At 45.3% G+C, this 125226-nt stretch overlaps 2 protein-coding genes across 6 annotated transcripts in view; one reads left to right on the top strand and one right to left on the bottom strand.

Annotated features, from left to right (window-relative positions):
* B9D1 (B9 domain containing 1) overlaps nt 1–23695 on the top strand; it is a 91193-nt gene extending 67498 nt beyond the window's left edge. For 2 of the 3 annotated variants that reach the window (XM_056533800.1, XM_056533799.1), the window contains exons 6-7: nt 11649–11716; nt 19261–19901. In XM_056533800.1, the coding sequence (XP_056389775.1) occupies nt 11649–11716; nt 19261–19388 (196 nt within the window). In that variant the 3' untranslated portion in view covers nt 19389–19901. Of the gene's footprint in view, nt 1–11648; nt 11717–19260; nt 19902–23510 lie in introns of those variants that run through there. The other variant, XR_008846892.1, reaches the window with a different exon arrangement.
* A 45496-nt stretch (nt 23696–69191) lies between these two features.
* LOC130284800 (melanin-concentrating hormone receptor 1-like) lies at nt 69192–117650 on the bottom strand. Of its 3 annotated transcripts, none has more exons than XM_056535568.1 (3): nt 117020–117650; nt 100583–100679; nt 69192–71939 (listed from the first exon to the last, which is right to left on the bottom strand). In XM_056535568.1, the coding sequence occupies exons 1-3, from the start codon at nt 117020–117022 to the stop codon at nt 70900–70902; spliced, it is 1140 nt and encodes a 379-aa protein (XP_056391543.1). In that variant the 5' UTR covers nt 117023–117650; the 3' UTR covers nt 69192–70899. The 3 variants fall into 3 exon arrangements, with proteins under 3 accessions (XP_056391543.1, XP_056391544.1, XP_056391545.1); XM_056535569.1 differs by lacking the exon at nt 117020–117650 and adding an exon at nt 105217–105644; XM_056535570.1 differs by lacking the exons at nt 100583–100679; nt 117020–117650 and adding an exon at nt 83386–83470.
* Between the last annotated feature and the right edge of the window lie 7576 nt (nt 117651–125226).

The following is a 125226-nucleotide window of genomic DNA, read 5'->3' on the forward strand; positions in this document are numbered from 1 at the left end:
TTACTCTGGAACAAGATCAGTGACACCACCAGGGCTAAGCTGTGATTACTATGTTGGCGCATTACAGCCAGTGATGACAAGGGTCCATTACCTTTCAAATAAGCCAGCCCAGGACGACGCTTGCCGTAATAGGCGGATTAGCGATCTTGGCAGATGTCTGCTTTTGAATTGGCCAAGAATGTGCTGCCAAGGTCTTGCAGAAAGCAGTGAGATGATGATGATTTGGGGCCTAGAACAGTAATAAGAAATGAGTGTGATGATTCCAGCATGGATGTATCAGAAAGAACCGAGGGAGGGGCTAAATAGCAAGGATTATCTGTGAGGTTTATACACAGTCACATGATAGTATACCTATATGTTTATGTATGCTGAATCCACGGCATATTTTTTGCCTATTCCATAATACACTGCTCAAAAAAATAAAGAAAACACTAAGATAACACATCCTAGATCTGAATGAATGACCCTATCATATGAAATCCATTCGTCTTTACATAGTTGAATGTGTTAACAAAATCACACAAAAATGATCAATGGAAATCAAATGTATCAACCCATGGAGGTCTGGATATGGAGTCACACTCAAAATCACAGTGGAAAACCCCACTACAGGCTGATCCAACTTTATGTAATGTCCTTAATACAAGCCACAATGAGGCTCAGTAGTGTGTGTGTGTGTGGCCTCCACATGCCCGTATGACCTCCCTACAACGCCTGGGCATGCTCCTGATGAGGTGGAGGATGGTCTGCTGAGGGATGTCCTCCCAGACCTGGACTAAAGCATCTGCCAACTCCTGGACAGTCTGTGGTGGATGGACCGAGGCATGATGTCCCAGATGTCCTCAATCGGATTCAGGTCTGGGGAACGGGCGGGCCAGTCCATAGCATCAATGCCTTCCTCTTGCAGGAACTGCTGACAGACTCCAGCCACATGAGGTCTAGCATTTTCTTGTATTAGGAGGAACCCAGGGCCAACCGCACCAGCATATGGTCTCGCAAGGGGTCTGAGGATCTCATCTCGGTAGCTAATGGCAGTCAGGCTACCTCTGGCAAGCACATGGAGGGCTGTGCGGCCCCCAAAGAAATGCCACCCCACACCTTTACTGACCCACCGCCAAACCGGTCATGCTGGAGGATGTTGCAGGCAGCAGAATGTTCTCCACGTCATCTCCAGACTCTGTCACGTGCTCAGTGAGAACCTGCTTTCATCTGTGAAGAGCACAGGGCGCCAGTGGCGAATTTGCCAATCTTGGTGTTCTCTGGCAAATGCCAAACATCCTCCATGGTGTTGAGCTATAAGCACAACCCCCACCTGTGGACGTTGGGCCCTCATACCACCCTCATGGAGTCTGTTTCTGACCATTCGAGTGGACACATGCACATTTGTGGCCTGCTGGAGGTCATTTTGCAGGTCTCTGGTAGTGCTCCTCCTGCTCCTCCTTGCACAAAGGTGGAGGTAGCGGTCCTGCTGCTTGGTTGTTGTACTCCTACGGCCTCCTCCACGTCTCCTGATGTACTGGCCTGTCTCCTGGTTGTGCCTCCATGCTCTGGACACTACGCTGACAGACACAGCAAACCTTCTTGCCACAGCTTGGGTTGATGTGCTATCCTGGATGAGCTGCACTACCTGAGCCACTTGTGTGGGTAATAGACTCTGTCTCATACTACCACTAGTGTAAAAGCACCGCCAGCATTCAAAAGTAACCAAAACATCAGCCAGGAAGCATAGGAACTGAGAAGTGGTCTGTGGTCACCACCTGCAGAACCACTCCTTTATTGGGGGTGTCTTCCTAATTGCCTATAATTTCCACCAGTTGTCTGTTCCATGTGAAATTGATTGTCAATCAGTGTTCTTCCTGAGTGGACAGTGAGATTTCACAGAAGTGTCATTGACTTGGAGTTGCATTGTGTTGTTTAAGTGTTCCCTTTATATTTTTGAGCAGTGTATAATCTTATACTGAAATGAAATAATAAAGAGGGGCGTTCCTCTTGTGTAGACCTTGAACAGTAATGTATAATAATGCAGTTTAATGTACTTACTGAATATGTATATATGAGCCTGTAGACTCTCTTACTGTAAATCGGCTGCCTCCCAACTCACACTAAAGCTCGCTCCAGTAGGTTGGAAAAAGTATCTAGATTTAAAACGCGTTGTTTTGTGCAAACAACTAAGTGTGCTCATGCCTGTACCTGAGATTTATTGGGAGAAACACCCTTTGCACATACTATTTTACGGGCTGTATAGCCTGAACTTTCAGGGGGTGTTCTCACTACGGAATTTCTACTTGAATTTATTACGAGTGAAATTTCACTACACAATTCTTTTCAGATATGACGGAGTATTGTGCAGCACTATTCTTCCCATCAGAATGACAAACTCAATGGACCCCATTATAAGTTGGCATAGTTCATCTGGCATTGATGAAATTCAGCATACGATATAAAGGCAGATGGGTCCTACTGACTCCATTTACAAGAAAGAGGACTTGTAGGACATTTAGATTCCCTACGGTGGGCATGTGGATCCATAAACAAAATATAGACACCTGTCAGAGCTGTCTATAGCTTCCCTCTTGAATTACATGTGTTACATGTACCCCAAAATTGTACCCCAAGTACCTGCTTATGTGTACTTCCAGTTCCCTCTGGAAGCTCTGATAAATGTCTGACATAAGACTTGAGCCCCAATCTTGAGCTTGTTGGGGGGGGGGGGGTCTAACGGCTGGGAAGTTGGGTTTTAGGACAGAATGCCCAATAACATTTCCCAGAAACATCATTGGTCCCATCTTAGCAACTGTAATGGCCAATATGACGAAATGATTACTTAATAATTGTTCAGCCATAAACCTACCTCTGTCTAATGTGTATGGCCATACACTTTAGGCATAGGTCTGCCGAACCTGTGTCGTAGCCTCCAGATTCTCCCCTGACAGATAATGTGTGGGGAAAGAAGGGTCTGGCATGTTGAATTTCAGTTGCCCACCTCTATTCTGGAATAGATAAGCTTTTGACAGAGCTGTCTTACTGCGGATTACCCCTCCCCATAGCAAAATATAAATGTTCCGTCATGCCGTACATTTTTGTGTATGGTGAGTTTGGATGACCTAGCTGTTGCCAGTACAATTGTTAAAGGGGTACTCCGGTGGAAAACGTTTTTTTTTTTTTTTTTAATGAACTGGTGCCAGAAAGTTAAACAGATTTGTAAATTACTTCTATTAAAAAATCTTAATCCTTTCAGTACTTTTTAGCAGCTGTTTGCTACAGAGGAAAATCTTTATTTTTTGATTGAATGTTTGGATAGGGGATAAGATTTCTAGGGGAGGAGTACCCCTTTAACAACCGATTCGAACAACCCAAAAGGCTAGAGATGTTTTGGATGTTTAAGATGCGTACTTTATCTCCCCATGGCTTAAATGAAGTTAAGGAAATAATTGTTTAATTAGTCCTCACATTCTTCTGTAAGTTCTTCCTTTATTCGATCCATCCTTCTCCAGCCATCTGCTAGACGCCTGTGCATTTATCCAAGGGGACTACGGTCTCTCTATGGTACTCCTCTAGGATACTCTTGCGCCTGCGTAATCTGAACAGCGGTTCGGAACATCTGACTTCCAGACGTTCCTAACATCCCGTTCTGCGCCTGCGCTATCATCCCCCGACTCTACCATAGCTTTGACTCCAACTTCTATTTTTTTTTTTTTTACGATACAGTGATCCCTCAACTTACAATGGCCTCCACATACAATAGTTTCAACATACAATGGTCTTTTCTGGACCATGGCTGGAAGAAATGACCAATTAGAATTGACATTCACTGGTAAAACACCTGTATTACTGAAGTGCATGCACTGACTGGCTGTATTACATGTTTTGTACTACTCTACCTGTGCCACGTTTGCTGCTCCTATGGACACCAGGTGGGGGCGGCTCCATTTTATGTTTTTTTAGGACACTGCATGTACTGTACAGGACCCTGAAGAAGCTCCTGTCCTCTACATAGACAGTGATTACAGCTCCCAGCAGATCTTTATTACTTTTATATGTAAGGATTTGCTTTATCTATATTAGTTATCTACTTATTTTTCTTTAATCCTCACTTTTTCCTATTTTAAATGACATTTTGGGGCTTCAGAACAAATTATCAGGTTTCCATAGAGTTATGGTCTCAACATACGATGGTTTCAATATACAATGGTCATCCTGGAACCAATTAATATTGTAACTTGAGGGACCACTGTATTTCATTTACCACATTATATATGTTTTTAACTTATTACATTATTAATTCTATTTTATTATAATATATTATATATGCTCAGGTCTACTATTTTATTTTTTCTTGTTGCACTCTTCAGTTCCGGTTCGGCCCCCGTGATACCGAACCCGGAAGTAAACTGTTGTATAGTTTTTAAATGTACACGTGTCTGTAAAATTTTATTATTGCCTGAAGAAGAGCCCGTTACGGGCTAGAAACGCTTTTAATGTTTGCGATGCATCAATCCAAATACAGAAGTAATTTTATCCAAGATATCCAGAGGTCTGCGCTCCCTCCGATGTTCCACCTTTATATGATCATCCCGATCGAATTATCTCCACTTTATGCACTGGATTTCCCAGCTGAAACTCCAGAGGAACCAGGACGCTGCGACTCATATACTACAGGCGTCTACAGGTGTTATGCTCTTAGCATAACACCCTGAGGTAAGGGCCCATCTTGCCGGCCCGTTATTCACTATTGCACCACTGTACTCCTGGTTTACCTGCACGAGGTGCGCGCACCGGCCCTTTTCACTTTTTTTGTATTTACATAGCAAACCTATGCTACTCTGGACAGTTCCTGACACGGATAGAGGTGTCAGCAGAGAGCACTGTGGACAATGCAAAAAAGAAATAAAAAAAAAAAAAGAATTTCCTCTAGCATACAGCTGCTAAAAAGTATTAGAAGGGTTAAGATTTTTTAATAGAAGTAATTTACAAATCTGTTTAACTTTCTGGCACCAGTTCATGAAAAAAAAAAAGTTTTCCACCAGAGTACCCCTTTAAGCCAAGAACTATTTAAAGTTATGGTCTTCTTCATATAAGTTTTGTTGATGAAAATGCAACAAAAATTGAATGTTAAAAACGCAATAAAAAACACAGTCTGAGCCCAGCCTTATACATTATATAATTGGTAGCTCCTATTAAAACTAATCTGATCCATAGATGCCACCTGTACCCTTGACTGACCCGGCGAGCTCTTGAGTGTCCATTTTCCGCAATCCAATCCATTTGTGGGACCAAAGGAACGTAATTTACATTCAATTGTCTCCAATAAATTACCGTCACACAATAGAAGTATTAAACAGACTGTGAATTGTCCTTGTGTTAGCGAGTGCACACGAACCACGCACCTGCTCATTATATAAGCCTGATGAATCTATTAGTGCAACAACCGCGATGATCCAATTATTATGTTCCAGTACAAAAGAATACAATACAGTACCAAACGCCCCCGGTAATGTCATCACCCATGAATTCAGAAATGCAATGTAATATTTCCAGTTTCTCTTTAACCCATTGCAAGAGTGGTCTGTGTCATGTTTAGTTGATGGTCAGGGTAACCAGAAACTTTAAGGGAATGTGTCATCAGAAAATCCCCCATTGTTTAAAGGGATTCTCTAGAGAAAAAAAATTTTTCAAATCATTCGGAAAGTTTCACCGACTTGTAAATTACTTCTATTTAACCCCTTAAGGATGCAGGGAGTACGGGTACGCCCCCATCCCCGAGTCCTTCAGGACTCAGGGCGTACCTGTACGTCCTGTGTCCCGCTAACAGGGTTTAAACCGTTCTCACAGGGGGAGAACGGGTTAAACCCTGTGGGTCCTGGTTGCTACTGGCAGCCAGGACCCACGGCTAATTCCTGGCACCCCCAATCGGGCCGATGCCTGGCATTAACCCTTTAGACGCCATGATCAAAGTTGACCGCCGGGTCTAAACTGAAAGTGAAACTATCCCAGCTATTCGTGACAGAATTGTGATGTCCCGATCAGCTTACTGGACGACGGGAGGGTCCTCACCTGCCTCCTCGTCTTTCCACGCAGCAGGCTAGAGCAGCAGAGCGCCGGTAACACTGATCAATGCTATGCATATGGCATAGCATTGAACAGTGTATGCAAGCAGAAGAATGCATGGCATAGCCTCCTAAGGGGGCTTAAAAAAAAATTGTTAAAAGTGGTAAAAAAAAAAAGAAAACACGTGAATTAGCCCCCCCCCCCCCAATAAAAGTTTAAATCACCCCCCTTTTCCTAGTTTTTAAATAAAATAATTTAATAATAAAAAAAATAAAACAAATATGTGGTACCACCTCGTGCGTAAATGTTCGAACTATTAAGATATAAGGTTAGCTAAACCGCACGGTTGATGGCAAACGGGAAAAAAAATACCAAAGTCCAAAATAGTGAATTTTTAGTCGCTTCATACAGTTCCTGACACAGACAGAGGTGTCAGCAGAGAGCACTGGTCATAAAGAGAGCACTGTGGTCTAAAAAGAACAACTCAACTTCCTGTGAAGAACTGGAAGAATAAATTTTTTTTATAGAAGTTATTTACAAATCTGTTTAACTTTCTGGCACCAATTGATTTGGAAAAAAAATCTTTTCCACCTGATTACCCCTTTAATAATCTTAATCCTTCCAGTACTTATCAGCTGCTGTATGCTTCAGAGGAAGTTGTGTAGTTCTTTCCAGTCTGACCACCTCTATATATAGAAGTAAATTTACAAATCTGTACAACTTTCTGGCAATGGTTGATTTGAAAAAAAATTTCCTCTGTACACCTTTTAAATATTTATAAATCAATATATGGGGAGAAAAAAACAGCTCACCGCCTGTAGATATCCTTAATAGGAAGAACTTCAAATATTTCAGGAAGCACGGAACAGGTATCCAAGCCGCATACGTGGTGTGAAGATGTCCTCAAGTAGAACAGTGCAAAAATCCAGCTCCCAAAAAAAGATATATACGGTAATTAAAAGTCCAAAACTCCATGCGTTTCTGCTATGCTTTTAAACCACTCCATTTTTGGAGTTCATTATTTTAATTATGACCAATACATTTTTGGACTTTTAATTATATATTTTTTTGGGAGCTGGATTATTGCACTTTTGTATTTCAATATTTATAGTAAACATATTTTTAAAGAATTTTGGGTGTTTTTTTTTCTTCTAAATTTTCATTTTACTGTCTCTATTCTGAAATCTTGTAGTATTCTTTCTGGCCACTAGGGCCTAATATTAAGCGGAGACTTCCTGTTCTGTGTGTGATGATAAGGAGGAGGCTGCTGTAAGGTGACAGTAGTAAATACAGAAGACAATGGGAGATCAGCCTCCCTCCTCCTCTGTAAAATGATTTCTGCAGAGGTCACCGAGCATGCTAACAAACAAGTATAGGGACTGGAGATTTTCATTATGTCTCTGTTCATGGGACTTGCAGTAAAGCATATCACTAAATGCTGAAAAACAGATTGTTGCCCCCATAATAATGTACTAAAAATCAAATAAAAGAAAATTACAATCACCAAATAGCAGCAAATGAGAAGAACATATTTCAGTATCAATTGTAAAAAAAAATCTAGGTGAAACTTCCCTTTTAAAGCAGTGTTTTCTAAATGGTGTTTCTCCAGCTGTTGCAAAACTACAACTCCCAGCATGCCCGGACATCCATTGGCTGTCGGGGCTTGCTTTGAGTTGTAGTTTTGCAACAGCTGGAGACACACCATTTAGAAAACACTGCTTTAAATCAATTGAACCCCTCCTGACACCTGATGTAAAGTTTTCCTGCTCACTTTCCCTGCAGCACCCCTTCAGGCAGAACGCAGAATTACAACCCTTCAAAGTAAAGATAAAAGTCTATACAGAATATAGAGACACATAATAAGACTTTATGTTGTAATCTCCAGCCTTTTGTAATATCTGCACCGCGCGAGTCAGGAAGGCTGCAGATTTTCCCACAATTCCTTTCAGCTATTATTAAGTGACGTCTGTGAAGTTGGCACGTATTGAAGTCAGAGAGCCGTAATCTGCCTGTCGGCTATAGACCGGCTTGCTACACATATTCCTCTTTCAAACACCGGCGCTTTAGGACTTTCCATAGGATATATTGTGGCTGTGCCGATCCATTGTGTTAGGACGGAATGATTCAAGTAAATTCTCTTTTATGTCCTCCATCCAGTCAGCGAGCTGCGGGACAGCTTGTAAGACGTTGCTGACAGGTAATCTCCGGCATTCTCTTCCTTACGGTATAATGCCGCCTGTTTAATCTCATTTTATGTTCCCATAAGTAAAAATTCTGACGCATTACAGCTTTTTTTTTTTACCGGTTTTTACAACCAAACTTGCATGGAAGTGAATGGGATTAGAATTTGTGATGGTCCGCCTTTACTTCCCATTGACTCTGTAGTCATTAGGTGACAAATACAGCAGCGTTCTCAGAATTACTTTTTTAGTTATGTCTCTTTGTTTTTGCTCATTTTCGTTTATCATTCTTACACTGTCCTCCTGAGGAATCACCCTTATTCTGTCCTACTAATAAATCAGCCTTGCCCTGTTATCCTGATCAATCACCCTTACCCTGTCCTCTGGAGGTATCATTCTTACCGTGTCTTCCAGAGATTTTATCCTTACCCTGATCCTGGATACTCTATCATTTTATGGAATCATGTCTACCTTTATCCTTGCAAGGTTCCATCCTTACCCTGTCCTCCAGACCAATCATCCTTACCCTGTCCACCAGATCAATCATCCTTACCCTGTCCACCAGATCAATCATCCTTACCCTGTCCTCCAGACCAACCATCCTTACCCTTGGACTTCTGAAGAATCACCCTTACTCTGTCCTCCTGGGTATCATCCTTGCCCTATCCTCCTAAGGGATCATCATTACCCTGTCCTCTTGAGGTATTATCCTTATCCTGTCATCTTGAGGCATTATCCTTACCCTGTCCTCCTGGGTATCATCCTAACCCTCTCCACCCTTATCCTCTCCTCCTTAGTTATCACCTTTTACAGGTCCTCCCCTAAGAAGTACACCTTATGGCATCACTGTTAGTTTAACCTGCGTCAGATCTTGTCATTGGAGAAGATGTAGACCACTCACAGGCAGGGCTTCGAAGTCGGACGGAATTTTGGGTACCTGGAGTCGGAATCGGCAAACAATGCACCGACTCCAACTCCTACTAAATTTAGATTGGATTTTAAATGTCCCAATTCACAAAAAGTTATAATGAATGACTTCTCTACTGTAAGAATAAAGACCAATGCATGCAGTGCCTCACGTAACCGCAAAACGAACACGTTAAGTGACCGTGAAGAAGCTTTTCATGTGCTTTACTATATGGCACACAACGCACAATTAGGAACGGTAATACTTATACTTTCCATAGTGTTGTGTTCTGCTGTTACAGGGAACCCATGGGTAATCTAGCCTCTCACTGATAAGGGATTAAGTAAATATGTTTTTTGCAGGACTATAGAGACACTTGTATAAGTGAAGGGAATGGAGGGTCAATAGTTCAAGACTGAAGCTGTAAACCATTGGAAAAACTGCTGTCATTCAGCTAAGGCTTTAAAAACTTGTAAACTCCGATTGTTAGCTTAAACTTTAAACATGACTATGGGATTCTACTAGGGAAATCATGTTTTATAATAAATGCCCCTTCCTGGATCCTCCCACTGTCCTATCTTCAGCAGCAGATCAGCACACAAAAAGTAAAAGGCAGCAGCTTCTGCCAACTACCTCTCTCTGCTAGAAGAGCTTAGAAGAACTTGGTGGGCTTAAACTGTTCAATACAGTAGACTGTTGGCTTCCCAGCCAGTAGTCCTGTGGTAATGACATGTATGTTGCCTTTCTTTCCTTCAAGGAATGTATAAAATACATTCACATATTAATACAGAGGAGTCGGAACATTTATCTACCGACTCCACAGCTCTGCTCACAGGCGATGTTCACACGGTGGAAAACACGGACGGACATTCCGCAAATAGTGGGCACCAGCCGAACATGCTAGCACTAGGAACGCTCGGAATTGATCTCATATCTATCTATCTTATATCTATCTATCTCATATCTATCTATCTCCTATCTATCTACAGTATCTATCTATCTCATATCTATCTATCTCATATCTATCTATCTATCTCATATCTATCTGTCTCATATCTATCTGTCTCATATCTATCTGTCTCATATCTATCTGTCTCATATCTATCTGTCTCATATCTATCTGTCTCATATCTATCTGTCTCATATCTATCTGTCTCATATCTATCTGTCTCATATCTATCTGTCTCATATCTATCTGTCTCATATCTATCTGTCTCATATCTATCTGTCTCATATCTATCTGTCTCATATCTATCTGTCTCATATCTATCTGTCTCATATCTATCTATCTGTCTCATATCTATCTATCTGTCTCATATCTATCTATCTGTCTCATATCTATCTATCTGTCTTATATCTATCTATCTATCTTATATCTATCTATCTATCTTATATCTATCTATCTATCTTATATCTATCTATCTATCTTATATCTATCTATCTATCTTATATCTATCTTATATCTATCTATCTATCTATCTATCTTATATATATCTATCTATCTTATATCTATATCTATATCTATCTATCTATCTTATATCTATCTAAAATCTATCTCATATCTATTATCTATCTCTGAGCAGATTCCACCGAAGGAATTAAAGGGGTATTTCAGGATTTTTTTTTTACTATTTGACTATGCTACAGAGGCTGTAAAGTTAGTGATGTCCATAATGTGGTGTCTGTACCTGTGTGTGACAGTGGTCTCGCAATTCTTCTGAGATTTTCACCCCAATATTTATTTTCAACAGCATAAAAAAATTACTCAGGTGTCGGGTTTTCCCAGGTTTCAGTATGTTGAGACCTGACATCACTAGTCAGGTGATGAAAGGGAGCCTATCCTGCTTCAATGGGTGGAGCGAGCACTGGGTGAGAGAGAGATCATTTTGCAACAGCTGGAGGCACTCTGGTTAGAAAACACTGGTGTTTTGAATGGAATGCAACTCATTTGTGTTTCAATGGGTGGGGTGGCTGATGTGTGGGAGGAAGGAAAGTGCCCTCAAACTTACTAACAATTAACTATGGGATGTGTAGTTTTAGAAAATAAAATCCAACAGGAAATACCCAGTTCACAAAAAGCTAGCCACAGTGTTATGGTAATCTCACAACATAGCCATTTAGCCCCAAGACAAGTGCAGACCCTTCCTAAGCATGTCCATTACTGTCTGCCAGGTATGTACTAAAATCACCTTATGGTGGAGAACCCCTTTAACATGTCAATTCTTTCGGAATCTGAATTTCTGCAGCAGATGTTTCCACCATGGAAATTCCGCCGCGTGTAGGGTGCAGTGGAATCCCATAGAAAACAATGGGACTCTGCCGCAAAAGAATTTCGGAGTTAAATTTTTCTGCGAGTTTCGACTCCAATGAAGTCTGTCAATCTATATAATAATATAATACCACATTATTGTTCTCAGGGGGAGATAAGCCACTGTCAGAGTCCATCTTTATAATATCCTGTCCAGTTCTTTTTTGTTCTCATGTATAATGTGCCCTTGTATTTTCTTTTACAGCTGGCTCACAGGTCACCGCCCAGAATTCACAGACCCCAAAGTTGTGGCTCAAGGGGATGGTCGAGAAGGTAAGGCCATTTCGAACCTTATCCTTAAAGAGTACCTGTCATCAACAAAAACTTTTAATATGTTGTTCATTATCCTTAATGAAGACATATTGTAATATATCTTCATTAAAAAATATTAATATTTATACCAGTTTTTTCATTTGATACTTTTGGCCACTAGGGGTCTCTTTTCTATGCCTGGTCTGCAGGCAGCTTCCTATGCTTTTCATAGTAAGTGTACAGCTTTTAGGACTAATGCTGAAAGGGCACTGGTCCGCTCAGGACTCGCTCCCAGCCTGGAGCGGCACTGTGAGCTACAAGGCTGTCTGGGCATGCTGGGAGTTGTAGTTTTGCAACAGCTGGAGGTACCCTGGTTGGGAAACACTGCTGCAGAGGGAGAGCAGCATACAGGAAGACTGGCAGAAGCAGAGTCCCGGCCAGGCTTCATGTGACATCATGCCTGCCGGGACCCGCCTCCTTCCACCCCTCAGAAAGACAGTGCTCCTGAGCTAATGAAGAGGGATAAAAAAAGGTATTTCCACAGCGTTTTAAACCTCACTAAACACAGGGATAGGCATAGTTAGAGTAAGGGACAGATGGGGAGGGGGATCAGGGAAAGTTTAGTTGATGACAGGTACTCTTTAAAGTATACATGTCATCAACAAAATATTTTTCTATAATGTAGATAATACTATTATATGTATATTTGTAATATACATTGGTGTATACAATACGCGCTTCACTCCCTGGCTGTCAGTCATATCTATGGCAGTGTTTCCCAGCCAGTGTGCCACCAGCTGTTGCAAAACTACAATTTCCAGCATGCCCTGACAGCCAACGGCTGTCAGGGCATGCAGGAAGTTGTAGTTTTGCAACAGCTGGAGGTACACTGGTTGGGAAACACTGGTCTATGTAGTGAAAGTCAGAAAGGGCAGCCAGCTGGAGGGTGAAGCACACACTGCAGCACACTTCTCCTAGCTATAACTCACAATCTCAGCAGATCTCGTACGGCTCCCTACCCTGTCATTCGGGGGCAGAAATCTAGTCCTGATTATGCACAAAAAGCTCGGAGGGTTAATATAAGAAGCACACGAGCACACAGCAAACATGTCCGGAGCATATTGTCCAAAGAGGGTCAATGAAACCCATCATCCTCTGGAGCTGTACGTACACCTAACTAGCACAGATGGCAGGCGTTCTTGGTATTCCTTATTAATACAGGGATTTGGTTCAACTCTGGGATCCACATTCTGGAGGCATTTATCGCTTATGAATGAATAATTCATTTTAGGCTGATTATTTTTAAGTACTTGTTAAACATCGCACCTTATGCTGAGGACATCCAATGAAAGACTGAAGTGAATAAAAATGATCATTCTTCTTTGTTTATGAAGCACAGTGCACACTATAGCTTTGCAGACCAGAGGCCGGATTTGAATTTGGGCCCACTTGGTGGATCACAATCGGTTTTGTTGGATTTTGTCTATCTATAACCAGTGATCTGTAATGATGGTCAGCACACACAGTGGCATCACTGGGGGGGGGCTAACAGGACTATAACCCCGGGTCTCAGGGCTATGCTGCAAAAATTAAAGCCACCGCTGTCTTAAACCAGCGGTGGCTCCTGGCAGCAGACGTGCCATGCGCAGGCATGCCAGAAAACAACAGCCTGCCTCCAGTGATGTTCGGCTCTGTTTGGTGCCTGCCGAGGATGAACGGAGTGTAATGCCACAAACTTACCTTGTGGGCCCACCGGCGGTGACGTGCAGGACACTTGCATTTAAAGGGGTACTCCGCTGTAAGCATCGTATCCCCTATCCAAAGGATAGGGCATAAGATGTTAGATTGCGGGGGTCACGCCACTGGGGACCCCCCGCGATATCCACTGCGGCACCCGTCATTCAGTGCACAGAGCGAACTCCACTCCGTGCTCGATGACTGGCAATGCTGCCCGCCACGGCCCCTCCATTCACGTCTATGGGAGGAGGCATTATAGCTATGTACTAGCCATCACACCCCCTCCCATAAACATGAATGGAGGGAGTGTGGCGTGATGTTACGGACGAAGTTGCAAGCTTCCGTATTCTGGACGCCGCCACTGCCGGCCTGGAGATTGGGATATCATGTTGATAACGGAGTACCCCTTTAAGGCAGTGTCTCCCAACCGGTGTGCTTCCCGATGTTGCAAAACTCCCAGCATCCCCAGACACTTATCCCTTATCCGCAGTGTTTTTGTCAACTATAAGTGATCATCTGGTCTTTATTAACAGCAAAGATATAAATTATAATTTCTTTTAAAGAGTACCTGTCATATCACATAAAAAAAAAAAAAATAATGCTTTTATTTGTTCCTCACTAGGTCACGCAGATGCTTTACATGTCTTTTTTTTATGTATCTAGCTTCTGTATTTGGCTCACAAATCCCTCTGTTCTGCTGCTCACTCATTCTGACATCCACTGCTCAGGAAAGGGTGTGTCCGGGGCGAGCCCGCCCTCACTCACCATGCATTCACTTCCTCCATGAATCTACTGTGCTGTGCTGGGTCTCTTCATCCAGTCACTGCAGGCTGCTCTGTAACCCCCTCCTCTGTGTTTTCTTGCTGCAGTCTGATAGGACAGGAGTGAGCACAGAGCAGAGCTAGTCCCGCCCTTACTTACGGGACTTTGTCCCTGCCTGTGCTTCAGCTGGGACACAGCCGGACATTGTCCATCTAACATATATAAATACTGCATATTTGTCTGTATGTGAATGTGACAGTGCTCTTGGGTTGGTGACACCTTGGAGCCTTTGCCTGATGTTTTCTTCTTTCTTTAAGAAGGCGTCAAGCACAAAATTATATGGTAATTATCTCCTTGTACAGCATGAAGGTCACCTTCACCTCCTATGAATTTCCCACTGGACATTTGCCTGAAAAGGGCCAATAATTGATGTCATCCATTAGTGCAGAGCGCTGCATAAAGCTTCATAAGTCGCTAATTACACAAGTTTTTATCTTTTCTAATTCATACGTCATGCTGCTAAGTCATTTAGTGCGGCCTCGCTCCCCCACCGCAGATGGTGAACCGAGCAGACGGGAGCTGAGACCGCCTCCCAATCAACGTCACTAGAGATCCACTGGCATAGCTGGCACAGGAGCATCTATCTTACTGCATGACAGTATGGAGGAGGCAGAGTTATCGCTTGGGGCCGGGGAGTATAGCAGATTATGTTTTAGTTTTGTCTTCATCACATCTTTTAGAAGAAAACCTTCATAATAACATATCAGATAATACACCGCTCCTGGATGATACCCAGAAAAAGCAATACAGTCACACATGATTCTTATATCTTCCTATATATTTATGTCTATATTCCTCTCCATAGGGACAGTAATAATTATATTCTTGTATATAGGAGCAGTATTATAGTAGTTATATTCTTGTATATAGGGGGCAGTATTATAGTAGTTATATTCTTGTATATAGGGGCAGTATTATAGTAGTTATATTCTTGTATATAGGAGGCAGTATTATAGTAGTTATATTCTTGTATATAGGAGGCAGTATTATAGTAGTTCTATTCTTGTATATAGGAGCAGTATTATAGTAGATATATTCTTGTATATAGGAGGAGTATTATAGTAGTTATATTCTTGTATATAGGAGGAGTATTATAGTAGTTATATTCTTGTATATAGGAGGCAGTATTATAGTAGTTATATTCTTGTATATAGGAGCAGTATTATAGTAGTTATATTCTTGTATATAGGAGCAGTATTATAGTAGTTATATTCTTGTATATAGGAGCAGTATTATAGTAGTTATATTCTTGTATATAGGAGCAGTATTATAGTAGTTATATTCTTGTATATAGGGGGCAGTATTATAGTAGTTATATTCTTGTATATAGGAGCAGTATTATAGTAGTTATATTCTTGTATACAGGAGCAGTATTATAGTAGTTATATTCTTGTATATAGGAGCAGTATTATAGTAGTTATATTCTTGTATACAGGAGCAGTATTATAGTAGTTATATTCTTGTATATAGGAGCAGTATTATAGTAGTTATATTCTTGTATATAGGAGCAGTATTATAGTAGTTATATTCTTGTATATAGGAGCAGTGTTATAGTAGTTATATTCTTGTATATAGGAGCAGTATTATAGTAGTTATATTCTAGTATATAGGAGCAGTATTATATGAGGCAGTATTATTGTAATTATATTCTTGTACAATATTATAGTAGAGCAGTTATGTTTTTGCATAATACCCAAGAGTATGCATTGCTTGTGGACTTATTTAGGAAAATAGAAATATTTCTTGAATTTCTGAAGCTTAATAAGATCACAACGACCTATCGGCAGATGCCTCAACAGATGTCAGGTACTTGAATGCTGAAGTCGTTTTACACAAAGAGCACCTGGCACATCGACTGCATTGGGAAAGTTAAATAATCCACAATATCCTCCCATAATATCATCTGTCACCTGTTGACTCATAATGGAGCTTCCAAGAATAATCATTAGACAATTCTGTGGTTATAGCTCAGCCTCATGCAGCTCTGTGCATGTTGGCTCTGACTGTATAGACCAGTGTTTCCCTACCACGGGGAATACAACTGGTGCAAAACTACAACTCCCAGAATGCCCAGACCGCCGAAGGCTTTCTGGGCATGCTGGGAGTTGTAGTTTTGCAACAGCTGGGGGGCCCCCTGGTTGGCAAACACTGATATAGACTGAATTACTGCATTGGTTGTTATATTCATTGGTTATAGTAACATGACTTTTACAAACAGTATACCCTATGGCTAATAGATGAAGTTGATCGTGTTTAGCCTTTACTTCATTAAATATATTTCTAGAAAAGTTGGGTAGCAGCCATATCGGATGCTATTCCACATGGTCAACTATCAATTCAAATGTACATTTTTTAGGAGCTCGCCACCATTTTATGGCTCTAGGAAAGGTGAATGTGAACTCCTATAGTAGCTGTAATGGCTACATTGGTTGTCACCCAGCTTTCCCAGAGCCAGATAGAACTGAAACATCTAAATAGTCTGGATGACAACCAATGTTTTCGAAAGGGATCAATTCGATCCTAGGAAGTAAATAAAGACTGAGCTGGTTATTATTAGGCCATTTTTTTCTTTTATTCCCTTTTCTGGGGGTTCTTACATAAGAAGTGACGTCGGGGCATTCAGATACTTGGCGTTATCAATTTCCTTCTTATTTAGAAGATGAGAACAGATGTCCGGGCATTGTGACATGAGACGTAGAGCAATGAATGCGGAGGAGAATAAAGAATCGAGTCTCTGTCTTGGCTTTCTATACGGACATGTATACAAGAGTGGTCTGGTACTAGGAGGCACTGGGTGGGGGTGGATAACAAATGCTAGGTGCAGACGTGTGGTGGTGCTCTGGATAGTATAACGGTGTAATCTTCATGTGCATTTCTATACGGACAGACACTTGTAAATTTTCCCCTGAAGAGTTTTCCCTGACGCATCCTGTATTCAGGGCCACCAGGTAGTTAGTACGTAGGTAATGTTCCCCCACAATTGGGTTAGGTGGCAGCTGTTCCCCCACAATTAGGTTAGGTGGAAGCTGTTCCCCCACAATTAGGTTAGGCGGCAGCTGTTTCCCCACAATAGGTTAGGCAGCAAATGTCCCCTCACAATAGGTTAGGCAGCAGATGTTCCCCCACAATAAGTTAGGTGGAAGATGTTCCCCCACTACATTGTCCATTTTAAGACATAACTCTGTCCCGCGTCAGGGAAAACAGCACCCCGCCTCCTACCTCAGACCAATCTCCAGTCATCAGCCACAACTCCCTCATCCCTCCTCCATCATCCAAAACTCCCTCATCCGAAACTCCGTCATCCCTCAGACAAAAAACTTCCTGTCATATAGCAGATCAGAGTCAGTGTCGGCTCTCTGCTATACAGGTTCTGCTGTACATGCTATTCAGTGTTGGCTCTGCTATACAGACTCTGTAGAACATGTAGTGTCTGTAGTACATGTGCAAGTTTCACATTTTCGACTCTGCTATACTTGCTGTGCAGCGTTGACTCTGCTGTGCGGCAGGAAGTTTCGTCTGAAGGAGAATTGTCTAAGGCATGGCGGCGTTTTGGACGAGGGAGTTTCAGATGAGGGAGGAGGGAGTTGTGGCTGATAGATGACGGTGATTGGTGTGAGGAAGGAGGCGGGATACTGTTTTGCCTAACAGGGGACGGAGTTGCTGCTGATGACTGACGGACATTGGTCTGAGGGCGGAGGTGGGCACTGTTTCGCCTGACGCGGGAAGGAGTTACGGCTGACGACTGACCATGTCCTAAAATGGACGCCGTACCCCACAATTGGTTAGGCGGCAGATGTTCCCCCACATTAGGTTAGGTATCAGATGTTCCCCCACATTAGGCAGGCAGTAGTAAACATCACCAACCCCCCTACCGATCGCCTGACCGACATACTTATCCCCTGCGGCTCCTCTTTTTTTCTTCCCTGTCGGCTTCTTTCAGGCCTTTTCTTTCCTCTTCCTCTGGGATCTGATGACGTCACTCATGCACCGGAGCGCAGAGGAAGTTCCAGCCTCTTGTGAGTGATTGACAAGGTGAGTCAATCACTCACCAGAGGAATGCAGAAGCAGGAGACCGCTGTATTAAACAGCGGTCTTCTGTGCTGAGGCTGCCGCAGGGGGTTGCTAGCTGTATCCCCTTGGCCGTGGGGATCCCCCCGGATCCGCCGCTGGTTCACATAGAGGAAGTTTTTTTATTTTCACAGTAAGTTCCATTGAAAATAAGCGCCGATTCAGCCTAATTTCTGCTTTAATTACCATGGAGTAGAAAGGACATGGAATTCAACGAGGACATTTTTGCTCAATTTCGTAGTGTGAACATACCTTTACGCAGACAGATCCATTGTCTTCATCAGTGGTCTCCATTGGTGGTTGTGAAGCTACACCTGCAGCATGCCCAGACAGCTGCTAGCTGTCCGGGCATGCTGTAGGTGTAGCTTCACAACAGCAGGACCAGCCACAGGTTGTAGTCATGTGGTCTATGGACAGCCTTACTTCTTTTAATGAAGAATCAGGGGCCCCATGGCAATGGCATGTATGCCATTGAGCAGGACAATCAATCCCTAAACCTATTTCCTATTAAGTCAAATGAGGACTTCCATCTACGAGCCAGAAAGCAGAGATGCTGCAAAGAGGGTCTCCCGCTGTGGAATAGTCTGTGTACCCATGTATTACATAAATTCATATTGACCCCATGAATGACCATGTAAGGCTGGGGTTACACTAGCCTAATGCAGACATAAGTCTTGGCCCCATTGTGGGTAGGATGACAGAAACTGACAGCTGTAAACTTGGGTCATCAGACTCAGGACCTTTGTCGTATCAGGGTAGTGTTAATCGGGCCTAGTACTACAGATCCTGCAGTGATTACAGATGATCACAGGAAGGTCCCTGTAGCCAAACCCCAGCATTTAGCATTCTTTCTAGTAGTCTGTTCTGTAGTACAAGTTCAGCTTCGCGTTCCTCATGTTGTCTTCCCGATATGACTTCTCTCCTTTGTATCTTTACAGTCACAAGGGTCCGTTCTCAAGGATTCCTCACCCTTTCCTTCAGCGTTGTGACCAAAGACCTGAAGAAACTTGGCTACACAACAAGCTCCAATGAGGCTTCCAATTCAGTGGTAACTTCTAACCCATAAGTCAGATACCCAGCCTGTGGTTGCCATCAAGTGGGACCATCGATCTGGAGAGGGGGAAGTATTAATATTCTGATCTGAAGAGTGTCTCATGCTATTAAATATAAGTCAAGGAGGTGGCAACAATTCTAATACTTGGGAAGCAAACCAAAGCTTCAATATGCAGCTGTGAGATATCGCCTCTTGAGTGGTGTTTATAACAAGACTTTGCAGTACAGATTGTCAGTACAGTTTTGTTTTGTATCAGGACTAAAGGGGTTGTCCGAAGAAACAGAAGGAACTCCAGGCAGGTGAGCTGGCCTCCCTTAGAAGCTTTTACGGACTGTCTAAAGGGGTTATCCACTTAAAGACCCAACCTGTGTATTGCATCAAAAAGTATAATAAAGCAACTTACCATATATACTCGAGTATAAGCAGAGTGTTTCAGCACGATTTTTCGTGCTGAAAACACCCCCCTCGGCTTATACTCGAGTGAACTCTCCGCCCTCAGTGGTCTTCAACATGCGGACCTCCAGATGTTTAAAAACTACAACTCACAGCAAGCCCGGGCAGCCATCGGCTGTCCGGGCTTGCTGGGAGTTGTAGTTTTGAAACATCTGGAGGTCCGCAGGTTGAAGACCACTGCAGCCTTCGACATCATCCAGCCCCCCTCCCCTCTCACCCCCTTTAGTTTTGTACTCACCTCCGCTCGGCGGGACGTTAGGGTGCGCTGGTCCGGCCCATCAGTGCTGCAGGACCGTCCGGTGGGGAGGGATAGTCATTCCGGGCTGTCCATTTTCACCGGGGGGGCCTCTTCTCCGCACTTCGGGCCCGGAATAGTCACGTTGCCTTGACGATGACGCACAGGGACGTTCATGAATGTCCCTGTGCATCGTCGTCAAGGCATCGTCTCTATACCGGGCCCGCAGCGTGGAGAAGAGGCCCCCCCCCCCCCCCCCCCGGTGAAAATGGACAGCCCGGAATGACTATCCCTCCCCACCGGACGGTCCTGCAGCACTGATGGCCCGGACCAGCGCACCCTAACGTCCCGCTGAGGGGAGGTGAGTACAAAACTAAAGGGGGTGAGAGGGGGGGCTGGATGATGTCGAAGGCCGTAGTGGTCTTCAACCTGCGGACCTCCAGATTTTTCAAAACTACAACTCCCAGCAAGCCCGGACAGCCGATGGCTGCCCGGGCTTGCTGGGATTGGAGTTTTGAAACATGGCGGTCCGCAGGTTGAAGACCACAGTATCAGACATTGACAAGCGGTGATGATGAAGGGGGGGGGGGGGGCTGATGACATGTGGTGGTGATGATGAGGGGGGGGGGCTGATGACGTGGTGATGATGAAGGGGGGGTGTGGGATGATGACAAGGGGATGATGAAAGGGGGGTGTGGGATGATGACAAGGGGATGATGAAGGGGAGGGATGATGACAGGCAGTGATGATGAAGGGGGGGGGATGATGACAGGCAGTGATGATGAAGGGGGGATGATGACAGGGTGATGATGATGATGAGTGTGTTAATGACGGGGGTCTGGATGATGACAGGGGGGATGATGTATTTCCCACCCTAGGCTTATAGTCGAGTCAATAACTTTTCCTGGGATTTTGGGGTGAAATTAGGGGCCTCGGCTTATATTAGGGTCGGCTTATACTCGAGTATATACGGTACTAATATAATGTTATTAGCCATGCTGCACAGATCTTTCATATCAGCTGTGCTCTTTCCCCTGTAAGCTGAGACATGTCACAGGCTCTGAATGCAGAGAGCTACCCTTCCCTGGTATCAGCACCAGACGAGACCATTGTTGTGAAGAAGGGAGCTGGTTTTACTGCTCATTAGTTACATGACTTATTAGATAAGGTAGCAGGAAGCCCGTTCTGACGGAAACTACTCTGACTGAAAATTGCTTCCTGTTGTGTTATCTAATGAGTAGGAATACCAGCTCCCCCCTTCACATCACTGGTCATGTGCTAACAGAATGGGAGAAGGAACTGGGGCTCTCTGCATTCAGAGCCTGTGATGTGACGTCACAGATTACAAGGAAAAGAGCTAATATGGAACGTCTGTGCTCTATGGCTAATAACATTATATTAGTATAGTTGCTTTATTATACTTTTCGACACCATACACAGGGTGTTTCTTTTCCCGAACAACCCCTTTTACACATACGAGTGCATCTTTTCCAATCTTCATGCAATAATGCTGCACATTACTAGACAACTTAAAAGGAAACTCCTACACATGCAGTCATATCTACCAGCCTTATGTTATAGAGCAGTAGGAGCTGGGTGGACTGATCCTAGAATACAGACCATAAATGAGACCCCTACTGTTGTAAAGCCTGCTGGGAATGAAGTACCACAGCTGTAAGTTATCCTCTTTCTAGCTAGATTGCAGTCGGTGGCTGTGCGGCAGTGCCATCTGTATCATGGTGCCAGAAGCTGATGTGTATTTTAATACTTCTGCATCCTCAGGATGCAAATTATCCAGTAACCGAACATAATCAGCAGATTACTATCCGCCTTCTCATCCAGAATATGGCGCACACAACAGTGCACTCAATAATTCCCAGCATGCCATTCAGGCATCAGGTCATTGGCAATATTGCTTGCATAGGTAACATCATTGCCGAGACCTTTGGACATCCCGGCTGTTGACCGAACAATCATTCTCAGCAGCCACTACAACCTCCAGGACTATGTTTTTAATCACGATCAGTTCGTCAGAAACGGAGTCAGGTCAAACGGACACATAATTTGCTTTTGTGAAATCCGCCATGGGCTACATGCCAAATTTGACCTCAACAGGGCGACCAAAGATCACCATATTGCATGGCCCCACCTGCAATACAGCACGATCCCTGCAAGGCAACACCTTTGGTTTCCATGACCACTGTCAAGTCCAAAGTCACCATTTAGCCTTATGTGTCATTCACATCATGGCTGCCTCCATTCATAGGGACATCCAGGCATATTATATGTTGTCTGTAGTTTTCCAGTATATAGATTAGAGGTGTACCATCCCATATGGTGCTTATTTTTATGAAATCCTTGTATATTATAGAGGACATTTACCATTCGCTGCACTGGCAAAATTGCATATCTCTCTCTCTCTCTCTCTATATATATATATATATATATATATATATATATATATATATATACAGTACAGATTAAAAGTTTGGACACACCTTCTCATTCAAAGAGTTTTCTTTCTTTTATGACTATGAAAATTGTAGATTCACATTAAAGGCATCAAAACTATGAATTAACACATGTGGAATTATAGCCATGACAAAAAAGTGTGAAAATCTGTCATATTCTAGGTTCTAGCTCCTTTTGCTTTGATTACTGCTTTGCACACTCTTGGCATTCTCTTGATGAGCTTCAAGATGTAGTCACCTGAAATGGTCTTCCAACAGTCTTGAAGGAGTTCCCAGAGATGTTTAGCACTTGTTGGCCCTTTTGCCTTCACTCTGCGGTCCAGCTCACCCCAAACCATCTGGATTGGGTTCAGGTCCGGTGACTGTGGAGGTCAGGTCATCTAGCACAGCACCCATCACTCTCCTTCTTGGTCAAATAGCCCTTACACAGCCTGGAAGGGTTTGGGGTCATTGTCCTGTTGAAAAATAAATGTTGGTCCAACTAAACGCAAACCGGATGGAATAGCAGCCGCTGCCAGATGCTGTGGTATCCAGGCTGGGTCAGTATGCCTTCAATTTTGAATAAATCCCCAACAGTGTCACCAGCAAAGCACCCCCCCCCCCCCACCATCACACCTCCTCCTCCACACCATCACACCTGTGAAGTGAAAACCATTTCAGGTGACTACCTCTTGAAGCTCAACAAGAGAATGCCAAGAGTGTGCAAAGTAGTAATCAAAGCAAAAGGTGGCTACTTTGAAGAACCTAGAATATGACAGATTTTCACACTTTTTTGTTATGTCTATAATTCCACATGTGATAATTCATAGTTTTGATGCCTTCAGTGTGAATCTACAATTTTTCATAGTCATAAAATAAAGAAAACTCTTCGAATGAGAAGGTGTGTCCAAACTTTTGGACTGTATATGTGTGTGTGTATATATATATATATATATATATATATATATATATATTCTTTTTTTTTTTTTTTTTCAGAAGCCCAATTTTTGTGTAGAAAAAAACAAATCCAACTTCGCGCAAATAGATTTTTCCCCTCTTCACTGATGCAGGAATGATAAATCTCCACCTAATGTATTTCTGTTTTAATCCAACTTATTGTATATTTGAAATGTGTCTCTTTTTTTATTGTCTTCTTAAAACTGAAGTATTTTTTATAATTAAACACAAAAGTTATTAAAAAGTCTCGTCTTGTTCTTTGCGTCCTCCAGTTCACTGATAAATTGTCTCCTAAATTTTTTTCTGTGAAAACCCCACAATCCATCACATCTTATATCAGTCTCTTCTTTTTATGACAGCGGGTGGATTGTTGGATATTGACCTCACTAAGGTTTTTTTCAAGTTTTGGGAAAATGTGTTGTAACCTGATTAATTACTTTCCTGTTCAAAATGTAAATATGCAGGGAAGTAGCACAAAAATAAACCGTTCATGTGTCGTACCCAATAGGGCAATCACTCATAGATCCATGGATATTCAGTTTCTGTTTCTTTTATTTACTTTAAAACGTAGTATAACAAACTTTCTTAAATAGTAGATACAGACACGGCATGCTGCAGTCTTTGCCTCTGTCTTACTCTCCCAGCCATGGATGCAACAGTATTTCGGGGGCAGACCTCCTTAGTCATGCGTACCAGGTGGGGATAGGAGGTCGAGATAGGAGGTTGAGATAGGAAGTCGAGATAGGAGGACGGGATAGAAGGTCGGAATATGAGGACAGGATAGGAGGTCGGGATATGAGGACAGGGTATGAGGATGGGATATGGGGTTGGGATATGACAACAATATATGGGGATGGGATATGAAGTCAAAAGCTTCCTCCTTTGTTGATTTTCCTCCTCAACAAGGATTAGGAGGGGAAAAAACGGGAAATGGCGGGTACTAGGTAAGTAATAAATAATATATAACAGTGACATACCTAAAAAGGTATTACAAATAGCACTTTAAACTACATATTTCATTAAGCCCCATAGGGACCAAACTATTGAGCTCGTAGATCAAAAAGCTCTCACGCTGCAAAAGACTCCTCCTGTTCAAACTTTCATTACCAGTTTCATGTGTGAACAGATGGCTATTAACAGGGTATATAACTCTCTCACCTCCCACACCTGGTACACATGACTATGGGGGTCCGCCCTCGAAACGCTGTCGTGTCCATGGCTGAGAGAGTCAGACAGACAGTCAGACAAAGACTTAAACATACCGTGTCTGTATCTACTATGTAAGAAAGTTTGGTATACTATGTTTTAAAGAAATAAAAGAAACATACAGGAATATCCATGGATCTGTGAGTGATTGCCCTATTGGGTACTACACATGAGCTGTTTATTTTTGTGCTACTTCCCCGCATATTTACATTATGAACAGTGATGCCTTAGAGGAGTTAAGTGGAGCTCCAAAAGTGGGTTTAAAGTCTATTCTACAAGTTGCAGGATGTGCTAATTGTTGTTATTTTTACTGCTGTGATTCTTCATTACTTTCCTCTCAGGGTAGGATTGGAACCTACTCAAAGCCTGAGGATCTTCATTGGCTGCCATGATGTATAGCAGTGGTTCCCAAGCAGTGGAAGTCAAATGGCAATGAGATGCGCTAGGACCCCTGTAGCATATAATCACCACAGGGGTCTTAACAGGTCCTAGCAGTGAGGTCTCCAGGGGCTTCCAACCTCTAGTAGTGATTTCTGCGATCACTTGAGGCCGAAAACGTTACTTCTTCTGGGAGGCCCACAATGACCTCATTGTGCACGCCCCATAGGTAGAGAAGCATCCTGCACCCTCTAGAAAGAAACTGGAGAAGACACTGATGACTGCGGGGGAACCATGGTGAGTATGTGGTTTGTTTTTTTATGTTTTTTTTTTTCTCTACATGGGGGCCCTATATACATGGCAAAAAGGGGGCAAACTACCCAAATGGGGTCCTATCTACAGGGGGCAAACTACCTACATTGGGGGTCTTACACATAGGGTTAAACTAACTACTATGGAGGCTACTATATCCGAGGCTATCTACAGGTTGGGCCTACCTACAGGGGGGGGCAAACTGCATACGTGGGCAAACTGCATACGTGGGGGGTGGGGTGGTGTTCAATGTAGTATAAAATGTTACCGTTAAGTGTGACACAAGCTCAAAAAGGTTGGGAAGCACTGATGTATAGTATAGTATGTAACCATGGACATTTCTACCTCTTCTTGCAGAAGCCTCCCAAACCAGCTGAGATCCAGAGATGGGGCATGTTTCCTGATATCTCCCTGCACGGTTTGTGAACCAATAGGCGCCAAGATTTTTTTTTCTTCCTGGCCTCCATCAATAATTATATTTTTTCATTATGTTAAGTAAAAAATATAATGTGTGTCACATCAGTACAAAAAGAAAGAGCCGACCCTCATGATCATCGCCGTAAGATCAAGGAAAAAATATGTCTTTTTATTTTTTTTAACTTGTTGAAAATACAATAGTAATGGTAAAAATGTCTCTATTATTCTGTAGTACAAGATGTTTCGGGACATCGCCGGTCGCGTTTGCTGTAATTACAGCTCCTTTAATCTGCTAAATTCTGAACAAGACTGAATATATTTTATTGTTTTTGTGTCTTTCATAGGAGTCTTGTATGATGAAAGAGATTTTTGTTCGCTGAGCCACTTGAAGTCACTGATCATTACAATATTCAGAGCTAAAAATTATGTTCTCTGCTTTTATTAAAATAAATAGAAAATATCATAATATATATATACATTAAAATGTTAAATATATAAAGGGGACTTCTCACCAAGACTGATTTCCAAACATTGGCTCCTCAGCTGTTGTAAAACTAAAATTCTCTTTATGCCCTGATAGCCAAAGGTTTTTTTTTTTGACTGTTTACTATTTTTATTTTTTATTATTGATGACCTTGGAACCCATTCCTCTGTGTGTACAGTGTATAGAGACATAGAAGTGCAGGATCTCCTCCTCTGTGTGTACAGTGTATAGAGACATAGAAGTGCAGGATCTCCTCATCTGTGTACAGTGTATAGATACATAGAAGTGCAGGATCTCCTCCTCTGTGTGTACAGTGTATATAGACATAGAAGTGCAGGATCTCCTCCTCTGTGTGTACAGTGTATATAGACATAGAAGTGCAGGATATCCTCCTGTGTGTACAGTGTATAGAGGCATAGAAGTGCAGGATCTCCTCATCTGTGTACAGTGTATAGATACATAGAAGTGCAGGATCTCCTCCTCTGTGTGTACAGTGTATATAGATATAGAAGTGCAGGATCTTCTTCTCTGTATGTACAGTATATAGAGACATAGAAGTGCAGGATCTCCTCCTCTGTGTGTGCAGTGTATATATAAGTGCAGGATCTCCTCCTCTGTGTGTACAGTGTATAGAGACATAGAAGTGCAGGATCTCCTCTGTGTACAGTGTATAGAGACATAGAAGTGCAGGATCTCCTCCTCTGTGTACAGTGTATAGAGATATAGAAGTGCAGGATCTCCTCCTCTGTATGTACAGTGTATAGAGACATAGAAGTGCAGGATCTCCTCTGTGTACAGTGTATAGAGACATAGAAGTGCAGGATCTCCTCCTCTGTGTACAGTGTATAGAGATATAGAAGTGCAGGATCTTCTCCTCTGTATGTACAGTGTATAGAGACATAGAAGTGCAGGATCTCCTACTCTGTGTGTACAGTATATAGAGACATAGAAGTGCAGGATCTCCTCCTCTGTGTGTGCAGTGTATAGAGACATAGAAGTGCAGGATCTCCTCCTCTGTGTGTGCAGTGTATAGAGACATAGACGTGCAGGATCTCCTCCTCTGTGTGCGCAGTGTATAGAGACATAGAAGTGCAGGATCTCCTCCTCTGTGTGCGCAGTGTATAGAGACATAGAAGTGCAGGATCTCCTCCTCTGTGTGCGCAGTGTATAGAGACATAGAAATGCAGGATCTCCTCCTCTGTGTGTACAGTGTATAGAGATATAGAAGTGCAGGATCTCCTCCTCTGTGTATAGAGACATAGAAGTGCAGGATCTCCTCCTCTGTGTGCGCAGTGTATAGAGACATAGAAGTGCAGGATCTCCTCCTCTGTGAGTACAGTGTATAGAGACATAGAAGTGCAGGGTCTCCTCCTCTGTGTATAGAGACATAGAAGTGCAGGATCTCCTCCTCTGTGTGTACAGTGTATAGAGACATATAAGTGCAGGATATCCTCCTGTGTGTACAGTGTATAGAGGCATAGAAGTGCAGGATCTCCTGCTCTGTGTGTACAGTGTATAGAGACATAGAAGTGCAGGATATCCTCCTGTGTGTACAGTGTATAGAGATATAGAAGTGCAGGATCTCCTCCTCTGTGTGTACAGTGTATAGAGATATAGAAGTGCAGGATCTCCTCCTCTGTGTATAGATACATAGAAGTGCAGGATCTCCTCCTCTGTGTATAGAGACATAGAAGTGCAGGATCTCCTCCTCTGTGTATAGAGACATAGAAGGGCAGGATCTCCTCCTTGTGTGTACAGTGTATACATACATAGAAGTGCAGGATCTCCTCCTCTGTGTGCACAGTGTATAGAGACATAGAAGTGCAGGATCTCCTCCTCTGTGTGTGCAGTGTATAGAGACATAGAAATGCAGGATCTCCTCCTCTGTGTACAGAGACATAGAAGTGCAGGGTCTCCTCCTCTGTATGTACAGTGTATACATACATAGAAGTGCAGGATCTCTTCCTCTGTGTACAGAGATATAGAAGTGCAGGGTCTCCTCCTCTGTGTGTACAGTGTATAGAGATATAGAAGTGCAGGGTCTCCTCCTCTGTGTGTACAGTACATAGAGACATAGAAGTGCAGGATCTCCTCCTCTGTGTGTACAGTGTATAGAGACATAGAAGTGCAGGATCTCCTCCTCTGTGTACAGTGTATAGAGACATAGAAGTGCAGGATCTCCTCCTGTGTGTACAGTGTATAGAGACATAGAAGTGCAGGATCTCCTCCTCTGTATGTACAGTGTATAGAGATATAGAAGTGCAGGATCTCCTCCTCTGTGTATACAGTATATAGAGACATAGAAGTGCAGGATCTCCTCCTCTGTGTGTACAGTGTATAGAGATATAGAAGTGCAGGGTCTCCTCCTCTGTGTGTACAGTGCATAGAGACATAGAAGTGCAGGATCTCCTCCTCTGTGTGTACAGTGTATAGAGACATAGAAGTGCGGGATCTCCTCCTCTGTGTACAGTGTATAGAGACATAGAAGTGCAGGATATCCTCCTGTGTGTACAGTGTATAGAGATATAGAAGTGCAGGATCTCCTCCTCTGTGTATACAGTATATAGAGACATAGAAGTGCAGGATCTCCTCCTCTGTGTGTACAGTGTATAGAGATATAGAAGTGCAGGATCTCCTCCTCTGTGTACAGTGTATAGAGATATAGAAGTGCAGGATCTCCTCCTCTGTGTACAGTGTATAGAGACATAGAAGTGCAGGATCTCCTCCTCTGTGTGTACAGTATATAGAGACATAGAAGTGCAGGGTCTCCTCCTCTGTGTATAGAGACATAGAAGTGCAGGATCTCCTCCTCTGTGTATGCAGTGTATAGAGACATAGAAGTGCAGGATCTCCTCCTCTGTGTATGCAGTGTATAGAGACATAGAAGTGCAGGATCTCCTCCTCTATGTGTGCAGTGTATATATAAGTGCAGGATCTCCTCCTCTGTGTATGCAGTGTATGGGAGACACCATACACATTAGGTTTCACCCAACAGCTTTGGGAGAGTTGAATACTATAGATAAAGCCTGAAGAGCAGAAATCTGCTGAAAATGCCATATACAAGTTATATAATAGAAATAGTGCTGCTCCTTATTTACACACACAGGGCAGTGCATCCTGAAAAGTCGCGTAAGTGCCAGAAAATGTAAGCCCCATCTCCATGACTCCTAACAAACAGGAAGGTCCTCTCAGCAAGCACATCCCTGACTTCTCAAATTTATGATTCTGTAAGGAGTTAAAAAGATTAGAGCTTCTATTTTATAGTCATTGGGTTTGCACAAATCCACTTAGGCGATGTCATGTTTCCTGCAAAATTGAAAATTTTCAAACAAAAGATATAATAAGTCACCAAAGCAATAGAAACAATTCAGATAAAAATTACAGAGAACAAATTGTGCAAATGGAAAAGTTCAAGGCAAAAAGAAAGCTCAGTGGCAGCCAACTGTAGACTGTCCATAGGACTGAAAAAGTGCCCATCGGAAGGAATACATGATAAAACAAAACCATAATAGGGGCCAGATCAACTAAAAAAAAACAACTAAAATAGCAGAAAACATACACAAAGGATGTGTAGGGTGATGAAGATATGTACTTGCCAAATGTAGGGGTAATGGGTTCTAGGAAACAGAGGAGGATTGAGATAAGCACTGAGTCACCTCGTTTTTTGCAGGATTTCCTGGAAAAACTGCTTAAAAGTGGGGGTGTATGAGCTGGACTTAAAATGTCCTTCAAATAAGGATTCAGATGTTAGATGTATGATATACAGTCATGGCCGTAAATGTTGGCACCCCTGAAATTTTTCTAGAAAATGAAGTATTTCTCACAGGAAAGGATTGCAGTAACACGTTTTGCTCTACACATGTTTATTCCCTTTGTGTGTATTGTAACTAAACCAAAAAAGGGAGGAAAAAAAGCAAATTGGACCTAATGTCACCAAACTCCAAAAATGGGCTGGACAAAATTATTGGCTCCCTTTCAAAATTGTGGAAAAATAAGATTGTTTCAAGCATGTGATGTTCCTTTAAACTCACCTGGGGCAAGTAACAGGTGTGAGCAATATAAAAAAAAATCCCACCTTAACCCCTTAAGGACACATGACGTTCTCATACGTCTCCATTTCTGAGTCCTTAAGGACACATGACGTATGAGAATGTCATGTGTTTTACCGGCCCCCCGCAACCATCTGGAGCGGAGCCGGTCCCCGATGCCTGCTGAAATCGTTCAGCAGGCATCGGGGCATATCGCCCAGGGGGGTCATTATGACCCCCCATGTCGGCGATGGCCGCAGATCGCTGGACAATTCAGTCCAGCGATCTGCGGCGGATTCCGGGTCAATCGGGTCTCCAGTGACCCGGTGACCCGGAATTATTGGCTGATCGGGGCCGTCAGAGACGGCCCCGAACAGCCAGAGCCAGCAGGGGTGAGGTGGCACTGGTGCCACCTCACGATCGCCCTGATTCGTCGGCCGGATTACCGGCCGACCAATCAGGGCGCCTGCTGCGAGTGTCACTCCCGCAACCCGCTCCGCCCCTCTTCCGGAGGACGTGAGCGGGTGCGGGACGTGCACCCCGGGTGCTGGGGACCCCGATCCCCGGCGCCCTTGTTGGGATCGGGGCCCCAGGAGCGGCGGCGGCGGCGGAGACGACGAGGGACTGACCTGTGCAGCTGGATCGTTGGAGGTGAGTGACAGCCTCCTGCTGTTGCTTAGCAACAGCTCCCAGCATGCAAAAAGGGCATGCTGGGAGCTGTAGTTATGCAACAGCAGGAGGCAGACCACCACAACTCCCAGCATGCCCTTATGGGCATGCTGGGACTTGTAGTTTTGCAACAGCTGGAGGCACATTCTTTCTATGGAAAAGTGTACCTTCAGCTGTTGTGTAACTACAACTCCCAGCTTGCACAATCAGCTAAAGTGCATGCTGGGAGTTGTAGTGGTGCATCTGGTGGTTGCATAACTACAACTCCCAGCATGCCCGTTGGCTGTCGGTGACTGCTGAGAGTTGTAGTTTTGCAACAGCTGAAGGCACACTGAGTTAAGTAGCAAACCAGTGTGTCTCCAGCTGTTGCATAACTACAATCCCCAGCATCCCCAGCCAAAGTAGTATGCCTCCAGCTGTTGCATAACTACAACACCCAGCATGCCCTTCCGCTGTCCGTACATGCTGGGGGTTGTAGCTTTTGCAACAGCTGAAGGCACACTGGTTGCAAAACACTGAGTTTGTTACCAAACTCGGTGTTTCACAACCAGTGTGCCTCCAGCTGTTGCAAAACTACAACTCCCAGCATGCACTGATAGACCGTACATGCTGGGAGTTGTAGTTTTGCAACAGCTGGATGTTCCCCCCCCCCCAATGTGAATGTACAGGGTACACTCACATGGGCGGAGGATTACAGTAAGTATCCGGCTGCAAGTTTGAGGTGCGGCAAAATTTCTGCCGCAGCTCAAACTGCCAGCGAGAAACTACTGTGAACCCCCGCCTGTGCGACTGTACCCTAAAAACACTACACTACCACAAAATAAAAAGTAAAAAACACTACATATACACATACCCCTACACAGCCCCCCTCCCCAATAAAAATGAAAAACGTCTGGTACGCCACTGTTTCCAAAACGGAGCCTCCAGCGGTTGCAAAACTACAACTCCCAGCATGCACTGATAGACCGTACATGCTGGGAGTTGTAGTTTTGCAACAGCTGGATGTTCCCCCCCCCCAATGTGAACGTACAGGGTACACTCACATGGGCGGTGGATTACAGTAAGTATCCGGCTGCAAGTTTGAGCTGCGTCAAATTTTCTGCCGTAGCTCAAACTGCCAGCGAGAAACTACTGTGAACCCCCGCCCGTGCGACTGTACCCTAAAAACACTACACTACACTAACACAAAATAAAATAAAAAGTAAAAAACACTACATATACACATACCCCTATACAACCCCCCTCCCCAATAAAAATGAAAAACGTCTGGTACGCCACTGTTTCCAAAACGGAGCCTCCAGCTGTTGCAAAACAACTACTCCCAGTATTGCCAGATAGCCGTTGACTGTCCAGGCATGCTGGGAGTTTTACAACAGCTGGAGGCACCCTGTTTGGGAATCACTGGCGTAGAATACCCCTATGTCCACCCCTATGCAAGTCCCTAATTTAGGCCTCAAATGCGCATGGCGCTCTCACTTTGGAGCCCTGTCGTATTTCAAGGCAACAGTTTAGGGTCACATATGGGGTATCGCCGTACTCGGGAGAAATTGGGCTTCAAATTTTGGGGGGTATTTTTTGCTATTACCCTTTTAAAAAAATGTAAAATTTTTGGGAAACAAGCATTTTAGGTAAAAAAAATATATTTTTTTTACATATGCAAAAGTTGTGAAACACCTGTAGGGTATTAAGGTTCAAATTGCCCCTTGTTACGTTCCCCGAGGGGTCTAGTTTCCAAAATGGTATGCCATGTGTTTTTTTTTTGCTGTCCTGGCACCATAGGGGCTTCCTAAATGCGGCATGCCCCCAGAGCAAAATTCGCTTTCAAAAAGCCAAATGTGACTCCTTCTCTTCTGAGACCTGTAGTGCGCCAGCAGAGCACTTTTCACACCCATATGGGGTGTTTTCTGAATCGGGAGAAATTGGGCTTCAAATTTTGGGGGGTATTTTCTGCTATTACCCTTTTTAAAATTGTAAAAATTTTGGGAAACCAAGCATTTTAGGTAAAAAAAATATATATTTTTTTACATATGCAAAAGTCGTGAAACACCTGTAGGGTATTAAAGGTTCACATTACCCCTTGTTACGTTCCCCGAGGGGTCTAGTTTCCAAAATGGTATGCCATGTGTTTTTTTTTTTGCTGTTCTGGCACCATAGGGGCTTCCTAAATGCGGCATGCCCCCAGAGCAAAATTTGCTTTCAAAAAGCCAAATGTTACTCCTTCTCTTCTGAGACCTGTAGTGCGCCAGCAGAGCACTTTTCACCCCCATATGGGGTGTTTTCTGAATGGGGAGAAATTGGGCTTCAAATTTTGGGGGGTATTTTCCGCTATTACCCTTTTTAAAAATGTAAACATTTTGGGAAAACAAGCATTTTAGGTAAAAAAAAAATTTTTTTTTTTACATATGCAAAAGTTGTGAAACACCTGTAGGGCATTAAGGTTCACGTTACCCCTTGTTACGTTCCCCGAGGGGTCTAGTTTCCAAAATAGTATGCCATGTGTTTTTTTTTTGCTGTTCTGGCACCATAGGGGCTTCCTAAATGCGGCATGCCCCCAGAGCAAAATTTGCTTTCAAAAAGCCAAATGTGACTCCTTCTCTTCTGAGACCTGTAGTGCGCCAGCAGAGAACTTTTCACCCCCATGCAAGGTGTTTTCTGTATCGGGAGAAATTGGGCTTCAAATTTTGGGGGGTATTTTCTGCTATTACCCTTTTTAAAAATGTAACATTTTTGGGAAACCAAGCATTTTAGGTAAAAAAAATATATATTTTTTTTACATATGCAAAAGTCGTGAATCACCTGTAGGGTATTAAGGTTCACTTTACCCCTTGTTACGTTCCCTGAGGGGTCTAGTTTCCAAAATGGTATGCCATGTGTTTTTTTTTGCTGTCCTGGCACCATAGGGGCTTCCTAAATGCGGCATGCCCCCCAAAAATCATTTGTCGCTCCTTCCCTTCTGAGCCCTCTACTGCGCCCGCCGAACAATTAACATAGACATATGAGGTATGTGCTTACTCGAGAGAAATTGGGTTTCAAATACAAGTAAAAATTTTCTCCTTTTTATCCCTTGCAAAAATTCAAAAATTGGGTCTACAAGAACATGCGAGTGTAAAAAATGAAGATTTTTAATTTTCTCCTTCACTTTGCTGCTATTCCTGTGAAACACCTAAAGGGTTAATACACTTACTGAATGTTTTTTTGAATACTTTAGGGGGTGTAGTTTTTATAATGGGGTCTTTTATGGGGTATTTCTAATATGAAGACCCTTCAAATCCACTTCAAAACTGAACTGGTCCCTGAAAAATAGTGAGTTTGAAAATTTTGTGAAAAATTTCAAAATTGCTGCTGAACTTTGAAGCCCTCTGGTGTCTTCCAAAAGTAAAAACTCATAAATTTTATGATGCAAACATAAAGTAGACATATTGTATATGTGAACCCAAAAAAAATATATTTTGAATATCCATTTTCCTTACAAGCAGAGAGCTTCAAAGTTAGAAAAATGCAAAATTTTCATTTTTTTCATCAAATTTTGGGATTTTTCACCAAGAAAGGATGCAAGTTACCATAAAATTTTACCACTAAGTTAAAGTAGAATATGTCACGAAAAAACAATCTCGGAATCAGAATGATAACTAAAAGCATCCCAGAGTTATTAATGTTTAAAGTGACAGTGGTCAGAATTGCAAAAAACGCTCCGGTCCTTAAGGTATAAAATGGCTCGGTCCTTAAGGGGTTAAAGCAGATAAAAAGGAGAGAAGTTCACTTAGTCTTTGCATTGTGTGTCTGTGTGCCACACTAAGCATGGACAACAGAAAGAGGAGAAGAAAACTGTCTGAGGACTTGAGAACCAAAATTGTGGAAAAATATCAACAATCTCAAGGTTACAAGTCCATCTCCAGAGATCTAGATTTGCCTTTGCAGGCTCAGTCAGCATCAGTGTGAGCGCGAACTATCTGTCGACATTTAAATGAAATGAAACGCTATGGCAGGAGACCCAGGAGGACCCCACTGCTGACACAGAGACATAAAAAAGCAAGACTTCACTTTGCCGAAATGAAGTTGAGTAAGCCAAAATCCTTCTGGGAAAACATCTTGTGGACAGATGAGACCAATATAGAGCTTTTTGGTAAAGGGCATCATTCTTTTGGTTACTGAAAATGGAATGAGGCCTACAAAGAAAAGAACACAGTACATACAGTGAAATATGGTGGAGGTCAATGATGTTTTTTTAATTTTATTTTTTGATGCCTCTGGCACTGGGGGCCTTGAATGTGTACAAGACATCATGAAATCTGAGGATTACCAATGGATTTTGGGTCGCACTGTACAGCCCAGTGTCAGAAAGCTGGGTTTGCTTCCGAGATCTTGGGTCTTCCAGCAGAACAATGACCCCAAACATACGTCAAAAAGCCCCCAGAAGTGGATGGCAACAAAGCGCTGGAGAGTTCTTAAGTGGCAGCAATGAGTCCAGATCTAAATCCCATTGATCACCTGTGGAGAGATCTTAAAATTGCTGTTGGGAAAAGGCGCCTTCCAATAAGAGACCTGGAGCAGTTTGTAAAGGAAGAGTGGTCCAACATTCCGGCTGAGAGGTGTAAGAAGCTTATTGATGATTATAGGAAGCCACTGATTTCAGTTATTTTTTCCAAAGGGTGTGCAACCAAATATTAAGTTAAGGGCGCCAATAATTTTGTCCAGACCATTTTTGGAGTTTGGTGACATTATGTCCAATTTGCTGTTTTCCTCCCTTTTTTTGTTTAGTTCCAATACACACAAAGGGAATAAACATGTGTATAGCAAAACGTGTTACTGCAATCCTTTCCTGTGAGAAATACTTCATTTTATTGAAAAATTTCAGGGGTGCCAACATTTACGGCCATGACTGTAGGATTGTCAACACTTTGGTATGCAGTAGACTTTGAAGATACCTCCCACTTGAATTGGACTAGTCAGGGGCTATTGAACTTTAGTGGGAGCAAAGATGGTAATATCTTCTAGACCAGAGTTCCACAACCGGGGGCTTTCCAGCTGTTTCAAAACTACAATACCCATCATAGTGGTAAGTATATATCCAAAAGAAAAAATACTGATCTGAGCTTCTCATAGGGTAAAATATCTCTGCTTTTTTGTGGATCACAGGAACAGTTCTGCTCACCTTGGGGGAAATGTATCAAAACCTGTACAGAGGAAAAGTTGCCTAGTTGTCCATAGCAACCAATCAGATCGCTTCATATATTTTTTGACAAGGCCTCTGCAAAATGAAAGAAGCGATCTGATTAGTTGCTATGGGCAACTAGCAACTTTTTCTTTGCACAGGCTTTGCTAAATATCCCCCCTTGTGTTTTGACCAAATACCTACTGTTGGTGATGCCTTCCGGGGATCAGTGTACAGGTGCTTCCCTGGCCAATAGTTGCAGATGAAGACTTGGGGGGAAAAAATCCCCTTCTTATATGGCAGGCATAGGCAACCTTCAGCACTGCAGATGTTTTGGTCTACAGCTCCCATGATGCTCTTTCAGCCAAAATGCTGCCAAAGCATCATGGGAGATGTAGTCCAAAACATCTGCATGAATGAAAATAACACAGTTTTTCATGCAATAGTAATTTTAACGTTACCTGTTTTTGAGTGAAGTTTTAAGGCACACAAAGGGTGTTTTTCATGCAAGTCTTCGCCGAACAGGTTCTCCTCCCCTCCTGAATCCAGTACTTAGGAGGTAGGGAGCACACAAGTGGTGTGGTGATCAAGAACGCGCATGCGTTCGAAACGCGTCCATAGGGGAGGTTTGCTGACCAGGTGAAGGTTCATGGTGTGTGCTCTGCACTTTTAAAGAAAAATCTAATAAAGGATCTACGTTTTAAGGCACTGCTGGACTACTCTTTCTTCATTTACGCACAAGTACCAAGCCAGGCCAGGCTCAAGTCCGTGAAAACCGTGGAGGAGGTGAGCTGAAAGAACTTTTACCCTTTCTATTCATTTGTCTTATGTTTTGGCTGACTTTCTTTGCTCCCGCTGAAGACCGCATTCACATTTAACTGTTTATGCACTAGAGCACCACACACCTCACCAAAGATGTCCGTTCAAACACTCCATCATTCACACTCCGTTTGTAAGTCAACAAAGTTAAAGCTGAAACTTCAATACTGCTGAAATATGGCGACAGGACAGCAGAAAAAACGCAATCGCAAAGAAAAAGCTGCTGAATTATTTTCCTCGTCCGCACAGCAGGAGCACACGGAGGTGAATTTTAAAGTACTATTGCATGATTTAGAGAAACTGCTCACACAGGAGACAAGGATATGGTGGGACCAAGCAACATTAACCCCTTAAGGACACATGACGTACTGGAACGTCATGTGTCCACTCCCGATCTACAACGCGGGGCCACGGCGTGGCCCCGTGTCATAGCGGTTCGGGCCCGGCCTCTAACAACGGCCGGGACCCGTGGCTAATAGCGCGCGGCATTGATCGCTGTGCCGCGCGCTATTAACCCTTTAGACGCGGCGTTCAAAGTTGAACGCCGCGTCTAAAGTGAAACCGAAAGCATGCCGGCTAGCTCAGTGGGCTGTTCGGGATAGCCGCGGTGAAATCGCGGCATCCCGAACAGCTGACAGGACAGCGGGAGGGCCCCTACCTGCCTCCTCGCTGTCCGATCGCCGAATGACTGCTCAGTGCCTGAGATCCAGGCATGAGCAGTCATGCGGCAGAATCATCGATCACTGGTTTCTTATGAGAAACCAGTGATCAATGTAAAAGATCAGTGTGTGCAGTGTTATAGGTCCCTATGGGACCTATAACACTGCAAAAAAAAAAGTGCAAAAAAAAAGTGAATAAACATCATTTAACCCCTTCCCTATTAAAAGTTTGAATCACCCCCCTTTTCCCATAAAAGAAAAAACACAGTGTAAATAAAAATAAAAATAAACATAAATGGTATCGCCGCGTGCGGAAATGTCCGAATTATAAAAATATATCGTTAATTAAACCGCACGGTCAATGGCGTGCGCGCAAAAAAATTCCAAAGTCCAAAATAGTGCATTTTTGGTCACTTTTTATATCATGAAAAAATGAATAAAAAGCGATCAATAAGTCCTATCAATGCAAAAATGATACCGTTAAAAACTTCAGATCACGGCGCAAAAAATGAGCCCTCATACCGCCCCATACACGGAAAAATAAAAAAGTTATAGGGGTCAGAAGATGACAATTTTAAACGTATTAATTTTTCTGCATGAAGTTATGATTTTTTCCAGAAGTGCGACAAATTCAAACCTGTATAAGTAGGGTATCATTTTAATCATATGGACCTACAGAATAAAGGTAAGGTGTCATTTTTACCGAAAAATGTACTACGTAGAAACGGAAGCCCCCAAAAGTTACAAAATGGCGTTTTTTTTTTCAATTTTGTCTCACAATGATTTTTTTTCCCGTTTCACCGTAGATTTTTGGGCACAATGACTGACGTCATTACAAAGTAGAAACTTGAACCCTCAAAGTGGATGGGCTAAGACCCTTGTCAAGGCCATCCTGAAGGAAACGTAAAATTGCAGAAAGATTTGAGGTTACTACCTCTTTCGTAGCACACCATCGAAGGAAAATCTTCTTTATCCTAGAATAGACCTTGTTTGTAGACTCTGCTCTAGAGTGTGCAATAGTTCTCAAGACCTCTGCAGGAAGCCCACTACTTAGTAGGGTCCTGTCAATCTCCAGGCTGTCAGATTGAGTCTCCTCAGATCTAGGCAGGAGCCTGTGTTGTGAGACGCAAGGTTCTGCATGTGGGGAAGCCTCCAATAACACCCCTGACTCATCCTCATGAGTTGGGTGAACCAGGACCTCTTGGGCCAGAATGGTATGATGGCAATCACTGAGGTCTGGTCTTGCCTGACTTTCATCAATACCCTTGGTATCATGGAAAGTGGAGGGAATATGTAGGCCAGCCTGAACCTCCATGGAATGGACAGAACGTCTATCGCCACTGGATTGTCCTCTTTGTAAAGAGAGCAAAACTTGTTCACCTTGGCGTTCAGACGAGTTGCCATGAGATCTATCTCTGGCATACCCCACCTTAGGGTTATCTTCTTGAAGATGTCTTCGTTTAGGGACCATTCCCCTTGGACCGGAAGCCCGCGACTTAGACGATCTGCCACTATGTTGAGATCCCCCTTGATGTGGACTGCAGAAAGGTGGGTTAGATTGAGCTCTGCCCAAGAGAGAATTAGTCCGGTCTCCTTGAGGAGCACTTGGGACTTTGTGCCACCCTGTCTGTTGATGTAAGCCACCACAGTGGTGTTGTCTGACCGAACTCATCGCTTTCCCTAGAATAAGGGGTGTGAAATGGAGAAGAGCTAGACGAACTGCTCTCAGTTCTCTCATGTTGGAGGAGAGAAGTCTCTCCTGAGGGTTCCAAGTACCCTGTACTGGATTCTCGTCCAGATGGGCTCCCCAGCCCAGAAGGGAGGCGTCCGTGGTTAAAGTGATCCACTGAGGTTGAATCAAGGACTTCCCATCTGTCAGATTCGTCCACCATCTGAGAGATGCACGGACTTCGGTCGACAGGTTGCACTTTTTGTCCAACCCTCTGGGGTTGCGATTCCAGACCTTCAAGACTTGATCTTGGAGAGGCCGGAGGTGCCATAGGGCCCAGGGGACTGCCTCTGCAGATGCTGACATATGACCCAACATCTTCATTAGAGTTCTGATGGGAACCTTGAGAGGGACCATCAAAAACTCGGCAGCTCTTATGACTCGATCTTTCCTTTCTGGAGTGAGGGATAGAGTCATCTGAGAGGAGTTCAGGACAAACCCCAGAAACTTCCTTGAGGTGGACGGGTTGATCTCTGATTTCTCCCAATTTATAAGCCAGCCCAAGCGCTGAAGAAAATCTAGAGCCAGATGAAGATGACGCACTTCCGGTCCGCGTCTCCGCACACAGCAGAGGACCGGAGCGAGACAGCGGCGCTGCTGGAAAGGTAAGGGCGGACTGCCCGAGTAACAGGGGGATCGGAGGATCCCCGAACCATAGAGCGCGGCGCTCAGCGCCGCCTGAACAAAGAAAGAAACTGTATCTACGAACCCGGACCGAAGTCCCAGGTCATAGATACAGAGTCTGAAAAAACTCAGCTGGGGCAGCGCCAAAAAAACGCCGCCCAGGCTGACAGAAAAGAAGGGGCAGCAAGCTGCAACCCTGAGAAAAAAACAAACCCTTCTCCACATAAAAGAGGGGGAAGGGAAAACTCCATGCAGGCTCTGCTGAAAAACCAGAGCCTGCACCGTCCTGCTGTCCTGCACAGGACAGAAAAAAAGCAATGTGGCCTAAGGGAGGAGGCCTTATGTGGGGGTCTAATTAAGTCTTTAATTACTTGGGCGGAATAAAAAATTCCACCGTCCTGCCAGCTTCACAGGGGCAGAACACCCCACTTGTGCTGCTGATTAGGACTAAGGCAAGGGTGTTTTTCATGCAAGTCTTCGCCGAACAGGTGCTCCTCCCCTCCTGAATACAGTACTTAGGAGGTAGGGAGCACACAGGTGGTGTGGTGATCAAGAACGCGCATGCGTTCGAAACGCGTCCATAGGGGAGGTTTGCTGACCAGGTGAAGGTTCATGGTGTGTGCTCTGCACTTTTAAAGAAAAATCTAATAAAGGATCTACGTTTTAAGGCACTGCTGGACTACTCTTTCTTCATTTACGCACTAGTCCAAAACATCTGCAGTGCCGAAGGTTGCCTATGCCTGTTATATGGAGTAAGCCACTTAAATTTCAGTCAGCCAGACCCAATCAACTGCCTAGAATAAAGGTTTCTTTGCCAACTCAAACAAGTTTCGAGAAACATTTCTCTTTATCAGTGTAAAAATGGCTTTTTTTTACGACAATTCTAATACCAACAGGTTAACCTACAAAAATTGCGCCATTACTTCCTGCGATGCAAAAAAAAAAATTTTATAACATCATGTAGCCCCCCCTCTTTTTTATTGCATCACAGGAACTGCAATTTTTTTATTTTTTGTTTATATAGTCAGTTTACACTGATGAAGATAGATATATGTCTCAAAACACATTTGTGATTGGTGAATAAATTGGTGATCATATAATGAGTTGCCTATGTTAAATCACGGTCCAAGTTCCTCCCCCTAGAACAGTGTATCCCAACCAGGGTGCTTCCAGCTGTTTGAATTGTTTTCAAGGATGTGGAGAATAGGGTTTTGTCTTATATAAAAGTTTACTGTTTTTGGATAAAGGTCTATACACTTTACAAATTTCCTTTTTTTATTTTATTTCAGTTTAAAAAAACAAACAAAAACTTTAACTTTTATTTGTTGTTCTTCAACAGCAGAAGGATAAAATCAATAAAACTGCTTCTTACGGTTTCAAGCATTTTGACGTGTTTTGAATCCAATAGGATTCTTAGTCATATGGCTGTGTAAAAAAAAACAAAAAAAAAAAAAAAAAACATTATGGCTCTTAAAAGGTAGGAATGAATAAAACAACAAAAATTTCACCAAAAATCACTTTGTCAGAAATGGAGATACTTTACATAAAACAGAGTTCTGCTTTATGACCATAGTCGCCATCTTATCTCAAGCCATATTCCAACTTCATATTTAGCCGTATACTTCACGTTGGCATTCGTGTGGCACAGCGCTATATCGTTTTTATCTCCGCAGGACTATAGGTATCTCCCATAGATTGACATTAAGCAGCTTGCTGTAGGGAAGCCCAAACCTTATACATTTATACAACGTAGATAAGAAGCTCCGCATGTCACAGAAATCCTTCACTTTTTATAGGTTTTAATGAAGTTTCCATAATCTTCTCTTTAGACTTTCTCCCGGCTTTCTGTTCTCTTAAAAGACATTTCATGAATTTAAAAAAGATCTTATTCGTTCCTTATTGTGTATATAGAGAACCAGGATAATCCTCTCGCTACGTATAGATTGTAGTGTCGGCACAGAGACAAATCTATATATAATGTTTGTAACTTTGCATGTGCTTTGTTGTCAATATACACTTATAGGTGACATAGGAAGCATTCTTAAAATTTGGAGCGCCTTTAATACCTACGTAGGTTCTATGTAGCTGCCATTTTGCTTTTATCTTTTACTGCCCTTGAGTGACCTATTAAGGTGGCCATACACATTTGGAGGGGAATTCATCAAGCTGTTTAGATCTTTTTTTTATCAAAAATTGTTGCACAAAAAGTCTGTCACTTCCCTTGCGAACTACCATTTGCAGTGCTTTAGACTACTTTTTTACAGTAATGATCGATTCATCACGTCCGACTTTTCTCTGAAAGTCGCAAAAAAGTCGCAGTAGACGTCCTTTACATGGAAATTCACACTCTTTTCCTCCAGCACTGTAAAGTACTCTAAACGGGTGCCAGGGCTGTAGAACCGGTGGGCATGTGGTGAAATGGTTAATGCATTTTTCGTATTATGCCTCCAATGACAGCCCCTGCATATTTTATTGTTACCAACGCTCCTTTGCTACAGCCTGCAATAGCAAGATACAGCATAGGAGCCACGATCACACTGAGGAGAGGCAGGCAGGTCATTTTAGCTAATTGGGAAACCGTAATTTCAACGCGGTTGTCCCGTCTACAGGTATCTCTCCTGATCCTTCCCATACACATGAACCCTCCATTTGGCCAACAGCTATCTCTCCTGAATCTTCCCATACACATGAACCCTCCATTTGGCCAACAGCTATCTCTCCTGATCCTTCCCATACACATGAACCCTCCATTGGGCCAACAGCTGTCTCTCCTGAATCTTCCCATACACATGAACCCTCCACTGGGCCAACAGCTGTCTCTCCTGATCCTTCCCATACACATGAACCCTCCATTGGGCCAACAGCTGTCTCTCCTGATCCTTCCCATACACATGAACCCTCCACTGGGCCAACAGCTATCTCTCCTGATCCTTCCCATACACATGAACCCTCCATTGGGCCAACAGCTGTCTCTCCTGATCCTTCCCATACACATGAACCCTCCACTGGGCCAACAGCTATCTCTCCTGATCCTTCCCATACACATGAACCCTCCATTGGGCCAACAGCTATCTCTCCTGATCCTTCCCATACACATGAACCCTCCACTGGGCCAACAGCTATCTCTCCTGATCCTTCCTATACACATGAACCCTCCATTGGGCCAACAGCTGTCTCTCCTGATCCTTCCTATACACATGAACCCTCCATTGGGCCAACAGCTGTCTCTCCTGATCCTTCCCATACACATGAACCCTCCACTGGGCCAACAGCTATCTCTCCTGATCCTTCCCATACACATGAACCCTCCATTGGGCCAACAGCTATCTCTCCTGATCCTTCCCATACACATGAACCCTCCACTGGGCCAACAGCTGTCTCTCCTGATCCTTCCTATACACATGAACCCTCCATTGGGCCAACAGCTATCTGTCCTGATCCTTCCCATACACATGAACCCTCCATTGGGCCAACAGCTATCTCTCCTGATCCTTCCTATACACATGAACCCTCCACTGGGCCAACAGCTATCTCTCCTGATCCTTCCCATACACATGAACCCTCCATTGGGCCAACAGCTATCTCTCCTGATCCTTCCTATACACATGAACCCTCCACTGGGCCAACAGCTATCTCTCCTGATCCTTCCCATACACATGAACCCTCCATTGGGCCAACAGCTATCTCTCCTGATCCTTCCCATACACATGAACCCTCCATTGGGCCAACAGCTGTCTCTCCGGATCCATCCCATACACATGAACCCTCCATTGGGCCAACAGCTATCTCTCCTGATCCTTCCCATACACATGAACCCTCCATTGGGCCAACAGCTGTCTCTCCGGATCCATCCCATACACATGAACCCTCCATTGGGCCAACAGCTATCTCTCCTGATCCTTCCCATACACATGAACCCTCCATTGGGCCAACAGCTATCTCTCCTGATCCTTCCCATACACATGAACCCTCCATTGGGCCAACAGCTGTCTCTCCGGATCCTTCCCATACACATTAACCCTCCACTGGACCAACAGCTATCTCTCCGGATCCATCCCATACACATTAACCCTCCACTGGGCTAACAGCTATCTCTCCTGATCCTTCCTATACACATGAACCCTCCACTGGACCAACAGGTATCTCTCCTGATCCTTCCCATACACATGAACCCTCCACTGGGCCAACAGCTGTCTCTCCTGATCCTTCCTATACACATGAACCCTCCATTGGGCCAACAGCTATCTCTCCTGATCCTTCCTATACACATGAACCCTCCATTGGGCCAACAGCTATCTCTCCTGATCCTTCCCATACACATGAACCCTCCATTGGGCCAACAGCTATCTCTCCTGATCCTTCCCATACACATGAACCCTCTACTGGACCAACAGCTATCTCTCCTGATCCTTCCCATACACATGAACCCTCCATTGGGCCAACAGCTATCTCTCCTGATCCTTCCCATACACATGAACCCTCCACTGGACCAACAGCTATCTCTCCTGATCCTTCCCATACACATGAACCCTCCACTGGACCAACAGCTATCTCTCCTGATCCTTCCCATACACATGAACCCTCCACTGGACCAACAGCTGTCTCTCCTAATCCTTCCTATACACATGAACCCTCCACTGGACCAACAGCTATCTCTCCTGATCCTTCCTATACACATTAACCCTCCACTGGGCTAACAGCTATCTCTCCTGATCCTTCCCATACACATTAACCCTCCACTGGGCTAACAGCTATCTCTCCTGATCCTTCCTATACACATGAACCCTCCACTGGGCCAACAGCTATCTCTCCTGATCCTTCCTATACACATTAACCCTCCACTGGGCTAACAGCTATCTCTCCTGATCCTTCCAAACACATAAATGCTTAGTTCAGCAAAAAGCTCTCTCTTACAAACTCCCCTTACATACTACCCTTGGCTCAGCCAAGCTAACAGCTATCTTTCCTGATCCCCCATACACGTAAACCCTCGGCCCAACAACTGTCTCTCTGTCTAAAAATAGAAGGATTGGGGCCACTTTTTGTATTGTGTATAGATGCCTCTAGTCCCTACCAAAACTGCATTGACAACTTTGTTACATGTCAGGAACACCTCCTGCTGGATCATTGTACAGAGCATGGTATTCTGTAGTGCACAGGATTCTCAACCTTTTTAGCATTGAGGGAAAAAACGCTGCAAAGATTTTTTTTTTAAATTACATTTTTTAATTGCCTATTTTATTAGATATTTATTCTTTTAACAGTTTTCCACTCTTTTCCCCTATACATAATAGTGGCAGAGAATTAAGGCCTAATTCGACCGGCAGAATTTCCGAAGGCAATTCGGCTAAAAAATTCAGCACGAAAATTCCATTGCAGCAGAGTCCCATTGTTTTCAATGGGATTCTGCTGCACTGCGCACACGGTTAAATTTCTATGGCCGAAAGATCGGATGCAGAAATCCCGATTCCAACCTCGGAAATGCATTTCTGTCTATAGAGACTCACACAAAAAGCACTTTTTCTGTTATTCTTTATTTTGGCGCACTAACAATAATCTACTTGCAGTCCATCAATTATGGGCATGTGCTGTTTGTGGAATGCCCTCCAGAAATTTTTCAAGGCGGACATTGCGCAAATATTCCGCAGTGTGAACATGGCCATACAGAGCTGCAAGGGTTGATGCCTTTATTGCCCTGTTAGTACTTCTCCTCTGTGCCTTTTATTGCCTCTATTGTACCTGCCTGTCACGTAAAGGGCCTTAAAGGGGCAATGAATGACAATCAAGCAGAAAAGGAAGCATTTAACAGAAGGGATACAGATCTCTTTGTCTCTATTAAAGGAAATCTGGCACCAGTGTCACCTGCACTAACCCGTCTGTACCGACAGATAGTGCAAGTGACCCTGATGACAACTGTACTTACCTTGTCCCATTCTGTGGCGGAGATCTCTGGTAATTTTGTCCGTTAAGCTTTAGCTCTGGCCGGGGAATGGGAGGAGGTCGGGATATGAGGTCAAGATAGGAGGATGGGATAGGAGTTAGGGATATGAGGACGGGATATGAGGACAGGATATGAGGACAGGAAATTGGGACGGGATATGGGGACGGGATATGAGGACAGGATAGGAGGACGGGATAGGAGGTTGTGATAGGAGGTCGGGATAGGAGGATGGGATATGAGGACGGGATATTAGGTTGAGATATGAGGACGGTATAGGAGGTTGGGATAGGAAGACAGGATAGGAAGTTGGGATATGAGGTCGAAATATGAGGACGGGATATGAGGTTGAGATATGAGGACGGGATATAGGGTTGGGATATGACAACAATATATGAGGATGGAATATGAAGTCAAAAGCTTCCTCCTTTGTTTATTTTCCTCCCCAACAAGTATTAGGAAGGAAAAACCGGGCAACGCCGGGTATTCAGCTAGTACAGGATATAACTCAGGATCAGTACAGGATAAGTAATGTAATGTATGTACACAGTGATCTCACCAGCAGAATAGTGAGTACAGCTCTGGAGTGCTGACCAATTAGTTGCGGGTGTGGTCGTGCTTCAGCTGTGCTGTGTGTGTCTGCTGTGTCTCCTGAGCTCCAGGGAATTACCATCTGTTCCACCTGGGGCCTGCTTCCTCCTCCCCAGGGAGGGAGTGGGTTTCCAGGCATGAGTGAGGGAGGCGAGGCCCAGGCTTCTGCTCCTCGGACTAGGCCGCAGGGGAGCAGTAGAAGCCAGCAAGCGGCCTGTACATCGGAGGATTTGGGGGTGAGGCGTTCTACTAGGAGTCGCAGCAATGCTGCTCCAACTCCCCCCACAGAGGTGAGAAGCTGCAAGGCTGGATCCTCCTCGGAAAAGCTGGGTGCAGCCAGCGGAAAGCTGGGTTTGTCTGGAAGAAGGCAGAGTGCTCACGGAGGTGAAGCCGACCTCATTGAGGAAGGCTGGGGAGTGCTGAGGACCCGGGAGTCTATTTCCACCTATACCTCCCGGGTAAAAAGTCACCTCCGTGAGTATGAAGACGCCTGTAAGGCCATCAGGAGGCTCCGAGAGGAACTGCGCTGTACCCGTGCCAGGGCTAAGGTAACTCCAAAAAAGAAAAAGACGGAGATCCAGGGGCAGATAAAGAGACTTATGGCTGAAATACAAGCTTTGGAGGAGAGGAGAGCCGAATTATTGGATAAGAGTGGTCCATTTAAAGAGAAACTGGAAAATGAGGAGCGCTTCAGGGTGAAAGAAGAAGATAAAAATAAAAGGTTGATGGGGCTGCAACCTGAGAGCCAGGTGGATGATGTGGAGGAGATGGAGGAAGAACTACAGCCAGATCCACCTGGTGGCCTGCGGCAACAGCAGCAGGCCCCGTACAGTGGGCCCCCTGCACAGCAACCAGCAGTATCACCTGCCGACTCAGGGGAGGACAGTGACAGCAGCTACCAGGGAGGGGCGCTAATGGCCCAGATCCGCATGCTGGAATCCCCAGTGTGTCCTCAGAACCTGGTGTTTGGAGATGAGCTCCCAAATGAGGCACCTGGGGGTAAGAAGAAAAAGAAGACCAAGCCAAAGCAGCAAGAAGTGGTGAGTTACATCTACACCCCCCTCCCTGTAAATCCTGAGTCGGCCGCAGGGTCAGCTCATTGTGCAAGCCCCGTTACCCAGCCCAGCCCGTGTTCTGTGGTGGACTCGGTGCAAAGGTGCGGGGAGAGTACAGATACTAAAAGGGCGCAGAGCTCCATGCCTGTTTGCAGTAGCAGGGATGGAGCAGAGAAGGCATCGGCCGAAAGGCCGTACAGTGAGGGCGGCCCAGCGGTGGGCAGAGAGGCAGACTCCGGTGCTGTAGTTCGCTCCCCTGTGGGAGAGGGGGGTGACTCAGTGCCGGAGGTAGTAAAGGGCATAACGGACACTCCCAAAAGTGAAGAAAAACGTTTGTTTTGTATTGGTGCCGCTGATCCCATTGATCAGCGGCGCCATGAAAAGACTGGAGATGATGCTGATGAGGCGGAGGGCACTAATAAGAACAGGGCTGGGGCCTCCTCTAGACTGGGCAAGCATGCTGCCCGGTCCCTTAAAGGACCAGCGGAGGTTGTCCCAGCCCTAGTGCCCCGTGATGCTGAGGCAAAACGGGAAAAAATGTCATCATCGTCATCGTTTGCCGGATTATCTGTTTCTTGTCCAGCCAGTGTGAATGAGAAGGTAAATGGGGGTACGGGGTGTATGACTGGGGAGCGGATGGAGGTTAATGTTATTGGAGAAGGTGATTTTGCTGTTGCTGAAATTAGGGGTGGTGATGGGACTACAGATGATGTTATTGGAAACAATGTTGTTGGGGGAAGTGCTAATGTTGTTATTGAGGGTGGTGGGGATGTTGTCATTAGAAGTGGTGTAGGTGTAGGGTCTGGTCCGGTTGCCCCCCCAGTGGTGACAGATCATAGGAGTTATGCCAATGTCACTGCTGGGGGAAGTAGAATACTTTCCTCGTCTCCTGACTCTAGGGACGGTTTATTGCAGCGACGTCTCCTGGAAGCTCTGAAAAAGGGGGAAAGGTCGATTAATGTAGAGGGTAGAGCAGTTGATCTGTCCTTCTGGATAGAGAGACACGGTCTCTCTGCCTTCCGAGAGGAAAGAGGGGGCGATACTGTGTGGTCCCTCCCAACAGCCGGGGCAGGTAGTAACCGTAGGAATGTGGTCCGTCTTCGGTGGCAGGGCGAAGATATGTGTCCTTCAAGGACCAAAGTGGTTGAGCTCTTGCTAAAGATGGGCTTCAAGGCAGTTGATATCTTTGCCTTGATACATACCTACGGTGCTCCTGAATTCGATATCAGTTTTGTTCGGCCAGAGGGGCTTGAGCTTTTCTGGTCGAATTATGAATTGGTAAAGAATGAGCCAGGCTGGCGAGACTTTGCCGTACAGGCATTGTCTCGTCAAAACGAAATCAAGAGAGTGACCGTTTTGACCCGTAACGAATCACTCTCTTGTGTTGACATCATCACCTGGTTAGGACGGTATGGCGAGGTAATGGGGGTCCCGCAGAAGAACAGGGACGAGTTTGGCATCTGGTCAGGAGCGTGGACGTTTTTGGTAAAACTTAAACGTTCAGGAAATACAGTTACCCATATTCCATCCTCTGCCTTTCTCGGCAGGGATCGTATCCAGATTTTCTACCGGGGTCAGCCGAAGCTCTGTCACAGATGTGGTGACCCCACACACTTCAGTGCAAACTGTACGGTGCAGAAATGTGCCTTGTGTGGGGGTGTAGGCCATCTTGCCGCATCTTGTGCAGAGATTAGGTGTCACCTGTGTGGTGACTTAGGTCACCCATTCAGTCGTTGCCCTCGTTCTTTCGCTAATGCAGTCTTGTCCCCAGCGGGTGAAGATCACGAGCCGGAATCTGCTGGGGAGGGGACTAGCAGGGGTGGAGGAACTGAGGGGTCAGTGAGGAACAGCAAGAGAAAGACACCAGCCCAACTAAGATGTCTTGATAAACGCCAAAGGGATAGGGTGATGGGGAAAGCCCGGGTTACTGGGACGACCTCTCATTCTGTCCCAGAGGCCAACCTTGCTGCTGAGACCCTGAGGGATGGCGAGCTGAATGAGGAGGTCAGGAGGATCCAGAATGAGGAAAGTGCCATCTCCTCAGATAGCGTGGAGGAGGAGGATGTGGGATGGCAGAAGGAGACACGAAAGCGGGGTACAAGTAAAAAAAAAAAAGGGAGATTTGAGATCTTCTCCCACCCTGGTCCAGGTGCCAAAGGAAGGCAAAACTGACTCCCCTCTGGTTGGCCTTTCCAATCGATTCCGACCCCTCAGGGACATCTCCTCCTCTTCTTCGGAAGGGGAGGATGAGGGGGAGGTGGCAGAGGGGCTTCCAGGGGGCGCCGAGTCCTCTTCCCCTGGGGAGGTTATGTCCTCGGGGGAAGGGACTGGCCTAGAATCCGGAGACGGGGAAAGTAAAACGACGTCTGGTGAGATGAACACTTCCATTTCTCTAAAGAGGGTGAAGAGTTCTTCTGATGTGGAGGGTGAGAAGGGGAGTGGGAAAAAGAAAGCTGTCTAACTCAATCACCCTTGATGGCGGCACCCTCTCCGTTGACTCTGGCATCCATTAATGTTGCCAGCATTAAGTCAGATACAGCTCGATTTGCGGCCTATGATTTTTTTGCCCATATTAATGCTGATATTTTATTTTTGCAGGAGACCAGGCTAACAGATATGTCATCTATCTACAAGGCTAAAAGAGAGTGGAGGAATGGGCCCTCCTACTGGTCTCTTGGGGGCGAGCCGTATAGCGGAGTGGCGGTCCTTTTTACCGCAGCGGTAGAATGCCGACGGGTTATCGAGTTAGAAATGGGGAGGTGCCTGATCTTAGATGTCCTCATGAGGGGACAAGAACTTCGCCTTATTAACATCTACGGCCCACAGTCTAAGTGGGACCGGAAGTGCCTCTTTATGAGGATCAAGCCCTATCTTTTTACAAGTCGGCAGGTGGTCTTTGGAGGGGACTTTAATGCTGTCACGAGGCCCCAAGACAGGGGAGGTGCCAGAGACAAGCTGACTTATGATAGCGTCGCCCTTAATAGCATAGCGAGTGAGGCTCGCCTGGTGGATGTCCACATCCGGCACACCCCAGGCCACGCGGGATTCACCTATCATAGGGGTAGTTGTAGGTCTAGGATAGACAGGTTTTATTTAAAGGAGGAAGCCGTCTCTTCAGCAGTGTCTGTTGTTGAGGTGGAGTTCTCCGATCACTGTTTAATTTTGTTTTCTCTGAATGTCACAGAGACCCCCCGGATGGGCAGAGGCTATTGGAAGCTGAATTCGTCTCTCTTGGAAGAAGCGGAGATAAGACAGTCCTTTGAGGATTTTCTTCAGAGCCAGGTACCATTGCTGGGCCTTTGTAACAGTAAGTCAGAGTGGTGGGAGATCTTCAAGGAAAGGGTTGCGAGATTCTTCCGCCAGCTCTCGGGCCTCAGAAGCCTAAATAGGTACCGCTTGTACCAGGGCCTGAGGAAGAAATTTGAGAACCTTGTCTCGACTGGAGGTAGCCGAGAGGATATCTCCAGAGTGAAGTCCTTGCTGATGAAGTGCCAGTACGATAGGCACGCATCTTTGGTTTTTGAGAGGGATTACGGGAAGTACCGCTCGCCCGACCCTTACAGAAACTGCAAGATGTCAGTGAATAGTAAAATAGTCTCAGGACTGATTGATAGTACGGGATCCTTGAAAAGGTCCAGATCAGGGATCCTGGAGGTCGTCAGATCCTTCTACTCGCACCTCTTGGGAAGGAAGGATCTAGATCGAGATAAGGTATTAGCTTTCTTGGCTGAAACCATTCCTGAACCAGGAGTAGACCCCTCTCTTGACGTTTTGACAGAGATGATCCGGGAAGAGGAAGTCAGGATGGCTATTGATGGGCTTGCCCTCAAGAAGTCACCCGGTCCGGATGGCTTAACATCTGAGTTCTATAAGACCTTTAAGGACACTTTGGTTCCCCTCTTGACTGCGGTTTTTAATGAGTGTCTATCCTCGGGCACTCTGCCAAAGTCAATGAGGAGGTCAGCGCTGATCATCCTGTCAAAGGGTAAAGACCCGTCCCACATTGAGAATTGGCGTCCCATAGCACTTCTCAATGCGGACAGAAAGATTCTGGCAAAAGTGCTGTTTAACCGGCTGGTGGAGTTTGCACCCCGGCTCCTTTCGGGGGCTCAGCATTGCTCTGTTCCGGGCCGCAGTACATTTAGTGCTGTGCTCAGTGTCCGAGAGGCTGTGGAGCAGGGTAGGGCTGGCCACTGGAAGGGGTACTTGCTGTCCTTGGATCAGGCAAAAGCGTTTGATCGGGTTAACCATGAGTACCTCTGGTCTGTCCTTCTGAGATATGGCCTGCCAGGGGGTTTTGTTGATTGGCTTAAGACCTTGTATGTAGGGGCAGAGAGTTTCCCGCTTGTGAATGGTTGGATTGGCCGCTCTTTTGAGGTTGGGTCTGGTGTCCGTCAGGGTTGTCCTTTGAGCCCTTTGCTGTACGTGTTTGCAATCGATCCTTTCCTTAGAAGGATTGGTTATGGACCGTTAGCGGGGGTGAGAATGGACCTGGCGGTGCCGGATTCGGCTCTGAGGGTGGTAGCGTACGCTGATGATATCACCGTGTTTGTCTCCTCACAAGAGGAGGGCAGATGGGTGGTGTCAGAGGTGGACCGCTACTCGGAGGTATCCGGGTCCAAGATCAATCAGGATAAGTGTGAGAGTCTCTGGCTGGGAGGGGGAGATCCTGATTTTAATCTCCCGGACGCCCTTCCAGAGCCCCAGGAATCCGCAAAAGTCCTCGGCATCGAATTTGGTCAAGGGGATTACCCCAAACAAAACTGGGACAGCAGGCTTAAGATCGCCGCTCAGAAGGTGGATCAGTGGAAGGGTTGGTCTTTGACCCTCCGGGAAAGGGTTAACCTGATGAAAACTTTCCTGCTCCCTTTGCTGATATATCTGGGCAGTGTATGCATGTTGCCAGAACCTCTTTGGACCCGGGTCTACAGTGTGTTCTTCCAAATGTTATGGGGGAATAGACTGAACCTAGTGAAGAGGGAGGTTACTTACCGTACGAGGAGACTAGGGGGGTTGTGTATGGTCAACCCTGTGGTGTTCCTAGTGAATACCTTTCTTAAGACCAATATAGCAAACCTCTGGTCAGAGAGGGCTCCTCCGTGGGTATCCTCCTGTAGGGGATGGTTTCGGCCTTTCTTCCAGGAATGGGAGACAGGAGGGCAAGTGAAGGATCTTCGCACACCACACGGGCATCTCCCGGCTTACGCTACCCCGGCTCTGAAGGTTATTCGTCGGTGGGGTCTGGGGATGTGGGAGATTAGGACTCTGTCGAGGAAATTCCTTGACAAGAGGGTCCTGTCTTCTCATTTCCAGAGGCCATTGGCGCTCAAGGACTGCCCAAGTCGGGATCTGGAGGTGGGTTTAGAGCTTTTGAATTCTATCAGGATCCCCTTGAAGTTTTGGGACTTGACTTGGCGCTGCTTCCATGGGAAACTGTGTGTGAGGGACAATCTGAAGTGCAGGAGCTCTGATGACCGGGGATGTCCCCGCGAAGAGTGTGGAGGCATGCTGGAAAGCATGGAGCATTTTCTGCTTCATTGTCCCTTTAACACAGAGGTTTACAACAGGGTGGGCGCTTCCATTGGTTGGCCTCGGCTGGCCAGTCTCTCCTATGCGGAATGGGCCTATGGGGCATTCAGAAACCTTGGAGGCTGGGACCAGTGCACTTTATTCCTAGTCAGCTCAGTGGTCAGGTATTACACGTGGAACGCACGGTGTTTAGTGTCGACGCAGCGTAAAATCCTCCCTGTGGGTGAGGTGGTTAGGAACATTCTTGGTGACCTGGTGAAGGTGCGTTCTCTGGAGTACGAGAGGCTGGGTGCTGGCAGGGCCTCTCGTCTGTGGAGGGGCTCTGCCTTTAAAGTGCCTTAGCCTGTTGTCTCCCCCTGGTGGTGGGCTGATGCTGGCACATTAGTCTTTTTGTTTTGTGCTGTAGATATATGGTGATATAGGGCTTGCAGGCACTGAACTTGAGCTTTAGGGGTTTGTGTGATTGAAAAGCCTTATTGTTGTTTGTTGTTTGGTTTGTATAGTTTGTATTATTTTGTATATATTTGTTTTGTTTGTACATTTATGTATATGTGTATATATGTATATATATAGTTTTTTTTCTAGGGGTTGTGTTGTGTTGGGGTTTAGTGTTAGGTTGGGTGGTGGGTAGATGGGGGGAGGGGGGTTTCTGTGTGGGACCTTTTTATAAAAAAAAAAAAATCCTGGACTGGTTCATGGATGTCTGTTATCATGTACTGGGGGCATGGGATGCGGGACCAGCTCAGGGCCAAAAAATAAAAAATAAAAAAAAATAAAACTTTGTATATTCTGTTTTTCTGTTTGCGGTGTTTGTTGGTGGTTTGACACATATTTATTATATTTATTATTTTGGGTGGGGAAATGCAACCGGACCAGTTTTTAGTTATTATTGTTGTTATTATTATTACTGTAAGTATTATTATTATTGTAGAGTGTTTAGTAGTTGTTGTTATTATAGCGGTGTGTATGGTGAGAATGAGGCTGGACCAGAAGATACTTGGTTGGACATTTTTGGACTAATATGGACTCATTTTTGTATATATTATACAGGTGTATGTTGTTTGTATTATTGTTATGGTGATGTTCGTTCTTTTTGTAATGTTTTATATTTTTTAATAAAAGATCTACAGGATATAACTCAGGATCAGTACAGGATAAGTAATGTAATGTATGTACACAGTGATCTCACCAGCAGAATAGTGAGTACAGCTCTGGAGTATAATACAGGATATAAATCGAGATTTTCCTAGCTTGTGACGGAAAATATTAGTTATATGAAGACAGGAGGCGAGTATCTTATGCATTATTCTTTCTTTAATAATGCCCATAGCAGAACAAAATTCAATAAACAAATCAGTGTAAAGAAAAAACTACAACTCCCAGCAGTCCCAGGACCACAGCAGCCACTCCTCGTCTGTAGCCCCTATATAAGGACTCATATCTTATGCAAGTTCAAAGCTAACAAGTATCGAGATAGAAGAAACAAAATCAGATCTAGCATTACAAAACCGACATGGAAACATGGTCCTCCGGTCTGAAGTAGAACCGGCGAAAGGTAGTCTCTGAAGACCAATCAGCAGCCATGAGCAGGTCAGAAAGGGAGCCCCCTGCTGTGACTATCTTAGTAGCCATAGCACCCCTAGAAGAATGAGCTCCAAACAGGGAGACGTCTATGCCCGCCATATCCATGGCGGAACGCACCCAACGCGCCAAAGTAGCGGAGGTCACCGGATGGTGAGGTCTGACGTAAGATATAAGAAGTTGAGAGAAATCCGGAGACCGCAGATCTGCAGTCTGCGATTCGTACGCCTGCAGGCAACGAACCACACAAAGTCGAGGATGCGCGGGAAAAAACGGGTAAAAAACCGAGTGGATACCCGTCTTGGTCCGTCGGACCACCGAAAATTTGACTCCCTGAGGCGAAAATTGTCGCCTAGAGATGTCCAAAGCCTTCACGTCCGAGACGCGTTTAATAGACACCAAACATAAAAGGACAGTCAGTTTATATGACAACAATTTCAGGGAAAGATCGTCATTGTCCTCCCACGAGACAAACATCTCGAGCAACCTGGAGACATCCCAGGTCGACTGATATCTCGGCCGCGGGGGACGCTTGAACTTAATACCGCGCAAAAGTCTACATACCAGTGGGTGTTTGCCCACCGGCAAAGAGTCCACTGGGCAATGGTAAGCCGCGATAGCCGATCGGTAAACGTTGATGGAACTATAAGATTTTCCAGATTCAAAAGAATCTGCCAAGTAGTTCACCACTACAGACACAGGTGCATGTACGGGATCAATCTGTCGTTGATCACACCAACGAACCCAGAGCCTCCAGGCTGATAGATCTAGTCCCGGGGGCCCAGGCCAGGGCGAGGAGATCCCTAGCTGATCTTGAAAGGTCGCGATCCGCATCCGGGACCCCGAAACCAACCACGCTAGGAGAGGAAGGTTGCCCTCCACCACCAGAGGGTGGAGATCCCCGGTCGGGTTGGAGAGGAGCTGAGGAAATTGGGGCAGAAGTCTGGGATAGTCCACTGCCATCCCCAGAAGGAGAGGGAACCACGGTTGTGTAGGCCACCAAGGAGTGATCAGCACAATCGTCGCCCTCTGGTTCATCGTATGTAGGAGGACCCTGGAGATCATCTGGAATGGGGGAAACGCGTAGTGCGTTCCCCTGGGCCAGATGAGACGGAAAGCGTCGACTGCCGACGCCTCTGGGTCCGGCCTCCAGCTGAAAAAGCGAGGTAGTTGATGATTGAGGCGAGAAGCGAAAAGATCCGTACACAATGGACCCCAAAGCTGTCTCAACCGTAGGAAAAGGGACCGATCCAGCCGCCAATCGCTGGAATCTAGTAAGTAGCGAGAATTCCAGTCGGCCACCGTGTTGGAGACCCCCGGAATATACTCCGCCACCGGGATAATGTTGCGATCTAGGCAGAAGTGCCAGAAGTCTTTGGCAAGATCTGCAAGCATCTTGGACCTGGTGCCCCCTAGGCGGTTGACGTATTGGACCGCCGCCACGTTGTCCATGCGTAACAAAACACAACAATTGGACGCCTGTGGCATGAAGCTCTTGAGGGCAAAAAATGCCGCCAGGAGCTCCAAGGCATTGATGTGCAGATCGACCTCCGTGGCGGACCAAGTCCCTCCTGTGGAAGCCTCCCCGCACCGCGCGCCCCAGCCGAGACGACTCGCGTCCGACTCTATGATGATGTCCGGGCAGGAGTTGAATATAGTTTTGCCGTTCCACTTGACGGCATGACGAAGCCACCACTGCAACTCCTCGATGGCTGCCGGACAAAGAGGAACTTCGTCCGCATATCTGAGGCCCTGGCGCAGATGCATAATCTTGAGTCTCTGCAGGGCCCTGTAGTGCAAAGGGGCCGGGAAGATGGCTTGGATAGAGGCTGCTAGCAGGCCCACCAAACGTGCTAGTACCCTTAAGGATAAGCACCCTCTGCGCAAGACTGCTCTGATCTCCTTGCGGATCAGGGCCAGTTTGGATTTGGGAAGGCGGAGAACGGCCTGGTTGGTGTCCACCAAGAAGCCAAGGAACTCCATCTCCTGCAGAGGGACCAAAACCGATTTTTCTCGGTTGATTATGAATCCCAGACTCTGCAGAAGCAGTACCGTCCATGACATGTGGAGAGAGGCCTGCGCTTTGGAGCGGGCCATGATGAGGAGGTCGTCCAGATAAATGATCAGACGGACCCCTCTGCTCCTCAAGGACGCCACCACTGGTTTTATCAGTTTGGTGAAACACCACGGAGCTGATGAAAGGCCGAACGGAAGGCAAGTAAATTGCCACATGTGGTTTCTCCAGAGGAAACGAAGAAAATGTTGTGAATCTTGGTGGATAGGGACGGTGAGGTAAGCGTCCTTTAAATCCACCTTCACTAGCCAATCGCCTGGTTGTAATAAATCGCGAAGGGAGTGGATTCCCTCCATCTTGAAATGGCGATACGTGACATGTTGGTTTAGTTCCCGAAGGTTTATGACCGGACGGTAACCGCCCCCTTTTTTCTTCACTAGGAAAAGGTTGCTTACGAATCCTAGGGAAGAAGGGTCGATCTCTCGGATCGCCTGTTTGGATAGGAGATCTTGGATCTCGTTGTCTATGAGAACCATGTTGTGTTGTGAAAATCGGATAGGGATTGGTTGTACACCCAGAACCGGTAGAGATTGGAGTTCTATGTGAAATCCCGCTACTGTCTGTAGAATCCACGCGTCTGCCGTAATCGCAGACCAGGCGTGGGAAAAATACATCAGGCGCCCCCCCACAGGAATGTGAGCATGTGGAATACCAGGCACACTTACCGGTAGTTGGACGGGAACGGGGGTATCCGCGTCCGCCACGTCCGCGCCAAGGTCGGCCTCTGGGAGGGAAGAAAGGCGACGGTTGTGCCATTGGGACGGTGTAGGACGGAGGAGCCTGAGGGTACTGGTATTGGGCAGAGGGTCTGCCCTGTGGCCTATAGGAGGGGGTGCGGCCGGCAGATCGGCCTCTACCTCTGCCGGCCCGAGGAAAAAGCTTACTGGTCCCTCATTTCTTTAATGAAGTCTAGGCTTTATCCAAACCTGTAAACAGGCCGACAAACCTGTTAATGTCCTTCATCAGGTTGTCCCCAAAGAGCATTCCTGCTGCTGCAGGCCCAGACTCGGTTTCAGCTAGGTGGGACAGTTGCGGGTCGAGGCAGGAACGAAGTCTCACGAGACTATGTCCGGCTGGGTTCTGATTGGAAGGCGCGGGAGCGCGTTCCAGTGACGAAATAGAAACTCCGCCCCTCTCAGCGTGTAGGCCGCGATGAAAATGCGGCCGACACCCGGAGGATCTGCCCCTATCCCGCGCGCGCGAAAGCGCAGAAGATGTAGGAGGAGAAGACTGAGGTAAAATGGCGCCGGAAGAGGGGGAGGCGAAAGCGGTGAAGGGCAGGAGGAACGGAGAATTGGGGAAGGAAACAGGAAAAGAATAGCGGAGCGGTAAACCGGAGCAAGGGGGGGCTAGCACCGGAGAAGATAATCCGCTGTCCGAAATCAGAATAAAATTGTATAATATGTGAAGGGGAGAAGATAAGCGCTCCCACAACACCACAATAATCTATAATATTTATGAGCAATAAAGTAAGAAACAAAGCATAAAATCACAGATAGAACTTAGCTTGCATGCTCTGCCATGAGCAGAAAGAAAGAGGAGGATCTATATGTGGGCAGTCCTTATATAGGGGCTACAGACGAGGAGTGGCTGCTGTGGTCCTTGGACTGCTGGGAGTTGTAGTTTTTTCTTTACACTGATTTGTTTATTGAATTTTGTTCTGCTATGGGCATTATTAAAGAAAGAATAATGCATAAGATATGAGCCTCCTGTCTGATATATAACTCAGGATCAGTACAGGATAAGTAATGTAATGTATGTACACAGTGACCTCACCAGCAGAATAGGGAGTACAGCTCCGGAGTATAATACAGGATATAACTCAGGATCAGTACAGGATAAGTAATGTATGTACACAGTGACCTCACCAGCAGAATAGTGAGTACAGCTCTGGAGTATAATACAGAATATAACTCTGGATCAGTACAGGATAAGTAATGTAATGTATGTACACAGTGACCTCACCAGCAGAATAGTGAGTACAGTTCCGGAGTATAATACAGGATATAACTCAGGATCAGTACAGGATAAGTAATGTAATGTATGTACATAGTGACCTCACCAGCAGAATAGTGAGTACAGCTCTGGAGTATAATACAGGATATAACTCAGGATCAGTACAGGATAAGTAATGTAATGTATGTACACAGTGACCTCACCAGCAGAATAGTGAGTACAGCTCTGGGGTATAATACAGGACATAACTCAGGATCAGTACAGGATAAGTAATGTAATGTATGTACACAGTGACCTCACCAGCAGAATAGTGAGTACAGCTCTGGAGTATAATACAGGATATAACTCAGGATCAGTACAGGATAAGTAATGTAATGTATGTACACAGTGACCTCACCAGCAGAATAGAGATTGCAGCTCTGGAGTATAATACAGAATAAGTAAGGTAAAGGTATGTAATCAATCACTGAGCTTTTTCTACGGATTGATTGACTTTCTATGTGTAATTATTTATACCTTCTATCCCCTAGAGTATAGGGCAGTACATAGATGCGCCTGTTGTTACATTCCAGATGATTGATCACGTTCGTGCAGCATGAATCATAGTTGTGGACATGGCGGTGTGTATGCCTCTATTGATTGTTACCTGGTGTATACTTTATGTTGTCTTTGTGTAGAACGCTGTAAGGAATCTTTAGTACATCTGCGCTGTTTAGGTTGCAGCCGCAAAGCTGAGAAATTGCAAAAAAAACATCCTGAGGGTCTCCGAGTAAATGTTCAGCTGCTTGTTACATTTTACATTTCACAACCTCCTACAACATTTCGGGTAGCAAACTCTTTTTGAACGCAGTTGTCACTTTTTTTTTTTTTTGCAGGATGTCCCTTTTTTCCTCTCGGGTTCAGCACTGGACAGCTCCGAGCACTGTCCAGTCTACAGAAGTGTTTCCCAACCAGGGTGCCTCCAGCTGTTGCAAAACCACAACTCCCAGTATGCCCGGACAGCCAAAGGCTGTCCGGGCATGCTGGGAGTTGTAGTTTTGCAACAGCTGGAGGCACCCTGGTTGGAAAACACTGGTCTATTGTACGTTTTGAAGTTGACACACGTTTTTATTTTCACACAGTTTGCGCCTGTGTTTTGAGATCTTTTAGTCGGATGTTTCTACGGTCACTGTAGTACAATTGTAAGAAGCTTTTTAAACTTTAATTTGCCAAATAGATAAAGTTTATGCAAAGACTGAATACAGACGTAGCCCTGGATATCTTGATGGCGTTAACAAAACGCGCTGGGATATCCTAATGCACCAGAGATGATGATGATTATTATTACTATTACTGTTATTATCGTTATTATTTTTACCATCATTATAACCATTACTTATATTATTATATTATTTTTATTATTTTATTATTATTACAATTATGTTTTTTATTATAATTATTATAACAGTTACAGTTACAATTACTGTAATTATCGTTATAATTTTTACTATTATTATAATCATTACTATTATTATTACATTGTTATTCTTGTTTTTTTTATTATGACAATAATTTTTTTATTATAATTATTATTACAATTATTTGATTACTATTATTGTTATTATCGTTATTATTTTTACTATCATTATAATCATAACTATTATTATATATTATTATTTTTATTATTACCATTATCTTTTTATTATAATTATTATTGCAATTATTTTATTACTATTATTGCTATCACTGTTATTATTGTTATTATTTTTACCATCATTATAATCATTACTATTATTATTATATTATTTTTATTATTAGTTATTTTTTATTATAATTATTATTACAATTATTTTATTACTATAACTGTAATTATCATTATTATTTTTACTATCATTATAATCATTGCTATTATTATTACATTATTTTTATTATTGTATTATTATTACAATACTTTTTTTAAATATAATTATTATTACAATTATTTTATTACTGTTATTACTTTGACTGTTATCGTTATTATTTTTACTAGGATTATTATAATTACCATTATTATTATATTTTTATTATTGTATCATTACTATTATTATATTTTTTTATCATTTTTTTTTTATATTTATATATTATTTTTTTTTTATGTGTGTGTTTCTCTTTTTTTTTATTAGATTAGATGGTTGGGTGAAGTTGTTCCAGAATGGTTGGAGAAGTTGCTCCAGGATGGTTGGGAGAAGTTGCCCCAGGATGGTTGGGAGAAGTTGCTCCAGGATGGTTGGGTGAATTTTCTCCAGGATAGTTGAGTGAATTTTCTCCAGGATGGTTGGGAGAAGTTGCTCCAGAATGATTGGGAGAAGTTGCTCCAGGATGGTTGGGTGAAGTTGCTCCAGGATGGTTGGGTGAAGTTGCTCCAGAATGGTTGAGTGAAGTTGCTCCAGGATGGTTGGGTGAAGTTGCTCCAGGATGGTTGGGTGCATTTGCTCCAGGAAGGTTGGGTGAAGTTGCTCCAGGATGGTTGGGTGAAGTTGCTCCAGGATGGTTGGGTGAATTTGCTCCAGGATGGTTGGGAGAAGTTGCTCCAGGATGGTTTGGAGAAGTTGCTCCAGGATGGTTGGGTGAAGTTGCTCTAGGATGGTTGGGAGAAGTTGCTCCAGGATGGTTGGGTGAAGTTGCTCTAGGATGGTTGGGAGAAGTTGCTCCAGGATGGTTGGGTGAAGTTGCTCCAGGATGGTTGGGTGAAGTTGCTCCAGGATGGTTGGATGAAGTTGCTCCAGGATGGTTGGGTGAAGTTGCTCCAGGATGGTTGGGAGAAATTGTTCCAGGTTGGTTGGGAGAAGTTGCTCCTGGAGGATGTGTAGACACTATTCTTTATCAGTGTTTTTAGAAGAACTGTGAGTGAGCCCAATTCCTTGGATGAGAAGCAACTCCACACATGAATGGTCTCAGGAGGCTTCATTTTGGCAGGAAACAGGGCTCATGGTAGCGTCACCTTTTCTTCTCTGGACAATCATTCTTCCCGATTTTCCAAACAGTCTCCTGAAGTCCAATCCCGGCACAGTGGTAAAGTTATCTTCTCTGTTGAAGCCCCTTCAAACTGTTTGGGATATCTGGAAGAATGGTTGTCCAGAGAAGGAAAGGTGATGAGCCCTGTGTCCTACCAACAGTGGAGCCTCCTGAGACCATTCATGTGTGGCGTTGATTCTAATCCAAGGGCTCACTCACAGTTCTCCTAAGAACACTAATAGAGAATGGTATCTGCACATCCTCCAGGAGAAACTTCTCCCAACCATCCAGGAGCAACTTCTCCCATCCATCCAGGAGCAACTTCTCCCAACCATCCAGGAGCAACGTCTCCCAACCATTCAGGAGCAACTTCTCCCATCCATCCACGAGCAACTTCACCCAACCATCCAGGAGCAACTTCACCCAACCATCCAGGAGCAACTCCTCCCAACCATCCAGGAGCAACTTCTCCCAACCATCCAGGAACAACTTCTCCCAACCATCCAGAAGCAACTTCACTCAACCATCCAGGAGCAACTTCTCCCAACCATCCAGAAGCAACCTCACTCAACCATCCAGGAGCAACTTCTCCCAACCATCCAGGAGCAACTTCTATCAATCATCCAGGAGCAACTTCTCCCAACCATCCAGGAGCAACTTCTCCCAACCATCCAGGAGCAACTTCTCCCAACCATACAGGAGCAACTTCTCCCAACCATACAGGAGCAACTTCACCCAACCATCCAGGAGCAACTTCTCCCAACCATCCAGGAGCAACTTCTCCCAACCATACAGGAGCAACTTCTCCCAACCATCCAGGAGCAACTTCTCCCAACCATCCAGGAGCAACTTCACCCAACCATCCAGGAGCAACTTCTCCCAACCATCCAGGAGCAACTTCTCCCAACCATCTAGGAGCAATTTCCATTATGATGGAGACCGTGTCACAAGACAGAATATCAACATTTGGGCCTAGAAGCTGCCTAGGTCTCAATCCTATGGAGAACCTGCAGTCAATTCCTAAACAGTGGGTTCACAAACAAAAACACAGAAATTGTGATAAACTCTACACCAGTGTTTCCCAACTGGTGTGCCTCCAGCTGTAGCAAAACTACAACTTCCAGCATGCACAGATAACCAAAAGCTGTCTGAGCATGCTGGGAGCTGTAGTTTTGCAACAACTGGATAGGTTGGACACCTTTGATATAAAGCAGTGTTTTTCAACCAGTGCTCCTCCAGCTGTTGCAAAACTACAACTCCCAGCATGCCCGGACAGCCAACGGCTGTCTGGGCATACTGGGAGTTGTAGTTTTGCAACAGCTGGAGGCACACTGGTTGGGAAACACTGCTCTACGCAGTGATGAGGTAAGAAAAGGAGGTCACCAGTCAGGATCGGGTCCAGAAGCTGATATCCAGTATGACGGGGAGCTGCAGAAGTCTGGAGGAAGAAGAAGGATCAGCGCTGGAAATATTGGAGGAGATTTATCGAAAACCTGTCCAGAGGAAAAGTTACTGAGTTTCCCAATAACAACCAATCAGATCGCGTCTTTAATTTTTCAGAGGTCTTTTTTAGAAATGAAAGCAGCGATCTGATTGGTTGCTATGGGCAACTCAGCAACTTTTCCTCTCGACGGGTTTTGATAAATCTCCTCCCATTGAGTCTCTTCATAATCCGTGTGAAACCCAAAATGTCTGTCATTCTCAAAACCTTTGGCCACGACTGTAGGAATTGAAGAACATCCAGTCATGAAGGGGTTAAAAATGGAGCGCCCCCCCCCCCCCCTGTAAAAAGCTGACAGAGAGATTCCTCCTTGACCTGTCACAGAAGATGGTGACGGACACCTCCTCAGCTGGTGACAGGGAAGTGATACTCCTGTAATCTCCGCTATTATGTCGCCGCGCATTAAGCGTCTTCGCAATTATCCCTATTCACATAGAAAATCACTGCGGTTACAGACAAGTATTGTGCGCGGGAACAAAGGCCGTAAATAATCTGTGAATGCCGCTTGACGGACAGAATATTAAGCAACTTTTTTTATTTTATTTTTTTCCTTTTTTTCCAAGATCCGAAATTTTGTTTTGGAAACTTGTTTCTAGTCCGAAAACTTCTGAGCATAATGGCCCAGATTTATCAAAATGTGTGAGAGAAAAAGTGGAGGGATTTTCCCACAGCAACCAATCACAGTTCAGCTTTCACTTTACCTCAGCTTGTTAGCTGAGCTGTGATTGGTTGCTGTGGGAAAATCCCTCCACTTTTTCTCTCACACATTTTGATAAATCTGGGCCAATATGAAAAATGGGCGTTTAGTGTAAGTTACGTTCTGCCATTATTCACATTATGACCTATGGGGGTGTAAGGAGAAGAATATATATGGCATGAAAGTGATATTGTCTGGGCTATAGGGTGCCATTATGGTCACATGATGTCTCTATGAGGACATATGGTGCAATAGGGGGACTATTTAGTAACAATATGACACTGTATAGTGGCATTGGTGGAGTATATGATGGCTCTACTGGTGACATTAGAAGCAAAATGAAGGCATATTAGGGGCTGTAGTTTAGGGTTATTAGGTTATATGGGGCATTTTGATGCTGCATGATGACGTAATGGCGCCATTATTTGTCTATATTATGGCACTGTCAGAGAATCATGGGCTGTGTGTAAATATATACAGTAGTTGCATTTTGGGCTGATAAGGTGGCATTAGTGATACATTTAGAGGTGATGACATATTAGGGCCTACTGTATATTGTGGCATTATGAAGTGCTATGTGGCATTATATGGCTATATCATGGTATTGTAAGGGCATCCTGAGACTACATCATGGCTATATGAGAATATGGTGGCATTATAGTGCTAAATGGGGGCAATACAGAGTATGTGGCTATATTATGGCCTTTGCGAGAGAATAATGAGGCTACATTATGGCTTTTTCAGAGTATATACAGCGGTCCCTCAACATACGATGGTAATCCGTTCCAAACGGACCATCGTTTGTTGAAACCATCGCATGTTGAGGGATCCGTGCAATGTAAAGTATAGGACAGTGGTCTACAACCTGAGGACCTCCAGATGTTGCAAAACTACAACACCCAGCATGCCCGGACAGCCGTTGGCTGTCCGGGCATGCTGGGAGTTGTAGTTTTGCAACATCTGGAGGTCCGCAGGTTGAAGACCGCTGGTATTGGAGGTTATACTCACGTGTCCCCGCCGCTCCGGACCGTCACCGCTCGTCACCGCTGCCCTGGATGTCGCCGTCCATCGCTGTCGCCGCGTCCCCGGGGTGTCCCCGATGCTCCGGCAAGGCCTCTGCTTCCCCGGCATCTGCGCTCTCCGTCGCCGCCATCACATCGCTTCGCACACTGCTCCTATTGGATGACGGGACGGCGTGCGCGGCGACGTGATGACGACGATGGAGAGCGCCAACGATGCAGAGGGTCCCGAAGAGGAAGATGCGCCGGAGTGATAGTGAGTGACCATCACCGGAGCTCACGGGGCACGGTAAACGGCTATCCGGTGGCAGCTGAAGCAGTCTGCACTGCCGGATAGCCGTTTATGCGATGGCCCCGACATACAAAAGCATCGTATGTTGATGCTGCCTTCAACATGCGATGGCCTCTGAGAGGCCATCGCATGTTGAAATTATCGTATGTCGGGGCCATCGTAGGTCGAGGAGTCACTGTACTGTATATACTCGAGTATAAGCCGAGTTTTTCAGCACGATTTTTCGTGCTGAAAACGCCCCCCCCCTCTGCGTTTTTGAACAAAAAACGCTTCTGGCTTAGCTGAGAGGGGATGGTCCGGGCCGTCCATCTTCAGCCATCTATGCTGCAGGGACCGTCCGGTGGGGAGGGTTAGTCGTTCCGGGTTGTCCATCTTCACTGGGAGGCCCTCTTCTCCGCTCTGGGCCAGCCCCGAACTAGTGGCGCTGCATTGACGCCACCGCGCAGGGACGTTCATGCGCAGGGACGTCACGGATGTCTGCTGCGCACGGACATCCCTTCGCGTCGTCGTCAACGCAACGTCACTAGTCCTTGGCCGGCCTGAAGCGGAGAAGAGGGCCTCCCGGTGAACATGGACAGCCCGGAACAACTAACCTTCCCCACTGGACGGTCCATGCAGCATAGATGGCCGAAGATGGACGGCCCGGACCAGCTCACCCTTCCTTCCCACCAAGAAAGCAACAACTGGGAAGGTGAGTAGAAAACAAAAGGGGGGTCTGGATGATGACAAAGGGCAGTGGTCTTCAACCTGCGGACCTCCAGATGTTTCAAAACTACAACTCCCAGCATGCCCGGACAGCCGATGGCTGTCCAGGCATGCTGGGAGTTGTAGTTTTGCAACATCTGGAGGTCCCTAGGTTGAAGACCACTGATGAAGGGATTGACAGGCGGTGATGATGAAGGGGGGGGGGGGTAATGAAGGGGGGGGGATGATGATGAGGGGGATGATGACATGGGGGGATGATGTATTTCCCACCCTAGGCTTATAGTAGAGTCAATAACTTTTCCTGGGTTTTTGGGGTGAAATTAGGGGCCTCGGCTTATATTCGGAACGGCTAATACTCGAGTATATACGGTAGTATACATTATTGAGCATTATACTGTAGCAACATTAGTAATCGTGCATTGTCCCACTGCGTGGATTCTTATCTACCTTTTGGGTTGATGGATGTGTTACCCCCCCCCCCCCCCCCCAAAAAAAAAAACAACAAAAAAAAACACATTGCATTGTTGTTCTTCTATTGTTGCTTCTATAGCCCTGCTCTGCATAATTTTCTTAATAGTGTCTATGCAGGCTCAATGTATAATGTACGTTGTTTGTACATTATACATGGTTATTTGTGTCCTGGCAAGAGCTGGGTGTAGGATATCCTGTCTGTACAGAGAGGAGTTAGTCAGAAATAGTGGACTGAAGTAGCCGTAGAGGTGTCAGTAGCTAGTGTGCGGACAGGCTGGGTCACATGGGGAGTAATACCAGTCCTGTCCAATGGGCTTCTTCATTTATCTTTAATATTTTCTACCAAAAGTGCCTGTGGTCGAGAGGACCATGTATGTTTAGTCAGCAATGATAAACTGGACAAGTGCCTCTCTGCATTTCAGGAGCTGTGAAGAATTAAGGCCGGGCCTAATTCTAATTAGGGTAGCTGAACTGGTTACAACTATCTGCCTACACCCCCCATTCGGGAATTGTAGAGCGTCTGTGAATCTTTACAAGAATCAGGAGCCAACTGGTGAGTAGCCTGCACACCTTCGGAGAAGGGAGACTTAAAGGGGTATTCCAGGAAAAAAACTTTTTTACTTATATCAACTGGCTCCAGAAAGTTAAACAGATTTGTAAATTACTTCTATTAAAAAATCCTTAATCCTTTCGATAATTATCAGCTGCTGAAGTTGAGTTGTTGTTTTCTGTCTAGTAACAGTGCTCTCTGCTGACATCTCTGCTTGTCTCGGGAACTGCACAGAGTAGAAGAGGTTTGCTATGGGGATTTGCTTCTAAACTGGTCGGTTCCCGAGACACGTGTCATCAGAGAGCACTTAGACAGAAAAGAACAACTCAACTTCAGCAGCTCATAAGTACTGAAAGGATTACTATTTTTTTTAATAGAAGTAAATTACAAATCTGTTTAACTTTCTGGAGCCAGTTGATATATATATAAAATGTTTTTTTTTTTTCCTGGATAACCCCTTTAACACTATGAGAACATTTAACTCTTTCAAGATGAGAAGATTCAGGGACTCCTAAATTTCCCAAAAGTCAAGCCCAGCCTGCTCACAGGTACCCTACACAGCAAAGTAACCCTAGCCGTGTTGAATACCTCAGTAGAGTTAGCAATCATATGGCATTATGGCATTGTATTATGGCATTATATGGCTATATCATGGCATTGTATTATGGCATTATATGGCTATATCATGGCATTGTATTTTGGCATTATATGGCATTGTATTTTGGCATTGTGATGGCATCATAAGCCTACATGATGGCTGTACTAGAAGATACAGTATGGCTACATAATAGGACTATATTAGTGATGGCATACTAGGACCTATATTGGAGCAGATAAAGAAATCCTGAGTCTACATGATGGCTCTAATATATTGTGGCATTATGATGCTATAGAGGGTGTTTGTGCATGTGGCTATATTTTGGCACTATAAGGCGATTTGCAGGGTACATACACATGGCGGCATTATTTAGCTCTAGGGTTCAGCACTGGACAGCTCCGAGCACTATTGAGTCTACAGAAGTGTTTTTCCAATCAGTGTGCCTCCAGCTGTTGCAAAACCACAACTCCCAGCATGCCCCGACAGCCGTCGGCTGTCGGGGCATGCTGGGAGTTGTAGTTTTGCAACAGCTGGAGGCACACTGATTGGAAAACACTGCCTTAATACATCTGGCTGACAGTAGAGGGATTGGTTGTCGTTTTGCAGGTCTCAGTAATGGCTGCCCCTGGGTGTAATGTACTCTATAAGCAGCGGTGCCAGTAATAACGCGCTTTGCCATCAACAATTTACCGGTGACGCTGGCAGAATCAGATTAGCGCTGTCACTTTATTAAATGTCACTCCCCGCACAGCTCCGTACAGAAATGTTAATATTCTCAGATTTTCAGATTTCAGTCCTTGGCTTGTGGCAATGACGGAAGGTCACGGATTGGCAGGGAGGGTGGCAGGATGCCAGGAGGAAGAGAAACACGTACAACTCTTGTTAAATGCAACTTGATTCTCTTTCCTCTTACCGCTTTGGGTTTAGAATTTAGTTCAGATGGTGCAAAACTACAAGTCCCAGCAAGCATATACACACACACACACACACACTTATATTTTTCATTGTCATTGCATTGCAAAAAGGGCTTGCAGATTGTTCATCCTGAGCTTCCTGGTTAATGAATAGAATGCCAGAAGTACAATAAGAACTGACACTTACACAAACAGAGCAGCAGGGGGAGCAAGAGCATAGAGGGTGGGGGTCGTACTTGCCTCAAAAGTGTTTGATTTGATTTGACGGGAAGTAGAGATGAGCGAACTTACAGTAAATTCGATTCGTCACGAACTTCTCGGCTCGGCAGTTGATGACTTTTTCCTGCGTAAATTAGTTCAGCTTTCCGGTACTCCGGTGGGCTGGAAAAGGTGGATACATTCCTAGGAAAGAGTCTCCTAGGACTGTATCCACCTTTTCCAGCCCACCGGAGCACCGGAAAGCTGAACTAATTTATGCAGGAAAAGTCATCAACTGCCGAGCCGAGAAGTTCGTGACGAATCGAATTTACTGTAAGTTCGCTCATCTCTAATACACACACACACTTATATTTTTCATTGTCATTGCATTGCAAATAGGGTTTGCAGATTGTTCATCCTGAGCTTCCTGGTTAATGAATAGAATGCCAGAAGTACAATAAGGACTGACACTTACACAAACAGAGCAGCAGGGGGAGCATGAGCATAGAGGGTGGGGGTCGTACTTGCCTCAAAAGTGTTTGATTTGACTGGAAGTATTGTGCCATAAATATATAATTTATCACCAATTACACAATTCATCATAAGTTATTTTTTTATTATTTTCAATAAAAAATATTAATATGCATCAGAGTTTCACAGATCAAACAATTATCATTTCCAAAGACAAAAGCTACAGTCGTACAACAAAACCCTGCTGCTCCGTCCCACGTGCCCCGCGTCCTTTGTTCTGCAGTGTTACAGGTTGACATTACCAACGCAAGAAAAAAAAATAAAATAAGACACGGAGATGGCGGCATTCTGTACGATACCTGTGGTGATAATGTACGAATGTAACAAGTTCGGTAGAAACTGCAATATAATTGCAAAAAAAAAAACGTATATAGATATATTGACACAATATATAAATATATAAAAATGGCGCGCACGGTCTACATTCATGTCGCACGCAGGGAATGGCTGTAGTCGTGTATATAGGCAGTGAGAGATTACATTTACATTCTCTAACTCTAGAGCGGCGTTTTCCATCCAGAGGGCCTCCAGCTGTTGCAAAACTACAACTCCCAGCATGCCCGGACAGCCGAAGGCTGTCCGTGCATGCTGGGAGTCGTAGTTTTGCAACTGCAGGAGGCAAACTGGTTGGGAAACGCTGCTCTAGAGGGAGAGGCTCCCGGTAAAGAATGAGAACAATATTTGGCCACGCCCATAACGCAAATTAACAGTGATACCTTTAGTCGTCGCTGATTTAAGGTAACAAGTCACTACAACATTGTCCCTTTTAATGATAGATTCTCTATCAAAGGGGGACTAGAAACTCTTAAAGTGACAATGAGGGACCGACATAATATAAGCCCCTCCCTCCTGACTCTATCTCAGCAGGGCACTTAAAGGGATTCTCCACATTGGGATCAGTTTATTGTTCATCTGTAAGAAACTTGACAGTCAGGGGCTTGTTCACACTACAGAATTTCGTGGGATTCTGCTGCTCTGTTCACACGGTCGTGGAACTTCTGATGAAGAATTGTTTTGCGCCAGAGAAGTCCCCCTTTATTTCCCCCTCGTCATAGATTTGTAGTGCCCCACAGAGGATCAGTGACTCTGATTGGCGTTCCGGTGCGAACAGCGGGAGATCTGAATCCTGCTGCAATGTCTGGCAGCCTGTGTAGCGGTTCACCAGATGGGAGTGATTGTTGATGCCGGCTGAGACTTTCCAAAGTCAGCAGCAATAACTCCACCTACTGGTCAGCCCCAGAGCATGACATCGCACAGAGTATAAATAATCCCCCACTGCATGTGAACACCTGCCATTCAGTGCCGCTGATCTCTGGGTGCCGATTTACCATGGAACAGAAGGTTCGCAGATCCAAGCGAAAATTCCGTAGTATGAACAAGTCCTAAGTGTTCAATTTCCCTAGAGCACCCCCTGCAGGAAAAGTGAGGAATTACACAGTGTCCGTTCAAATCAATGGGTAATCTATGTAACACAGGACAAAACAGGTTCTCCAGAGAGAGAGAGACGCTCTTTGTAACCGCTTATGGGAACTGACTTATTGCAGCATGTTCTTGGCTCTTAAGAAACGGGAAAGAAAATCATTCAGTTCAATTTCCACCCAGGGCCATCTTTAACACGGATCAAAAGGGGCAGCTGCCCTTGGCCCTGTCATTCCTGGGGCCTAAAGAAGCTAGCCCTTTAGCCCAACGCTAAAGCAGCTAGCCGCCGCCGGTCCGGACAGGAGTAGTTGTCCTTTGAGCTGCCACATTGTGCAATATCTCTCAGTAGTTTGGTCGGTTCACGGAACGGAAACAGATAGAGAAATGTAATTGTCTATCTTGTTGGAGTACATCATGCTTAAGGAGGTCTCTTGAGTTGGTACGGAGCATATCCGGACAGACGGGCTGACCTCGCTGGTGGCATGGCGCTCACCTCTCCTCTGCTGCTGCCCCGGGCACACAGCTTTAATCAGATGCCTTTTGAAGGTGTCACTCAAGACAATGTATATAAAGGGGTTAATACAGCTGTTCGCGTAGCCAAGGCTAATGGCTACGTTGTAAGCGTACAGAAACATGACGGTGGGATGTTCTACCTTGAGGTGAACCAGCTGTAGGATATAATATGGAGCCCAACATATGAAGAAAGCAGAACAGATAGTCACAGACGTCCTTGTGATCTTCTTGGATCGAACCCGAAAATTCCTTTGGGGGAGAGGGACCACCACACAGGAGATGTGCTTCTGGATCTTGATGTAGACCACGCAGATGATGAGTAGCGGGATGACGAAAGCCAAGAAGAACTGATAAAGCGTGTACCAATAGATATCAATGGACAAGTTGGGCAGGATGATGCCACAGCCGGCATTGCCATCTGGAAGCTCGATGAGTTGGGTGTACATGAAGACAGGGATGATGGTGATCAAAGAACAGAAACACAACAGCAGGATCACCATGGCCGCCGCACAGGTTGTCCTCACATACGAAGAGCGGATGGGGTGGACTGTGGCAAGGTAGCGATCAACTGACATGGCGGTGAGGATATACGTACTGGCAAACTGGCTGTTGGCATCCAATGCAGTGATGATAGTACACATGGTAGCCCCGAAATGCCAGACACCGTTGCCCAGTAACTGGTGGATCAAGAAAGGCATTCCAAGTAAGAAGAGAAGGTCAGTCACCGACAGGCTTACAATGAAGATGTCAGCAATGTTGTGGTTTCCCTTTGGCTTCTTGGTGATGGTGTAGATGACAATGCAGTTCCCAATGGTGCCCACCAAACATATAATTCCAAATATCACCGGAAGGACGATACTGTTATGGTCCTGTCTTCTGCTGAACACTGTAAGGAGAAAGAAGGGAAATCTGAATAAGCATGAGTTTATGACTAAATGATTGTAAAGTCTATAATACTGAGTAGCCAAATGTGGGTAGAGCTACAGTATGATTCCTCCCCCCCCCCCAGTTGGTAATACCCAGTTGTCAATTAATTCATATATCTCCAGTAGTGATGACACAACATATTTATTTATTAAATACAAACAGTTGAGAATGATGCCAGGACCCCGGTACTTGCTCCGACATCATGCACTTATGGGATATCAAATGTTCTTATTGGGGAAACCCCTTTCCATGTGCCCCATTAGGTCATACAGATGCCACAAAAGGGGAGTTGGCATAGCTGGACCCACCCAGTCCACTCACGCAATACACTGCTATCTACTCATTAGATTGGCTGCCATGTGTCGCTACATTTCCCCTATGATGTATGGCGAAAAATGAGATGATTGTTGGGTGTTAGAGAAGATCTGTTGATCGCTAAAAACAGGGGATTGTTGGCCTTTACAGAAGAGGGGTAACTCCTGAAGGGAGCAACCTATCTTCAACTCCTCAATCTCTATATTGGATAATGTGGGCTTAGTGTGCCTACCTCTATAACTGGGAACTGAGTGAGTGGTAGATACTTTGGTCCATGATAATATTCCCACTGTATGCATGGTCCTGGTCATCATTGCAGCCATGTTATCGAGGCATACATTGATTGTTGTGTAATCCTGTCATGTTTGTCCCCTGATGAACTCTGGCATATTGATAAAGGGATGTAGAAACGCGTTGGACCATTGTTCTTTTATGAATAGGCGGGAATTGTCTGATAAGCACTTGGGTACTCTAGGGGGATGATATCAGTTTTATTTGCTTTGTCTGATTCCCTGTGTTATCAAATAACTTAGCATGTACCCTGAGTGATATTGATTTGCGTGATTTTTCACTTGCACATTGCTGTCTTGAGGACATTTTGTGGTCATATATCGTTTCATGAGTATTTAATAAATCTTATGATTTTATAGAGCTTTCTTTAGCAATTCTGTGATAGCCCTTTGCAAAAAATCTACCTGCAGGGATCAGCTGAAACAGACAATTGTTAGGTGCTTAGAGAATATATAACTGCAGACAAGATCTACCTTCAGGGATCTTCTAGTAAATAACACCTCTCTCCCCATTTGACAGCCTAGGTGATCAGTAACATATGTGTAATTTACTTAATTTACCAACAATGATTCCTTACCCCCCAGAAAAAGCCCTACATTCATGGCTGCTAGGTGTCTAATTTCTCTGAAAACTGCTGTCCACTGCCTGTTTGGGGAATTCCATCTCAGAAGAGAGTCTGCACTGTGTGCATGCATGCTGAGCCTGTCAGCATCCTCCAGAGAGTCAACACTACATCTGAAAGGTAAGTCAATGCTTCCTTCTCTTTCTCTGGGTAGCTGTCCCTTGAGTAAATAATTGTTTTCTTAATATGTACACAGAGTTGCCTCCTGAATGTAACCCTTCTCCCTTTAGCTTTTCATCACTATCAACATCAGCAGCAGCAGTTTACTATATAGACCAAACTGTTTCTAATGTAACCCCTGTCTTTCTGTCCTCCTGCTGCAGTTTCTTTTATGTCTGCTCACATGGCACCTTGCAAAGCTAGTGCATTAGTAACCCCCTTCTGCCTTCACATGCCATCTATAGTACTGTACTATGTAACTCATCAGCACAGCACCAGCCTGTTCAGTCCAGTGCGCTTCTCCATTATTATGTCATGGCATAGTAGAGAAGACAAGTTGCTGTCTTGTGATTGGCCAGACAAGAAAGGGAAAGGAAGTCCTGTGTGTGTACTACTGGCAAACAGCCCAGCTCTGGTCCCACCTCATGAAATTGAGAAAATGAAAAATAACTGTATAAATTGGAGGGGGCACAATAACAGCTAGGAGAGCACTAAGATCACCTTGCCAACACTCTGAAAGGTTAATGTAACAAACACAGGAAGGGTTAAAAAATCAGTAAGGTACTGGTTGGCAGAAGGTAAGGTATTACTAAAGAATCCTAGGAGACTAGTTTAGGTAGTATCACCCATAGTTAGCGGTCTAGTTCACAATCCACATGCCTCCACTAAGTGTAGGTAACAGAACACTTTACATTCTGCAGGCAGGCGGCCAACTCCGCTTGTTATATTTTCCTGTAAATTGCCCAATTATTTCCTTGTTAATGCTCACACATTACAGGGAGACAGCTGTACGAGACATGGGACCAGCGCAGTGGGGAATCGGCTGATATTCTAGCGGAAACCTTCATTTATTAAATATTTTGTTATTTGGTCAATTATCACGAAAAGGCGTTAACGTCTGTCAGGTTGACGCCATTATTTGCTTCCACCAGGGATGTGCAAAAACAAAGGAAACGGGAGCTTGTTGTGTAATGAAGTTGTAATTTACATTATTACTTACTCGGGCGCACACAGTGATACCACCAGCAGAATAGTGAGGACAGCGTTGGACTGTAATACAGGATATAACTCAGGATAAGTATTGTAATGTATGTACACAGTGATCCCACCAGCAGAATAGTGAGTACAGCTCTGGAGTATAATACAGGATATAACTCAGGATCAGTACAGGATAAGTAATGTAATGTATGTACACAGTGACCTCACCAGCAGAATAGTGAGTACAGCTCTGGAGTATAATACAGGATATAACTCAGGATCAGTACAGGATAAGTAATGTAATGTATGTACACAGCGACCTCACCAGCAGAATAGTGAGTACAGCTCTGGAGTATAATACAGGATATAACTCAGGATCAGTACAGGATAAGTAATGTAATGTATATACACAGTGACCTCACCAGCAGAATAGTGAGTACATTGTTGGACTATAATACAGGATATAACTCAGGATCAGTACAGGATAAGTAATGTAATGTATGTACACAGTGATCCCACCAGCAGAATAGTGAGTACATTGTTGGACTGTAATACAGGATATAACTCAGGATCAGTACAGGATAAGTAATGTAATGTATGTACACAGTGACCTCACCAGCAGAATAGTGAGTACAGCTCTGGAATATAATACAGGATATAACTCAGGATCAGTGCAGGATAAGTAATGTAATGTAAGTACACAGTGATCTCACCAGCAGAATAGTGAGTACAGCTCTGGAGTATAATACAGGATTTAACTCAGGATCAGTACAGGATAAGTAATGTAATGTATGTACACAGTGATCCCACCAGCAGAATAGTGAGTACATTGTTGGACTGTAATACAGGATATAACTCAGGATCAGTACAGGATAAGTAATGTAATGTATGTACACAGTGACCTCACCAGCAGAATAGTGAGTACAGCTCTGGAATATAATACAGGATATAACTCAGGATCAGTGCAGGATAAGTAATGTAATGTAAGTACACAGTGATCTCACCAGCAGAATAGTGAGTACAGCTCTGGAGTATAATACAGGATTTAACTCAGGATCAGTACAGGATAAGTAATGTAATGTATGTACACAGTGACCTCACCAGCAGAATAGTGAGTACAGCTCTGGAATATAATACAGGATATAACTCAGGATCAGTGCAGGATAAGTAATGTAATGTAAGTACACAGTGATCTCACCAGCAGAATAGTGAGTACAGCTCTGGAGTATAATACAGGATTTAACTCAGGATCAGTACAGGATAAGTAATGTAATGTATGTACACAGTGACCCCACCAGCAGAATAGTGAGTGCAGCTCTGGCTATTTGACATCAATCTGAATTGTTATTCTGCTGGTGGGTACAGGGAGCTCCATCTCTTTACATCACGTCTACTTCTAAGGTTTAATTACAACTCTATTGGGCCATTTATATGTATCTGGCTCCGGACTGACCTTCATTTCTCTTCTTTTACATGAGGAATTACCTGTGTCTCAGGAGACATTGATCTCTGTCCTCGGGGAGAACAATACTTAGCTGAGCATAGCCTCTTACTGTGTATGAGCCCTTATCAATGGGCCAATGAATATATCAAGAGAGAATCCCCCCCATTTAATAGTTTCCTTCTTTTCCCTTCCCAACCAGTGTGCCTCCAGCTGTTGCAAAACTACAACTCCCAGCATGCCCGGACAGCCAAAGGCTGTCCGGGCATGCTGGGAATTGTAGTTTTGTTACTTCCTTACCCCTTCCTCATTATATAGAATCCTTGAAACTTAAAATTATCTAATTCTTTATCGTCCTTCTACGTGAATGGAAATGGTTCCCCTTGAGTTTAATATAACAAAGTCAACATTATTCAAGTGATGGGAAAATTGTCTCTTTGGATGGGATTTGATGAGGTGACGTATCGAGTTGACACAACCGTCAGGAAAGGCAAAATAAACGTTAACCCGGACCGTAGGGCACTTCGCAGTTACCATGGTTACGACACACAGAAAAAAATTGACAAATATTGATGAAAACATCTGGACCGAAGGCAAATATTGGAGGAGGGTTGAAGCTTTCATGTACGGTAATATCACAGCGATGAGAGCCTAAAAATAACATTGTCTGAACTATGAGAACTAGATCGCCAAAATTACTATAGTGATGATATTCAAGTCTATTATGTACCATGTCATAACATCTGTGACTAAAGGAGCTTACTGGAATATATGGATATAGCTCTCTTACGTCGTACAAGAATAAACCTGCTATAATACTGCCTCCCATGTACATGAATATAACTACTATAATATTGTCTCCTATATACAAGAATATAACTACTATAATATTGTCTCCTATATACAAGAATATAACTACTATAATACTGCTCCTATATACAAGAATATAACTACTATAATACTGCTCCTATGTACAAGAATATAACTACTATAATACTGCTCCTATATACAAGAATATAACTACTATAATACTGCTCCTATATACAAGAATATAACTACTATAATACTGCTCCTATATACAAGAATATAACTACTATAATACTGCTCCTATGTACAAGAATATAACTACTATAATACTGCTCCTATGTACAAGAATATAACTACTATAATACTGCTCCTATATACAAGAATATAACTACTGTAATGCTGCCTCCTATATACAAGAATATAACTACTATAATACTACCTCCTATGTACAAGAATATAACTACTATAATACTGCTCCTATATACAAGAATATAACTACTATAATACTGCTCCTATATTCAAGAATATAACTACTATAATACTGCCCCCTATATACAGGAATATAACTACTATAATACTGCTCCTATATTCAAGAATATAACTACTATAATACTGCTCCTATATTAAAGAATATAACTACTATAATACTGCTCCTATATACAAGAATATAACTACTATAATACTGCTCCTATATACAAGAATATATCTACTATAATACTGCTCCTATGTACAAGAATAGAACTGCTATAATACTGCCTCCTATATACAAGAATATAACTACTATAATACTGCTCCTATATACAAGAATATAACTACTATAATACTGCTCCTATGTACAAGAATATAACTACTATAATACTGCTCCTATATACAAGAATATAACTACTATAATACTGCCTCCTATATACAAGACTATAACTACTATAATACTGCTCCTATATACAAGAATATATCTACTACAATACTGCCTCCTATATACAAGAATATAACTACTATAATACTGTTCCTATATACAAGAATATAACTACTATAATACTGCTCCTATACACAAGAATATAACTACTATAATACTGCTCCTATATACAAGAATATAACTACTATAATACTGCTCCTATATACAAGAATATAACTACTATAATACTGCCTCCTATATACAAGAATATAACTACTATAATACTGCTGTCACGATGCCGGCTGGCAGGAGGTGGATCCTCTGTGCCAGAGAGGGATGGCGAGGACCGTGCTAGTGGACCGGTTCTAAGACACTACTGGTTTTCACCAGAGCCCGCCGCAAAGCGGGATGGTCTTGCTGCGGCGGTAGTGACCAGGTCGTATCCACTAGCAACGGCACCTCTCTGGCTGCTGAAGATAGGCGAGGTACAAGGGAGTAGGCAGAAGCAAAGTCGGACGTAGCAGAAGGTCGGGGGCAGGCGGCAAGGTTCGTAGTCAGGGGAGATAGCAATAGTTCTGGTACACAGGGTATAAACACACAAAGAACGCTTTCACTGGCACTAAGGCAACAAGATCCGGCAAGGGAGTGCAAGGGAGGAGACTAGATATAAGCAGGGAACAGGTGGGAACCAATTAAGCTAATTGGGCTAGGCACCAATCATTGGTGCACTGGCCCTTTAAGTCTCAGGGAGCTGGCGCGCGCGCGCCCTAGAGAGCGGAGCCGCGCGCGCCAGCACATGACCGCAGGAGACGGGAACGGGTAAGTGACCTGGGATGCGACTCGCAAGCGGGCGCGTCCCGCTGTGCGAATCGCATCCCCAACGGCCATGGCAGAGCAGCGCTCCCGGTCAGCGCTGACCGGGGAGCTGCAGGGAGAAGGACGCCGTGAGCGCTCCGGGGAGGAGCGGGGACCCGGAGCGCTAGGCGTAACAGTACCCCCCCCCCCTTAGGTCTCCCCTTCTCTTTATCGGGTAACTGCCTCCCCTGGGATGAGGACACCGGGAAAGGATGGAGGGATTCCTCAACGGCAGGCAGAACCGCAGGAGTAGGAATGGGGAGAGAGGGCAGAGGGCGGGACCTGGCACGGGGCAGTGTGACACCAGGACGAGGGCCATGAGGGGACACAGAAGCTTGCCTGATGGAACTGGGAGGGGGGGAGGGGCATTTCCTGTGGCAGGCAGAGTCCTTAATGACCTTAGGGGGACCAGATACAGGAGGAACCACAGAGTTACGGCAAGGGTTACTGGGAACCGGTTTTAGACAGTTCTTGGAACAAGAGGACCCCCAACTCTTGATCTCCCCAGTGGACCAATCCAGGGTTGGGGAATGAAGTTGAAGCCAGGGAAGTCCAAGGAGAATTTCCGAGGTGCAATTGGGGAGGACCAAAAGTTCAATCCTCTCGTGGTGAGATCCGATGCTCATAAGAAGGGGCTCCGTGCGGAAACGTATGGTACAGTCCACCCTGGCTCCGTTGACCGCGGAAATGTGGAGTGGCTTGACAAGACGGGTCACCGGAATCCGGAATTTATTCACAAAGGAGTCCCGAATAAAATTCCCAGAAGCTCCAGAGTCCAGGCAGGCCACGGCTGAGAGGGGAGAGCTGGCTGAAGTGGAAATCCGAACAGGTACCGTGAGACGTGGAGAAGCCGACTTGGCATCAAGAGACGCCACACCCACGAGAGCTGAGTGCGAGCGTGCGTTTCCCAGACGTGGAGGACGGATTGGGCAATCCACCAGAAAATGTTCAGTACTGGCACAGTACAAACAAAGATTCTCTTCCTTACGGCGATTCCTCTCTTCCAGGGTCAGGCGAGACCGATCCACTTGCATGGCCTCCTCGGCGGGAGGCCTAGGCGCAGATTGCAGTGGAGACTGTGGGAGAGGTGTCCAGAGATCTAAGTCCTTTTCCTGGCGGAGCTCTTGATGCCTCTCAGAAAAACGCATGTCAATGCGAGTGGCTAGATGAATGAGTTCATGCAGGTTAGCAGGAGTCTCTCGTGCGGCCAGAACATCCTTAATGTTGCTGGATAGGCCTTTTTTAAAGGTCGCGCAGAGAGCCTCATTATTCCAGGACAATTCTGAAGCAAGTGTACGGAATTGTACGGCATACTCGCCAACGGAAGAATTACCCTGGACCAGGTTCAACAGGGCAGTCTCAGCAGAAGAGGCTCGGGCAGGTTCCTCAAAGACACTTCGGATTTCCGAGAAGAAGGAGTGTACAGAGGCAGTGACGGGGTCATTGCGGTCCCAGAGCGGTGTGGCCCATGACAGGGCTTTTCCAGACAGAAGGCTGACTACGAAAGCCACCTTAGACCTTTCAGTAGGAAACTGATCCGACATCATCTCCAGATGCAGGGAACATTGGGAAAGGAAGCCACGGCAAAACTTAGAGTCCCCATTAAATTTGTCCGGCAAAGACAGGCGGAGGCTAGGAGTGGCCACTCGCTGCGGAAGAGGTGCAGGAGCTGGCGGAGGAGATGGTTGCTGCTGCTGTAGCTGAGACTGAATCTGCTGTAGCTGCGACTGGAGTTGCTGAGTCATGGTGGTCAAGTACGACAGCTGGTGATCTTGTTGGGCAATCTGTCGGGCTTGCTGGGCGACCAGTGTGGGGAGGTCGGCGACAACAGGCAGAGGAACTTCAGCGGGATCCATGGCCGGATCTACTGTCACGATGCCGGCTGGCAGGAGGTGGATCCTCTGTGCCAGAGAGGGATGGCGAGGACCGTGCTAGTGGACCGGTTCTAAGACACTACTGGTTTTCACCAGAGCCCGCCGCAAAGCGGGATGGTCTTGCTGCGGCGGTAGTGACCAGGTCGTATCCACTAGCAACGGCACCTCTCTGGCTGCTGAAGATAGGCGAGGTACAAGGGAGTAGGCAGAAGCAAAGTCGGACGTAGCAGAAGGTCGGGGGCAGGCGGCAAGGTTCGTAGTCAGGGGAGATAGCAATAGTTCTGGTACACAGGGTATAAACACACAAAGAACGCTTTCACTGGCACTAAGGCAACAAGATCCAGCAAGGGAGTGCAAGGGAGGAGACTAGATATAAGCAGGGAACAGGTGGGAACCAATTAAGCTAATTGGGCCAGGCACCAATCATTGGTGCACTGGCCCTTTAAGTCTCAGGGAGCTGGCGCGCGCGCGCCCTAGAGAGCGGAGCCGCGCGCGCCAGCACATGACCGCAGGAGACGGGAACGGGTAAGTGACCTGGGATGCGACTCGCAAGCGGGCGCGTCCCGCTGTGCGAATCGCATCCCCAACGGCCATGGCAGAGCAGCGCTCCCGGTCAGCGCTGACCGGGGAGCTGCAGGGAGAAGGACGCCGTGAGCGCTCCGGGGAGGAGCGGGGACCCGGAGCGCTAGGCGTAACAACTGCTCCTATATACAAGAATATAACTACTTTAATACTGCTCCTATATACAAGAATATAACTACTATAATACTGCCCCTATATACAAGAATATAACTACTATAATACTGCTCCTATATACAAGAATATAATTACTATAATACTGCTCATATATACAAGAATATAACTACTATAATACTGCTCATATATACAAGAATATAACTACTATAATACTGCCTCCTATATACAAGAATATAACTACTATAATACTGCTCCTATATACAAGAATATAACTACTATAATACCGCTCCTATATACAAGAATATAACTACTATAATACTGCTCCTATATACAAGAATATAACTACTATAATACTGCTCCTATATACAAGAATATAACTACTATAATGAGCAAAATTGAGAAATCAATCAGTCGGCACTCCTCCCCCTCAATCACCCGTACAACGGCAGATTCTATGCTCACACGGGTAAGTGGCAGGTGTAGTGGAGATTGTGCAGTTCCCCTTGTGCTAGCGTGCACTGCTATCCTTCGGGTTCCAAATCCCAGAGATATAAAACTTTGTATCATACAGTGTGAGTAGAAATGAAGGACGTCACTCACCGGGATGCAGTGTCACAATTTCTATATTTCATTGTTGCGGAGACAGAGGGTATGCATGAACGATCTTCCAGGGACGCAGCTCGTCTGCCCTGTTTATGAGGTTGTTATTGTATACATCCCTCCCGGTGTGTTACTTTTTGTGCAGTTTGCAGCTGTTTAGGTGATTTATAAGTCTATGAGGCCAAGGAAACCTGAACATTGTGGCTGAGATTGTTATATTTAAGTTGTTTTAATTGTTGAGTATATATATCGCACCTGGTGGGGGACATGTCTTATAAAACCCTCTGTTTTCATGTTGTTTGTTTACTGTAACATAAAGGGGAAAATTTTTTTTAACTTTTTATTTTGAAAATGGAAAAAATATTGTAAACTATACTATACTACTTTATTCAAACTTTTGCAACCTGGCGCCTGGGATTTGTGGAGCCCCAGCTAAGAGACAGTTGGGAGTTAGGGAGGGGTACAATGCCTTAAGTGGAAAAGAAATCCCATATAAAAAATAGTTAAAAAAAATAATGTGCGGCAATATGAACTGAAGTTCTAAGGAAGAAAAGGCATGAAGATTAGAACAAATAAGTGAACAAACTCCTCTTTAAACATCTTGTAAGAGCCGCCCTGAGAGAGAGAAATGCTGAATGGCTTCAACAAGGAATGACCGGTCTACGAGAATAAGGGTCTATTCACACGGCGGAATTCCGCCTCAAATGAAAGCCCATTACACTTCTCTGGGATTCCGCACTCCTGTTGACACTTTGGAATTTCCGCTTGCAGAATTCCGCTAGAGGAAATTCTGAAGTGTCAACGGGGAATGCGGAATCCCATAGAAGTGTATTGAGGTTTCATTAGTGGAAATTCCGCCATGTGAATAGACCCTAACTGAACTCCTTACCACCTTACTACGTAGCTGGTCGGAGTGAGGTCACTGATCACACAACTACTAGTTTATTAGTTCATTTAACGTTTCACCTTTACAGAGGAAGTTGGCCGGTCAGGTGTGAATCAGTATACACATCAGAGACAAGTCGACCAAATCCATAGATTTTGACCAAACTTTCTGATTGTCCAATGCGGTCTTTCTCAACCAGTGTGCCTCCAGCTGTTGCAAAACAACAACTTGAGCTCAGAAGCAAGATCCAACCAAGTCTCCTGACAAATCAGAGGATGACAAGTTGTCTCCAGGGAAAAGGAGGAGCCAGGAAGCTGTAAAGACAACACCGCACTGACAATAAGGGGACTACACAACTTCCTGTCAGTGGAGAAGAATGAGCCAGGGAGCTGCCTAGAAAACACCACGCTGAAAATTACAAGACTACACAACTTCCTGTGAAAAGAGAGAGAGCAAAGCCACAGAACTGATAAGACAACACCACACTGACAATGAGAGAACTACACAACTTCCTGTCAGAAGAGAGGAGCAAGGGAGCTGCTAAAACAACACCACACTGACAATGAGAGAACTACATAACTTCCTGTCAGTGGAGGAGGAGCAGCGTAGACAACACCACACTGACAATTACAAGACTAGACAACTTCCTGTCAGAAGAGAGGAGCAAGGGAGCTGCTGAGACAACACCCAACTGACAATGAGAGGACTACACAACTTCCTGTCAGAAGAGAGTTGCAAGGGAGCTACTGAGACAACACCACACTGACCAAAAGAGGACTACACAACTTTCTCTATGGGAAATTAGCCTAGGTAACTATATATGGTGAAATCTAATAGGAGGAGACCTAAGATTAACATACTGGGCTATAAACAGACATCATTTGGTAACAGGAAAGAATAACTCTGCTCTAATCTCTTTTTATACAAAAGTGTACCCAATCCCCCTCCCATATACACATTTATATCATTACTTCAGGGTATTATAATACCATGGTTTCCAGTCCTCAAGCTGCTTTTTCTATTATGTGAATTCATTCATTTTCTGCTGTGATATAAATTTCCATTGTGGCTGCGCAGCACCGGGCGGAGCGAATCCACACGGTCTCCTCTGTCCACGCTAAGAAAATCTCTGCAGACAGGCACGTTCCTTGGGTTGTCATAGCAACTGAGTTGATGTCAAAATTGTAAAGTTATCTGCTCCGCACCAGTATTTTATGGTGTTAACATTTGGTCCTGTAGCTGTGTGAGAATATATATATATTATAGAATATATACCCAGGTTATACCAGCATTGCCCATATCACTATATACAGGAGATATATAACTTATACCAGCTGTACATATATAATTATATACAGTATATACCCAGGTTATACCAGCATGGTCCATATCACTATATACAGGAGATATATAACTTATACCAGCTGTACATATATATTATATACAGTATATACCAGGTTATACCAGCATGGTCCATATCACTATATACAGGAGATATATAACTTATACCAGCTGTACATATATAATTATATACAATATATACCAGGTTATACCAGCATGGTCCATATCACTATATACAGGAGATATATAACTTATACCAGCTGTACATATATATTATATACAATATATACCCAGGTTATACCAACATTGTCCAGATCACTATATACAGGAGATATATAACTTATACCAGCTGTACATATATATTATATACAGTATATACCCAGGTTATACCAACATTGTCCAGATCACTATATACAGGAGATATATAACTTATACCAGCTGTACATATATAATTATATACAGTATATACCCAGGTTATACCAGCATGGTCCATATCACTATATACAGGAGATATATATAACTTATACCAGCTGTACATATATATTATATACAGTATATACCCAGGTTATACCAGCATGGTCCATATCACTATATACAGAAGATATATATAACTTATACCAGCTGTACATATATAATTATATACAGTATATACTAGGGATGTAAGAAAAAATCGATTCTCGCGATAATCGCGATTTTTCATTTGCCGATACAGAATCGATTCAAAATATTTTTGAATCGATTCTTTTAGGGATGTGGAATTTTTAATAAAACGCACTTTTCTTACCTGCCAACGAGCCCGCGGAGCTCCGGTACAGTCCGGTACAGGTGTTCGGTCTCCGGGCTGTATTCTTCTTACTTCCTGTTAGTCCGGCACGTCACATGGAGCTTCAGCCTATCACCAGCCGCAGCGATGTCCCGCCTCCGCTGGTGATAGGCTGAAGCTCCATGTGACGTGCCGGACTAACAGGAAGTAAGAAGAATACAGCCCGGGGACCGAACACCTGTACCGGACTGTACCGGAGCTCCGCGGGCTCGTTGGCAGGTAAGATAAAGTGCGTTTTATTTTATTTTGCAGCCCGGACGGGATAACATGAGAAAAGTGAGCACCGGAGTACTAGATCGCCGCTGTCAAAGCTGACAGCGGCGTCTATTGGGATCTATGAATGCTCCCAGGTGGGCGATATATTGCGATGTATCGTCACCTAGACGGTATCGCGATATATCGCGATATATCGAATCGCCACACTGGTATCGCGATTCGAATCGAATCGCCAAATTCTTGGCGATTCACACCCCTAGTATATACCAGGTTATACCAGCATGGTCCATATCACTTTATACAGGAGATATATAACTTATACCAGCTGTACATATATATTATATACAGTATATACCCAGGTTATACCAGCATGGTCTATATCACTACATACAGGGGATATATAACTTATACCAGCTGTACATATATATTATATACAGTATATACCCAGGTTATACCAGCATGGTCCATATCACTATATACAGGAGATATATAACTTATACCAGCTGTACATATATAATTATATACAGTATATACTCAGGTTATACCAGCATGGTCCATATCTGTTACGCCGAGCGCTCCGGGTCCCTGCTCCTCCCCGGAGCGCTCGCGGCGTCCTCCTTTCTGCAGCGCCCCGGTCAGACCCGCTGACCGGGAGCGCTGCTCTGACATTCGCGATGGGGATGCAATTCGCATAGCGGGACGCGCCCGCTCGCGATTCGCATCCCAAGCCACTTACCCGTCCCGGTCCCCGGCTGTCATGTTCTGGCGCGCGCGGCTCTGCTATCTAGGGCGCGCGCGCGCCAGCTCTCTAAGATTTAAAGGGCCAGTGCACCAGTGATTGGTGCCTGGCCCAATCAGTCTAAATTTGCTTCCACCTGCTCCCTGTGTATATTACCTCACTTCCCCTGCACTTCCTTGCCGGATCTTGTTGCCTTGTGCCAGAGAAAGCGTTAGTGTTGTCCAAAGCCTGTGTTCCAGATCTTTTGCTATCCTCATTGACTACGAACCTTGCCGCCTGCCCCGACCTTCTGCTACGTCTGACCTTGCCTCTGTCTAGTCCTTCTGTCCCACGCCTTCTCAGCAGTCAGCGAGGTTGAGCCGTTGCCGGTGGATACGACCTGGTTGCTACCGCCGCAGCAAGACCATCCCGCTTTGCGGCGGGCTCTGGTGAAAACCAGTAGCAACCCTAGAACCGGTCCACCGACACGGTCCACGCCAATCCCTCGCTGACACAGTGGATCCACATCCAGCCAGCCGAATCATAACAGTAGATCCGGCCATGGATCCCGCTGAGGTGCCGCTGCCAAGTCTCGCTGACCTATCCACGGTGGTCGCCCAGCAATCGCAGCAAATTGCCCAACAAGGACAGCAGCTGTCGCAGTTGTCCGCCACGTTACAGTAACTTCTGTCACTGCTACAGCAGCAACCATCTCCTCCGCCAGCTCCTGCACCTCCTCCGCAGCGAGTGGCCGCTCCTAGCCTCTGCTTGTCCCTGCCGGACAAATTTGATGGGGACTCTAGACTCTGCCGTGGCTTCTTGTCTCAATGTTCCCTACATATGGAGATGTTGTCGGACCAATTTCCTACAGAACGGTCTAAGGTGGCGTTCGTAGTGAGTCTTCTGTCTGGAAAGGCCTTGTCTTGGGGCACACCGCTCTGGGACCGCAATGATCCTGCCACAGTCCAGTCCTTCTTCGTTGAAGTCCGTAGTGTCTTCGAGAAACCAGCCCGAGCTTCTTCTGCCGAGACTGCCCTGCTGAACCTGGTCCAGGGTAATTCTTCAGTAGGCGAGTACGCCATCCAATTTCGTACTCTCGCTTCCGAATTATCTTGGAATAACGAGGCTCTCTGCGCGACCTTTAAAAAAGGCCTATCCAGTAACATCAAGGATGTGCTGGCCGCACGAGAGATTCCTGCCAACCTGCAAGAACTTATCCATTTGGCCACCTGCATTGACATGCGTTTTTCTGAAAGACACCAGGAGCTCCGCCAGGAAAAAGACCTTCATCTCTGGGCACCTCTCTCACAGTATCCTTTGCAATCTACCCCTGTGCCTCCCGCCGAGGAGGCTATGCAAGTGGATCGGTCTCGCCTAACCCATGAAGAGAGGACTCGCGTAGGGATAAAAATCTATGTCTGTACTGCGCTAGTACCGAACATTTCTTGGTGGATTGCCCTATTCGCCCTCCACGTCTGGGAAACGCACGCACCCAGCTCACGTGGGTGTGGCGTCTCTTGGTATGAAGTCTACTTCTCCACGTCTCACTGTGCCCGTACGGATTTCTCCTTCTGCCAACTCCTCCTTCTCAGCCGCGGCCTTCTTGGACTCTGGTTCTTCTGGAAATTTTATTCTGGCCTCTTTGGTGAATAGGTTCTGCATCCCGGTGACCCGTCTCGCCAAGCCGCTCTACATTTCTTCGGTCAACGGAGTGAAGTTGGACTACACTGTGCATTACCGCACAGAGCCCTTGCCTATGAGCATTGGACTGCATCACGAGAAAATTTAATTTTTCGTCCTGCCCAACTGCACCTCTGAAGTCCTCCTCGGTCTTCCATGGCTCCAGCATCATTCTCCCACCCTTGACTGGACCACCGGGGAGATCATGAATTGGGGTCCTGCTTGCCGCAAGAAATGCCTCACGTCTGCTCCCAGTCCGTCTGTCGGGCCCCAGTGTCTCCTCCTGTGCCTGGTCTCCTCAAGGCCTATCAGGACTGTGCCGTGCCTCCTCATAGCCCCTGTCCTGGTGACACTCTGCCCTGTGATATGCTTCACCCTCTGCCCCCCCCTCCCCATTTCCATTCCTTCTGAACTACCTGCCGCTGATGTAGCTACCCAGGACTTTTTTTTCCGGAAGGAAACTCAAGAGGCCTATGTTCTCCTTTCATTTGAAGGGACAAGGAGACAAAAAGAGGGGGAGACCCAAGGGGGGGGGGGGGTACTGTTACGCCGAGCGCTCCGGGTCCCTGCTCCTCCCCGGAGCGCTCGCGGCGTCCTCCTTTCTGCAACGCCCTGGTCAGACCCCCTGACCGGGAGCGCTGCACTGACATTCGCGATGGGGATGCGATTCGCATAGCGGGGCGCGCCCGCTCGCGAATCGCATCCCAAGCCACTTACCCGTCCCGGTCCCCGGCTGTCATGTTCTGGCGCGCGCGGCTCCGCTCTCTAGGGCGCGCACGCGCCAGCTCTCTAAGATTTAAAGGGCCAGTGCACCAGTGATTGGTGCCTGGCCCAATCAGTCTAAATTAGCTTCCACCTGCTCCCTGTGTATATTACCTCACTTCCCCTGCACTTCCTTGCCGGATCTTGTTGCCTTGTGCCAGAGAAAGCGTTAGTGTTGTCCAAAGCCTGTGTTCCAGATCTTCTGCTATCCTCATTGACCACGAACCTTGCCGCCTGCCCCGACCTTCTGCTACGTCTGACCTTGCCTCTGTCTAGTCCTTCTGTCCCACGCCTTCTCAGCAGTCAGCGAGGTTGAGCCTTGCCGGTGGATACGACCTGGTTGCTACCGCCGCAGCAAGACCATCCCGCTTTGCGGTGGGCTCTGGTGAAAACCAGTAGCAACCCTAGAACCGGTCCACCGACACGGTCCACGCCAATCCCTCGCTGACACAGTGGATCCACATCCAGCCAGCCGGATCATAACAATATCACTATATACAGGAGATATATAACTTATACCAGCTATACATATATAATTATATACAGTATATACCCAGGTTATACTAGCATGCTCCATATCACTATATACAGGAGATATATAACTTATACCAGCTGTACATATATATTATATACAGTATATACCCAGGTTATACCAGCACGGTCCATATCACTATATACAGGAGATATATAACTTATACCAGCTGTACATATATATTATATACAGTATATACCCAGGTTATACCAGCATGCTCCATATCACTATATACAGGAGATATATAACTTACACCAGCTGTACATATATAATTATATACAGTATATACCCAGGTTATACCAGCATGGTCCATATCACTATATACAGGAGATATATAACTTATACCAGCTGTACATATATAATTATATACAGTATATACACAGGTTATACCAGCATGGTCCATATCACCAAATACAGGAGATATATAACTTATACCAGCTGTACATATATATTATATACAGTATATATCCAGGTTATATCAGCATGGTCCATATCACTATATACAGGAGATATATAACTTATTCCAGCTGTACATATATAATTATATACAGTATATACCCAGATTATACCAGCATGGTCCATATCACTATATACAGGAGATATATAACTTATACCAGCTGTACATATATACCGTATTTATCGGGGTATACCACGCACCGGCCTATAACACGCACCCTCATTTTACCAAGGATATTTGGGTAAAAAAAAGTTTTTTACCCAAATATCCATGGTAAAATGAGGGTGCGTGTGTGCGCGTGTATACCCCGATATACCCCCAGGAAAGGCAGGGGGAGAGAGGCCGTCGCTGCCCGCTTCTCTCCCCCTGCCTTTCCTGGGGTCTAGAGCGCTGCTGTCGGCCCTTCTCACCCCCCATCCCCGGTGGCATAATTACCTGAGTCGGGTCCGCGCTGCTGCAGGCCTCCGTCGTGCGTCCCCAGCGTCGTTGCTATGCACGGTGCGCCGTTCAGCGCATAGCAACGAAGCTGGGGACGCACAACGGAGGCCTGCAGCAGCGCGGACCCGACTCAGGTAATTATGCCACCGGGGATGGGGGGAGGCAACGGGGCAGCGGCGCCGGCAATGGGTGCCGATGCCGCTTCTCTCCCCCTGGCTATCGGCGCCGGCACCGATAGTCAGGGGGACAGAACGGGCAGCGGCGCCGATAACCAGGGGGTGAGAAGGGCCGACAGCAGCGCTCTAGACCCCAGGAAAGGCAGGGGGAGAGAAGCGGGCAGCGACGGCCTCTCTCCCCCTGCCTTTCCTGGGGGTGTATCGGCGTATAACACGCACACAGACTTTAGGCTAAAAATTTTAGCCTAAAAAGTGCGTGTTATACGCCGATAAATACGGTAATTATATACAGTATATACCCAGGTTATACCAGCATGGTCCATATCACTATATACCGGAGATATACAACTTATTCCAGCTGTGCATACATATTATATACAGTATATACCCAGGTTATACCAGCATGGTCCATATCACTATATACAGAAGATGTATACTAGCTGTACATATATAACGTATATCTGCTAAATGCTGTAGTTTTTTTCTTTTTTAACTAAGAATTGACTATATTGTTTATAACCCTTGGAGAAATTATTAAAGAGGATCCTAATCTATGCTACAAAGTATACAGCAAGGTGTGATGCATGTAATATGATTGAGGGATGTGTATAGAATTTGCGGTTGTGTGTGTATTGACAATTTAATCTTTGCCTAAGGGTTATTCATGGAAATACAATTATAGTAAATCCATTACCCTATATGGCAGGACCATTCCTGGTGGTGAATGAGTTAAATTGGATTTATCGGCTGCCTTGTTCCATTTAAAGGGGTTTTTCCAATAAAATGACGAGACCTTTACCAATAATCCCACAAACAGGATTATCCTATCCTCATATATCGTCCTTATATACCGACCTCATACATCTGATATCCCATCCTTATATCCTGTCCTCTTACAGATCCCATCCTTATATCCTGTCCTCTTACAGATCCCATCCTTATATCCTGTCCTCTTACATATCCCATCCTTATATCCTGTCCTCTTACAGATCCCATCCTTATATCCTGTCCTCTTACAGATCCCATCCTTATATCCTGTCCTCTTACAGATCCCATCCTTATATCCTGTCCTCTTACAGATCCCATCCTTATATCCTGTCCTCTTACAGATCCCATCCTTATATCCTGTCCTCTTACAGATCCCATCCTTATATCCTGTCCTCTTACAGATCCCATCCTTATATCCTGTCCTCTTACAGATCCCATCCTTATATCTTGTCCTCTTACAGATTCCATCCTTATATCCTGTCCTCTTACAGATCCCATCCTTATATCCTGTCCTCTTACAGATCCCATCCTTATATCCTGTCTTCTTACAGATCCCATCCTTATATCATGTCCTCTTACAGATCCCATCCTTATATCTTGTCCTCTTACAGATCCCATCCTTATATCTTGTCCTCTTACAGATCCCATCCTTATATCCTGTCCTCTTACAGATCCCATCCTTATATCTTGTCCTCTTACAGATCCCAACCTTATATCCTGTCCTCTTACAGATCCCATCCTTATATCTTGTCCTCTTACAGATCCCATCCTTATATCTTGTCCTCTTACATATCCCATCCTTATATCCTGTCCTCTTACACATCCCATCCTTATATCCTGTCCTCTTACACATCCCATCCTTATATCCTGTCCTCTTACACATCCCATCCTTATATCCTGTCCTCTTACACATCCCATCCTTATATCCTGTCCTCTTACACATCCCATCCTTATATCCTGTCCTCTTACATATCCCATCCTTATATCTTGTCCTCTTACATATCCCATCCTTATATCCTGTCCTCTTACATATCCCATCCTTATATCCTGTCCTCTTACATATCCCATCCTTATATCCTGTCCTCTTACATATCCCATCCTTATATCTTGTCCTCTTACACATCCCATCCTTATATCCTGTCCTCTTACAGATCCCATCCTTATATCCTGTCCTCTTACATATCCCATCCTTATATCCTGTCCTCTTACAGATCCCATCCTTATATCCTGTCCTCTTACAGATCCCATCCTTATATCCTGTCCTCTTACATATTCCATCCTTATATCCTGTCCTCTTACATATCCCATCCTTATATCCTGTCCTCTTACATATCCCATCCTTATATCTTGTCCTCTTACAGATCCCATCCTTTATATCTTGTCCTCCTACATATCCCATCCTTATATTTTGTCCTCTTACAGATCCCATCCTTATATCTTGTCCTCTTACACATCCCATCCTTATATCCTGTCCTCTTACATATCCCATCCTTATATCCTGTCCTCTTACATATCCCATCCTTATATCCTGTCCTCTTACATATCCCATCCTTATATCCTGTCCTCTTACATATCCCATCCTTATATCCTGTCCTCTTACAGATCCCATCCTTATATCCTGTCCTCTTAGATATGCCATCCTTATATCCTGTCCTCTTACATATCCAAACCTCATATCCTGTCTTCATATCTCGTCCTCATACCCCATCCTCATATCCCAACCTAATATCCCAACCTCATATCCCAACCTTATATCCCAACCTCATATCCCATCCTTATATCCCATCCTCATATCACATCCTCATATCCCAACCTCATATCCCGTCCTCATATCCTGTCCTCATATCACATCGTCATATCCCGTCCTCATATTCTGACCTCATATCACATCCTCATATCCTGTCCTCATATTCTGACCTCATATCACATCCTCATATCCTATCCTCATGTCCCAACCTTATATCCTGTCCTCATATCCCGTCCTCATATCCTGACCTCATATCCCGTCCTCATATTCTGCCATTATATCCCGTCCTCATATCTTGTCCTCATACTCTTATCTCATATCTTGTCCTTATATCTCGTCCTCATATCTAGAGAGTAACGTGATCAGGAAATGTATTGTAAGTCCCAAAGACTTGCATGGGACTCCAGAACACCGCCCCCCCCCTCCCCCACTCTTATCCCTTACATACATTCTGACCCATTGACCTAATTTATATGTAAATGAGAATTGTGTTATTGATGTAGAGCGCTGGGCATTTGTTATAACAGCCTGTGGGTTTTCGCAGTGATGAAAAATGTCCGACAGCGTATGACGTCAGTCATGTCACACCCATTCTCCATGAAAACACTCAGGCCTCTCAGTGTTGTCATGGAGGCCTTGAGGGAGATTTATCAAAACCTGTCCAGAGGAAAAGTTGCTGAGTTGCCCATAGCAACCAATCAGATCGCTTCTTTTATTATTCAAAAGGCCTTTTAAAAAAAAAAAATGAAAGAAGCGATCTGATTGGTTGCTATGGGTTTTGATACATCTCCCCCTTTGTCACCTTCTACCTCAGTGTTTGCATCCTCCTGAATGGTGGCTGTCATGTGTGTCTGTGTGGACATAGTTTGTGATTTGGATCCACACCAGGTCTCCATGACAACACCACACCTGACAGAACTGTGAAGAAGTGTTGTCATTAAAATGCCTCAGTAGTGCAGCCTCAGGCTTTGGGCCTGTCACTTTCAGTAATCATATATATGCATTTAAATATCCAGCGTGCCTCAAACTGACTCAAAACTACAACTCCCAGCATTCCCGGACAGCTTAAATGCTGTATGTTGGAATTATATGTGCACTGTATGGCTGTGGTATATAAAAACTGTATGGCAGCAGAATTTGAGCTATATGTATCGCAGATTTATTTGAGCTTTGTATGAAACTGTTATTTAAGCACTGCATGGCAGTATTACTTGAGTACTATATAGTGGTAGTAATTGAGCACTGTCTAGCAGTATTAATTGAATTTTGTATGGCATTGTTATTTAAGCACTGTATGATGGTTTTATTTGAGTACCATATGGCAGTCGAAATGGAGCACTGCGTAGCAGTATTAGTTGAACTATGGATGACAGTATTATTTAAGCACTGTATGACGGTTTTATTTGAGTACCATATGGCAGTCGAAATGGAGCACTGCATAGCAGTATTAGTTGAACTATGGATGGCAGTATTATTTAAGCACTGTATGACGGTTTTATTTGAGTACCATATGGCAGTAGAAATGGAGCACTGCATAGCAGTATTAGTTGAACTATGGATGGCAGCATTATTTAAGCACTGTATGGCAGTATTATTTGAGTACTGTACAGCTGAAGTAATTGAGCACTGCATAGTAGTATTAGTTGATCTTTTTATGGCAGTATTATGTAAGCACTGTATGGAGGTATTATTTAAAGGGGTACTCAGGTGAAAACCTTTTTTCTTTTAAATCAACTGGTGGCAGAAAGTTAAACATATTTATAAATTACTTCTATTAAAAAATCTTAATCCTTCCAGTACTTATTAGCTGCTAGTGGCTTGCATTTACTGGCCATTGATCAGTCACATGTACAGAAGGTGGCACGAGTTTGGTGCCACAGTAATAAACACTCAACAGTACATCCTGCTTTTAAGTTCTGATCCTCCGAAAGTCCATCACCCCGCCCCCCGGACCACCATTAAACCGTCTTCTATTCAATTGGTCACTTTTATGACAGCCACCATGCTGGTATTTCTTCAATATGCGATTGGTGATCAAGGGGTTAAACTGAGATACTTGCCTCCTTCAAATACAGTGAAATGGACCTGCCTCCCCTTCACCTTCACCACCGCAGTCTTTTTATGGATCAAAAAATTATCTACCAGGAAGCTGCTTTTAATAAGGAAGACGTTTTTAATGAAAATCGCATTATCCACTTAGTTTATTTGTCGCGCCGGCCTTTAATGAGGAAATAATACGACGTGTCCTGGTGGAGTGCGGACTGTAATGTTCTGTCTACGGGAGACGTATAGCGAGCTGTCAGCGCTGAGGGATCAGACGGACGGATTAAGGAGACGGTGACTCATCCTGCATCAAAACATACGGGCATTCTGGTCGATTAAGTCACAAGACTACCCAAGCTTTCACAACAAAAACACGTTCAGGGCTGAAATGTCATTTCATATACAGGTTCTCTGGGAGAAACTCTTCTCCTGAAATACTCTTATCACAGGCAATCCCATGCTTACAGGTCACTGCCCCCCCACAAGATCAGCACACTCTTCTCCTGAAATATGAAATACTCTTATCACAGGCAATCCCATCCTTACAGGTCACTGCCCCCCCCCCCCCCCCCCCCACAAGATCAGCACACTCTTCTCCTGAAATATGAAATACTCTTATCACATGCAATCCCATCCTTACAGGTCACTGCCCCCCCCCCCCATAAGATCAGCACACTCTTCTCCTGAAATACTCTTATCACAGGCAATCCCATGCTTACAGGTCACTGCCCCCCCCACAAGATCAGCACACTCTTCTCCTGAAATACTCTTATCACAGGCAATCCCATGCTTACAGGTCACTGCCCCCCCACAAGATCAGCACACTCTTCTCCTGAAATACTCTTATCACAGGCAATCCCATGCTTACAGGTCACTGCCCCCCCCACAAGATCAGCACACTCTTCTCCTGAAATACTCTTATCACAGGCAATCCCATGCTTACAGGTCACTGCCCCCCCACAAGATCAGCACACTCTTCTCCTGAAATACTCTTATCACAGGCAATCCCGTCCTTACAGGTCACTGCCCCCCCCCCCCCCCCCACAAGATCAGCACACTCTTCTCCTGAAATACTCTTATCACAGGCAATCCCATGCTTACAGGTCACGGCCCCCCCACAAGATCAGCACACTCTTCTCCTGAAATACTCTTATCACAGGCAATCCCATGCTTACAGGTCACTGCCCCCCCATAAGATCAGCACACTCTTCTCCTGAAATATGAAATACTCTTATCACAGGCAATCCCATCCTTACAGGTCACTGCCCCCCCCCCCCCCACAAGATCAGCACACTCTTCTCCTGAAATACTCTTATCACAGGCAATCCCATGCTTACAGGTCACTGCCCCCCCACAAGATCAGCACACTCTTCTCCTGAAATACTCTTATCACAGGCAATCCCATGCTTACAGGTCACTGCCCCCCCACAAGATCAGCACACTCTTCTCCTGAAATATGAAATACTCTTATCACAGGCAATCCCATCCTTACAGGTCACTGCCCCCCCCCCACAAGATCAGCACACTCTTCTCCTGAAATACTGTTATCACAGGCAATCCCATGCTTACAGGTCACTGCCCCCCCCCCCCCCCCCACAAGATCAGCACACTCTTCTCCTGAAATACTCTTATCACAGGCAATCCCATGCTTACAGGTCACTGCCCCCCCACAAGATCAGCACACTCTTCTCCTGAAATACTCTTATCACAGGCAATCCCATGCTTACAGGTCACGGCCCCCCCACAAGATCAGCACACTCGTCTCCTGAAATACTCTTATCACAGGCAATCCCATGCTTACAGGTCACTGCCCCCCCATAAGATCAGCACACTCTTCTCCTGTAATATGAAATACTCTTATCACATGCAATCCCATCCTTACAGGTCACTGCCCCCCCCCCCCATAAGATCAGCACACTCTTCTCCTGAAATACTCTTATCACAGGCAATCCCATGCTTACAGGTCACTGCCCCCCCACAAGATCAGCACACTCTTCTCCTGAAATACTCTTATCACAGGCAATCCCATGCTTACAGGTCACTGCCCCCCCCCCCACAAGATCAGCACACTCTTCTCCTGAAATATGAAATACTCTTATCACAGGCAATCCCATGCTTACAGGTCACTGCCCCCCCCCCCCCCCACAAGATCAGCACACTCTTCCCCTGAAATACTCTTATCACAGGCAATCCCATGCTTACAGGTCACTGCCCCCCCACAAGATCAGCACACTCTTCTCCTGAAATACTCTTATCACAGGCAATCCCATGCTTACAGGTCACTGCCCCCCCACAAGATCAGCACACTCTTCTCCTGAAATACAAAATACTCTTATCACAGGCAATCCCATCCTTACAGGTCACTGCTCCCCACAAGATGAGCACACTCTTCTCCCAAAATACTCAGTACATGTCACTGCCCCCCCCCCCCACAAGATCAGCACACTTTTCTCCCAAAATACTCATTACAGGTCACTGCCCCCCCCCCCCCACCCACAAGATCAGCACACTCTTCTCCTAAAAAACTCTTATCACAGGCAATCCTGTTGTGGACCACCGTTGTATGGCGGGACCACAGGTGTAGCAGTGTGATTGGTGGGATCAGATGGTATTAACCCCGGGGGCCAGATGGTATTAACCCCTAGTGTTTGTGATGCCAGTGTGGTTTTAGGGTTACGGAACACAACATGCCCGGATTCTCCGCTATCCCAGTTGCTAGAAGTGAAATGAGAGTCCACAACCAGTTCGGGTCAAATGGAGGCTTTACTGAGTATAAGACAGATGGAATTATCTTCACAGCTAAGGCCAGATTTCCCAGAGAGGTGTTCAGGACCCAGAGGACCTCGCAGCTTGCTGGACCAATATACTTGTAATAAACTTAACTCGAGATTGGACTTGACTATGTGCAGGACTTGACTAGTTTCAGTGACAGCAGACATAGACTTGAGAATTACTGGAATGACAGTAGTTTTGGGGTCTTCCAGATGCTGATCACTTGCACTGAGATCTCTGGTGTTTCCTGTGCTCAGTAGCAGATGGAATCTGAGAGAAATTGTAATATCCGCCCCTTTATATAGTAGGGGGCTGGACTAAAGCCCATTGGTCAAGCTGTGGGTCACAGGTTAAGCTGGTGTTCTCTGGGAGAACATGTGACAACAAATCATGTGACTGCATAACATAACATGTGACATTTCACAGGTCCTGTAGACTAACTATACATTAATGTACTGACTACACAGAAAGTAAGCTAAATAACATTATAGAAACAGCAGGGGAGACACTGCCGGAGTACCCCCAGGTCACTGAGGGACTCAACCTGACAGGGCCTAAGTGTAGTTCAGGACCATGTCCTGTACTGGGACATTACAATCCCATCCTTACAGGTGACTGCTCCCCACAGGATCAACAATCTCTTTTTAAATACTCTGTGATGCTCCTGGTATCATAATACTGTCCTTGTCACAGCAAACCCCGTTCTTACAGGTCACTGCCCTCTTCAGTATCAGCACATTCTGCTGAAATACTCTGTGATGCTGTAAGATTCTGTTTCTCCAGTCATTACAGTGTCCTTGTCGCAGGAAACATCGCAATAGTCACAGACAGATCCATCCTCTATAATATGACAGTACAGGTCACTGCCTCCTACAAAATGAACACAGTCATCTCCTGCTGCTGTGAACATTTCTACAATCGTATTTAATACAGGAGTCGTCCATTTCACAAAATGTCTTCTTCTCCAATTTTCACAACCCGTTATTACTGTATTGAACTTCACCTTTAAAGGGGTTCTCCACCCCTAGACATCTTATCCCCTATCCAAAGGATAGGGGATAAGATGTCTGATCGCGGGGGTCCCGCCACTGGGGACCCCCGCAATATAGCACGCAGCATCCACCTGTTACTGTTCCGGCAGCGCTGGAGGGTCTGGCTCCCGATCACGGGGACGGAAGATCGTGACGTCACGACTCCGCCCCCTTGTGACGTTACGCCCCGCCCCCTCTATGCAAGTCTATGGGAGGGGCGTGACTGATGTCACGCCCCCTCCCATAGACTTGCATTGAGGGGGCGGACATGATGTCACACGGGGGGCGAAGTCGTGACATCATGATCTTCCGTCCCCATGGTCGGGAGCCAGACCCTCAAGCGCTGGGTGCTGCATGCTATATTGCGGGGGTCCCCAGTGGCCCCCCCGCGATCAGACATCTTATCCCCTATCCTTTGGATAGGGGATAAGATGTCTAGGGGTGGAGTACCCCTTTAAGGAGTCACGAATCTAACTCAATATACTTTGCATAAATCAGAAAGGTAAGAAGCATGATATAAATATAAGAAGCATCATAATATATCTTACCATAGAAAAATGCTTTCTTAACTTCCTTAACTTATCATTCACACGTGTTGCTGCTTTTGAGGGTGAGGGGAGTAAGATCTTGTCTTTAGTGTGTGTGTGGGCACAGGGTATGGGAGACATCATAGCACCTAGTCCACCCCATGCAACTGCAGGTCTAGGCAAAAAAGACGCAGACTGCTTGTGGCTTCCATCCACCCACATGGCAGAAAAGTTCTCCAGATGGTCCACCTGCCCAGGTTGGTTTGTCTGCAGCATGTGCCTCTCCCCAGGGCACCATCATTGTATACACGCACACTCTTCAATAACTGGCCTGCAGAGAACACTAATAGACATCTGTCTCCTTAACCCCCGAGTAACTGGATAATATCTGGATCATTTCCCTGTACTGCATCATTACCGGCTTTTATCCAGGATTCACATGCATTTCTGGAGGAGGTAATGAGGAAGATATAGAGACAGCATCTTAGGAGGATTAAGGAAAAATCGGATAGTATCTTGTGCTCACATCTGATCAAGGGTCTTAAATCTCTACAAGAGATCAAACGCAGAACACAGACTACAGAGAGGGTCTGGGCCGAGACAGGCGGGAGGTATTTATACAGTGAAATAAATAGATCCTATCATTTCGTTTCTTTTTATCTAAACAGTTCCACAGTTTTCTGCCGATCAATGCGATTATATTATTATCTTTACAGCAGCTAAGGCTCCTATTTTTGTAATATGGCTCCAAATCCTTTGCATAGACAGAGAGTAACATGATAAAATTCTAGCTACCTACAGCCACCACTAGGGGGAGCATACTGAAGACAAATGTATTAAAGAAGTACTTCGGTGGAAAAACTTTTTTTTTTTTTTTTTAAATCAACTGGTGCCAGAAAGTTAAACAGATTTGTAAATTACTTCTATTAAAAAAATCTTAATCCTTCCCATACTTATTAGCTGCTGAATACTACAGAGGAAATGCTTTTATTTTTGGAACCCAGAGCTCTCTGCTGACATCACGAGCACAGTGCTCTCTGCTGACATCTCTGTCCATTTTAAGAACTGTCCAGAGTAGGAGAAAATCCCCATAGCAAACATATGCTGCTCTGGACAGTTCCTAAAATGCACAGAGATGTCAGCAGAGAGCACTGTGCCCGTGATGTCAGCAGAGAGCACTGTGTTCCAAAAAGAAAATAATTTCCTCTGTTCCTCTGCTGCTAGTATTTAGCAGCTAATAAGTACTGGAAGGATTAAGATTTTTTACTTTTATCTGTTTTACTTTTCACCACCAGTTGATTTGCTTTTAATGGGTTTAGTGGGAGCTATATAAATCTGTATGTAGCTTTGAGCTTTGAATTGTATCATGTACATCAGTGGTCTCTAAACTGTGGACTTCTAGATGCAAAACTACAACTCCCAGCATAACTGGAGCTAGAGGATGCTATAGACCAGTGGTTTTCAACCTGCGGACCTCCAGATGTTGCAAAACTACAACTCCCAGCATGCCCGGACAGCCGTCCGGGCATGCTGGGAGTTGTAGTTTTGCAACATCTGGAGGTCCGCAGGTTGAAGACCACTGCTATAGACAATGTCCTATAAAAACACTGCCTCCTATAAAAAGAGTGGGGGGGCAGAGAGAGAGAGCCCCCTCAAATCAGAGAATGGAAGTGTTCTCCCAATGCCTAGGCACCAATATGGGCATCTTACTTGTCCATGGCCTTCAATGAGGCCAAAGTTACGCTTACGCTCTGGACTTCCAGATGTTGCAAAACTACAACTACAACTCCCAGCATAACTGGAGCTATAGACAATGTCCTATAAAAACATTGTCCCCTCAAATTAGAGGAGAGAAGAAGTGGTTCCGTCAAAGCCTGGGCACCTCCATGGGCATCTTACATGCCCACAGCCTTCTATGGGGGCAGAGTTACACTATAGCAGTGGTCTTGAAACCGTGGACCTCCAGCTAGAGCAACATCTGGAGGTCCACAGTTTGGAGATGACTAATGTACAGGAATGTATAAGGGGTTTGGGGCTTTGTGTTACCCAGAACTGAGACTGGGGTTCCCTGTGTTATGCACTGAAGACCCCTTTAATGGAAACCAAACAACTAATCCTCAGCTCCCATGGGCAGGCATCACTGATCATGAATTACCTGCAGATGGCGTCCCAGTGCCAGTCAAGTTGGAGTCATTGTAGATCCACAGCCTCAAGGGGACCGAATTTTCCAGCTCCGCCATCTTTCTGGAGCCCTTCAAGAAATAAGATGGGTAAAGAAACTTACATTTAGGTAGTAGGGCCCAATACAAAATTAACAGTAGGCTCCATCTTGGCGCAGGATCAGCTTCCCTTCCCCCATGTCCTCATCCCTGGCTTTGTATTCTATAGTTTCTGTAGATTTAGGTCTCATGACAATTTTAGATTTTAGAGGGCAACATCATTTTTGTTCTCTGTTTTATTTATGTCATAGGAAATAATTTCAGTAGGCCTCATGCATGGATATCGAGTGATGTTCGGGTCCACACCCCCTCCTAGAGAGGATACAGACATCGGATTTTTACCATTGCTAGGACTATCTGTCAACTGGCTAGACTGAGGATTCTAAACTTTAAAACAGAAGCAGTGACATCTGCTGGTTCTAGAACAGTACTACACATTGTGTAACACTGTTTCACGTACAGGGTGCCTCCAGCTGTTACAAAACAACAACTCCCAGCATGCCCGGACAGCCTTTGTGTTGTAGTTTTCCAACAGCTGGAGGCACCCTGGTTGGGAAACATTGGTGTAACGTATTTTACATAGTTTTTTTTTTTTTTTTATTAATTAGAGCATTATGGAGAAACTAAATAGACTTTAAAAGCACATCTGCTCTAGGGGACCTACACCATACCATGTATACCTGTGACACTCAGGTGTGGCAAAACTACAATTCCCATCATGCCCTGATAGCCAAAGGGTATTTTGGGGTCAGAAAATGTAATATAAATAAGGCTATCACTTACTAATATAGTGTAATCACTAATGTGCTGGCTTCAGCATATTTTTGTTTAAAATACCCCTAACAGGTAGTTGTGTAGTCCTCTCATTGTCAGTGTGTTGTTGTCTCAGCAGCTCCCTGGCTCCTCTCTCTCTCCTGACAGGAACTTGTGTAGTCCACTCATTGTAAGCGTGGTGTTGTCTTAGCAACTCCCCGGCTCCTCTCTCTCCTTATAGGAAGTTGTGTAGTCCTCTCATTGTCACTGTGGTGTTGTGTCTCTCCTGAAACAATGCATCAACCTCCATGCTGTCTCAGGAAGTGTGGCTGGATCTAGTCTCTGAGCTTTAGCCCCTCCCCCTGAGTGATGTCATTACTTTTGACTAGCCCCTACAGTCTACATTGCCATCTCCCTGTCATATACATATATATATCTTTATTGGGACATTTAGGGAGAATGAGATGTGGTCACAGCATGACAAACAATGCCACAGGCAGAGGAGCAGACAGGGTATGTATAGCAGGTGCTGCAAGCTCACTGATTGTGTGCTAGTCTGCTGTGAAATGAGATGTTCTGCAACAGTTTGGGCAGGGAACTGGGGGGAGTGCTGCGGGAAAGTGGGAGGGCTGCGATGAAGGGCTAAAGGAAAACAATGCCATCTGGGAATTGTAGTACTGATCAACTGCTCAACTGAGAAGTACAGGATGAACCCGAAACCAATGCATTTGTGATGGTTTCAGACAGGTAAACAATGCTATCTGCTACTGCAGCTTTTATATGTTTTTCATCTGGTGTCGGCGTACCCCTTTAACTGATGCACAGAGAATTACAACATGTTGCAGTTTAGTAACATTGCTGCTTACCAAATCCTTCTGCAGCAAATCTACAGGTGGGAGGGGCTTTACAGGTAGGTGGAGTTCTGAGGAGGGGATCTACAGGTGGGAGGGGCTTTATAGGTAGGAGGAGTTCTGAGGAGGGGATCTACAGGTGGGAGGGGTTCTGATGAGGGTGTTCGACAGGTTGGGGAGCTATGCTGAGGGGCTGTACAAATGTGAGGGGCTCTGATGAAAGGCTCTACAAGTGGGAGGGGCTCTACAGTTCTTGGGGCTCTGATGATGGGCTCTATGGGTGGGAAGGGCTCTGATGATGGGCTCTACAGGTGGGGGGGTCTTTGATGAGGGGCTCTACAGATCTAGGGGCTCTTTTGAGGGGATCTACAAGTGGGGGCTCTGATGAAGAACTTCACATGTAGAAGGGGCTTTGATGAGGGCTCTACAGGTGGGAGGGGCTTTAATTAAGGCTGACAGGTGGCTGGGTCTCTGATTAGGGGTTCTACAGGTAGAAGGGTCTCTGTTAAAAGGGTTGTACAGGTGGGAGGGGCTCTGATGAGGGCTCCACTGGTGGGAGGGGCTTGGATTAAGGCTGACAGGTGGGAGGGGCTCTGATTAGGGGCTCTACAGGTGGGAGGGTCTCTGATGAGGGCTCACAGGTGACAGGGGCTCTGATAAGGGGTCTACAGGTAGGAGGGCCTCTGATGAAGGGCTGTACGGGTGGTAGGGGCTCTGATGAAGGTCTGTACAGGTGGTAGGGGCTCTGATGAAGGGCTGTACAGGTGGTAGGGGCTCTGATGAAGGGCTGTACAGGTGGTAGGGGCTCTGATGAAGGGCTGTACAGGTGGTAGGGGCTCTGATGAAGGGCTGTACAGGTGGTAGGGGCTCTGATGAAGGGCTGTACAGGTGGTAGGGGCTCTGATGAAGGGCTGTACAGGTGGTAGGGGCTCTGATGAAGGGCTGTACAGGTGGTAGGGGCTCTGATGAAGGGCTGTACAGGAGGTAGGGGCTCTGATGAAGGGCTGTACAGGTGGTAGGGGCTCTGATGAAGGGCTGTACAGGTGGTAGGGGCTCTGATGAAGGGCTGTACAGGTGTGAGGGGCTCTGATGAAGGGCTGTACAGGTGGTAGGGGCTCTGATGAAGGGCTGTACAGGTGGTAGGGGCTCTGATGAAGGGCTGTACAGGTGGTAGGGGCTCTGATGAAGGGCTGTACAGGTGGTAGGGGCTCTGATGAAGGGCTGTACAGGTGGTAGGGGCTCTGATGAAGGGCTGTACAGGTGGTAGGGGCTCTGATGAAGGGCTGTACAGGTGTGAGGGGCTCTGATGAAGGGCTGTACAGGTGTGAGGGGCTCTGACCACGACAACATCACACACAGCTCCAGGATAGCTTTCACCCTTAGGCTGCATTCACACCACGTTTTTGCAATACAGTTCCCGTATCAGGTTTTTGATGAAAAACTGATTCCTCAAAAACCGGACTAAACTGTATCAAAATGTGTGTACAAATTTTAACCCGTATAAGGTTTAAAAAATGATGTTCGGTTGCATCCATTTAAAAAAAAAACAAAAAAAAACGTATACGTTTTTAACTTTTCATTCCATTATGAATAAAGTTTCACTTGTTTGATTGAAATTTCATGAAAAAGAACTGTGCAAAGTCAAAAACCGTATGGTGAAAACCGGATGGAACCGTACGCACATAACGTTCTGTACGGTTCCCATTGACTCCCATGTTTAAAAAAGTATACGGTTTAATACGGTTTTTCACCCGGACCAAAAACCATGGTAGGCTATGGTTTTGGGTACGGAAAAAAAACCTGACAAAACCTTACAGGATGCAAAACGGACACAACCTGATGCATCTTTTGGCATACGGTTTTCAATGGAGAGTCAGTGCATATGGTTTTCAATACGGTTCTGTACGGTTTTCACATAGAAAATGTATCCGCGAACTGTACTGCAAAAACGTGGTGTGAACGCAGCCTTACACAATCTTTGCTTTTCCAAGTGAAATTATCAGAATATATAATAGGAACCATTTACAATGTTTTACTATCTGGGCAATGTGATTTCTACCGCAACATAATGTAATCTATGGATTTCAAGGGGCGGTATTATATATATTCGCGATTCATTGTATCGTAGATCAGAGCTGCTGAATTCATTTTGCGCTCTCTCTCTCTCTGAATGGCTAAATATGCAAATTCTGAACGCTGCGTCGAACTTCAATAAGGTGATGGTGGTGGTGGTGGGGGGGGGGGGGGGGGGGGGGCGGCAATCTGGAAGGAGGGGTCTCTGTACGTCGGATCCGAGTCTATTCTACCGGTGATATACACAAATAACAAAATTCTGTTCCGGGTCTATGAAGCCCCATGGACCAACGAGGACCACCCGAAAAACACCTCCCAATATCTCAGTGAGCATCGTCTTCATCCACCTATTGCCTAGATCAGTGATTCCCAATCAGTGTGCCTCCAGCTGTTACAAAACTACAACTCCCAGCATGCCCGGACAGCCAACGGCTGTCCGGGCATGCTGGGAGTTGTAGTTTTGCTACAGCTGGAGGCACACTGATTGGGAAACACTGATCTAGGCAATAGGTGGATGAAGCTGCATCGATACCCTACTAGACCATCAAAACCCTGTCCATGTTGTACATGGGCTTTGTAACCATTGCAACTTTTTTTTTTAAGCTCTATATGGCAGCACTATATAGCAGAGTTGAGATTGTTGCGAGGCATCAATAAGTCATCGGAGTGCGTTATTTACATTTACATAGGACTGCAGGTAAAACTTCTCCACGCACCATAAAAGAGTTCACCGATCAGTTCGGCTCTGCTACATCCCTGCATAGCTTAGAGATTTTAACCCTTGCTAAAAGATACATATTTCCTCAAAAAGAATTGATATACGGAGCCAACATAAGTCCAAAAATAATAATACCCCCCCCCCCCCCTTTCCAGTAACGTGTATCAGTAAATACCTTGCCAGGATGCAGCCGCGTCTGGTCCTCAGCTCCGTCTCTGTGAATGAGTCTTGCAGTCCCTGGGTTTTGTGTGATCCTGAGCAGCGTGTAACGCAGGCAGCCAATGGGGGCACACAGCCCTACAGCCGCCCGCAGACGAAAGGCGAAGCATCAGCGCACGCATTCTCCATGCTACCGTGCCAGGTGACGAGTAAACTTGGTGCAGCCGAGAATGATGGTGACAGCGGGTGGATGCATATATATATATATATATCATCCTGCAGAATACACTGCTACCTGATATACAGCCCGAGGATTCCTGCATCACAAGAAAAGGGCTACCTCCTATCCCTAGTTATATTCTTGTATATTGGGGCAGTATTGTAGTAGTTATATTCTTGTATATAGGAGCAGTATTATAGTAGTTATATTCTTGTACACAGGGGGCAGTATTATAGTAGTTATATTCTTGTATATAGGAGGCAGTATTATAGTAGTTATATTCTTGTATATAGGAGCAGTAGTATAGTAGTTATATTCTTGTATATAGGAGCAGTATTATAGTAGTTATATTCTTGTATATAGGAGCAGTATTATAGTAGTTATATTCTTGTATACAGGAGCAGTATTATAGTAGTTATATTCTTGTATATAGGAGCAGTATTATAGTAGTTATATTCTTGTATATAGGAGCAGTATTATTAGTAGTTATATTCTTGTATATAGGAGCAGTATTATAGTAGTTATATTCTTGTATATAGGAGCAGTATTATAGTAGTTATATTCTTGCATATATGAGGCAGTATTATAGTAGTTATATTCTTGTATATAGGAGCAGTATTATAGTAGTTATATTCCTGTATATAGGAGTAGTATTATAGTAGTTACATTCTTGTATATAGGAGCAGTATTATAGTAGTTATATTCTTGTACATAGGAGCAGTATTATAGTAGTTATATTCCTGTATATAGGAGTAGTATTATAGTAATTATATTCTTGTATATAGGAGCAGTTGTATATTTGTTATATTCTTGCATATATGAGGCAGTATTATAGTAGTTATATTCCTGTATATAGGAGTAGTATTATAGTAGTTATATTCTTGTACACAGGAGCAGTATTATAGTAGTTATATTCCTGTATATAGGAGTAGTATTATAGTAATTATATTCTTGTATATAGGAGCAGTATTATAGTAGTTATATTCTTGCATATACGAGGCAGTATTATAGTAGTTATATTCCTGTATATAGGAGCAGTATTATAGCAGTTATATTCTTGTATATAGGAGCAGTTTTATAGTAGTTATAGTCTTGTATATAGAAGGCAATATTATAGTAGTTATATTCTTGTATATAGAAGCACTATTATAATAGTTATATTCTTGTATATAGGAGCAGTGTAACGCCGAGCGCTCCGGGTCCCGCTGCTTCCCCGGAGCGCTCGCGGCATTACTCTGCTTGCAGCGCTCCGGTTGGCGCTGCTGACCAAGAGCGCTGCTACCCTGTTACCGGAGGGGATGCGATCCGCGGGACGGGACGTGCCCGCTCACGGATCGCATCCCATGTCTCTTCTCACCTGCCCCGTCCTTCCTCTGTCCCAGTCCGGCGCGCGAGGCCCCGCTCTCTAGGGCGCGCGCGCGCCGGCTCTCTGAAATTTAAAGGGCCAGTGCACCACTAATTGGTGCCTAGCCCAATCTAGTCCAATCACTGTTTTCCCTATAAAACATCACTTCCCCTTCCTGTCCCTGCCGGATCTTGTTGCCTAGTGCCTAGTGAAAGCGTTCCAGTGTGTCCTTGCCTGTGTTTCCAGAATCTCTGCTGTTGCCCCTGACTACGAACCTTGCCGCCTGCCCTGACCTTTCTGCTACGTCTGACCTTGCCTTGCCTTGTCCTTTTGTACCGCGCCATCTCAGCCGCCAGAGAGGTTGAGTCGCCCTGGAACGACCTGGGGGTTACCTGCTGCAGCAAGTCCATCCCGCTTTGCGGCGGGCTCTGGTGAATACCAGTAACCCCTTAGACTCCGTTCCCCTGGTACGGCCCACGCCATCAGAGGATCCACTTCCAGTGTCTTCACCCTCCGCCAACCCGGATCCTGACAGTAGATCCGGCCATGGATTCTGCTGAGGTGCCGCTACCCAGCCTTGGAGACCTTACCTCCGTTGTGGCCCAACAAGGACATCAGTTGTCACAACTGACTGCAATGGTTCAGCAACTTCTGCCTCTACAGCCATCTTCTCCGCCAGTTCCTCAACTGCAAGCTGCCGCTTCCAGCACCAGAGTCCGTCTTTCTCTTCCGGATAAGTTTGATGGGGACTCTAAGTTGTGCCTTGGCTTCCTGACCCAATGTTCTCTGCACTTGGAGCTGTTGGCTGACCAATTTCCCACGGAACGGTCAAAGGTGGCATTCGTGGTCAGCTTATTCTCTGGAAAGGCGTTGTCTTGGGCCACTCCGCTTTGGGACCGCAACGATCCTGCCACCGCTTCAGTCCAGACCTTCTTCTCACAAATACGCTGTCTTTGAGGAACCAGCCCGGGTTTCTTCAGCCGTGACGGCCTTGTTGAATCTTGTTCAATGACACTCTACAGTGGGCGATTACGCCATTCAGTTCCGGACTCTTGCCTCAGAATTAGCCTGGAATAATGAGGCTCTCTGCGCGACCTTCAAGAAAGGTTTGTGCAGCCACATCAAAGATGTTCTGGCCGCACGAGAGATACCCTCAACCCTGTCTGAACTAATCCATTTGGCCACCCGCATTGATATGCGTTTTTCATAAAGGCGACAGGAGCTACACCAAGTAAAGGATCTCGTTCACACCAGGCGGTTTCCCCGCCCAACACCTCTCTTCCAGCATCCGCTGCAAGCTGTGACTGTGCCTTCCGCCGAGGAGGCAATGCAAGTGGATCTGTCTCGTCTGACCAAACTTGAGAGGACTCGCCACAGGAATGAGAACCTTTGCCTTTACTGTGCGAACTCCGAGCATTTCCTGAAGGGCTGTCCTATTCGTCCTCCGCATCTGGGAAGACGCACGAACCTAGTAAACGTGGGAGAGGCATTACTGGGTGTGGATTCTACCTCTCCACGCTTAACTATTCAAGTACGGATTTCTTTGCCTGCTATATCTGCCTTTTCTGCCGTGGCCTTTCTGGACTCTGGTTCAACAGGTAACTTCATTGAGGCCTCATGAGTCAACAGATTCAACATCCCTGTGACCCGTCTCGACAAGCCTCTCTTCATTTCTTCTGTGAGCGGACAGTAGTGGACTGCACCGTGTGCTATCGCACAGTGCCCTTGCGCATGAACATAGGTGTCCTCCATCATGAGGAGATTGAATTTTTGGTGCTTCCCAACTGCACTTCTGAAGTTCTACTAGGCTTGCCTTGGCTCCAGCTCCACTCTCTTACTCTCGACTGGTCTTCTGGGGACATTAGAAGTTGGGGTCCTACCTGTCACCAGCGATGCTTTAAGACCTTACCCATCAGTCAAGTAACCGTTGCTTCCTCTCTGCCAGGCCTGCCTAAGGCCTACCAGGACTTTTCTGATGTTTTTTGTAAAAAGCAAGCAGAGGTCTTACCTCCACACAGACCCTTTGACTGCCCTATTGTCTTGCTTCCTGGTATTTCTCCACCGCGTGGCAGGATTTATCCTCTCTCTGCCCCAGAGACCCAAGCCATGTCCGAGTATGTTCAAGAAAATCTAAAAAAAGGATTTATCAGAAAATCTTCGTCTCCTGCTGGAGAAGGGTTCTTCTTTGTTGCTAAGAAAGATGGAACCCTACGCCCATGTATCGATTACCGTGGTTTAAATAAAATTACCGTTAAGAACCGTTATCCTCTCCCCCTTATCTCTGAACGGTTTGACCGTCTGCGGGGAGCGAAAATTTTTACCAAACTCGATGTAAGAGGGGCTTATAATCTTATCCGTATACGTGAAGGAGACGAGTGGAAAACTGCATTCAACACCCGTGACGGTCATTTTGAGTATCTTGTCATGCCTTTCGGCCTTTGCAACGCCCAAGCAGTTTTTCAGGACTTTGTCAATTAAGTTTTTCGTGACATGCTATATACCTGTGTAGTAGTCTACCTGGATGACATTCTTATTTTTTCTTCTAACCCTGAGGAACATCGCCTCCATGTCCGTCAGGTGTTACAGCGCCTACGCAAAAATCACCTTTATGCTAAGATTGAAAAGTGTCTCTTTGAACGCAGTAGTCTACCTTTCTTGGGTTACATTGTGTCCAGCCAAGGCCTTCAAATGGATCCTGACAAACTCTCTGCGGTTCTGGATTGGCCATGCCCCTCGGGATTGCGAGTTATCCAAAGCTTCCTCGGGTTCGCTAACTACTATCATCAATTTATTCCCCACTTCTCCACCATCGTTGCACCTATTGTAGCATTGACCAAAAAAGACGTGAACCTGAGGTCCTGGCTGTCACGATTCGGCTTCCAGGTAGTGGATCCTCTGTGTCAGCGAGGGATTGGCGTGGACCGTGCTAGTGGACCGGTTCTAAGAGGCTACTGGTTTTCACCAGAGCCCGCCGCAAAGCGGGATGGTCTTGCTGCGGCAGTAGCAACCAGGTCGTATCCACTAGCAACGGCTCTACCTCGCTGACTGCTGAGAAGGCGTGGGACAGAAGGACTAGGCAGAGGCAAGGTCAGACGTAGCAGAAGGTCGGGGGCAGGCGGCAAGGTTCGTAGTCAGGATGGGTAGCAGAAGTTCAGGTACACAGGCTTTGGACACACTAAACGCTTTCACTGGCACAAGGCAACAAGATCCGGCAAGGGAGTGCATGGGAGGAGGTCAGATAAAGGCAGGGAGCAGGTGGAAGCCAATTAAGCTAATTGGGCCAGGCACCAATCATTGGTGCACTGGCCCTTTAAGTCTCAGAGAGCTGGCGCGCGCGCGCCCTAGAGAGCGGAGCCGCGCGCGCCAGCACATGACAGCAGGGGACCGGGACGGGTAAGTGACCTGGGATGCGATTCGCGAGCGGGCGCGTCCCGCTGTGCGAATCGCATCCCCAACGGCCATGACAGTGCAGCGCTCCCGGTCAGCGGGACTGACCGGGGCGCTGCAGGGAGAAAGACGCCGTGAGCGCTCCGGGGAGGAGCGGGGACCCGGAGCGCTAGGCGTAACAGTACCCCCCCCCTTAGGTCTCCCCTTCTCTTTGTCCGGTAACTGCCTCCCCTGGGATGAGGACACCGGGAAAGAATGGAGGGTTTCCTCAACGGCAGGCAGAGTCCCAGTTCCTGATCTCCCCGGTGGTCCAATCAATGGTGGGGGAATGAAGCCGGAGCCAAGGCAGACCGAGGAGGACCTCAGAGGTACAGTTGGGGAGAATGAAGAACTCAATCCTCTCAAGGTGGGGTCCAATAGACATGAGGAGGGGCTCTGTGCGGTAACGCACGGTGCAGTCCAATCTGGCTCCGTTGACCGCGGAAATGTAGAGCGGCTTGACGAGACGGGTCACCGGGATGCTGAATTTATTAACAAACGACTCCAAAATAAAATTTCCAGAGGCACCGGAGTCCAAGCAGGCCACGGCTGAGAGGGAGGAGTTGGCTGAAGAAGAAATCCGCACGGGTACCGTGAGACGTGGAGGAGCAGACTTGGAACCAAGAGACGCCACACCCACGTGAGCTGGGTGCGTGCGTGCGTTTCCCAGGCGTGGAGGACGGATAGGGCAATCCACCAAGAAATGCTCGGTACTGGCACAGTAAAGACAGAGATTTTCTTCTCTACGGCGATTCCTCTCTTCCTGGGTCAGGCGAGACCGATCCACTTGCATGGCCTCCTCGGCGGGAGGCCCAGGCGAAGACTGCAAAGGATGCTGTGGGAGAGGTGCCCAGAGATCTAAGTCTTTTTCCTGGCGGAGCTCTTGGTGTCGCTCAGAAAAACGCATGTCAATGCGGGTAGCCAAATGGATGAGTTCTTGGAGGTTGGCAGGAATCTCTCGTGCGGCCAGCACATCCTTGATGCGACTGGATAGGCCTTTTTTAAAGGTCGCGCAGAGAGCCTCATTATTCCAGGATAGTTCAGAAGCAAAAGTACGGAATTGTATGGCGTACTCGCCAACGGAAGAATTACCCTGGACCAGGTTCAACAGGGCAGTCTCGGCAGAAGACGCTCGGGCTGGCTCCTCGAAGACACTCCGGAGTTCAGCGAAGAAGGCCTGGACTGTGGCTGTGGCAGGATCATTGCGGTCCCAGAGCGGTGTGGCCCAAGACAATGCCTTTCCTGAAAGAAGGCTTACTACGAACGCCACCTTAGACCGTTCTGAAGGAAACAAGTCCGACAACATCTCCATATGCAGGGAACACTGAGACAAAAATCCACGGCAGAGTTTAGAGTCCCCTTCAAATTTGTCCGGCAGGGACAAGCGGAGGTTAGGAGCGGCCACTCGCTGCGGAGGAGGTGCAGGAGCTGGCGGAGGAGATGGTTGCTGCTGTAGCAGAGGCAGAAGTTGCTGTAACATGGCGGTCAACTGCGACAGCTGCTGTCCTTGTTGGGCAATCTGCTGCGATTGCTGAGCGACCACCGTGGGAAGATCAGCGAGACTTGGCAGCGGCACCTCAGCGGGATCCATGGCCGGATCTACTGTCACGATTCGGCTTCCAGGTAGTGGATCCTCTGTGTCAGCGAGGGATTGGCGTGGACCGTGCTAGTGGACCGGTTCTAAGAGGCTACTGGTTTTCACCAGAGCCCGCCGCAAAGCGGGATGGTCTTGCTGCGGCAGTAGCAACCAGGTCGTATCCACTAGCAACGGCTCTACCTCGCTGACTGCTGAGAAGGCGTGGGACAGAAGGACTAGGCAGAGGCAAGGTCAGACGTAGCAGAAGGTCGGGGGCAGGCGGCAAGGTTCGTAGTCAGGATGGGTAGCAGAAGTTCAGGTACACAGGCTTTGGACACACTAAACGCTTTCACTGGCACAAGGCAACAAGATCCGGCAAGGGAGTGCATGGGAGGAGGTCAGATAAAGGCAGGGAGCAGGTGGAAGCCAATTAAGCTAATTGGGCCAGGCACCAATCATTGGTGCACTGGCCCTTTAAGTCTCAGAGAGCTGGCGCGCGCGCGCCCTAGAGAGCGGAGCCGCGCGCGCCAGCACATGACAGCAGGGGACCGGGACGGGTAAGTGACCTGGGATGCGATTCGCGAGCGGGCGCGTCCCGCTGTGCGAATCGCATCCCCAACGGCCATGACAGTGCAGCGCTCCCGGTCAGCGGGACTGACCGGGGCGCTGCAGGGAGAAAGACGCCGTGAGCGCTCCGGGGAGGAGCGGGGACCCGGAGCGCTAGGCGTAACACTGGCCATCTATGGTGGAGGAGGCCTTTAATCTGCTCAAGGCTGCCTTCGCTTCTGCACCTGTTCTGTCCAGGCCTGACCCCTCGAAGCCTTTTATCCTCGAAGTAGATGCTTCTTCTGTTGGTGCCGGTGTCGTTTTAACTCAAAAGACCACTACTAGGAAAAATCGCACGTGTGGCTTTTTCTCCAAGACCTTCTCTTCTGCAGAAAAAAATTATTCGATTGGAGATCGTGAGCTTTTAGCTATTAAATTGGCACTCGAGGAGTGGAGACATCTTTTATAGGGGACCCTGCATCCCATCATCATTTACACAGACCATAAAAATTTATCGTATCTCCAGACTGCCCAGCGATTAAATCCTCGCCAAGCTAGATGGACATTGTTTTTTGCCCGCTTCAATTTTGAAATTCATTTTCGTCCAGCCGACAAGAACGTTAGAGCTGACGCACTATCACGTTCCACCGATGTTTCCGAATCTGAAGTCCCTCCACAGCACATCATACCTCCTGAGTGTCTCATCTCCTCCGCTCCTACCACTCTTGTGCAAGTTCCTCCAGGGAAGACTTTTGTACCTCCACGCCTTCGTCTCAAGATTCTTAAATGGGGTCATTCTTCTCTTTTGGCCGGACATGCTGGTGTAAAGAAGTCGGAGCAGTTGATTTCCAGACACTATTGGTGGCCCTCCTTGCAGAGGGATGTGACTGATTTTGTTTGGGCTTGTACCACCTGTGCCCGTGACAAGACTCCTCGCCAGAAGCCGGCAGGTCTCCTCCTTCCTTTACCTGTACCTGAACAGCCATGGTCCCATATTGCTATGGACTTCATTACCGATCTGCCACCATCCCGCAATAATACAGTCATCTGGGTGGTCGTTGATTGTTTTTCTAAAATGGCTCATTTTGTTCCTCTGCCGGGTCTTCCTTCTGCGCCTCAATTGGCGAAACAATTTTTTCTTCATATTTTTCGCTTCCACGGGCTTCCCACGCACATCGTCTCAACAGAGGCGTCCAGTTTGTTTCTAAATTTTGGAGGGCACTCTGCAGTCAATTAAAAATCAAACTACATTTTTCTTCGGCTTACCACCCTCAATCCAACGGTCAAGTGAAAAGAGTAAATCAGATACTTGGTGACTACCTGCGACATTTTGTCTCCTCTAGCCAAGACGATTGGGTGGACCTCTTGCCCTGGGCTGAATTTTCGTACAATTTTAAAAACTCTGAGTCTTCTTCCAAATCCCCATTTTTTGTGGTGTACGGCCGTCACCCGCTTCCCCCCCTCCCCATCCCCACTTCCTCTGGGGTTCCTGCCGTTGATGAATTGAAGCAAGATCTTTCTTCCATTTGGCGTGAGACTCAAAAGTCGCTTCTACTGGCCTCATCTCGAATGAAGGCGCATGCTGATAAAAAGAGAAGGGTTCCTCCGGTATTTTCCCCTGGTGACAAGGTATGGCTTTCTGCTAAGTATATTCGATTCCCCGTACCCTGTTACAAGTTGGGCCCCCGATTTTTAGGGCCTTTCAAAGTCAAAAAACAAATCAACCCTGTCTCTTACCAACTTCATCTGCCCTCCTCTCTCCGTATTCCTAACTCTTTCCATGTCTCTCTGCTCAAACCTGTTGTTCTTAACCGCTATTCTCTCAAAGTCACTCTTCCCGCTCCTGTCTCTGGATCCTCTGATATCTTCTCTGTGAAAGAGATCCTCGCCTCCAGGGTTGTCCGAGGTAAAATATTTTTTCTCGTTGATTGGGAGAATTGTGGCCCCGAATAGAGGTCTTGGGAACCCGAGGTCAATATCCTTGACAAGGAACTCATTCGTAAATTTCTGGGTTCCAAAAAGAAGGGGAGACCCAGGGGGGGGGTACTGTAACGCCGAGCGCTCCGGGTCCCGCTGCTTCCCCGGAGCGCTCGCGGCATTACTCTGCTTGCAGCGCTCTGGTCGGCGCTGCTGACCGAAAGCGCTGCTACCCTGTCACCGGAGGGGATGCGATCCGCGGGACGGGACGTGCCCACTCACGGATCGCATCCCATGTCTCTTCTCACCTGCTCCGTCCTTCCTCTGTCGCAGTCCGGCGCGCGGGGCCCCGCTCTCTAGGGCGCGCGCGCGCCGACTCTCTGAGATTTAAAGGGCCAGTGCACCACTAATTGGTGCCTGGCCCAATCTAGTCCAATCACTGTTTTCCCTATAAAACATCACTTCCCCTTCCTGTCCCTGCCGGATCTTGTTGCCTAGTGCCTAGTGAAAGCATTCCAGTGTGTCCTTGCCTGTGTTTCCAGAATCTCTGCTGTTGCCCCTGACTACGAACCTTGCCGCCTGCCCTGACCTTTCTGCTACGTCTGACCTTGCCTTGCCTTGTCCTTTTGTACCGCGCCATCTCAGCCGCCAGAGAGGTTGAGTCGCTACCGGGTGGTACGACCTGGGGGTTACCTGCCGCAGCAAGTCTATTCCGCTTTGCGGCGGGCTCTGGTGAATACCAGTAACCCCTTAGACTCCGTTCCCCTGGTACGGCCCACACCATCACCTCTCTGGTACAGAGGATCCCCTTCCAGTGTCCTCACCCTCCGCCAACCCGGATCCTGACAAGCAGTATTATAGTAGTTATATTCTTGTATATAGGAGCAGTATTATAGTAGTTATTTTCTTGTATATAGGAGCAGTATTATAGTAGTTATATTCTTGTATATAGGAGGCAGTATCATAGTAGTTATATTCTTGTATATAGGAGCAGTATTATAGTAGTTATATTCTTGTATATAGGAGGCAGTATTATAGTAGTTATATTCTTGTATATAGGAGCAGTATTATAGTAGTTATATTCTTGTATATAGGAGGCAGTATTATAGTAGTTACATTCTTGTATATAGGAACAGTATTATAGTAGTTATATTCTTGTATATAGGAGCAGTATTATAGTAGTTATATTCTTGTATATAGGGCCAGTATTATAGTAGTTATATTCTTGTATATAGGAGCAGTATTATAGTAGTTATATTCTTGTATATAGGAGCTGTATTATAGTAGTTATATTCTTGTATATAGGAGGCAGTATCATAGTAGTTATATTCTTGTATATAGGAGCAGTATTATAGTAGTTATATTCTTGTATATAGGAGGCAGTATTATAGTAGTTATATTCTTGTATATAGGAGCAGTATTATAGTAGTTATATTCTTGTATATAGGAGGCAGTATTATAGTAGTTACATTCTTGTATATAGGAACAGTATTATAGTAGTTATATTCTTGTATATAGGAGCAGTATTATAGTAGTTATATTCTTGTATATAGGGCCAGTATTATAGTAGTTATATTCTTGTATATAGGAGCAGTATTATAGTAGTTATATTCTTGTATATAGGAGCAGTATTATAGTAGTTATATTCTTGTATATAGGGGGCAGTATTATAGTAGTTATATTCTTGTATATAGGAGCTGTATTATAGTAGTTATATTCTTGTATATATGAGGCAGTATCATAGTAGTTATATTCTTGTATATAGGAGCAGTATTATAGTAGTTATATTCTTGTATATAGGAGGCAGTATTATAGTAGTTATATTCTTGTATATAGGGGGCAGTATTATAGTAGTTATATTCTTGTATATAGGAGGCAGTATTATAGTAGTTATATTCTTGTATATAGGAGGCAGTATTATAGTAGTTATATTCTTGTATATAGGGGGCAGTATTATAGTTGTTATATTCTTGTATATATGAGCAGTATTATAGTAGTTATATTCCTGTATATAGGGGGCAGTATTATAGTAGTTATATTCTTGTACATAGGAGCAGTATTATAGTAGTTATATTCTTGTATATAGGAGGTAGTATTATAGTAGTTATATTCTTGTATATAGGAGCAGTATTATAGTAGTTATATTCTTGTATATAGGAGCAGTATTATAGTAGTTATATTCTTGTATATAGGAGGCAGTATTATAGTAGTTATATTCTTGTATATAGGAGGCAGTATTATAGTAGTTATATTCTTGTATATAGGAGGCAGTATTATATTAGTTATATTCTTGTATATAGGAGCAGTATTATAGTAGTTATATTCTTGTATATAGGAGCAGTATTATAGTAGTTATATTCTTGTACATAGGAGCAGTATTATAGTAGTTATATTGTTGTATATAGGAGCAGTATTATAGTAGTTATATTCTTGTATATAGGAGCAGTATTATAGTAGTTATATTCTTGTATATAGGAGCAATATTATAGTAGTTATATTCTTGTATATATGAGCAGCATTATAGTAGTTATATTCTTGTATATAGAGGTCAATATTATAGTCACAAAAGTCACTGTAAATATGTTGCCCACCTCAGGGCTTCAACTCTCATCAGTGGTCCTTTACAGTCACTGATGATGTTGCCGTATTGATGATGTCACCATACCGATGAGGTCACTGTACTGCTCATGTTAATGTACTGATGATGTCACGTTAATTATGATGTCACTGTACTGATGATGTCACTGTACTGATGATTTTATTGTACTGATGATGTCAATAAAACTAACCATATGATTTTCAGCTGATTGCTCATTCAGCCAGCCGCTCTTTCTCCCATCTTTCCCATACACGTGCTTGTTTGGCTCCGTAAAGTGTTGTCCATGGAAGGAAAGGAATAAGCCGCTGCCAGACACTCTGGCAGCAGCTTATCTACCATATAAACAAAAGATCAGACATGTTGAAATCGAACATGCCCAATCCTTCTTTCACAGACATCTGCTGTGGTGAAGAGTCTGGTGACCTCCATTAGACAAGATGGGATTTGGCATCTTCAGCGTTGTCTCCATCCAGCCCTGAGTGAACATACACGGTTAATCCCGGTTACGCTGCCTAATGATAATCGATAGGAGTCTTTTGTACGGACTCACAGCTGAGTCTATGGAGCGGCGGCTCCGGAGGTATTTGGTATTCTGGAGGATCCTGCAGGGGGAACAGACTGGGTTTTTAGGATTGACGTCTGCGGTGCGACAATGACTTAAACCCAGCGTGAAGAAAACGCTTCTCACGTTATCCCAAATTAATGTGGGAGAGGAGTCAAAAAAGTCACAGAGCTGCGGGCGATCCTGTCACATGGAAATTAGGATCCCTAGAGCTTGTCATCTGAATGAACTTGTGCTGCAGCGGACGGGGGGACATGCTACACATCCCCCCCCCCCCCCCCATGACTGGCGGCACACGTCATCACAACGCTCTGCAAAATCCAGGTTCAATTAGAGGAATCGCTCTGCAGTGCTGACAGTCACCTGACAACCTCGGGCTCTGTTCACATCTGCGTTGTGACTTCCCTCTATAACAGAAGCCACTCGGCCGTGCCCGATCCATCACGCCATGGGCACCACTGCCGTCTGAGGACCCTAACCACTTTATAATGGATCCACCAAGGCATCTGGCGTCCTGACAGGGAGAAATAGGGCCGCCTGCAGCGCTATATTAAAAAAAACGACATAATCTGTGACACAAATCTGCATGAGGACTTAAATCTCTATCAAAACAGCGTAAACCTCTTAAAGGGGTACACCATTTATATTCAAATCAACTGATGCCAGACAGTTAAACAGATTTGTAAATGACTTCTATTTAAAAATCCTTAATCCTTCCAGTACTTATCAGCTGCTGTATGCTCCAGAGGAAGTTGTGTAGTTTTTTCCAGTCTGACCGCAGTGCTCTCTGCTGACACCTCTGTCCATGTCAGGAACTGTCCAGAGCAGGAGAGGTTTGCTATTCGGATTTGCTCCTACTCTGGACAGTTCCTGACATGGACAGAGGTGTCAGCAGAGAGCACTGTGGTCAGACTGGAAAGAACTACACAACTTCCTCTGGAGAATACAGCAGCTGATAAGTACTGGAAGGATTAAGATTTTTAAATAGAAGTAATTCACAAATCTGTTTAAGTCTCCGGCACCAGTTGATTTGAAAAAAAAAAAATCATGTTTTCCACTGGAGTACCCCTTTAAGGACACTGCCAATTTATATTTTTGTGTTTTCGTTTTCTTCCTTATCTTCTTCTAATGGCCATAACTCTATAATTTTCCATCTACAGACTCATATGAGGGCTTGTTTTTTTGTGTGACCTATTGGACAATGTAATGACACCTTTCATTTTACCATAAATGTACAGTAACTAAAAAATATTCAAAAGAAAACCGTATTTTTGCAAAAAAAATTTTTTTGTTTTTTTGTTCTTGCTTGGTACATTTTACAGTAGAACAAACATCCTTATTCTATCAGTCAATACAATTCAAATAATACCCAATTTATGTAGTTTTTTTTTATTATTGTATGACGTTAAAAAATATATATTTTTTTAACAAATTGCCCTATTCTCACCCCAATAACTCTTTTATTTTACCGTATACGGGGCTGTATGAGGGCTCATTTTTTACGCTGTGATCTGTAGTTTTTATTGGTACCCTTTTTGTTTTTTATTCATTTCTTTCTGATATGACCATATGATGTGACCAAAAATCAGCATTTCTGGTGTTTGTTATATATTTTTTTACATATAAGTCGTTCATCATGTGGCATCATGAACATTATATTTTAATAGTTTGAACAATTCCCCGGTGATGCCAAATATGTAATTTTTTATTTTTATTTTTATTTTTTTGTAAAATGGGAAAAGGGGAGTGATTTTAATTTTTACCAGGGGAGGGGCGTTTATAGAATTTTAAAGGGGTACTCCGGTGGAAAACCATCTTTTTAAAATCAACTGGTGCCAGAAAGTTAAACAGATTTTTAAATTACTTCTATTAAAAAATCTTAATCCTTCCAATAATTATCAGCTGCTGAAGTTGAGTTGTTCTTTTCTGTCTGACAACAGTGCTCTCTGCTGACACCTCTGTCTGTCTCGGGAACTGCACAGAGTAGAAGACGTTTGCTATGGGGATTTGCTTCTACTCTGGACAGTCCCCGAGACAGGTGTCATCAGAGAGCACTTAGACAGAAAAGAACAACTCAACTTCAGCAGCTCATAGTTACTGAAAGGTTTAAGATTTTTTAATAGAAGTAATTTCCAAATCTGTTTAACTTTCTGGAGCCAGTTGATATACAAATAAAAAAAAAAAAGGTTTTTCCTGGATAACCCCTTTAATCCTTCCTGTACTTATCAGCTGCTGTATGCTCCAAAGGAAGTTATGTAGTTCTTTCCAGTCTGACCACAGTGCTCTCTGCTGACACCTCTGTCCATGTCAGGAACTGTCCAGAGCAGGAGCAAATCCCCATAGCAAACCTCTCCTGCTCTGGACAGTTCCTGACATAGACAGAGGTGTCAGCAGAGAGCACTGTGGTCAGACTGGAAAAAATTACACAACTTCCTGTGAAGCAGGATAGCTACTGGAAGGATTAAGATTTTTAAACAGAAGTAATTTACAAATCTGTTTAACTTTCTGGCACCAGTTGATTAAAAAAAAATTGTTTTCCATCGGAGTACCCCTCCCATAGGGGACCATTATATGCAATCATTAGATTGCAATCACTGTACAATGTTATGCTATAGCATAACACTGTACAGTGTGATTTGGCGCTCCACTGATACAGGCTGCATCATTGGAGCGACCATCCAGAGGCCAAATTAACTCATCGGACTACCAGTTTAACTCATCGGACTCCCACGACCGTGTAGTGGGGGTCTGATGAGCAGCACTAACATATCAGAACCTGCCTTTACTTTTTTTAAAGGCTGTGATTGACAGCAAAGGGTTTGATCACAGTAAAGGGTTAATGACAGCCAGGGGCAGGAACGCAGCTGCCCATCACTAGCAGTGAGTGCCAGGCTACTGATAACAGCCGTAACTTACCGCCTATGAAGCGAGCACAGCTTCTGCACTCGCTTCATGGGTCCTGGGCCCTGTGTCGTCTAGGGGTTAATATACTTTGGGGGAGATTTATCATTTATATGTTTGAGGGGTTTTTTTTGCTTTTTTTTCTCAATTTTGTTGCGTATGTGCAGTTTTTGCAGAAAATTCATTAAAAAATCGCAAGCTTTTTCATACATTTTGATTAAAAAAAAAATCCCCCCTTTACCTTTGGATCGGATGTGTATAAACTGCCTCCGGTCAGAGGTGGAGTACGGATACAAATAATTTTTGCGCAATTTTTTTATTTATTTTTTAATCTTTATTGCAGTGGTTCCAAACTGCTGACCTCCAGCTGTGGCAAAACTACAACTCCCAGCATGCTGGGAGTTGTAGTTTTGCCACAGCTGGAGGTCCACAGTTTGGAGATTATCTCAGACCTGTCTCTTCTTCACAGCTGAGGGTTTGTTACAGTTGCATCCAATTAAAGCAAAGCTTCCAACTCTCTATTTCCTGTACTGTTTGTTACAATGTATCAGACTGTTTGGCTCAGATTGTCTAGACTGGATATGACTGTAGCAAACCCTCTGCTGTGAGAAATATTGTCCATGCAGGTTTTAAGTCTCTGTGTATATGTATAAACAAGAATGATCCCATTCACTGACAGCCCTCGGCTATCCAGGCATACTGGGAGTTGTAGTTTTGCAACAGCTGGAGGCACACTGGTTTGGAAACACTGAGACTTAATGCATAGAAGAGAGCAATGAGGTCAAATAGACTGAGAGCTACCAGCCAAATTGTGAATGCAGCTCTGGGTGTGAATGGAGCATAAAAGATGAAGTAGCCCACAGGACTGGGTGACCGATAATATGGCGGTCATTACATCATTGTGCTCTATTATCTATCGCTCATTGATTATAATTAGAGATGAGCGAACTTACAGTAAATTTGATTCGTCACGAACTTCTCGGCTCAGCAGTTGATGACTTTTCCTGCATAAATTAGTTCAACTTTCAGGTGCTCCGGTGGGCTGGAAAAGGTGGATACAGTCCTAGGAGACTCTTTTTTAGGACTGTATCCACCTTTTCCAGCCCACGGGAGCACCTGAAAGCTGAACTAATTCATGCAGGAAAAGTCAGCGACCGCCGAGCCGAGAAGTTCGTGACGAATTGAATTTACTGTAAGTTCGCTCATCTGTAATTATAATGTACAGTACAGCAGCCGGACCGCTGAGGTCACATATGGGGGGGTTCGCTCTTATACAAAGCGTTTTGGGAGCAGTGAGAAGGGCTTTGGGCTCGTCTCGTGCCCGGCAGAGGGTGAACGTGATTCTGTGCTCAGGCGGGTGCGGAGGTGACTCACTAGTCATCGTGTGACTCATTTTGCCCAAGATCAAAGCTCTTACTATGTGGCTCAGGGAAAGACTTAAATCAGGCAGAATGGATTCTGACAATTTAAAACTTAGAAGAAAAATAATTGGCGCTTATCTTCCTGCATCTATTTATAATGCGGAAACCACCGGAATACCAGAACAGGGAAATCCTGTATAATATCACAGTGCAGACTGGAGGGGATAGAATCAGGGGGGAATCCAGGGAATCTTACTTATGGCCCAGATCAGGGCCCCCACTCCACCCCAAGTTATGACCCCTTTACTATACCCAGGGGCAGGTGTCCTCCACTGTCCCCATGTCAGGTCCCCCCACTCTTCCCCATGTTTAGCCCTCCACCCCACCCCAGGTCAGGTGACCATCAATCCACCCCAGGTCAGTTTGTCTCCCTAAACTTCACTCCAGGTCAGGTGTCCCTCAATCCACCCCAGGTGAGGCCCTCCACTTTTTTTTCGCAAAGGCCCTATCCCCCCCCCCCCACCCACTTTACACCTCTACTCCAGATGAAGTTTTATTCCCCCTCACACTACATTACAGGTCATGTCCCCATTTCACTCCAGGTAAAGTCCCCCCACTCCTCTCCAGATCAGGCCCCCCACTCCTCTCCAGATCAGGCCCCCCACTCCTCTCCAGATCAGGCCCCCCACTCCTCTCCAGATCAGGTCCCCCACTCCTCTCCAGATCATCCCCCCCATTCCTCTCCAGATCAGGCCCCACACTCCTCTCCAGATTAGGTGTCCTCCACAATCCACCGCATTCCACCCCAAGTCAATCCCCCCCACTCCACCCCCCCCCACACTCCTCTCCAGATTAGGTGTCCTCCACAATACACCGCATTCCACCCCAAGTCAATCCCCCCACTCCACCCCAAGTCAATCCCCCCTCCACCTAAAGTCAACCCCCCCCCACTCCACCCCAAGTCAATCCCCCCCACTCCACCCCCCCCACACTCCTCTCCAGATTAGGTGTCCTCCACAATCCACCGCATTCCACCCCAAGTCAATCCCCCCACTCCACCCCAAGTCAATCCCCTCCCCACTCCGCCCCAAGTCAATCCGCCCCACTCCACCCAAAGTCAATTCCCCCCACTCCACCCAAAGTCAATTCCCCCCACTCCACCCAAAGTCAATTCCCCCCACAGTCAATCCCCCACTCCGCCCCAAGTCAAAAAAAGCCTACTCCGACCCAAGTCAATCTCCGCCCCAAGTCAAACCCCCCCACTCTGCCCCAAGTCAATCCCCCCCCACTCTGCCCCAAGTCAATCCCCCCACTCTGCACCAAGTCAATTCCCCCCACTCCGCCCCAAGTCAATCCCCCCCACTCCGCCCCAAGTCAATCCCCCCACTCCGCCCCAAGTCAATCCCCCCCATTCCGCCCCAAGTCAAATCCCCCCACTCCACCCCAAGTCAATCCCCCCCCCACTTTGCCCCAAGGAAATCCACCCCCCAAGTCAATCCCCCCCCCCCTCTCCCCCCTAGTCAATCCCCTCCACTTCGCCCACACTCGGGGCTAAGACATCTTGGAGGAAGTGATTGGTTTATAAACAATTTCTTGTCCAAAGAAAATAGAAGATTCTGATCCGTCAAAGCCCAGAGGAAGACAAAGCAATTACTGTGAGCGGCTGCAATATATTTTTATTGATAGGGCATGTGGCTGACCTTTCGGTGATGAATACGCCATCGGAGCCTTACGAGCAATAACTACGGATGAGCTGGAGAACGGATGAAGACCTCCCGGCATCTGCTCCTCTGACCTGAATTTCTATGGACCCTTGTGATCAGTCCATCGGCTGCAAGACGACAATAAGAAGCAAAAGTTGTCATCCATTTAAAGTGAACCTGTCACCATGACCTATGAGACGCCCGTGTGTGCCCTTTATGGGCCCAGATGATGGCTCCTTTGGGATTAGTTCCTGTTTAAACAAAAAGATTAGCAGAAGATGCTGGTGCCCGATGCTTCCCTACCCTGATGAAGCTAGAAGGTCAATGAGTAACATGCTGGGGAGTTCTTCTTTTCCCTCCTTTTGTTGGTTTCTCTTATGCTTGCTGAGTGGGCGGGCTCTGGGGCGGGCTCCTCCTTCTGACCAATCAGATTATCTCTCTTTTCTCACAGCATAAAGAATATGGGCCATAAAGGATACTATTAAAAAGCAAAAAAACTAAAGGATTTATTGGTACATACAAGGACAACGCGTTTCAAAGAGCCTCCTTGTATGTAACAATAAATCATTTTGTTATTTTATTTACCTTGTGCCGACAACTTCCCACATTTTTTTTATGGTGTCCTTTATGGCCCATATTCTCTTTGCTTTTTGATGGCTGGGTGTCTGGCAGCTACCGGGGACTTAGACATATTTGTCACTACACTGTTGTAAAATGTGTTAAATTCTGTGTTGTTTGAACTTATTACACTAGGGGGCGCCCCCTATCTCTGTTTTCAGGTTTATTCTCACAGCATAAGTCTCATAGACACTAAATGATAGCTGCATCTCCCCCCTCTCCCCCCATTCCTGTCTTCCATGGGTGTAACATGCAAGGTAGCCATCTTAGCAGCGGCTGTGGGGCCCAACAACTAGGAGGGTCCATGTGCACCCAAATATATGGCACAGTTACTAATGACTGTAGATAGAAGTTGATGTAATTACAGTGTGTATTGTATGCCAATATGTCACCTCACTGTGGGCATTACCCCTGTATTGTGACATACACAATTAATTCACAGTACAGGGATAATACACAGTGATGTCACAGTACAGGGATAATACACAGTGATGTCACAGTACAGGGATAATACACAGTGATGTCACAGTACAGGGATAATACACAGTGATGTCACAGTACAGGGATAATACACAGTGATGTCACAGTACAGGGATAATACACACAGTGATGTCACAGTACAGGGATAATACACAGTGATGTCACAGTACAGGGATAATATACACAGTGATGTCGCAGTACAGGGTTAATACACACGGTGATGTCACAGTACAGGGATAATACACAGTGATGTCACAGCACAGGGATAATACACACAGTGATGTCACAGTACAGGGATAATACACACAGTGATGTCACAGTACAGGGATAATACACACAGTGATGTCACAGTACAGGGATAATACACACAGTGATGTCACAGTACAGGGATAATACACACAGTGATGTCACAGTACAGGGGCAATACACAGGGATGTCACAGTACAGGGATAATATACACAGTGATGTCACAGTACAGGGATAATACACACAGTGATGTCAGAGTACAGGGATAATATACACAGTGATGTCACAGTACAGGGATAATACACAGTGATGTCACAGTACAGGGATAATACACACAGTGATGTCACAGTACAGGGATAATACACAGTGATGTCACAGTACAGGGATAATACACACAGTGATGTCACAGTACAGGGATAATACACAGTGATGTCACAGTACAGGGATAATACACACAGTGATGTCACAGTACAGGGATAATACACACAGTGATGTCACAGTACAGGGATAATACACACAGTGATGT

This window comes from Hyla sarda, chromosome 8 (assembly GCF_029499605.1).
Source record: "Hyla sarda isolate aHylSar1 chromosome 8, aHylSar1.hap1, whole genome shotgun sequence".
Lineage (NCBI taxonomy): Eukaryota > Metazoa > Chordata > Amphibia > Anura > Hylidae > Hyla > Hyla sarda.

Excerpts from the sequence above, each read along its gene's own strand:
- LOC130284800 (XM_056535568.1), bottom strand. Across the intron at positions 71,940-100,582 it reads CACTGGGACGCCATCTGCAG|TGTTCAGCAGAAGACAGGAC; the intron begins GTAATTCATGAT and ends TTCTCCTTACAG.